This window comes from Miniopterus natalensis, chromosome 11, assembly GCF_054644295.1.
Source record: "Miniopterus natalensis isolate mMinNat1 chromosome 11, mMinNat1.hap1, whole genome shotgun sequence".
In the NCBI taxonomy this organism is placed as follows: Eukaryota; Metazoa; Chordata; class Mammalia; order Chiroptera; family Miniopteridae; genus Miniopterus; species Miniopterus natalensis.
The window spans coordinates 71080004-71218731 of record NC_142091.1 but is presented as its reverse complement, the minus strand read 5'-3'; the positions used below and the strand labels follow the sequence as shown (position 1 = coordinate 71218731).

Sequence of the window (138728 nt, the reverse complement as noted above, 5' to 3'; positions counted from 1 at the left end):
AGGTGATTCAAATTGTTGGGGAAATCAGGAAAGACTTCTTGGAGGTGGCAGCATTTGAGAAGGGCCTGGAAGGTTGAGAAGATTGGTTGGCACGTAGGACAGTGTGGGTCAGGGGAAGTCTGGAGAAGTGGCTCGGGGCTGGCACAGGGAGCAAGTACATCTGGCTGAGAGTATCTCCCGTGGACAATGGCTCAGGGATTTCTAACTCCATTCCCGAGGTCTCACGTGGTCTCCTGCTTGAGTCAGCCTCTAGCAGGGTTGATGCTACTGTGGAAAGAGGTAGGACTCAGGGGGCCTAGAACAGGAGTGGGGTCCTCTCTCCAGCATTGCTGATGACTGTGTGATCCTGAGTACATTTCTTAACCTCTGAATGTCTGTTTTTTCACCTACAAATAAAGATAATAGTAACCAGAATTGGTAACCCACTGACTCAATGGCCCTGAAGGGCAAACGGTTTCCTGTCATGGGCTCAGGCTGTGCCACAGCTATCTGCTCTCTGTCTGGGAAGGGGTGTGACAATGAAGCCTAAGAGAAGGACTTGTCCTGGTTAGACAGCCCTCAGCCACCACCACTTTGCTGGTCATTCCCACAGACAATAAACAATTGCTGAGGCTTAATGCAATATTTCCTATTTACAGGGCCATATTTACTCCTGGTGAGCAGTAAGGCACACAGGAACAGGGACTGCTAGCCCCTTGTACCCATGAGCAAACTTGGGTTCCAGAGGGAAAGTGACTTGCAGTCACCAAGAAGTCACTGGTAGGTCTGGGGCTTGGGCCCCCTGGCTGGGCGGCGTGCTTCCCTGGCATGTCCTCCTGCTGTTGTATGAATACAAGGGACTTCGCTGGGTGCCATCAGACTGACGACTGCAGGTACAGAGGTCTCTTCAACTTTCAGTTGATTCCAATGCCTGGTTGTAAAAAGTGCTCACTAGGTTTCAAGTTTTCTGTAGAGGCAGCCAGCATCCCAGACAGAGCCCAGTTGCTGAGAGGCTTCCAGGGGTGACTGCCCTCTGCTTTCAGACTCTGATTTGCTGACCCTGGTGGTGCCACGACGGCAGTCCTCAGGAGCTCTGACCCTGCTGAGCTGGGGCTGCTGATCTGTTCCTTGGCTTCCTGCTCATCTGGGCTTATATCCCAAATCAAAGTCCTCCTCCAGGTAGGACGTGGATGTTGGCCTGAGCGGAGCAAGCCTGTCCGCAGCTCCAAGGACGTGAACTTATTTTCCAGATCACTTATTGCTCTGCAGGATGTCACAAAGCTTGAATAAACAGCCTGGGGTGTATATGTGTCACTGAAACAAGATCTTGAAATGGGCCACTCGGTCTGGCTCCAGGCTGTGGGGATTGGGCAAGATAATCTCCCTGCAGTCTGGGGGCTAAAGCCAGCCTCCAGCTGCTGCCCCTTCCAGAGGGACGCACTTGGCTGGCACAGTGCTTCTCACCATTCCACAGATATCCTCACAACTCCTTCTGTGGCCTCGGCATGCTTCGCCAGGGCAAACCCCTGCCCATCCTTCTGGACATTTCCTTAAGAAACAAATTGTGAGCAGGTAATTCCATTCCCAGGTAGATCTACAAGAGAAATGAATACGTGTGCCCATTCAAAAAACAGGCACAAGAGGGACCGGGGCAGCTTTGTTCACCACAGCCCCTAACTGGAAGCATGCCCAATGTCCAGCAACAGTAGAAAAATAAACAAACTGGCATGGTCTTACAACCACATACCACTCGGCAACAAATAAGGCGAGCTGCCGCCAGTGCAACAACTTGGAGGAATCCCACAGACATGAGCCCACGGCAGCCGCAGCGTACTATACGCTGTGACTCCGTTCAGATGGTCAGGAAGAGGCGAGGCTGACGGGGCGGTGCAAGTCAGCATGGTGGTCACTGTGGGGGGGACTGCTTGCAAAGGGCAGAGGGAAATTCTGGGGTGTGGAAAAGCTCCTTGTCCGGGTGCCGTTGCGTGTGTGCGCGCATGTGTGTAAAAATTCTTCAAGGTGTATACTTAAGATTTGTGCGCTTTACTATAGGTATGTTGTGCCTTGATTTTAAAAAATTAAATGAGGGGTGTGGGAGAGGAAAAAAAATTAACTGATTAAGTACATTCGTGTCCTTTAAGGTATATGCTGTGACTCTCCTCTCCCACCAGTGGGAGCATCCCAGCCGCCCTTGCTCTGTCACCTGGATGCTGGGTTGAATGGTTCCGTAAGTGGCTCTTCAGGGGTTTCCTGCTCTGACATGAGTGATGCTCTGAGCCGATTCGTCCATGACCAGCCCACAGAGGCACCTCCTTCTCTTTGCCATCAGTGTCCTAACCACTGTCTTCCCATATAAAGTGCCAGGGAAGAAAGTAGAAGGGAGAGATGGGACCTGGGACACAGGAAGGCTTCACGAAGGCGTGAAAATGTGAGCAGGGCCGTGGTAGAAAAAGCTCTGGGAGGATGTTTGCTACACTGGTAACAGTGGTTAACTGCAGAGAGAATGGCATTCACATTTTACCACATATATTCTGCAATGGATAAAGTTTTGAAATGAATATGAATTACCTCTATATTTAAAAATGATAATAATAGCACACAGTCACAAAACTCATATCGTCCAACCTTCTCAGTTGAGTGGAAATAAAGGTGGGGGCGGAGGAGGGAGCACTTCGGCTGAAATCACATGACTGCCCCATGGCAAGCCAGGGCTGCTCATCAGGCCATCTGGTTACTCAAGTCTTGCTCTTTGGAATTTGTTTTGTACTGGACCTGGCCTAAAGTACTATTGAATGCTCTTGGCTGCTGATGATTTTATTTGTTTTTCTTACTGAGTCGTTCTTGGGGGAGGGCCAGCGCATCTTTCAGGATATATAACATATTAGTTAGCTCAGGCTACTAGAACAAAATACCATAAACAGAAGAAATTTGTTTTCTCCAAGTTCTGAAGTCTGGAAGTCCAAGACCAGGGTGCCAGCATGATGGAATTCTGGTGTGGGCTCTCTCCTTTGTTTGCAGACAGCGCCGCCTTCTCACTGTGTGTTCACGTGGTGTTTCCTTGGTGCATGTCCACAGAGAGGGAGATCAAGCTCTCCAGTCTCTTCTCATAAGGGTACTAGTGCCATCAGACCAGGGCCCCATCCTCATAACTTAATTAGCACCCAAAGGTCTCATCCCAAATACCATGACATTGGGGGTTAGTGTTCCAACATATGAATTGGAGGTGGGGGAAGAACACAAACATTCAGTCTATAGCACAATAATTCCTTGACATGATTTTGAATCCCTTTTCCAACTTGCACCTTTTTTTTCCCCCTGAGCTTGATTTAACTTAATCAACAAACATTTATTGAGCACTTATTGTGTTCTAAGCTTTTGGGATACATCAGTGGACAAAAAAGACAAAGATCCCTGCCCTCGTGGATTCTCTTAATGTTAAAGGCTCCAGGACTCAGCTCTTGATTCTCCCTCTCTCTCTCTCTCTCTCTTGTTTTAATCTACTTTCACTCTTTTTTTCTTTAATGCTCACCCCAGGGTATTTTTTCAATTGCTTTTCAGAGAGAGTGGAAGGGAAAGAGAGAAAGTGGAAGAGAGAGAGAGAGAAACATCGATGTGAGAGAGACCTATGAATTGGTTGCCTCCTGCGTGCGCCCCGACAGGGGTGGGGATCAAGCCCGCAACTGAGGTAACATGCTCTTGACCAAAATCGAACCCGGGACCCTCCAGTCTGCAGGCTCACGCTCTAACTACTAACTCAAACGGGCTCGGGCTACTTTCACTCTCTTGATGACCTCATCCAGTTGCGTGGCTTTAGGTGATGTTTTTATGACAGAATTTCACTTTCTGCTTCCAGCCCTAGGAACCTCTCCTGACTCCAAACTCATGGAACCACCTGCCTACTCAGCAGCTCCACTTGGTTGACTAATGTCCGCAGTGGATGCTGTGGAACGCAGCCTAGATTTTCCCCCCTTCATTCCCCCAGCTTGGCTGCTCACAATGAGTCCTTCCCCAGGAACCGCCCTCCGCTGAAGGGGGCTGCCTCACCCAAGGTTAGGCCCCTCCCTGGGGCAGCCCGAATCCAGTGACTGGTTGAGGCAGCGAGACCTTGAACTGAAGGTTGCTTCGATTCAAGTCAACTCCGAGGAGTCATTCCAGGTCGGGTACGTGGTTTGTAGCCACTGATACGGTGGGTGAGTTCTGTTCTATGCCTATCTGGAAGGAGTACTAGAAGCTGTTCACATTCACAAGGATGGGCAATAGTGTACACTAGGGTCTTGCCCCGAGATCTGTCCACTCTCTTTCCTCTGTCATAAACTGAAAAGACTTGGGCCGTCTGGACATACTGCAGAATATCTCATTGACCCACTATAGCCATGAACAAAAGTAGAAAGTATCTGGAGGCCTTGACAAGAGATATTTGTTTCAAAGGATGAGAGAGAAATCCTATGAAGGCTCAAAGGAGCAGTGGAAAACTTATTTCTACATAAAAAGCTGCACAGGGATATTTATAGCAGCTTCACTCACAATGACCAAAACTCGGAAGCAACCAGACACCCTTCAGTAGGTGATGGATGAATAAACATGGAGACAATGGAAGATTATTTAGTGATAAAGCAACAAGCTATTATGCAGTGAAAAGGTGTGAAGGCAGCTTAGATGCATATCACGAAGTGAAAGAAGCCAATCTGAAAAGGCTAATTACATATGATTCCAACTACAAGGCATTCTGGAAAAGGCAAAACTATGGAGACACTAAAAAGATCAGTGGTTGCCAGGGCTTAGGGGCAAGGAAGAGATGAACGGGCAGAGCACAGAGCATTTTTAGGGCAGTGAAAATATGACACTGTAACAGCGGATACGTGTCATTATACATTGTCCAAAGCCATAGAATGCACGACACCAGGAGTGGATCCTCATATAAACTAGGGATTTGGGGTAGTACTAATGTGTAATATAAGTTGATCAGTGGTAACAAATGTACCACTCTGGTGGGGGGTGTTGGTAATGGGGGAGGCTGTGCATGAGTCGGGGGCAGGGGTATATAAAAAAATCTCTGTACCTTCTGCTCAATTTTGCTGTAAACCTAACCCTTCTCTGAAAAATAAAGTCTATTAAAAAAAAGTCAAAGGCCTACCCCATTGGTAGAATTTTTATGGGTCCTGGAGCATTCAGAACAGCCTTTTCTAAGTAAAGGACAGACTGCATCTTTCACCACTAAGAGGGAAGCACAATGCCTGGGTGGGGCGCCTCAGGTCCTGGAAGCTGCAAACTCTACACTTTGGAATACCACTCTGACCACTTCCTGCGTGACTCAGGAGGATGACTAGTTGGAATGGGGTTCAGTAGAGGGAAAGTTCTGCGGTAGGTGGCAGAGCCCTCTGCTACCACAACATTAGAGGTGTCCGGGCTCTGAAGAGATGGGGGAGTGTATGTCAGATTCCACAAGTGGAATCGCCTCATAAACCCTCAGAGCCCTGAAACAAAGCTATGCCATCTGCAGCCAAGAATTTGAAAGCCAGCTCCTGTCAGAGCCACTGGGACGTAAGGTCGTGTGGGCCCAGCAGCAGTGGTTTGTAGGACAGGACCTTAGGGCACAAGTAAACTGAATGAGCCGTTTACCCAGATTCCCACGTAATCAGGGACCATTACACAGGTATCTCTCCTTAGTGCACATGTCGGGCTCCATGCTGGGTGCCTATGACCAGCTGATGGCCTCTTGGATGCTTTTAACACTGTTGCTCACCTTCTCTTTTTAAAAACACACTCTTGCCCTGGCTGCCATGGCCTTGTCTCTCTTGCTTTCCCCCCTTCCATCTGACTGCCTCTTCTCAGTCTCTTTTGCTGGCTCCCCAGCACCTCACTGGGGACCTTCCTCAGGGCTTTGTCCCAGGATTTCCTTCTCGCTTCCCAGCATCCCTGAGGCAGCCCAGCTGCTCCTCAGCTTCCTTCACCACCCAGGGGCCGATGGCCCCAGACCCATGCCTCTAACCAGAGCTCTCTCCAGCCGCTGACTGAGCGACCTTGCTGGGGTATCACACATTTCTCAGACTCAGAATATCCAAACCTGAACTCACCCCACCCCCATATCCTGTACCCTGGCTCCTTCTCTCAGCCATGGCACCGCTCTCGGCCTTGCTGGGTTTGATCAACGCTGAGGCTCGGCCGCCTGTTTCATTCTGTTCCCCCGCCACTATCCCCATCGTGACTATGGCCATTCCCGCGCCGAAGCCAGAGGGTCCTTCATGGCAAGTCTGATCAGACTGCTTTAGTACTTAAAACTGTTCCAGGTTTCTCATTTCTGTTAGAAAAGAGGCAGATCTCTAACCATGTTTTCCTGAGTAGGGCCCACGGTATGACAAGCTTCCTCGTTATCACTCCCCGTCTCACCTCCAGCCCTATTGACCGTCCCATCCCAGGCTGGCCAGGCTTCCCTTCTCCCACCCACACTGTGCCCTGCTTTTCTCATACAAACTTGCTGGGGAAACTACCAGAACAAATGCCAAGGCCAACCCACCCCTGGATGAACAAAAAAGCCCCATATTTCTCCAGAGAGAGGGGGGTGGGGTTGGGGGACAGAGTTCTCTTCACTGCAGAAGGGTTAGGGCCTTTTTTTCCATACAGGTGGGGAAACAGGCCCACTGGTCATCAGGGCTCCTGGCTCCCCCTTCCTTCTGGAGCTGATCTCCAGAGATTGGCCCAGGGCGTGGGGAGGGACCCCTCAGTTGCTGATGACCTCTCCCCTCTGCATTCATTCTGTAGTGCAAAGAGCCACTGCCTTTCGGGAAGACAGATGAGCCTTCCACGGTCTGTGGCTTACCTGTCAGAAAATAGTAAGGAGGTTATTGAATTTCAACAAGATTTGGGGGAACTCTAACAAAAGGATAACTCCAAATCTCATGCTGAAAATGCCCTGACCCCAGATCTAGACAAGCCTGCCACACTCCTTCCTCCCCCACCCCTGAGAAACACATGCCTGTCATACCTGAACTTCTCCAGTCCAGCAAACCATGTCTTCTGAATGGGTCACAGCATCGCTGAACCTGGAGGCTTACCCTTAAGGCTTCCCCTGGCCCCAGAACCACATTCTTGGGACTTCACCAATATTATAGAAACAGGTTCCAGCTCATCCCAACTCCTGGAACCTCTCATCTGGTTAGGACTTGCTTAAGCAGGCTGGGTTATGTCTGACCACTGGGACTAGAAACAATAATCTTAATTGACAAATGCCCACCTGAGTGCCCAGAGAACATGGGAGGGAGCTTTCCTGTGCTCCAGGGAAGGGTGGGGAGCCCAGTGACTATCCCATATCTGTGCCTTTTACACTGGGGGGCCAGTACCTTTGGGGCACACCAGGCCACAGGGTAAATTTGGCCTGTGCCCAGGGTCCCCACTCTCTCTCCTCTGACATCATGACACTCCAGTGTAAGAGTCTAAGAGGCAGATAACTCCAAAGGGGTAATGTTGCTTACTGAACCTTAAAGGGTATTTCCACCTGCCCTTTTTGGGGCCAATGGAACCCACAGAACTACAATTATGACCCAGAATCAAGTAACACCCAGACTCAACTCCCAACATGTCTCCAGAATGACCTGAGTAAGGTAATGATGGCCTCCTGTACTCATTCATTTCTGAGCATCTATGAGCCAAGCATGGGATTAGGTATCAGAAGAAGAGGCTGATGTCCAGAAATATTCTTGAATACAAGTTTCCAAGGCTTCCCTGCCACTAAACACTAATGGGAGGACATCAGGACCAAGTTTAAGCTTCCCAAAGCCCTCCATAGAGGCCTTGGAGAATGGAGAACTGCCCTTTGACACTGACCTGAGGGCCAGCAGCCACACCTGTCTTTCAGTTCTTAGGAAATACTTCCATCCAATATTTTAACACTGGATATGATACAGATTTTATGACCAATTTGAGGCTCAGAGAGATTATGCAACTAGTTTAGGGCTGAACAGGTAAGTAATAAAGCTGGTATAGAACCTGGCCCTATCTGACCCTAAACTCCATGCATGCTCTTTCCTTGAAGTGTCAAAGCCCTTGAGAAAAAAAAATCTTAGTGCCAACCCTGGCGCTCAGAAACCTTATGCAAAGAAGGGCTTCTCTCAGGGGCTTGGGATGCAAAGAGACTGCCTATGGGGTACAGGGTTTCCTTTCGGGCTGAAGAAAATGTTTTGGAACATTGTGAATGGACTAAATGCTACTGAATTTACACTTTAAAGTGGTTAATTTTGCGTTATGTCAACCTTACCTGATTTTAAAAAGAAACACAAATAAAGCTTCTTCTTTAAGAGGCTGGGCATCATGCTCCCCCACCCAACCCAGCCCCACCTTTGTCAGGTAACGGGCACTCTTGCTAAGACGGCAAGGGATTTAGCTTTCCTTAATCGCCTGTCTCTAGAAGTTTCTCACACATCAATCTGAAACCTCAGGCTCTAAGTCTTGGTGCTGCAGAGTATCAGGTGTGGCCCAGTCTTATATCGCCGGCCTTACCATTGCTACAGAAAAGACAAAGGAAGAAGAGATTAAAGACAGCGGTAGACTGAATGGAAGCTACACTGACACTCTCCCGGGACCAAGCTGGAATGACAACTAAAATATAGAAAAACCACCCTGAATAATTAACTGCAACTGCAGACGAGCTGGAGAGCACCCTCATAACCAAGGAGGAAGAGCAGAGACCACATAGAGACTGGCGGGAACTGCGGAGGCGTGAGAGGGCTGGCTGGGCCCCCACAGTCAGCACTGAAGGTCCAGAGGGAGATCTCAGCTGTGGGGGGGTCCCACTGAGGACTCTGGGGCCTAAACCCCAGGCTGGGCTTCCCAGCCCAGAGCACCAGAACTGAGACAGGTGCCCACATAGCATCTGGCTGTGAAAAGCAGCCGGTTTCTGTCTGCCAGGGAGAGGCAGCTGGAAATGCAGGCACCTCCTGGATCCTAGGTCAAAGCTCAACTGCTGAGCCATGCCCTGCCGGCCATCTTCGTTTGTTTTTTTAAAACAAAAATGTTTACCCTGCTCCAAATGCCTAAAACAGGGATTTTTTATTTTTCTGAGAAAGGAAGGGAGAGGGAGAGAGGTGCACTTTCCACAATGACATTTAAATAGATTAATGGCATTTCTGATAGTCGTGTGGCTATTGACGGCTAGACTAATCCAAATAACTAAAAGGGATAAAAAAGAAACACCAATATTTCAGATGATGTATAGTTACGTGGCCATTTCACAGTTTATTTGAGATGAAATGTTTCAACTCACTGTTTTTGATAGTTAACTTTTGTTGATTATAAAATTATACCAGGCAATTTCTAAGATTCTGAGTTAACAAGATCCAAAAAGCATTTTGTGGAAACAAGCTGGCTAGGAATACTGCAACAGCACTTGCAGTTTAGCTCCGAATTCTCCTCTTCCAGCTTAGGAACTCCAAACCGGCTTGCACACCCGACTCAGAGAGGGTGGTCCTCCAGCAGAGCGCGCAGTGCTGGGGGAAGGTGATGGCTCTTCTTCCCACTTTCTTGCCGTAAAGTCAAATGCGTTCCGAATATAATTTACAAATAAACACTTTAATTGTTACTTATTATTTAGACATCTTCTTAACACTTGAATTTGTAAAATTAAGATCACTTAATTTTACAAGGGTATGTTTTTAGAGAAATGGAAGTTTCAATAACCCACAGAACATCTGTGATTTTTCTACAGCAGTTTCGAGTTTTGTGCCAACATTCCATGTATCCGAATGAGTTAAAATGATGCTTCTTTTTTTGTCCGGCCAGCGTGGCTCAGTGGTTGAACATCGACCTAGGATCCAGGAGATTGAGGTTCGATCCCCAGACAGGGCACATGCCCGGGTTGTGGGCTCCATCCCCAGTTGGGGGCGTGTAGGAGGCAGCTGATCAGTGACTCTCTCTCATGATTATGTTTCTCTCTCTCTCCCCCTCTCCATCCCGCTCTCTGAAATCAATAAAGACATTTAAAAACAACAACAGCAACAACAACAGAAAAACGATGCTTATTTTTAAATAAGAACAGACTTAAAGTCGCTGTTTGTACGCCTTGATGTTCATTTTGATTTACCTGAAATCTCTACATTGGGAAGCGGGGTACCGTATGATCAGACCAAGAGGCACTGCTGTGAAAAATAACTCACTGTTCTAAAGTAACAATTTAAAATAAAGAACCTAAAAGGAAAAAGAAAACATAAGATTCCTCTGGGAAGGTTTGTTTTAAAACTTGCTTGTGTCTGCTCGCCTGGCTGGATTCCATGGATTTCAGACAGGGCAGAGCAGGAAATGACATGCTGCCCTTATTACAGCAGCGAAGGACCACGCGTCAAAAGTCAGCTAATGCGTTTCAGTCCAGGGAATAATCCCAGGACAGAACTCAGAGAGGAATTACTTAAAATGCCATTTTCTGTTGTTTCATCTAAGAGCCCCTCAGACACAGCTTCTGTGTGAAGTCCTCCCCTATCCCTACAAGTGTGAGAGGGGTTGAGCTGGTGCCTGTCTGTGCCCCCCGGGGGCAGATGTGCGTGCTTAATAAATGTCTCCTCTCTCGACTTCCTCTGTCCCCGTTGTCCTTCCTTCCCCCCTAGGAAGTCTGGCCCAGGCCTGGGTGGCTGACCAGCTTCGGCTCTCTGTGAGAATGGTTTCTCTTCCATGCAGCTGGTCTTCATCCCTGCTTGACACTGGACATTTGTTTATACATGAAGGCGAGGTTGATTATTCCAGCAGCCAGTGGGCATTTCCTCTTTCCCCACAAAGCCTCTCTCCTGGCTGGTCCATCCGAGGGCCTGGGTCGGGCTTGGTGGTTTGCATGTGTTGCTTTAGGGTAAATGGCCAAGGGGCTAGCCCTTGGGTTGCAGGAAACCTTAAATGGCAGAATGGAAAGAGTGTACCTCTGGGGCACCAACACACGCCTAGGTGCAGTTCATTCAGTTTCTCTGGAGAATACTCTCCTGGATGTTTGGTTAGGGCTACGTGGCTGGCTATCTACTGGCACAGGCCTGGGGGTAAAGGGGAGGGGACGTGGATGTGAGCAGCTGGTGGGTGCAGCTGTTTAACACACGGGTTTTCATTAATCCCTGACGCAGCCCTCCCATCTCGTTCCCCCAGTCCAGAGGCACCCAAGGCTCTGGGTTTCTGCTCGGCAGGTTGACCGTTTCCTCCAGTGCTTATTCTTGGCTGTGGCCTCCATTCCATTTCATCTGTCAAAACACTTTTATCCACCTTATATCTTCTGGAAAATCATTGAAATCCCTCGCCTTCTGATGGCTCCCTTGTCTTCCGATGGCACCCTGTTGTCCTCAGTATTACGAGTTTAGTTTTCTGTTTCTTTTCTAATTTTAACTGAGTATCAGGAGGCAGGGAAGACAAACACATGTGTTCCATTTGCTGTACTGCAAGGGAAGTCCAGAGTAACCTTATAAAAACTTCACCTGCTTCTTTTTAAAAGGTTCTGATCCACACCACATTCAAGTGTCCCAAGAAAGGCGCGACTTGTGTCATAAACATTTATGCCCTGGCCTAAGTGAAGGCTGTGGGCACGTCTGATTGACAGAGCAATGGAGGTCTGGCTGTCTAGATGTCTTACATCATATGAGGTGTTGTACTTGTATAACTCATTGACTCCACATGGAAATCTTAAAGATGAGGTTACTGGAACTTAGAGAGGTGACTAATATGTGGAAATATTCACTATTTTCACTTATTCAATAAATATTTAGCAAGGGCCTTCTATGTGCCAGTCACTGTTCTGGTGCTGAGGACACAGGAGTAAACAAGACAAAGTCCCTGCCCTCCTAGAGGTAGATGTAGATAGATGGTAGACAAACAAACAGACCCTGGCCAGGTAGCTCAGTTGGTTGGAGCATTATCTCAGTATGCCAAGGCCATGGGTTCTATCCCCGGTCAGGGCACATATAAGAAACAGCCAATGAATGCATAGATAAGTGGAACAATAAATCGATGTTTCTCTCTCTCAAATCAATAAATAAAAATTAAAAAACAAACAAACAAGCAAACAGATAGATATATAGTGTGCCAGGTGGTGATTGTGCTTACAGAAAAGAATAAAGCTGGAGAGGGGAAGGGGAAAGCCAGGAGCTGAAATGGGCTACTCTTTAAAACTGGGCTGGAAGACCTTCCAGAAAATGTGACATCTGAGATCCTAAGGAGGACAGTACAAGCCTCCTCTTGGATAAGGGATAATAGAAAATGAGTCTTCTTTCAAGAAGGGGATCAGCTCTAACTAAATGGAGACTATGAAGGAAACCCTTGGACCAAAAAGTACTTTGATTCATCGGACACTGTGTGGGTACTTCTGAGAGAAGCTGATATTCCAACCTTAGAGAACTATACCAAGATCCCACTTAGCTGATGGTTCACCTCAGGCAAAGGTAGTCAATTGTCATCTCTACTGTATATTACACATCCCTCCACTTGATCTTCCCAGCCTTTGACATAAAGACATAATAACTCTAGCCCTGGCCTGTGTGGCTCAGTGGTCAGAGCGTTGTCCCATACACCAAAAGGTCTTGAGTTTGATTCCAGTCAGGGCACATGCCCAGGTTTTGGGGTTCGATCCTCAGTAAGGGCACGTGTGGGACGCAACCGATTGATGTTTCACTCTCACATCAATGTTTCTCTTTCTCCCTTCTCCCTTCTTCTCTAAAAATCAGTAAAAAATATATTTTTTAAAAAGACAACTCTTGCCCTAGCCAGTCTGGCTGAATGGTTAGAGGGTCAGCCCCTGGACTGAAGGGTCCCAGGTTTGATTCCAGCCAAGGGCACATACCTCGGTTGCAGGCTCAGTCCCTGGCCCTGGTCAGGGTGTGGGCAAGAGGCAACCAATCGAAGTTCCTCTCTCACATCGATGTTTTTCTTTCTCTGTCCCTTCCACTCTCTCTGAAAAGCAATGGAAAAAATATCCTCAGGTGAGGATTTAAAAAAAAAAAAAAATAACTCTCTTGCCAAATTGTTTGACTGCAACCTGTCTTTACATCTAAAGCATAAACTTTTATGTTTTGATAGGCATCTAGGTTTGTAAAACAGGTTTTAAATATTTACAAAAGCCATAAAAATTATCCCACAACTTATGTAAGAAATAGGAAAAAGTATACCCCCTCTCATGCATACACTCACTCACAAAGGTTTGCTGTGGTAGACTGCAAAAAACACCACAAATTCTCATCCCCATGTGTATGCCCTTTTGCAATGTGACTTCACGGCTCTTTCCATCAAGAAGCCGTCTAGTCCTCCAGACCCCTGGAATCAGGACTAGGCCATTTGCTTTGGCCAAACGTTCATGAGCAAATGTGATGAAGGCAGAAACTTGGAAGGTGCTTGTGCATGGGAGTGGACCCTCATTCGCTTCAGGGAAGTCTTGTCCTCACCATGAGTGAGGTTGGGCTGGCCTGTTGCACAATGGGAGGTGTGTGGCTGTCACACCAGCTGACACAGAGCCAACTCCCAGATAGGTGAAGACTTCCAAGTCCAAAGAACCTGTCGACTCCCAGCCTTGTGACTAAGGCCATTCCAGACCATCCAGTCCACTGAACAAGCTCAGACTAAATCGCCCAGAATCTTGAGCAAATACAAACACTAGAAGTTTTGGAGTGACTTATCAAGCAGCAAAGACCAATATAAACATGCAGAGAATACTGTTGGAAAGACATCTTGTTGGTTACCCTGATTGCCTGGGGGTAGGCAGGACTGGGTCAGTGGCAAAGAGGGGAGGAAGAATTCGTATTGCATTTCTTTTTGGACCTTTTCCATTTTGAACCATAAGAATGTCCGTAATATGTTCTAAAAAAGGAAATGCAATTGTAAAATGTTAAAATTAGAAAGAGCACGACTGGTGGAGAAGAGAGTTTCAGTTCATAGACGGTACTTTTGTTATTACTTCAAAATTGACTAAGCTGAAAATAAGCATATAGGGTTCTGTTTGTTTTCTTTCCTCAAACAGAGCTGAGATCTGCATCCTCCAGCACAATAACAGCCCTAATGTACTGTCTGGTGTTTGAGACAACAGCTCAGTCTCTTGTCCCCTCTGAGGCAGCTTCATAGAAGTGCTTCTGACAGTTTCTAAAGCTCTGACACCATGGAGAATTGTTTTGTCCACATCGGGTCAGCATCTTACTCTGAAGTCCACATTCTCTCCACTAGACTACAGGGCTGGCTCCTCCCTGGCAAAGAGAATGACAGTGCTGGGATCTAAGCTACTCTGGTTGAGGGTGATAAAAACTTGCACTGGCCCATGGAAGAGGAGGGACTGTTGTCTCACTAGGTTCCAGGAAAAGTGGACAATGTAACCATGGGGAAGGTGAGGATGGACTGGACACGGGGCCTCAGGAGTCAGTGGATCTAGGGACTAGGTGGCTATCCGGTTCCTCCCTCTGTTTCTCTCCTTGCAGACCAGTTTCAGCGGATAGACTGCTGAAAACCACCACGTCTTAGACCTTAATTCATGTTGCATTGGCGTGTAATGCCTTCTAATCTCTTGAGCTGTGAACTCAAACACAGGAGGAAGAACTCTCATAGGCGTTCCCTCCTTGGATTAAGTTCCCAGGCTCCAATGAATCAGCTGTGGCCTGGGATGGATCTCAAGTAACCCGCATGCTGGAGTAGGGAAGGAGCCATTTTTAGAAGAGTAGATTGTTGCTTCCAGGAAAAAAGAGTGCTGGGCAGAAAACCAGAATCAGAGGACAGAGACAACAGGGGCTTTGGAGTCACGACAGGCCCCGGCCTGTGTCCTGGTGTTGCCTACATGCCTACTACAGTATGACTCTGGGCAGGTTGCTTACTGTCCCAAAGCCTCAGTTTTGTCACCTGTAATACCTGTTCTTAGTACTAGTAATAATATGTGTAGCATACGTGGTATAGGCTTCAGTGCTGACATTTATTCCTCGCTGTTTTGCTTAGGACCAGCACTCAGGATATCTTCTGTGGGCCTTTCTGCAACACAAAAACTACTTGGGTGTGGGCTCTGGCTGGGTAGCTCGGTTGGTTAGAGCACTGTCCTGATACGCCAAGGTTGCGGGTTCAATCCCCGCTTAGGGCACATGCAAGAATCAACCAATGATGCGTAAATAAGTGGAGCAACAGAGAGAAACCAGATGGCGGCGTAGGGAGCAGCTGCACCTGCTGCCTCCTGCAGCCACATCAAAATGACAGCTAAAACACAGAACCACCGTCACTCAGAGCCTCCTGAGATCCGGCTGCACAGAAGCCCCACAACCAGGGAGCTGAAGCAGCACTGAGAGTGGGAGGAGGGGGAGGAGGGGGAGATCGGGGCGGATCGGGGCTGAACCGCAGAGACGCCTCAGCCCACACCCGGTGCCGTGGTTGAAACCCCGGAGGACATCTCCCCAGGGGAGGTTTCCCGGAGGAGGGAGGGGTCCCAGCCCCACAGCAGGCACCCAGCCCAGGGCTCCAGGCCGGGAAGAGACGTCCCCACAACTCCGGGCCTTGAAACCAGTGGGGACTGTCCCTGAGGGTCGCGGAGGCTGCGGGAGCCCCAGCAGCTCCTCTAAAGGGCCCGGCAGGGACTCACTCGGACGCTCCCTCTGAGCCCAGCGCCGGGCAGCAGCCGGAAAGGACCCGGGACCCTCGGGGGGAACTAACCTGCCTGAGATCCGGGCGAGAGGCGGAGGGCGGCTGCCTCCCAGGCAGAAGGGCTGGCGGAGGCCATGGCTCCTTTGGCGAGTCCTCCCCGCACACACCCGGCAGGCAGGCGCCATATTTGAATCACCAGCACCTGACGCACATCTTTGGCCCCGCCCCTCCCCACCTGCAGCTCATCCAGGCCACTTCCAGGGGCTTTTCTGTGCAAGTGGCCTCTTGAGCTCTATGCTTGGGACTTTCCTAAAATCTCTCAAATAAGCAGCAGCTGCCCCATACGGCTTGATAAGCGGCCCCAGGGCTGGCACTAGCGGCAGCTGCACTGGCTCATAGCTTGGCCTCTCCTGGGCACCTCCAAGCCCAGCACAAGGAGCAGCCAACTACGGTTTGCTGTGTAGCTCATGCTGCGTGGCCCTGGGCAAGGCACTGGCACAGGCTGATTTTGCACCTCCCGGAGGCCCCAGGGACAGTGCACCTGGTGGTCAGACTCGACCACGCTGGATGACAACCCTACCACATCCACGAGTGACACTCGAGGGGCGCACTTGGTGAACACCAAAGCTCCACTGAAGTAAATCCTGCTCCATAGGGGTGTCTCCAGCACAGCAGCTCTCTGGCTGTAGTTGCAGCTGGTCCTCATACCTGATTGGCCTGGGGTTCAATTCCTCCCAGTGATGCCAACAGCAACCAAGGCTCAGCTACAACAGGACAGTGCACACAGCCCATACAGGGGAGCACCTGGAAGGCCCAGCTCAGGTGACTGGGGAGGTGGAGCCACTGGACCCTACGAGACACCTGCTACACAAAGCCACTCTACAAATTCCAGGACACATAGCAGCTCTACCTAATACATAGAAACAAACACCTGGAAGCAGCCAAAATGCGGAGGCAAAGAAACATGTCACAAAGGAAAGAACAGAAGAAATCTCTAGAAGAGGAACTAAATGAAATAGATCCAAGCAAGCTAACAGATACAGAGTTCAGAATTTTGTTTATAAGGATGTTTAAGCATATTATTAGGGAAATAACTGAGAAAATCGATGACATAATAAAGTACCAATTTGAAATAAAGGGTAAACAAACTGAAATGAAGAATAATTTATAGGGAGTCAACAGTAGAGTAGAGGACGCTGAGAATCAAATCAAAAATTTGGAACATGAGGAAACAAAAAACACCCAACCAGAAGAGCAAAAAGAAAAAAGAATCCACAAATATGAAGATAGTATAAGGAGCCTCTGGGACAACGTCAAAAGGCCCAACATTCGTATTATTGCGGTTCCAGAAGGGGAAGAAAGAGGGCAAGAAATTGAAAACCTATTTGAAAAAATAATTACAGAAAAACTTCCCCTACTTGCAGAAAGAAATAGACTTACAAGTCCAGGAAGCACAGAGGATTCCAAACAAGAGGAACCCAAAGAGGCCCACAGCAAGACACATAATTATAATGCCAAAGGTTAAAAACAAAGAGAGAATCTTAAAAGCAGCAAGAGAAAAGCAATTAGTTACCTACAAGGGAGCCCCCATATGACTGTCAGCTGATTTCTCAACAGAAACCTTGCAGGCCAGAAGGGAGTGGCAAGAAATATTCAAAGTGATGAAAAACATGGAACTACAACCAAGATTGCTCTACCCAGCAAAGCTATTATTTAGAATAGAAGGTCAGATAAAGAGCTTCACAGATAAGAAAAAGCTAAAGGAGTTCATCACCACGAGATCAGCACTACAGGAAAAGTTGAAGTGTCTTCTTTAAGAAGAAGCTAATGAACAAAAGAATCTGACGAACTAAATAGATCCAGAGACATTGACGCATGCAACAGACGATCATATTTAAGAGGAAAGAGGGAAGGGGGGTGAAGGGTGGGAAGAGATTAACCAAAGAAGTTATATGCATATATGCATAACCCATGGACACAGTCAATAACGGGGTGAAGGGGGTGGGAGTGAGGTGGAGGGGGTCAATTGGGGGGGGGGAAATGGGACACCTGTAATACTCTCAACAATAAAGGAAAAAAAAAGAAGTGGAACAACAAATCGGTGTTTCTCTGTCTCTCTCTAAAATCAATTTAAAAAACTACTTGTGCATAAAGCCTCAAAATATTAGGGTTGGAAAATATTATTTAGCCAGCACAAGTGATGATCCATGAACTGAGACCAAATATGATAGAGTTTTCAGCAGTAAATGGTAAAATTAGAAAAATAAAGAAAAATGTAGTTTTCCATAAAACTAAGGGTATTCAATTTAAAAAAAACACATCCTGCATTTTACTTTAAAATTATGGCCTGTTTTTTTGTGTGTACTAAAATGTTTTTATATAATGAAATGGTAACAGTAGGTGATGGAGTTTTAAAAATATGTTTATTTGGCAAAGTGAAAAACTGACAACCCTACATTGATTTTCAATTTTAATTTATTTCTTCTCAAAAAACTCAAAAGCACAAGAACCACTGATCTGGCCCAGCTCTTCATTTTCTCTTAGAAAATAAATCAAGCCTGAGAGCGGTCCCATGACCTGCTCAAAGACCTAGAGTTAAAAAGTGGGTATACAAAATCATCTAGCATTCTGACTCAAGGTGGGCTTACAACACACAGAACATAATGGTTTTTGGTTTTTAAGGTCTCTTTTATTATTTTTTTAATATTTTATTCCTTAGAGTAGTTTTAGGTCCACAGCAAAATTGAGCAGAAAATCCCCATGCACACACAGCCTCCCCTACTATCAACATCCCCCCACTGGTGGTACATTTGTTATAACTGATGAACCTGTACTGACACGTCAATACTCCCCAAAGTCCACCGTGTACATTAGGGTTCGCTCTTAGTGTACATCAGTGTACACTCTAAGTGTTTTGACAAATGCATAATGTTATTTATCTACCATTACAGCATCATACAGAAGAGCTTCATTGCCCTAAAAATGCCCTGTGCCCCACCTATTCACCCCTCCCTACTGAGCCCTGGCAACCACTGATCTTTTTCTCTCTCCATAGTTTTTTGCCTTTTCCAGAATGTCATATAATTGGAGTCATACAGTATACTATGTACTGAACATTTCTGTGTCTCCCCCAAAATTCATATGTTGAGACCTAATCCCCAGTGTGATGGTGTTTTGAAATGGGCTTTTGGGGGTGATTAGGTCATGAGGCTGATTAGTGTCTTTGTAAAAGAGATGCCAAAGAGGTCCCTCCACCCTTCTCACAGGCGAGGTTAAGCGAAAAGACAGCTGTCTAGGAAGTGGACCCTCTCATCAGGCACCCAATCTGCAAGTGCCTTGATCTTGGACTTCCCGGCCCCCCGAACTATGAGAAATACATTTCTGTTGTTTATAAGCTACCCAGTCTATGTTACAGTGGCCCGAATGGCTTCTTTCACTTAGCGATATGCAGTTAAGCCTGCGCCATGTCTTCTTGTGGCTTAATAGCGCATTCCTTTTCAGCACCGAAAAAATTGTTATTTGGATGTAGCAGTTTGTCTGTCCATTCACCTGTGAAGAACATCTTGGTTCTTTCAAGTTTTTGGTGCTTCTCAATAAAACCAAACACTGGTTTCAACGGTGTAAATCTTGGTGGCACATTTTTGTGTGGACATAAGTTTTCAATTCAATTGGGTAAATACATAGGAGCTCAATTGCTGGCTTGTGTGGTAAGACTATGTTTAGCTTCGTGGGAAACTGCCAACGTGTCTTGTAAGTGGCTGTGCCATTTTGCATTCCCTCCAGCCATGGACAGGAATTCCTGGTGCCCTGCATCCTTGGTATAGGCAGTGTTTTGGAGTTTTGCCATCCTCATAGGTGTGTAGTGGTACCTCATTATTGTTTCAATTGGCAATTCTCTAACTACATATGACGCTGAGCACCTTTTCATGTGCTTACTTGCCATCTGTGTATCTTCTTTGGGGAGGTGTCTCTTGAGGGTTTTTTGCCCATATTTTAATCCAGTTGTTCGTGTTCTTATTTTTTCCAGCTTTGTTGATACTTTTGACATATACCATTGTATATGTTTAAGGTGTACAATGTGATGATTTGATTATGTATATATTGCAAAATGATGACCACAATAAGGTTAGTTAACACAGCCATCACCTCACAGAGTTACTGTTCTGTACGTATATGATGAGATCTACTGCCTCAGCAGCCTCCAAATATACAATATAGTATACTGTTAACTATAGTCACCATGCTGTACATTAGATATTAATCTTAGAACTAGAAGTTTGTATCCTGTGACTAGCATCACCCATCTCTTCCATTCTCATTGTATCAATTTATATTCCATCAACAGTGCACAGCTCCTTTCTCTACACCCTTGGCAACTCTTGTCTCGTCTTTTTAATAAGTGACATCCTATTAGGTGTGATATCTCATTGTGGGTTTGATTTTCATTTCCCTGATGATTAGTGATGTTGAGCACCTTTTCATGTAATTGTTGGCCATTTGTATATCTTCTTTGGAAAAATGTCCATACAGTTCTATATTGGAAAAACTAAATAGTCTTTATTTACCTCCTATGTGTCTCCTTTACTTTTGCACAGAACACTCCACTTCTGACACTTCCAGTCACCAAGTGTGGAGGTTTCCCTACACCAGCAATTGAACTCAATTCTGATACAATCTACCTGGAGATGGCATCACATCTTACAGTTTAAGGGCTCAGTCCCCACAAGACTGTCCCCCCAATACTACTTCAAATACCAAACAAAAGTGCATGCTATTACCTGCGTTTCTCATCAATTGGCTATATATCTGAGGTTGCCATGGTGCCCTCCTTGAGAATTTGCTAGAGCAGCTCACAGGCCTCAGGAAAATAGTTTCCTCACTCTTTGCCAGTTTATTATAAAAACATATGATAAAGGGAAGTGCCAAAGCATGACTGCCTCTGGACATCAAGAAGACAAAAATCATGACTACAGAATAAATACACAACTTTAACACAGATAATGAAGATACCGAATTGATAAAGATCTTGCCTATATTGGCTCAGTCATCAATTCAAATGGAAACTGGAGCCAAGAGAAGGCAGAGGCTCGGAAGGGCAGCACACGAAAAAGGTATTTTGCCCATTTTTAAAATAGATTAGTTGGGTTTTTTGCTATTAGGAATATATATTCCTAATATGAGTTCCTTATATATTTTGGAAATTAACCCCTTATCAGATATATGGTTTGCAAATATTTTCTCCCATTTGTTTTCTTATTTTTGAGTTTTAAGAGTTCTCTGTATATTCTGGAAAACTGTCCTGTATCAGATATGTCTTTCACACATATTTTCTCCCAGTCTGTGGCTTGTCTTCCCTTTCCCTTGACAGTGTCTTTCACAGAGCAGAAGTTTTTAAATTTAATGAAGTCCAGCTTATCAGATATTTCTTTCATAAATTATGCCTTTGGTGCTGTATATAAAAAGCCATTGCCAAATCCAAGATCTAGATTTTCTCCTATGTTATTATTTAAAAAAAAAAAAATCTTTATTGATTTCAGAGAGAGGAAGGGAAAGGGAGAGAGACAGATAGAAACATCAATGATGAGAGAGAATCATTGATCGGCTGCCTCCTGCACACACACCCGACTGGGGATCGAGCCCGCAACCCAGGCATGTGCTCTGACTGGGAACTGAACTGCAATCTCCTGGATCCTAGGTCGAAGCTCAACCGCTGAGCCATGCCCAGCTGGGCTCTCCTATGTTATCTTTTAGGAGTTTTATAGTTTTGTGTTTTATATTTAAGTCTATAATCCATTTTGAGTTAATTTTTGTAAGGGGGGGTCTAAGGTATAGATTCACTTGTTTACATTTGAATGTCTAGTTGTATCAACACCATCTGTTGAAAACTCTATCTTTTCTCCATTTCATTGCTTTTGCTCCTCTGGCAAAGATCAGTTGAGGGCTATATATGTGTGGGCCTTTCTATAGACTCTATGCGGTCCCACTGATCCATTTTTTTATTCTTTTGCTAATACCACACTATGTAGGTATTGCAGTTTATAGTAAGTCTTGAAACTGTGTTATTACTTTTAAATTTTTATTTATTGACTTGAGAGAGAGAGGAAGAGGAGAGAGAGAGAGAGAGAGAGGGAAGACACATCGATTGGTTGCCTCCTGCATGCCCCTGACTGGGTCTGGGGATTGAACCTGCAACCCAGGTACATGCCCTTGACCAGGAATCAACAGTTTTAGGTTCACAGCAAAACTGAGTGAAAAGTACAGAGAGTTGCCACATATCCCCCGCACCCTCTCTCCCCTGCGTGTAGGCCTTCATTTATCAAGAATATTTTTACTGGATATAGATTCCTAGGTTGACAGTATTTTTTCCCATTGTCTTTCTAATGCTTATTTTTAAGCTTTATTGGAAAAGTCTACAGTAGCACATAGTCTAGGGTTAGAATAGCCCTACTAACACATGGCCTTATTGGGGTCTCAAGTGAATGCTCAGAGTCTCTAGTGAGGTCTTCTTTTGATTCTGGCTAATAGAAACTCTTTTGTCTCCCAGTGCTGTGAGACCCAGTAGCTGTTCTCTGATGTGCTCTGCTTGGGTTCCACCTCGCTACAACATCAAAAGTGCCAGCAGGCAGAAGGCCTGGGAGACAGTGGGATTCATTTGGGGATCACAGTCTTGCATTGCCTCTTGTACAACGTCCCAAACAGTAGCACCACTAGTTTGTCCAGTTTTATAGTTGTTCATGGTGGAAGGGCCATGCAGGATAGAATTTCAAATACCATACTTATGTAACTCATTCCCTGCTTTAATAGGTATTTTGGTTGTTCTAAATGCTATTATAGCGTAATGATTAAGTGGGCAGCTCTGGGTTAAATTCCTAACTTTGCTACTTACTGGCTGTGGGTCCTTGGGGAAGTTATCAGCTGGTTTCCCCCATTTGTAGATTGGGATAAAATGATAATCACTTCATAGGGTTGCTCTGTGAAGTATATGAGATACTGTAAGAGAAGTGCTTAGGACAGTTCCGGGAACACAGTGACTATGGAAAAATTTTGCTATTATTATTCCAGGGTCTTACTTTTTCAAACAATGCTACCATGACCATTCTGGAACATATTTATTTGATTCTTGTGCAAGTCTATCTCTGGAATTCCTGGGTCAATGGATGTAAGCTTTTTATAAGTTTGTTAGATATTGCCAAATGCTTTCTTAAAACACTGCACTAAATTACCATCCCACAACTTGTTTTTCCAAACTCTTGCCAAGTCTAAGAGACAAGGCCATACCTCTACATTTTGCCAATCTGATGAAAAGTACAACCCTTTTTTATTTTTTAAAGACTAGTTTATTCATTTTTAGAGAGAGGGGACGGGAGAGGGAGAGAGAGAAACTTTAATGTGAGAGTGTAACATTGATCAGCTGACTCCTGTATGCCCCCCACCAGCCTGACTGGGGAAGCAAACTGGCAGCCTTTCAGGGCACAGGACGGCGCCAACCAACTGAGTCACACAGGCCAGGGCAGTACAACCCTTTTAAATTATGGGCAGGGTTTGAGCACCTTCTCATGTTTATTAGCTCTCTATACAGTTTTATTTTCGTATGAACTACTGGTATCACTGATTTTGGTTTATTTTTTTCGTATTGATTTCATTCATTCATTCATTCATTCATTCATTCATTCATTCATTCAACTAATTGTATTGAGTACGTATTAGGAAGACAACAGTGAACAAGTCTCTCCTTCATGAAATTTATAATCCAGTCAGACAGATAGAAAATTAGCCAAGAAAGAATAAAATAATTACAAGTCCTGTGAGAACAGAGGATGTTACAATCATGAGGAAGCCGCAGTAGGGGGGTGGGGGTGGGGGGTAGGGCCTGTCTTCCTTAGAAAGTGTGATTGTCATGGAAGGAGCATTTGTAAAAATGAAATGCAACCTGGGAAGAGATGGCTGAGGAGAGAATCATGGGGCAGCGGGGGATCATGCTTCAGGCAGAAGGAACGGACATGTGCGAAAGCTCACTCTAGAAGGAGCTTAGCCCGTTTGGGGGGCAGAAAGGCCACGTGGCCGTAGCGTACCTGGTGAGGGGAAGAGAGCCACCAGGCGAGACTGGAGAGGTAGGCAGGTGCCACAGGAGCACGGATTTTATTTCAAGGGCTATGGGAAACCAAGGGCAGGTTTTAAGCAGGACACTGACATGAGCTTAAATTCTCAAAGATCACGCTAGCAGCTTCGTGAGTTGATAGAAGGGGGTCAAGTGTGGACAAACACTGGAAGGCTAGTTAGGAGACTGCTGCAGAAATCTGAGTAAGTGACAATAGCTTGGGTAGAGTGGAGAGAATTTATGGTATTTCTGAAGGTATGGCCAGCAGGACTTGGTGATGAATCAACTGTGGGGGCTCACCGAGAGTGAAATTTCAGAAGTAACTCCCAGGTCTTCGGCTTGTCCCACTGAGCGAACAACGCATTGATCACAATGGGGGAGATGACAGGAGAGCAGGTTTGGGAGGTGAAATGGGAAATGCAAAGTTCAGGCTTGGACATGCTCACTTGGAGAGGACAGTAAGACATCTCAACGGAAGCGGCAAGAAGGCACTGGATACGTGAGTTAGAAGCTCAAAAGAGTGGTCTGGATTAAACATACATTTAATGAGAAAGACTTTTCGTGTTACTTCACCATGAAGCCTGAGAGTAATTAAATTTAATGATGTGAACACTTAGAGGTGTGCCATCTATAATGGTTTAGCTGTTAACTAGACTTATTGTGGTGATCGTTTGGCAACATACACAGATATCATTTGACATGTTCAAAGGTCGAATCATTATGTGCACACCTGAAAGTAACGTAACGCCACATGTCAACTGTACCTCCATTTAAAAAAAGAGCAATGGCCCAGCTGGGCATGGCTCAGCGGTTGAGCATCGGCCTAGGATCCAGGAGATCACGGTTTGATTCCTGGTCAGGGCACAGGCCTGGGTTGCGGGCTCGATCCCTAGTGGGGGACATGCTGGAGGCGGCCGATCAATGGAGGACTCTCTCATCATTGATGTTTCTGTCTCTCTCCCTCCCTTCTCCCTTTCCCTCTCTGAAATCAATAAAGATATATTAAAGATATATATATTTTTTAAAAAGAGCAATGGATTAGAAAATTTTAAAGCATGATTTAGCAATGAAAAGATCTTGCACTTATGTCCGGCCATTCTGTCAAAAACACGGTGCACATTCAATGCACGTTCTGGAGTCCGAAGGCTGGGAAGAATGAAGACACATTTAGCAGGGAGGGGCAGGGGAAGGGGCGGCCTCTTCATTGAGGAGCCCTCCTCCCACAGTTAGGAGTCCTTCTCTGCCAGGGCAGAATCACTTGGTCACATTTTTACAAAAACTCTAATCTCCTCACGTCTTAAAAACAAAAATAGTTGAGATGCCATAGTACCTGGGGAAGGGGTTCCTCTTTTCCAGGGTACCACACTTAGCCTTTCTGAACTGGGGCTTTTGTTTCAGTACAGTAAACAAATAAAGCGTTTAGCACACTGCCTGGCATGTTGTAAGTGCTAAACTGCTCATTGCAATTATTAACATTAGAAAAAAGAACCCTGGCCTGAAAGCCAGAGCTTCTGGATTCATTTCTTGGTGGCAAATGACAAAAGAGAAATTCTAACTAGTGTGAGTAATAAAAGGAATGTATCGACTCACCTAGCCTGAAAGACTAGGCAGATAGGTCATAAAACTAAATTGCTGTACAAACCGGGGCCTCTGGAAGCAGCCACTCAACACTTTCTATTTGTCTCTGCTTTTCTTCCCTGTTGGCCTGATTCTCCTGCTGCAGAAAGGTCTTCTCCCTGACAGAACACATGGCTGTGCCTGCTAAGCAACCCTAGGACAAAGACCTCCCGCCCGTGCCCTGCTTCCATGAATTAGCCCAGGGAATGAATGGCTCCAATGGGCTTGAGGCCACACATCTAACCCTTGGGCCAATCACTGTTGTCAGAGGAATGAGACACTGACTAGGCCTAGGTGTCACAAGCCCAGCGGTGGATGTTCCTGTGGGAAGTCACAAGCCAAAAGCAACCAGAGACCACATCAGTATTCCTGTCTACCACTTCCCTGCAGGGTGTGAGTTCTCAGACTTCTCGGCCCCTCGTTTTCTCACGATAAATGGGACTTTCTGACCCATCTCACCTCATGTTCTGTTTTGTTTGATAAAACGGAATAAAGAGTGCAAGGTTTGCTAAAATGCCATATGTGTACTCACTTAGCGAATGGTATTGGTCAGGCTGAACCACTTCAACCAAGCTCATTAGATGGCAATTGATTCATTTCCGGCGAATGTCAGAACTATTTAAATAACATTCAAAAGTTTCAACAATAAAAATGGCATATATTCAACAAGGGTGTCCAATTTAGTTACCTTAAAATGGCAGGTCGGGGGACCAATCTAAGAGTTATAATCAGAAGCACTATCTCTAGATGAACAATCATCAGAGGTCTGGCATCTTGAGTGAAACTTTCATCAAAAAAGGCTCAGACAGCTAGTGCTGGAAGGAATCTGAGACCAGAGAGGTTGGCATGACCTCCAACATCACACAGCAGTTGGTGGAATAGCAGGGGTAGGTCCCATGTCTCTCAAATACCAATTCTTCTATTCCACCACATTCCCTCTCTTCCTTGCTCGTCCTGTTGAAATTTGACGAATCCCTGTCTAACTATGAAATGCATTAGAATAGAATTTGATTGCAGTTTGATAATGCAATTATTTAGATAGAACTTGGGGGCATTGGGAGACTCCCGGGAGATATCCAGAGTGGTTTTACTGTATGTTTAGAGCTCATAGTGTTGGAGGTGAGGCAGCTGGCCTGGGAGCAGCAGAAATACATTTATTCCTCTCATGTGCTGGTGACAGCAGCTGCAGTGAAACTAAAGAACACACAGTAAGTGCTCAATAAATACACTCTGCTGACAAGCAATTTGGCAACAAATAACAAGAGCCTAAAATGTTCTAATCATTTGATCCAATAGTTATACATGTAGAACTAATCCTTAGAAAGTGTTCAAATACAAACCAATATCTGTGTTTTTGTAAGAGTTCACCCCTGCAGCTGGAGTGCCCCAGGGGTGTCACATCAGAGATCTTGATAGGCAGGGCTAGAGAAAGGATCAACATACCCTTGGCTAGAAATTACTACATCCCTCCTTGGAAGAGGAAAAGAAAAGGCTAGTTCAAAGTCCAAATTCTTATTTCATGGATGTAAAAATGCCCAGGTTCCTACAAGATCATCAGTTTTTGGCCACGCGCAGACGGTGGTTCTTTGTGTAGGTTGTTCAATCAACAGTGTTGTGCCAGCAGATGGCAGGAAAGGCTGGACTCACAGCAGGGTGTTCACTTAGAAGAAAGCAACACTAATGATCCACACAACTTCCTGAGTTTGTGCCATATCACAGAAAGCCTTATCAGTTCAGTGATTCTAATTAAACTCCAAGATAATCTAATTACATTTAATTTTGTAAGCATACAACAGTGATCTCCTATTTGGTGTCTATTTTTAAATAAAGTTTTGATTATGGGCAAAAAAAAAAAAAGTTCATCACTGCACTATTATATGTGCAAAGACTTCTAAACAAATGTCCAACAGCAGGGAAAGGGACATCAGGGTGTATGTAAATGATGACTTGTTACAGTGAAGTAAACTATCTCCTTACTGTAAGTATTCTAAGCTGAGCCTCCGTTTTGTTTTCAATAGAGATCCTTTTACTGTAAAACTGCATAAAAAGACCAGCAAAAAGCTGCCAGGGTTGCGTGGGGCACTGCAGACCAATTCCTGGGGGCCTCTGAAGTTCGGGGGCCACTGTTCAGGCCTCCCTTCTCTCATTTTATATGGGTTGGGATAAAGGCCTGGGAAGAAGGTGCTCCAGAGAAGCTACAACAGCAAAACGACCCTGCCACCTCTCCTTTGAGCCTGGGTGGCCTAATATCAAACACATTTATTGAACCCACTGCTAGAAACTCCTGCAGAGAGGAACTAAGGGTATAAATGAGTCCTGGGGTAAATTCCAGCCCAGATCACCTATTTTTTGCATGGGGCTCCAGGTCTTTGGATCTCAGTCACCTTATCTGTAAAATTGTGGGTTTCACATAGCAGTCTATAAGGTGTCTAATAGTCAACACAACAAGATTGCCTTAAGGAAACCCATGAGTTCTTCCTCCATGAGTCCCTCATCCCCCACCTCCTGTGTCCTTAGAATGTGGTAAAGTGAAAAAAAAACTTGTTTCTAGCTCTCCCTTTGCCTCTAATACAAGTGTGATCTTGGGATCCTTTCTCTCTTTCGTTTAAGCACTGTACCTAAAAACTATTAGAGACACTTCAACTGGTTGCCTCCCACACTTGCCCCAACAGGGGTCAGGGATGGAGCCTGCAACCAAGGTACATGCCCTTGGCTGGAATTGAACCCAGGACCCTTCAGTCTGCAGGCCGAGGCTCTAACCACTGAGCAAAACAGTCTAGGGCAAGATTATTTTTCTTAAAACAAAGACTGATTCAGTTAACTTTATTTGTACTTACTGTGTGCCAAGCATGGTGCTCACCTGTCTCCATAAAAGACCTAATTTCACAGAAACTCAGATACTAGGAAAATGGCTTTGATCTTTAGTGGCCTGAGGCGCCGTCAATCCAAGGAAGGCTGCAGTAGGCACTGAGCACCACCACTATTCTTCCTCCTACACCTGTTGACTTTTATGTCCTTGGACTATTATGTCCCTTGTCAAAACAGATCAAAATGTGAACCCACGCCCTGGCCTGTTTGGTTCGGTGGTTGGAATGTCAGCCTCTGGACTGAAGGGTCCCAGGTTCAATTTCGGCCAAGGGCATGTGCGTAGGTCACAGGCTCCATCCCTGTTCCATCCCCGCCCTGGTTGGGGCACGTGCAGGAGGCAACCAATGGATGTGTCTCTCTCACATCAATGTTTCTTTCTCTTTCTCTCCCATTCTCTCCCTTCTCCCTCTCTCTCTCTCTCTCTCTCTCTCTCTTCTACTCTCTCTGAAAAGCAATAGAAAAAATATCCTCGGTTGACAATATTTTGATCGTCTCCTCAGCCATTAAAATTTCATCACATTATTTTTAATGTCTGCATACTGCTTCAATGAATATTTTGTTTAAAGATATTTGTCCAAAAGGATCTCCTTAGACTATATCCCTAAACGTGAAATTATTTGGAACATTTTTAAGGTTCTAAATAAAGTCGCCAAACTATTTTTCCAGAAAGGTCAATCAATTTACATTCCCACTAGAAGTATAAGTGAGCTCCTAGCCCACAATACCTTCACTACAGGAATAATGGTTTAAGGAAGGTCTTTTACTTTTTAACAAGATTAAGCAACTTTACAGAAAAATAAACTTAAGAATGTTAAAACTATGAAATGTCTCATCATGTCAGACTCTTCTGTTATTTAGTACCCATGGGATTCTTACATAATTGTAATTTCTGAGTCTATGCTACTTTGGGTTCTGCCTTTTTCACTGCAAAGTATTTCCTACCTACAATACAGTTCACATCCTGGTTCTCTTTAATCCCTCTGTAATTCCTCAGTATGCTAACATCTCCCAGTGAGCTTGATGATTTTCTTATTGTCAGGAATTAGTCCTTTCTAGTTTTTGCTATTAAGTTTGCTACAAACATCTTTGCAGTCTCCTGACCCCTACTTTCCCAAGGGTGAAATTACTTGATCAAAGAGTACAAATAATTTTGTAGCTCTTGTTACACACTGTTGAGTTGCTGGGCAAGGTTTTTTTAGTTTAGTTTAGTTTTTTAAGGAAAGTTGGCTGTACAGAGGAACAGCTGCATGAACCATTTTTCCTGAGTAAGGTATAGCCGGCCTTGCAGCTTAATTGGAAGCCAGGTCACATGAGCTTCCCCACAGGGACTTGGGAAGTCCCTTCTCCAATTTTCTTATCTATAAAGTGAAGGATCTGGATTGAATGGATTAAAGTCCTTTACCAGAAATCTAGCCATATTTCTCCCAGTCTGTTCTATATCACCCCGACTCTTAGGGGCTCAGACTTAGTTCAGTGCATGGGATAGGCTCTGCTTCCTTTCCCTTGTCTTCAGAGTCCCATCGAAGTGCCCCAATGCTAGTGTAATCAGAGGAGACACAGCAGAGTATAGGGGTCAGAGCACAAGAGCACAGGCCAGTTCTAATCAGCCTGCCACTCACTAGCTGTGTGACAAAATAGCCTCTCAGTGGCTCAGTCTCCCTCTGTAAGTGAGGTTAACAATAGTTCCTACCTTATAGGGTTGCCACGAGAATTAAATGTGTTAATGTTTGCAAAACACTAAGAATAGCTGCCTGGCACTAAAATGTTTGTTGAATAAATGAAATGTAGCCCATAAACTCTGGTTCTCCTCATATTGCAACAGCTACTTGGCTGGTGCCCCCAGCCTCTGGGTGCTTTCCTCCTGCTTCCTAAAGCCCAGAAGGCTGAGGCCCAGACCTCTAGACTTAAAGGCCTCCTACAGTCCAGCTGCCTCCAGGATGGAGTAGATACCTCAAGCTTGAAGACCTAGGCTTTTCACACGGGACTTTCTAGAAGTCCCCCTCACTTCTTTTTATTTAAGGATGCCAGTTGATTTAAAAACAACAAAAATAAAAACCAACAAAAGAGGCAAACAGGATTACAAAAATTGAGGGGCATTTTAAATGTTATATGAGCATTAAAAGCAGTATTGGCAAAGTATTAACACTCGCCCCCACCACCACCCAATAGACCATGATTATGCCGTTCACAAGATAATTACCAACGGTTCTCAGAGCGTTGCTTCAGGCCGCACAACAGGTGGAGCAGCGTGCGGAGATAGGCAGGAGTTTATCAGGCGCACGCGGGAGGGTCTCCGTCTGGACACCGGTTCACAGCTAAGGATGATGCCCCTGGGTCAGCCTCAGCCCCGGGACGGACAACCTCGGGTGCAGGAGAGCTCCTCTCCACCCACCTCACCACGATGCCTCACACGCCAGACCGACCGCCTCCCTCGCCGCCCCGCCCCCGGCCGCGGGCCGCGCCAACTCCTATAGGGCGCAGAGCCGCCCGCGCACTCCGAGTCGCGGTCCTCCGCTAGCGGGCCTCGCACCAAGGAGCCTCCATCGGAACCCTTATCCGGCCCGCGGCGCCTCCTGGAAGCGAAAGCCGAGTCGGGAAGTGGATCCAGCAGCGCCCCGGGTGCGGAGCCCGCGAGGGGGCGCGCGGCGGCGCCCGCTCCGGGCCTGCAGCTGCCCGCCCTCCCGGCAAGGCGGAGGCTCGCTCCCCTCGCCACGCGGCTCGACTCCTGGGAGCGCGCGCCGCGGGTCCCGGCGGATCCGGCCGCGGGGGCTGAACACCCCGCGCGCAGGGGGCAGGCTCCGGACGCGCGCCAGCGGACGGCTCTCCGAACGCGCGAGGTCGGCGCGCGCCTGGTCTCTCCTGTCCTGCGGGCGCGCGACATCGCCAGGCCAGGATGGCCCCTGAGACCCCAGCCCAGGGGCCGACCCCGCGCTACTTCACCTGGGACGAAGTGGCACAGCGCTCCGGGCGCGACAAGGAGCGGTGGCTGGTGATTGAGAGGAAGGTGTACAACATCAGCGAGTTCACCCGCCGGCACCCCGGGGGCTCCCGGGTTATCAGCCATTACGCCGGGCAGGATGCTACGGTGAGCGATGCCCGACGGGCACAGGGGAGGAGGCGGGGCCCGGCGGCCGCGGCCGGAGGCTCGGTGCGCGACACAGGAAGTTTGGCGCCCACAGCCGAACCAACTAATTCGGGGGGGAAAGCGGAGGTGCCCGAGCATACCTGTTGCCCAGGGATTGGGTGTGCTGTGGACACGAAATGCAAGCGCCGGAGAGGCTGTGAAAATGAGTCGGGAGAGGGATGGAGGCCGACAGCGCACAGACACAAAGGGGCCGCGCGGCCCCGCGTGCGTTCCGGCTGTGGCCGCGGGTCTGCGGTCTAAAGGTGTGGGCCGGTCCTGAGCAGGGCTCGGAGGGAGGAGATCGGGGTTGCAGGGCGCTGGGACAGCGGTGCTGCCACGGCCGAGGGAGGGGAGAGGTCTGTGGCAGAGGGGTCGGCGGTGCTTGGGAGGGGAGCGCCGCCGCGTCTGGACTGAGGGTGCTGGCCTGCACTCGCGAGCGGAAGCAGGAGCGGGACCCACCCTCGGGGAAAGGGCTGAGGAGGGAAGCCCTCTGGCGCCCGCTGTCTCAGGAACCCCCGCACGGGGTGAAGGCGGGAGGGTGGGGAAGGGAGCCGATCCGGCCCGAGAGGGCTAGCGGCTGCTCGTGCACCGGGGAGAATGGGAGTGGCGTGCTGAAGGCGGGAGAGGGGGGGGCTTCAGGCCAGCGGGGTCCCCAGCTAATCCCTGCAGCGGACAGCTTTTTGTATTCCCAGCGGTAGTCGCAACCTTCCTTCCCTCCGGCCGCCCAGCGTGGTCAGCGCGCCCCCGCCCCGGTCCTTCTGCTTCCCTTTCTAGACCACCTGGCTGTCGAGCTAAAGCACCTGGCGCCTCCCTGCTGGGTTGGAAAGCTAGGGATCACCCCTTGGGACCCAGAGGTTGGAGCGTTCGCTTCGCCTCCTGCCTGCCCTTCCCCGACATCCTTCCATCCTGTGCCCAGCAGCTTGACCTCTTCCGCTGTCCCCACCCTCCGCCCTTGCCATCACGAAGCGCGCTTCGGGCCATCAGGGTTTCCGTTATGTCGCAGGGGAGCGCCGGCCTTTCAAGGTGAGGGCCCGCCTTTCCTTCGCCGCGGGCCTGGGGGACGACGCCAGAGCTCGCGCTCGTCACCCGGAGCGACTCTGCTGGAGCTCAGACCTTGGCCCTAGGCCAAGGCCGGACCCGCGCCTGCGCAGAAGGAGCCGACTTTAAAGCTAGGACCTCAGGCCGAGTGATTCGAAGCTCTAGCGCCTCGGCTGGGACAGCGATTGGTCCGGCTGTGTGGTGCCACTGGCCGCCGGCTCCACCCCGGTGCCCACCTCTCTGGCAGATTTCCCACGGGCCTGGGGCCTCCGGACCAAGCGAAGGCTCTTACCGTCAGGGACCCCACTTCGAATAATCAAAATTAGCAGCCCTGGAGCAGGGTGTGGTCAAAGTGCCAGGGAAATACGGAAGGCCACCCGGAACAGCATGCTGGGGGAAGGAGGAGAAATGCAGAAGTTCCCCAGTTCTGATAGGGGGAGCCTCATCACATTTTATTGAGAATGCTGGCACAGAGGGGCTCAAGTTCCATAGAAAAAGAGAATTCTCCCAGCCCCACACATCCCTTATGTTTCTCACCAATACCTAAATTCATGCGTAAAAGTTGTCCCTAGAAATGCCCAGAGGAAAGGCCAGCCCAGGGAGGTCTTTCAGTGGTCCCTCCACCTGTGCTTCCTATTGGTTGGTGTGGTACCTTTCTTACTAGACTACAAATGCTGGGTGATCCTGAGCTGTGGAAACCTAGAAAAGGTCTGAGCACCCTCAAAGGGCAGCTGGCTGGAGGCAAGTGGTGTCTGTTTGAACTTCAGTACAACCTCTTGCTGGATCAGGAGGATTACCTTTGGTGGGAGCCCTCCAAGAGACCAGGGGGCCTGGGCTGGCTTTCTCACTGTTTTGCCTTCTCTCCATCCTTGCAGGATCCCTTTGTGGCATTTCACATCAACAAGGGCCTTGTGAGGAAGTACATGAACTCTCTCTTGATTGGAGAACTGTCTCCGGAACAGCCCAGCTTTGAGCCCACTAAGAATGTGAGACCCTGTTTGCTGTTTGGGGACCCTGTGGTTGTTGAGGGGCAGGGGGTAGAAGGAAGGCCTAGACAGGATCACAGGTAACTACAGTCAGTGGTTCTTGGGAGTTCTGATTCTTCTGTATAGTCACTGGGTCACAGGTCTAAGGGTGTGGGGCTTTGGAATCCATAGTTCTCACAAGGCCACCACCATTACCATAATCATCATCATGAGACCTATCTTGAGCACATACTGGGTGCCAAGCATAATCTCATATAATCCTCAAACATTTACAGGTGAGAATACTGAGGCTCAGAGAAGTTAAGCAACGTGGCCAAGGATCATACTGTTAGTAAAGGGCAGAGCAGGGTCTTGAAAAGTCTAACTTCCAATGACCATGTGCTCTTGGGCATGATCCCATAGCACCTCCCCCTGCCATCCTTCCTCAATCTTGTGGTATTTTTATGTAGGACTGTGGACTTCCTACTGCTACCTCAGTGGACTTCCACTGCTACCTCGGTGGGATGTCCCTGAGCACAAGCGGGCCCTGCTCACTAGCAGTGTCATTTTGCAGCTGGAGGGAATAACAACTTCTCCCTCTTTACTCTTTCTCAGAAAGAGCTGACCGATGAGTTCCGGGAGCTGCGGGCCACAGTGGAACAGATGGGGCTCATGAAGGCCAACCATGTCTTCTTCCTGCTGTACCTGCTACACATCCTGCTACTGGATGCTGCTGCCTGGCTCACACTATGGGTCTTTGGGACATCCTTTGTGCCCTTCCTCCTTTGTGCACTGCTGCTCAGCGCAGCTCAGGTGAGACACCTTGGCTTGTCAAGAGCACAGCATCCCTAGGGAAAGCTCTTTGTATCCCTCAGGAGGCCAAGATGCCCTCCCCTCTGATGGGCAGAGCTGAGGACATGTGGGAGAGCTGGTGCAAAAAGAGAACACACATTCCATTGTTTGTGGCTTTTGCCTGCTCACTAGCCACTTGTACACATTCATTTCCCTCACTGCCTCTCCAGATGCTTCTCCCAGGGTTCCCTTCTTCCTGTGGAATTTCTCCTCTGAAACTTCACATTTCTTCAAGTGTGCAAAGAAACAGGATTCTGGTTTATCAGCAAAGCTTGGCTTCCTCCCCACCACAAGACCGCCCAACATGCCAATAATGCCTGGGTTCTAATATTTAGCTGTCTGAATCCATCTGCCAAGCCTCTGAGTTTGTTACTTTCTGTCCTTTCCTGTGGTCTGATGTTTAGTCCATTGTAAGTCACAAATCTTCAGAGCTAGGGAAACTAACAGACAGGGAAGGGAAAGTGCTTTGACCCAATTTTCACATGAATTAGTGCCAGAGCCAGAGTTAGGGCCAGACTTCCCAACTCCTTTCCTGATATACTCAGTTAGGGTACTGCAATTATCATAGGCCTAGATGGGTGAGGTTGAGAGGCTGAAGCAGCTGCTGAGGTCAGTGAGAGGGACACTGGGCTGGCTGGTGGGCTGCTCTCAGCACTAACCTTTCTCATCCAGGCCCAGGCTGGCTGGCTGCAGCATGACTTTGGGCACCTGTCTGTCTTCAGCACCTCTACGTGGAACCACCTGCTACATCATTTTGTGATTGGCCACCTGAAGGTCAGTGGGATTGGGAGGGGCTTTCTGAAACCCTGGCTAATGAAGGACTACCTGGGGGGAAGGGGGCCACCAGGCTTTCATACTCATGTCCTCGCTTTTCTGTAGGGGGCCCCTGCCAGTTGGTGGAACCACATGCACTTCCAGCACCATGCCAAGCCTAACTGCTTCCGCAAAGACCCAGACATCAACATGCACCCCTTCTTTTTTGCCTTGGGGAAGATCCTCTCTGTGGAGGTGAGCAGAGGTATCAGTGGAAAGGTCTTGGAGAATGGAAATCTGCCAGCACAGAGGGCTTTGGGGGAAATGTTCACAATGCTGTCAGTGGGGGAAGACATTGGGGGCTGGCTACCTGGCTGTTTGGAAGTTGTGAGGCAACAGGCAGTAAACGGGCTGCCCAGGACAGAATCACCTGTCCTCCCTAGTGAGTTCAAATCAGCAAAATAGTTATTGTATAAAGGTACCACATGCTGCTAAGGAACCAAAGGGCTCCTCCTTGAAGGTGATCGATGGCCCTTGTCAGGTGCTTTTTTGACATTCCTCCCCCAGGCAGCCATCCCTCTGCCCCACACACTATTCCTCTCTCTTACCCTTTGATGTCCTACTGTGTCACAGTCTTCCCCATTAAGGGCTTGACTGTCTTACTCTTCTTTGACACCCAGTGCCTGGAACATTCATTCACCAAGTAATTCTTCCCACCCACCTGATCCCAGTCTCACTTCCAGGGTGTCAGTGTTGGGTTTGAGTTGTCATCTGAGGTTGTGAGCAAAAATCGTAACGCAGCTGCTAAAGGAAGAGTGCCTTAGGGTAGAGATCTGGTGAGCTTTTAGTGAGCATAATGAAACAGAAGGCTTTGAATGGTCAGCAGAGTTCTGTGAAGAGTTAATGTAGCCCTGATTGGGTGACTTAGTTGGAGGATTGTCCTGTATGCCAAGAGGTTGAGGGTTCATTCCCCAATTGGGGTGCGTATAGGAGGCAATTAATCAATGTTTCTCTCTCTCTCTCCATTCCTCTTTCTAAAAATCCATTAAAAAAAAAATATCCTTGGGTGAGATTTAAACAAAGAAGTGAATGTAAAAGCCTTTGTCCTGAGGCTCTAAGCTGCAGTCAGAGTTCTGCCAGGTCTCCTTCCACCACTTTATGGTATTTCAGCCTGCCAAGAATTGTTAAACACATTTCAGTTCCAGGTGTGAGTTCAAGGTGGCCTGACTCTCCTCTCCCCTCTGGCCATGAGAAGAACTCTGTGCAAAGGCTTTGGCAGCACTGGCTGTCCTGGGACTAGGAGCCCCTAGCATGAAGCTTGTGTTTCACCTGTCCGTAATGTCCTAATTTTCCCACCTCCTAAACAGTTACCTATTTGGTTTGCTACATGCCCAACACTGTGTTCTAGTCAACATTGTGTGGATGATGAACCAGCCCTGGCCCCCACCCGGCTCAGGTGGCTACTTTGAGAGCATTGTGGGTTATTTATTGGGCAGAGCATGGAGCTCTTGGTAGCACTTTTGTTGTCACTGTAGACAGTTAAAAAAAATGGGAGTCTAAGTGGAAGGGAACCTTCTCACACTACTGCCTGTATTGCTTCTTGGCACTAGGGTTTTAGAAAATTTCTGTCCTTAAACACTAAAAATAGAGAATGATCTGGGACCAAAAATAGCCCCCCCTTTTTTTGGCCTAGTTATGAGGTTGAAGATAGGCTGCCGGTTAGTATGTTAGTAAATGCCTGGGCTCCAGGCTGCTTGGGGCTTGGTTCATCCCCTCTGGGTATAGTTTACCTGGGCATTGATCCCTGTGCTGATCCACCTCAGTGCCTCCCAATTCTCTTAGAGGACAAGAGGTACAGGGGACACTTTCTCCTAAATATAACTCTTCTGGCTTCTGACATTCAAAGCACAATGGGGCAGTTATTAGGGTTACAGTGGCATGTGATTGCCATTCAGTGGACAGGGCTCCCTTATAACTGTTCCAAATTAGGAAACGAGTTCTGCCCCACCCACCCAGCAAATAAGAGATGCTCCTCTTCTAGTTTCCCCCCTCAGTTAATGTTGCTTAGGGTGGGATGATCTTCATCCCCACATCAGCAAGCTGTGTTAATAATGCTTCTAAAAACACCTCAAATCCGTCGACTTCTCCAGTTCCACTGCTTCCCCTTCCCAGGTGTTGTCCATTTAGGGTCTAGATCATTGTTCCAGCCTCCTCACTGGTCTCCCTACGACTATACCTGCCCCCTACAGTTCATTTTCTCACTGCCAGCCAGAGAGCCTTTTAAAGCACAAAGCAGATCATGGCACAACCATTGAAAGCCCCCCAGTGGCTTCCCATCTCCATTGGAATAAAATCCAAACTCCTTTCCATGGGCTTACCAGGGCTTTCTAAGGTCTGGCATGATTTGGCCATCCCTAGTTTTCTGGCCTTTTCAACTATTCTCCATTTTGTCTACTGTTCCCAGTCACACTGACCTTATTTCTGTCCCTTGAATATCTCAAGCCTTAGTACTGGCTGTTCTCTCTGCTGTAAATGCTTCTCTGAATTTTTACATTGCTGGCTCCTCATCATTCAGTTCTCAGTTCAGAGGTCAGCATCTCAGGGAGGCCATATCTGACCACCCCAGCCAAAACACCACCTCCCTCACTTTCTGTTACATTTTCTTATTTTTAATCTATAACTACCTTGAGCCCTGTTTAAAGATTTATTACCAGCTTCCTGGCAGATTACAAATTCCATGAGGATAGGAACTTTGTAGTTTACCTCTGTATCCTCAGTACCTAGAACAGTGCCTGGCACATAGTAGGTGCTCAATAAATACTTGTTGAATGACTAAATCAGTTAATAGAGAAAGGATTCGCCATTTGGTTGAAGTGCCTTGCACAGAATAAACTCAATAAATGACCTGTCAAAACAGGTAGTGGACATATGAAAGAAGAATGACAGGCATGTTGCTCTGGATAGAGTTCCTCTCTGCCCTGTAGTTGTCTGGTTGCCAGAACTAAGTGGGGCAGGAGGAGCAGAAGGAGCCATCAAGTGAGACAGCAGAGCTTTGCTGTCATGTTTCTGTAAGCTCATGCTAGGGGTTCCATGCTGGCTGGTTGACCTGACAGGCCCAACCTATCTCTTTAGCAGCTGAGCTTACAAAATAACCACCACCCACTGGGAAAAACCTTGCCAGAATCTTCACACTGCCAAGTTGTTTTTGGTACCCTGTCTACAAGTATTTGCCAAACTCTGCTTAGTTTTCAAGGGGTTTTATAAAGCTCATGTTGAAGTCAGGGGAACAAAAGATTTTGATAGGAAATAACAGGGGCTGGATGTAGAAGAAATACTGACTTATGTAGGGGTAAAAATGGTTGTTCATGGAGACTCTGGTGTCAGAAAAGTACCAGATGGAAGAAAGGAAGGGGAAAAGGTGGAGGGGCCTGGAAACCTTATGACAAAGGTATCTTTGGATAAACATGAGGAGTCCTGAGGATTTGAAGACACTTGTGTACGCACCTCATGTGAGCATGGGCTGTTGAGCTGCATGCCATGGTGTGGCGCATGCCATGGTGTGGCACACGTGGCTTCATGTGCCAGGTGCTGGAGGTAAGACTGCGCCTGCTGGAGCTTTCCAATAGCATCAACAAGCTGACATCCCTGGAGCAGGCCTAAACTCCTGAGCAGAGAACAGCCGAGGTCAAAGGGGGAAGAGACTGGTGACCGGTCTGGGGGTGCTGATCTGTGTTTGCTTTTCTTCACAGCTTGGGAAACAGAAGAAAAGGTACATGCCGTACAACCACCAGCACAAATACTTCTTCTTGAGTGAGTGATCCCATTCAACCCCGGAGACTCCCTTGGGAGGGGGCACCGGAGGGATATGAGGAGGAAATGACTCTCCAAGGGATTATAGTCTTTTAGGTGAAGGCTGGAGGAAGTACTACACCCAGCAGGTTACTCCCTGCTTGGGAACAATCTGCCATCTCAGCTAAGGAGAGGTCATTTGTGCTGGGGGCAAACTAGTTCCTCCAGTCCCACCCTGGTTTCCACAAGAGTGGTCGGGTGGGGCATCCTAATTAAAACCTCACCTTGAAACTTGTCAGAGACCTCAGTCAAGGTGACTTAGTGGGGTGTAGTCTAACCCCCAGGGATTTGTAGATATAGCCTTGGGGGGTTGGGACCCAAAGAGGGATTGGAGGAGCTGTTGGAGAATGGAGAAAACATTTCTGTAGTTGTCTTAAGCTCTTTCTGAAGACTGCTATATGTTCCCTGCTTTAAAAATCTGCGCCATAATGCTTTGAGTTTTAAAACTCCTTTAAAAATTCAAATTTTTACAGGAAGGAAGGGGATGATTCCATTGATCCCATTGTAGTTCAAAGGAATTTATCCTAACTGCCTATTACGATCCCTCCCTACTGGAGAAAGAGGGATAGGGTAGAGGGTAGAGCAGAAAGGTCCAGAACAAAGAATGTTAGAATGCACAACACCTCAGAATAAAGGAGCCATGGGTAGGCATGGTAATGCAGGGGTTTGCGGAGAAGGGATGCATAAGAGGAGATGGGACAGCACATTGGATGCCATCAACGTCTTCAACTCCCAGGGTTAAGAGGAGCCCTTCTGCCCTTTTTCACAGCTGACCTCTGGAGCTTTGGGTTGGGAGGCACAAGCTCATTTCCCATGTCCAAGGAAGTGAGCTTTTAGCCCATGAGGCATCACCAGGGCCCCCCCATCCCCTAACACACACTTGCACACACTTTCCTGCTCCTGTCCCTTCACCTGCATGGTGGAGCAGCTAGAACACAGGGCAGGTGATTGCAAGGACAGGCATAGGGTCAGCAGCAGGACAACTTGGGGAGTGTTAGCTGTCACCTTTTAAAGGCACGGGAGCAGAGAAGTTCCATGTATAGAGCTTGAATTTCCCTAGCTGCCCTCTTCCACTGGAAAAGATTCCCACTCCCACTCCCACCCTCCTGGCGTCCACCTTCAGTGCCTGATGGCTCCACTGGGTTGAGGAGTGCCAAGGCAGCTGGAGAGGCAACAGGAAGAGATGGCAGAGGCCATCCCTCCAGCACCAGCCAGCTCATTAGTGACCCGCATGCTGCTCACAACTCCTCCCTGTCTCCATTTCCTCCCCAGTTGGGCCCCCAGCCTTGCTGCCTCTCTACTTCCAGTGGTATATTTTCTATTTTGTTATCCAGCGGAAGAAGTGGGTGGTGAGTATCCATGGCCCAAGAGTCCCACATCCTTTGTCTCCAGTACCCTGAGGGAAGGAAAGGAGTTCTCCAGGGGAAGTCCCACTGAGATTTACTCCAGGCCTAATTTAGAGCAAAGTAATAGAACCAGGTATAGATCTTCCTTATTTCTAGGTGGGATGATTTGGGCTCAGCCGGCAACCTGACTCCCAATGCCCTATTTCATTCAGCAGTATCTCCTGAGGTTCTTGTGCTAGGCATAAAGCCAGGGGCGGGACGAGTAAGAAACAGCACCAACTCCCAGGAAACTTCTGATGAAGCAGGATGTGGTTGACACCAAAGAGGCTTAGGCAGAAGGTTCTGAGATTCCAGAAGGGGCCTGGTGATAAACAGCTGGATGAGAGGCATCAGAAAAGGCTTTATAAAACGTCATATTTCCAACTGGCTTTGGAGGACAGACAGGTGGGGTGGAGGGAGGGTGGACTCTGAGCAGAGAAGCTGGGAAGTGAGGGGCAGATTTTCCACTGGACATTTTGTGGAGGACTCAAGTGTCAGGGGAAGAGTCTGGTGCAGAAAAGCGACCGGAGATTTGATAGGGTACTGGCACAGACTCATCCACAGTGCTGGGAGATTTATTTGGCAGCATGATGAAGGGTTGAAGGACTTAGATGGGTTGGGAGGAGCTGGAGGCAGGGAGACTCTGTAGGCCATGGCACCCATGAAGGAAACAGGCAAGGAAGGCTGGGAGTGCTACTAGGAATGGAAGGAAGAAGTGGTACTAGATATTTCAGGATTGGGCACCTGGGAGGGAATCTGACGGTGACTGAGTGTTCCAGTGTAGGTACCCAGGAGTGCCCACACCATGCAAAGAAATATGTGAAGTGAGAGGAAGAGGAAGAGGAAGAGGTGCTTCGCGCTAGTTATAATGCTCTGCCCCTCACTGCAGGACTTGGCCTGGATGATCACCTTCTACATCCGCATCTCCCTCACTTATGTGCCGTTGTTGGGAGTGAAGGGCCTCCTGGGCCTTTTCTTCATGGTCAGGTAGTATTAGATGGGGGAGTAGGGATTGGCAAAGAAAAGATGTTTGGGAGTAACCAGTCTGGTCTGGGGGCTGTGCTGGGGCTTTGGGTAGCAGCAGGTGTTCCTTCCAGGTGTTGGCCCAGGAAGGTGGCCAGGCTGGAGCAGTTATCTGAGGGAGAGGGAGAACTCTGGGCTCTGCTTGTACTGTTTTTGTTTGTGTTATACCCCTAGGTTTCTGGAAAGCAACTGGTTTGTGTGGGTGACACAGATGAACCACATCCCCATGCACATTGATTACGACCGGAACAGGGACTGGGTCTCCACCCAGGTAAGGGATGGTCACTTGGAAGACCTAGGCATGACACAACTAAGAAAAAGGGTGGGTGTGCAGAGACGCAGGGCAGGGGGTTGTGTGTGGGGGGCGTGGTGCAGTAGCAACAGAAGTTCCCAACAGCATTGGCTCATTAGCCTGAAGCTTTCCTTGCTACCATGTAGAGAAGGGAATGACCAGGGACAGTCTCACAGCCCCTCCTCTGACAGTTTTACCTGGAGACGGCTGGACTGGTCTTTGCATCTGGTACTCAGAGCCATGCTCTCCTCCTCTCCTTTTCCTCCAGCTCCAGGCAACATGCAATGTCCACAAGTCCCCCTTCAATGATTGGTTCAGTGGACATCTCAACTTCCAGATTGAACACCAGTAAGTAGGGAGACCTGGGGAGCAGGATCTTGGTCAGGGTCCACATGTGTTGGGGGCGGTGGGAGCAGAGTAAGCTGCTGACTGTCCTGTTCTCCCTGAAGTCTTTTCCCCACGATGCCTCGACACAATTACCACAAAGTGGCTCCCCTGGTGCAGTCGCTGTGTGCCAAGCATGGTATAGAGTACCAGTCCAAGCCCCTTCTCTCAGCCTTCGCAGACATTGTTCAGTGAGTATCTGAGCCTGGGAAGATGGCTGGTGGGGAGGGAAGAGGGCGGGGCAGTGGGGTTGTCCAAGTGTGGGGTTGGAGCCATAGGAAGGTTTCCCCAATGGAATTAAAGTCACCGAGGCAAAAGCAGGGCACTCTATCGGTCTTGTGGCCAGGTCAGTTCTTTGCTCTCGGTGCCATGGCCCAAGCTTTTTCTCAAAGGGGAAGAGAGCGTCCACATGGAAAGGGGCCTTATGTCATGGAGATAGGCTTCCAAACCTCTCTAAGAGCTTCTCCACTACATTTCTGGTGGGTGGTTTGGCTTTGGGGCTCAGTCTGTCCCTGTCTCCCTCACTGCTTGCTCCCATCTTATCCCTACAGCTCACTGAAGGAGTCAGGGCAACTCTGGCTAGATGCCTATCTTCATCAATAACAACAGCCCCCCCATCTGGAAGAGGAGCCTCTGGAGCCAAAGCAGAAGGGAACTTGAGGGACAATGCCACTACAATTCTAATATTCAGAACGGGTTGGTTTGAGGAGAAAAGGCTCTGGCTCAAACCTCTCCCCTTTATCTTCCAGGCAGATTTATGACCCAAAAAGGGTGGGGGAACAAGCAAGCCCCCTGGAAGAAAGGATGGAACTGTTGGGACAGGGATGTGAGTTTTGTTTCTTTTTTCTAGTGTGTCAGATGCAGATGGTTGGTGAGCAGAAAGGGAGTCAGGAAGGTGTTAGAAGAATAGGGAGGACCAACTGAGCCCAGAAATCAGGAGATTTAGCAGTAAAATTCCACCCAGGAAAGGGGTGAGCTAATTTTCCTGGTCTGCTTCCCCACCCTTGCTTGCAAACCTCAGACGTTTTCAAGCTTGAGGGAGATAGAGCCCCTGAACCCTTGGAGCAAGATTTAGAAAGAGCATCACTGCTTAAATCGTGAGGCTTGGCATAATGCAGTGCCTGGGAGCTTGGCTCACTTTAGGGCTGTGACCTTCTTTTGCCTCAGGCTCCAGAAGCAATTTCTCCACTTTTAGAACTAGGCAGGACAAAGGCCAGGACTGTGGTACTGAAGACATCTGGCTCTGGAGGATCCTGTCACTACTGATGTTGGTCCCATGTTCTATCCGGAGTACCAAGGGAGCATTAGGTCCTAGGTCTTGCCAAAATGGCTAGCAGGGTTGCTGACCATTAAAACTCCCTTCAGCTTTGATTCATCTCTTCTAACCAGCACCTAAGGAGCAAAACAGTCCTAAGACAGGGAGTCCAAGTCTTGCTCCATGAACAAGTGAGCAGAAGGGGCAACTTAATTTTCTCCTCCTTAGAAACGAATGGGGGCTCCTAATGGTTCCTCTGTGCTTCCCTACCTATAATTCCAAATTTAAAACAATAGCAGTCAGTGAGCACAAGTGACAGGCTGGGAGATACCGAATTACCAGTCATGAGGAAAACACAAGTTTGATCATGGAGAATGTAAGGGCTATAAAAAATTTTAACATAATTTACAGCATTACTTTTGAGCAGGAGCAATGGGGTTAAATGTAATAGCTTCATAGTTCTAAACTAGAAATAGGAAGATTAAAAACAGAAGTGATCATCTGTTGCTGTCATTAGGCATCTTACTCTGTCAACTCTGTTCAAGTATCTTTCTTTGCTGGAGACCAGGTAGGAATTTAGGATAACCTCTCATCAGTCTAATATTGAAATGCGTTTTTTAAAATCTGTTTTTTAAAAGATAAAAACAATTTAACTGATCTCTAGAGAGCAAACACTGGAACGTGCCCCAGGAGTTTCACCTTAACCCAGGGCTTGTCATCAGCATTCACACCCTGTTCCCTCCCACACCCATGGCTGTTCAGTCCAGGTGAGAGGATTGTTGGCCTGTTCAACAGCATCTACTGTAAGCATATTGAGCATCTGGGACACTGGGAGGAGGGAACCTCAAACTAGAAGGACAAAGCAGAGCTCTGGGAGAGTTTGCATTTAGTTTTGGGAGATAAAGGTCTTAAGGCATGTTGGGAAGGGACTTGTAAGAGGGACCACTTATGGAAAAGGGTATCATGATTACTTACGAGGCTTGTCAAAACAGAAAAATTAAAAAAAAAAAAGATGGGGGAGAACAGGTTGCAGAAGAGTTCAGATCTTTTTCATTTGGGCAGAACCTGGTTTAAATTAGAAGCAGAATTGAAGAGTTCTGTTTTCACTGGCTTCCTCACTGCAGAGTAGGTGCTGATCCTTCTCCATCCCTCTGTTCCCTGCCACCTAAGGTTGGGGTGTTGTGTCACCATCTTGATAAGCTATCTATCTGGCTTTGGGCCTAGGCTGAGCAAACCCAGCGAAGCTTATTGAGCCAAGTCCAGATCTTCAGAGCACCTCAAACATGTGGCCTTTTCTCCTTAGCCTGGACCAGTGTGTTCTCACATGGCCAATAAGAGACACACAGGTGACAAAAGGCTCATACTACTACATGAGTGATCTCAAATCTAATGATAGCTGAGAAAATAGGCTTAGATAGGACAAGTCACCTCCGGTCACAGATTGTGGCAGAACTAACATTTAAACTCACTTTTGAAAAACTCCCGACTTCTGTGTTTGTCTTTGTTACTTTCATCTCCTACCACTTTGTCAGAGGCATTTTCTTTAACTAAGCCCAATGTCAGTACCCTTTTTGTACACGCCAATCTTGTTACCACATCCTGATGGAGTAAAGCTGAAAAATAAAGTTAATTTTGACCAAATGAAGGCTATTCACTTGAAATCCACGACGTTTCTTTGCACATGTCAAAAGGACTCCCTGGGCCTATTCTTTAAGTCATTGTCTACTTCTATGGCTCTAACTTCTTTCTAAACAGGAGTCCCCAAACAGCCTCCCCTTTGCATAGTCCTCTCGGGCAGAAGGAACACCAGGACCTCCAGAAAACACCAGAGTACAGGTGGACTATGGCAAGGAAAAGAAAAGCCACCTCCTTCCCATGATACCCACATGTTCAAATGCTAGATACACTCCTTTTTGCCTAAGTCTTTTTCTGCAGACAATGCCTCAGAGCTGGACTACAAAACAATGACTTTTTAACCTCTATCCTACTAAAACAGCAATCTTTAAGCAAGCGTATTACAACATGCTAAATAAAAATTTGCAGAATTGATTTTCCTTGCAGTGTACAGTGGTTAACAAACATCTAGGCAACTCAACTTCAAAAAGAGGAAAAAAACATTCTACATGCTTCTACCACAGGGTACAAGCCCTTAACCAGAGCTATTGTACTGAGTAACTCCTAAGAAGCAGGGGAGGAATAAATGTTCCTCTTCCCTGAAGGTTCTTCTGGTTGGCCTAATCAAACAAACATGAGCTTAACAAGGGAATATAACCAAATTTAACATTTGTGTGGGAACCCCAGACAGGAGAGACTCCAGTGCCCTAGAGGTTCAGAGATAAAAGGTTTGTCCCACCTCACAGAGGTCAAAGAGGTTATCTTTGATAATCTTGTAGGCAAGGCCCCTAATTCAGATTCTAGGTAGTAACATCTTGCTGACCCGCCACCAGTTAACTAGTGTCCGCACTTTCATTAACTAAATTTTAAACACCTTGCTGATAAAAGTAGCTGGCCACAGGAGCAAGTTCTGGCTCAAAACAGCCAGTCAGCAAGGTGTTAAAGAAGGGGCAGAGATTTCTCTAAAGCCCGCAGCTAAAGTTGCCTTTAAGGTAGGGCAATATGTAGAACACAGAAATTTTACCATCTCTGGGAATTACTTGAATTAGAAAATGGTACTCAAGAAGTAAGGGTGTGGCTTGGCTCAATCTGGGAAAAAATGGTTTTACTCATCAACTGGAGACAGGGCAGTGAATAGAACAAAGACCCCTGCCCTCAAGATAGGACTTTCTGTGTACACAGGTTGTTTTCAGAGTCCCCTAGTTACGACTATCCGATTTGTACTTCAACCAGAGGAGCTCTTATATCCTGAGATTCCACATAAGATTTTCATTTGAAAAATAGGTTGCTCCATTAAAAATTGTGAAAACTGCCCTGGCCGGTGTGGCTCAGTAGTTAGAGCATCAGCCTGTGAAGTGAAGGGTCCCGGGTTCAATTCCCAGTCAAGGGCACCTCCCCAGGTTGCAGGTTCGATCCCTAGCCGTTGGTTTGGGAGGCAACCAATCGATGTCTCTCCCATTCTCTAAAAAAATAAAAAATCAATGGAAAAAATATCCTCGGGTGAGGATTAACAAACAAAAAAAATTGTGAAAACCACTTGTCTTTGGTCTTCTATCTGCTTAATCTGTCAAAATATCAACTTAAATTTCAGACCACTTAAGTGTCCTCATTAACTTAAAATGGCAGTGATAAGATTGCTAAAAAATTAGAAAATCACACAGGACTACTCCCCGCCAAGTTTTATCAGGATTATAAAACTTGCAAAGTACAAAAACATCCCATCTCTGAGAAACAGCAACCTGAATCTGATGTCACAAAAGGAACAAGGAAGTGGTTTTGAATGGCGGCTTTCACAACTTACAAACTGGTAAACGCTTGAATGTTATAGTAGTTGATCTAAATTGTGAGGCTTTCTCAAAGGAATTCCTTTATCTCACACTGGAAAACTGGAAACTCGGTTCCTAGCAAGATAAACGGGTCCTCCAAATGGCTGGTGTACAACCCGCGCTCCTTTGGCCATTCAGTGGAGCATAGCGCCATCTTGTGGTCACACTCAAACCGCCTGTTAATAGGGTACAATTCCAGCATGTTATCTTAAAGTGAAAAGAACACTACATTCTGCCTAGTTTTGTAATTTTATTGACTTTTTTCATGTTTAAAACAAAAATATAACATGACAACAGCATCTTATCCCAAAGTCTCAAGTCAGTTGACTGCCTCAGAGAGGCCATGAGAACTAAGCCACCTTATGCCTTGTTAATAACAACTAAAGATTCAAGTTACATAGCAAGTTCAAGTTTCTGCCCATCCCGGGACACACAGCCAGTAATCAAACCCATGTTTCCAACTCCAGGGACTCTAGCTCTCTGCCTGTCTTATTTCTCAGTAGCTCTTCCTATCTGTTAAGGCTGAACCTTTCTGGCTGGCTATCCTTCAGGGTGGGTCAAGGGTGAACCAGAGAGAAAAGTGCAATCTGGTTCCACCACCACTGGCTAACAGTTGGCCAGCTTGGAAATCATTTCCATAGTCTTTTGTCTCCACCATTTTATCTTCCCCCCCCATCTTTAAAACTTGTTGCTATCACTTTTATGTAACAATGGATTCAGTGTTCATTAAATTGACTGAAAGGTGGTTTGAGCCTGACATACTTTCCTGAGCTAAAAAAGAAGAAAACAAAGTACCTCTGTGGCCTTCCTGCTATAAGATCAAGTAAAAAAGGGAAAATCACTACTGAGAAGGGTAGTCCTGGAGAAGCAATGCAATCCCCTCCCTGCCCCATGGAGGTTTCTCTAGCGCTAGCTCTTAAGGGGACAAGATAGATATTCTGGGGTCAAGGAGGTATAATGAAGGGAAACTCATTTATTTCCCCCTTTTAAACTTCCCTGCTGCCCCAGTTTTTGCCTTCTTCTTAGCAGAACCCTTGGGTCCTGGCTCCTTGCGCTTAGCTGAAGAGAGAGAGCCGGTCACCTTAAAGAAATCTTCCAGGCGGCCCTGGGTGCTCCCTTGGCGACTCTTGCTCAGCCGCTTGACCCCACTACGGATTCGCTCCTCAGAGAACTGCTTTTCACCACACATGAATCTGACGAGCTCTTCTTCATTTGGCTCACTCCACTTCAGCTCCACAGATTCCGGGTCCAGCACCTCAGGCTCTAGGAAGAGCTGCTGGGCCTCCTTGTGGAGCCAATTTTCTGGCACAGGGTACTTGTTCGGATCAAGTCGGCGTACAATCTCCTCAATGCTCTTGTGCTTCTGGATGAGGTCCACAGCCCGCTTAGGCCCAATGCCCCGAATGCTCTCACAGTAGTCACTGCCCAGCAGGATGCACAGGTCCACAAACTGCTCCTGGTTGAGGCCTAGCTCCTGCAGAATCCGGCTCAGGTGAAACTCCTGGATGGGCAGCTTCTTGGCCTCACTGGCTGTCAGGTGCCGCATTAGCACAGGGCTGCCAAAGGTGAGACAGTCCATGTCTTCTGTGGCTGCAGCATAGACTTTGCCAGCCTTCACCAGGGCTGCACAGCTGGCCTCTGCCTCACTGGGTGCATCAAGGTACGGGATGCCCATGAGGCTCAGTAGATGCTTGCACTCATCATTGTGCTGCTTGGTGACCTTCACCAGCCGCTTAGTAAACTTCTCCACATCCTCCTCGGCCCCAGCAGCCTGAGCTTGATGCAGATGCTTCTCTGCCTCTGCCCGCCGCTCACTGCGTTTGGCCAGCTCACCTGACTTCAGCTGTGGCGGCTTGCCATCAAAGACATACACGGGCTTGATGCCATTCTCTATCATGCGGATGGTGCGGTAGAACATGCCCATCAGGTGGCTGGTGGTCTCACCCTCCTCATTCTGCAGCACATCGCCACCCTGGCGAACAGCAATCAGGAACTGATAAATGCTCATGGAGGCATCGATGGCCACCTTGCGGCCAAAGTAGCTCTTGATGTCATTCTCCCGAATGGCACTGGGGGCCACATCAGCAATCAGTTTGGCCAGGCCTTGAATACCCATAGCAATTCAGAGGAGGAACAGCTAAAAAAGAAAGGAAAGCGAGACAAGGGGGAATGTAAAGGATGCAAAAAAACAAAAAAAAAGGTTATAACTGGTGCTGTCTCACCACTGTCATGCCTTCAGCTAAATAAATTTAGCACAACACAGATGATACCAAGTCGGCACAGCAGAAGAGGAAAAGATGAACAAGACAAGGTTTCCATGGCCAAGAAACTTACAGTCTAGCAAGGAACGCCACTCAACTAATACTAACAGGCTTCCTGAGTGCAAATGAACTGGGCACCAAGAGGAACAAGAGTCTGTTGATGCCCTTCACGGGCTTTGAGGCAACAGGACTGGCCTGCAATAAGGGCTATGACAGATGTCTGCATCAAGACCATGCAAATCCAGAGTGTGCCTAGCCCAGCTTGAGGAGTCCAGGGATCACAAAGGCAGGACTGAGAAAAGGACAGGCAAATACTGGTTAGACAAAGGCGAGACGAGACAGATACCAAAGCAACTATAATACACGACTGAATGTGTAAAGTGGTAAAAGAAACACACAAGCATCCATCTCGCCAATATGTGAAAATCACATTCGTTCTCCCCTAAGTCATTCCTCCACCTCCCTCTCCTTAGCAGCTCTGATGGTTAGTTTTCTGTGTCATCTTGGCTAGGCTATAGGTCCCAGTTATTTATCCAAACACTAATCCAGGTGTTGCTGTGACATTACTTTGTAGATGTGGCTAACATCTATCATCAGCTGGCTTTAAGTAAGAGAGATTGCTCTCCATTATGGGGTGGACCTCATCCAAGTCATCTGAACAACCCTAACAGCAAAAACTGAGCTTTCATGAAGAAAAATCTGCCTCAAGACTGCAGCATCAACTCCTGCCTGAGTTCCCCCCCACCTGCTGACCTGACCTACAATTTTCAAGCTTGCCAACCCCTACAATTACCTGAGCCAATTCCTTAAAATAAGTCTCTAGGTCTGCATTATCCTCTATATCTATTTGTTCTCTTTCTCTGGAGAGCCCTGACTGATACAGCAGCCCTGAAGAATAGGAGTGCTGTGTGGGAGTACACACAGCACTAACCTCCCTTCAGTATCCCCTCAGCATTTACGAGTTTGTATTTCTACCCTGATGTTGTAGGAGTTTTAAGTCTTTCTCTTGTATGTTCTCTCCACCCCTAAGTTTGAAACGTGAATTCCATGGCTCCTACCATACCCCAGGCTCTGATCTAGTCACTCAGCCCAGCGATGCATTTCTGTGGTTCAGGCTCCTTAACAAATAAAAACTCACCCTCACAATTTTGCTACTTCCATTAAAACCTGTACTTTCATTCGCTTAAAAGTGTCATGAAATGAACACCACTGTTTCAAAACTAAGATAACTTGAAAAAGAGAACTCATCGTAAGCAATGTCTCTTATATCGGTCCATTTTAATGTGTTAAATGTATAACTATTCATAACAGTTAAAATGGATTTTGTGTGTGTGTCCCTCACTTGAAGTCATCATGTGCCCACTGGTGGTCTGTGTCCAACACTCTACGAAATATAACACTAGGCCTTTTGATTGTCCCCATTCTTCCCTCACAGGGTTCTTCCTAAAAGCATAAGTGACCCTGTTACAGCCTCCTCCTAATTAAGTTCAAACACCTCCGCATGCCATCTAGATCTTCTGTGCCCTGGTTCCCAGCCCCCCTTCAGTCCGGGTCCCAATGAAAAGGCTGGACCGAGGCCTGCCTTTTCTCACTTCTGCTCGGCTATGCCCTCCACCTGCCACCCTCCAGCCCCTTCTTCAAGGTTCATCTCATTCTAGTTCCCCTGTGAATGGCAGTGGCCTTGAATCGAGGCGCGAGCATTTACCACCGGTATTTACCGCCCGGGGAGCATCACTATGTCACTGGGTGTGTGACATTACTAAGCCGTTTCCGTTTGGTCTTTACTCGCGACACGCATTAGGTGCCCTGTGGACGCCCCCTCCAGCACCCACGAGATGCTCTGGGTTCACGCCTCAAGCCGGCTGCTTGGCCAGAACGTGTACTGAGAGGACAATGCCTTGCGAGCCAGTCATCCCGCCACAGCATCCAACAGCGGGGTCTAAACAAGCGAAGTTCAAGACTGTTTCTCATGCAGGATCTTCGTCAAAACACACCACGACCCCAGGAGGTGGAGTTATTATCCTGTCTACAAATGAATAAAGCAGCTCGCAGGTTCCGCGACTGGCCCTAGTCCCACAGCGGGAAAGCGGCGGGACCGCACTGGCGACTCAGCCCCGCGCGGCGGCCGGCCTCCGACAGCACCCAGCGCAAAGCAAGCCCCGCCGCTCTCCAGATGCTTCCCACGGGGTCTCACCTGGTCTTCGGGGCGCGAGGGATCAGCAGCTAGCGCTTGGTCCGGTGTCGCCTGGCACAGTCCTCACTCCCGCTCCCGCCTCAGCTCGCCCGCGGGTCTTCTCTCGCTCTACCGCCTTCCAAAGCCCGCGCTCCCGTCACGTGACCCGCCGCTGCGCACAGCCTCCTGGGAAGTGTAGTGCAGGCCCCACCTCTCGGCCAGCTTCTGTCACGGCAAAGTCCCCGCGTCGTGAACGGACTTTCTCGGTGACCTTACCCCACCCGCCTCCACCGCTTGCCCTCACTCCACCCAAGGTCCTCGCAGGCGCCAGCTCCTGCTACATCCGAAACAACAGGACTACAAGTCCCACAATGCCACCTGCACGGGTGCCACTTCCTCTTCCGACTGAACGGCTTGCCGGCTCCTGCCGACGTGTTTTTCCGGTGGCGGAGCAGCGGATTACCAGTGCCAGGCAAAATGGTGAGAGCGTTGAGGGGAGTTTGGAACAGGACTGTGAGCGCCCCTCGGGCCCGCCCCACACCCCGTTTCTCCCGCAGGGACCTCGGACGCCCTTGATCTAGAGAGCGGGAGGCTCCCATATCTTCCCGCTTGGGCTGAGGGGCGGGGAAGGGAAGCCCTTTGCCATGGACTCCTTAGGTTGAGGTTTTGATCTCGCCAGTTTTAGGGGTGGGGGGCGTGAGGTGCATTTTAATATTTTGGAGCTTTTATCTCTTTTATTTGTGATCAAGCTGTTCTCTCTACCTCGACATTTCTTCCCCCTGCCGAACTCGTACTCGTACTACAAGGCCCTGGGCAAATGTCACCCTCCTGGTGAAGCATTTCCACCTCTTTCAGGCTGTTGGCCTCTCCTGGGAGCTCCCACAATCTCAGTACAGACCTCTTGCCTCGTGTCCCGGACTTCATTGTTATCTGCCACGCCTCCTAGTAACCACCATCTGACGTGCCTCTAGCCCTGAAACGATGTCTATTCATCTTTGTATTCCCAGTGCCTGCAATTGGAGGCTCAATAAATGGCAGCGATTGTCTTTATCATTTTGGGTGGGGGGCATAAATGTTTACCGAATTGAATCCCAGTGTCTCTTGGAACAATGGGGTCAATTTACTTCTCTAGAGTTGTTATGTTCAGGATTTTAGAAGCATTGGCTGGTGGGTGACAATGGAAGTTAACATTTGTACAGAACTGTATGTTTACAGCCCTCTTTCACAGGCATTACCTCATAATCGTCCCTAAACTTTGGGAAGAAAACAAACACCTATTGAGGGACTGCTCTATGCCAGGCAGTAGCCAGATGCTTTGACATTCGTCATCTTTCTTAAATCATACATCGACCCTGTGAGGTGTTATAACACCATAACTGAGACGCGTGTTATTCACTAGAGCCAGAATTTTAACTGATGTCTTTTGCCTCTAGATCCTGAGATTTTGTAATAGCATAGTGAGAATAATACAGAATTAGAAGTGGACATCTGGGTACCGGTCCAGTGTCCACAGACATGGAGCCATAAAACTCCTAAAATTACAGGCAGAATTTTTCTTTTCTTTTTTAATTTTTATTAATTTTAGAGAGAGAGAGAGATGAAGGGAGAGAGCGAGAAACATCAATTTGTTGTTCCACTTACTTATGCACTCATTGGTTGATTCTTGTACTTGCCTTGACCAGAGATCGAACCCGCAACCTTGGTGTATCAGGATGGTACTCTAACCAGTTGAGCAACCTGGCCAAGGCCAGACTTTTTCTTATATATGGTTTTTCTCAGGAAGAGAGTCCATACTTTTCATCACTTTTTTTTTTTCTTCAAAGCGGTCAGTAACCTCAGAAAATATTGAGGGCCATTGATCTATAGCTAATTAGTCACCTTCTATGCCCCAGCCTCTGACTCTCAGCCACCCTTCTTGTTTTGTATTGAAAAGACAAAGTGCCACCTTAGTTTCAGATGTAATTGTTGTCATTCCCGAATTGAATCACTTGATGTTGGTTCTGAAGGATTTCCATATTTCCCAGGCTGAAACAGGCCTTAAGCAGTCACAGCAGCATGAGGCTCCTTGATAACCCCATAATCCCCCCAGGTTGAAGTTGTGGGATTCTTTCATGGCTCTGATCTCATGCCTTTCCCTAGGAGCTCGAGGCCATGAGCAGATACACCAGCCCAGTGAACCCAGCTGTCTTCCCCCATCTGACCGTGGTACTGTTGGCCATTGGCATGTTCTTCACCGCCTGGTTCTTCGTGTATCCTTCCACTGAATGAGTGAGCCAGAATTAGTGATGTTGGAAACTGAGGCAGGAATCATGCTGGGTAGTACATGCACCCTGCCAGTTTTGTCCTGGTGTGGGGATGGGAGGAGTAAGGGGGTTGAAGGAAGGCCATTGATGTTCACGGTCATGTGGGCCCAGTTTGCTCTTCAGATTTCTAGGACAGTAAGCAGAGGGCCTGGCTGGATTGGAGGCTGGGAGTAGATCTGGTTGGAAAAGTGGTATAGGGAGGGGTGCCTTCTGGTGTCAGATTTGAGGACTAGTCTAGCTCCACCATTCATTAGCTGTGTGACCTGGGGTAAGTGACCTAACCCCTTTGGGCCTCATTTTCTTCCAGGATAGTAGAGGGGTAGTATGGAGCAACAGAGCCTAGGTCATCTCTTGGGCTTCTCTGCCTGGCTGCACCAAGCCAGACAAACTTCCCAGAAAGCCCATAACCCATACCTTTCTCTAAGAGCTGCAGTAGCCATGCTTCCTGCTCTGTGCAGTCCATCCCTTTGCTTCTCCTTAACCGTCTTACCAGTTACGAGGTCACATCCACCAAGTACACTCGGGACATCTACAAAGAGCTCCTCATTTCCTTGGTGGCCTCACTCTTCATGGGCTTTGGGGTCCTCTTCCTGCTGCTCTGGGTTGGCATCTACGTATGAGCTCCCAAGGGTAAGAGCTGTGGCAGGGTGGGGCGCCAGAGAAACCGCCCACCCCCACATCAGTGGGGTCCTCAGGCCTGCAAGACCCCTTAATTAATGGAGACAGACTCAGCAGGATAGGGACACCAGACATATGTGCTGCTTTCCCTATTCCTAATGGGGATTTGAGCCAAGTGTGACCTACTTTGTCAGTTCTGAATTCTGTACACTGCCCAGGGCCTCGATCTGGCTCTGGGATGTACTACATAGGGCTGTGGCTCAAGCTTCCGGTGGTTATGCATCTGCGTTCTTACATGTCATACACCAGTAACTTGGAGAGGCTGCTGGGGAGTGGGCCAGAAGGGGTCAGGGTCTAGGACTTAAAACTTGCTGCAAAGAGAACTATTTTGATTAGTCTGAATGTTTCAGCCATTGAAATAAATCTTGACTGAGAGAAGAAAAACAAAAAACTTGCAGAAAACTTGCAAAAAACCAAACATCTTGAGAATTGACTCTGGTGGCTCAGTTTCAAAGAAGTGTGCCCCTCAGTATTTGCCCCAGGAGCATAGGGGCTCAGTAAGAAAAGTGGGTGGAAAGGGGGATCTTTGGTCTCATTTTGATACCCCTCTCCTCTTCCAGGTTCCAACCAGGCAGCTTCACTGAATCTCTGCTTTTGTAAATTAATTTTTTTACTATTGCTGGAAGTGTCCCGCCTGCTGCTCACAATAAAGGCAGATGTGTGACTGTCTGGTCTGGTGCTCATTCTGCAGGGTGGGAGTGGGTGCTGGTGCTGAGACCTACCTGACTTCCCCAGTTCCAGCTCTTCCCACTTCTCTTCTGCCTTTCAGATGGTTCCTGCTGCTGGGATGCCTGCTCTCTACCTATGAGGAGCAAAGGGGGTGCAGGAGGGGTGTCTTGCCATTGTAATTGAAGGCTTACCTGTGGATAGGCAGAAGCAGGCATACTCTCTTCTGTTGTTTCTAGACAAACTTCTCTAGGAACCCGCACCAATCAAGTGTGCCCTGGGCCAGTCCTCTGCTCCAAATGTAGCCACTCTTCTCTGGGCTGGGAACCCTGGCAAAGGTTCAGCTTGTCCCCTAAAAAGCTTTTTCCTAGGGTGGCTGCCTTTAACCCGAACAGGGCAGTGGTAGGTCCCTGGGGTATGGCTAGGGAAGGGGGCTGCTGAGCCTTGTTCCCAAGCCTAGCATGAAGCTAAGAATAATGGGCTATGAAGCATTCATCTGGCTGAGGGACCCGAGATTCCAGTAGGTCCTAGCCCCAAAAGTGACTCCATTTCCCACCAGAACAATCTCAAGAAGAGACAGGGAGGCAAGCTCAGATACAAAGCCATATTTATACATTTATTTATATACGTGTATTTACTTTAGAAGAAAAGAAGAGTTCAGGGGACAGGAAGCAAACAGGCCCAGAGCTGCTTCCCTCTGTCCACACCAGAGTCAGAGTGGGTACATGATAAATAGGAGTCAAAGCTCAGGGACGGGAACTGGGAGTTAACGGGGAGAGGGGCGCTCTGTGCACACGCAGGTATTTACTGGAGATCTATGAGGGCAGGGGTGTTGTGCATTGAGAGGCCCTATGTACAGCTTGAAGCTTGGGGGAGGTTAGCCCAGTGGCTACAGGAATAAATGCCAAAGGGGAGAGAGAAAGGGAGAGAGGGCTGCTGGACCCCCGGGTACAGCAGGGAGCCAAGACACCCACTCACCAGCACCAGCCAGGCAGCCGTCAGCTTCTAGCAGGTGGCCCATTCACTTTCCCTGAGGCCCTTTCACCTTATTGGGCTTAAGGCAACTTTGGTCCAAGGTTGACCCTGCTCTAGCAGCTTGGAGCCCCTGCTTGGCCCCAACCCCTGCACTGAGGATCCCCACCCCAGGCATGGAAACAGCCAGCTGCTAACTGGATTGGGGCTATGCTGTGTCCAGATGGGCTCCAGAGGGCAGTGGAGGGTCACTATCCAGTTAAGGACTGAGAGGCCACAGTCCAAGAACACACACCCCACTGAGGAAGCCCAAGAATCTTATTACAGGGAGCGGGGCTCAGCAGTTTTAAGGCATTTAAGGAGGTTTCCCCCATGGCAGGAGAGAGAACAGAGCAGTCCTAAGGCTAGGCCCCCTATATGGTATGAGAGCCAAGTAATTCCTATGTCAGAATGAGGGAGTCGTGCCACATTGGGGAGAGGGCTGAGTGGCCAGGTATCCCTACTAGCCCCCATCCTCCGGTGTCTCCTCATCCTGAGGATAAGTGCTTTGAGATCCATTGCAGAAGGGGGCCCGCAGTTCATAGGCTTTTTCAAGATTCAACCCCCCACCCCTACAGAAAGGCCTCCCATTCAGAGCTGAGAATGAGAGGTAAGAGGGGCAAGGCCTGGTTCCCAAAACAGTGGCAGACCACCACAGAGCAAGGACGTATGGGAAGTCCTGTCCTTTTATCTGAACCCATATTAGACATGGCTAAATGATTTCCACACTCCTGTGAGCCAGATGTAGCCTCAGAATGCTGCAGGCACCCACTAAGACAGGTTAACATTGGCATTTGAGATAGGACTTCTGCCCTAACCTAGGCCTACCGCTCCACTCCTAGAAGGAATGGGCAGAGATGGGCCCTACTGCCAAGCACGGGTCCCTCCAGCTTGGCTGTCCAAGCTTAGCATGGGAGCCCTTGATTTGGGGAGACGAGACCACCAGCAGACAAGAATGGAGGGAGAAGCCAGAGTCTTGGTGGTCAGGAGTGGGATGGGTATCTCAAGGCTCCCTGGGACAGATCAGAGCCAGGGCCCTGTCTTTCCAAATGTCATCCCAGGGTTCTGGCCCACTCTGGGCTTTCCATCACCATCCTTCCACTCCTGTTCTGGTTTAAGTGCATTTTAGTAATTCATTAATAACAGTGAAAGCTATCTGCATCCACCCATCAGCCAAGATGGCCTGATGCCTTGCAAGGATTCCTGCTCCTCTGCTCAGAGAATGATGGGTCACTGACACAACTGTGAGCTATGGCAGCTCCCAGGAGCCCAGGCCTTGGGGCTGTACCACTGGAAGCTCACAGGGAACTTCCCTTACAAGATACTCCAGGTTCAAGGCTCCGAGGCCTGTCTGGCCCACTGGCCCCACTGGTTCAGCCAGGCACTAAGTGTACATAAGGCACATGGTCAGTCTCCAACCCATCCAGCGCTGGCTTCAGCTGCCCTGGGAGCTCTTGGAGCCAAGCCCTCATGAAGAAGAGACTTCCAGGCCACACTTAAGGCTTCGAAGTGCAAGTCCAGCGTAACAGTCAAACCCCCAAAGTCCACCACCTCGCTACCCCTTGGGGAGCAGCTTCGAGGGTGAGGGCTGTTTGCCCTCCACTGATGCATGGTCCCAGCCAAGTCTCAGGGCTCCAGTCAAGCCCCCTCTGATCTCAAAGGCAGGCAGTTCCTCTCTGAGGGCCAAAATGGAGCTCCCAGTCTCCAATGGGGAGGCAGGGAGGGTGGGCTCCGGACAGAGTCCCAGGCTTCCCCTTGCCTCCAGGGCACCTGAAGCCAGCCCTCCAACCACACCTGGACAGATGTGAACTAGTCCTGTCCTGGCCCCAGGAGGTCTCTGGTTCCCTCCAGGGTGTGGGAGGAGGGATCAGCAAGAACAGCAGCTCCAGTGTGAGGACTTCCAGTTTCACCAGGCGGGAGGGCCAGGCCCAGCTCAGTCTCTGAGGGAGGGAGTGCCAGTGAATGGAGAGCTGGTGGGCGCAGGCTCCAGTGTAACAACTGCATTCAGTGTGGAAGGGGCGCCGGGGACCCCGGGCCCTGGTGTGGGGCTGCCTTGGGAGGGCAGCTCAGTCACACAGGCGGTAGAAGCGGAAGTAGTAGTCTGTGGCCTGCCGGACCCGGGCCTCCGCACTGCAGTTGGCCTGACCCTGGGTAGAAGCGCAGGGGGACGGTGAGGTGGCTTGGGGGTTGCAAGGCAGGAGGCATTCCCCCTGCTGACATTGCCTGACACTGCCCCAACTCCTGCCCTGAGCTCTGCAACACGCGCCCCCCCCCCCCCCCCAAGCCCCACACAGATAAAGGTGCCTGGACCTCTGGGACAGACAGGTGCCTGTGCTCACCAGCAATGCCACCTGGAAGTGGTAGGTGAATTCACGGAAGGATGGGATGGTTACTGGCCACTGGTGGGAAATGCCCTGGAGAAAGAGTGGAGAGGGGTCAGGACAGCCCCCTGCCCTACCCTAACCAGTGTTCCTGTCGCATGGCCACCACAGCCTGTGCTCTGAGGCCAAGCTGGAAAGGAAAGGAAAAGCATCTCTGAAGAGAGATGGGCGGGAGCAGGTTCTGCTTTGGGGCACAATGGCAGCCACCCTCAATGCAACCGTGCCAAGTACCTGCAGCCCACAGCTGCCTCTCCTCCCCATCCTGTCTACCTTCCCTCCTACCCACTACGCTCTGGGCACATCAAGTATTTCATTAACCCACTTTCACTACAACCCAGTGAGGTGGCGCTACTTACAGATGGGAAACTGAGTTACTTGCCTAAAGCCACACGGTGACGTGTGGCAGAACAGGACTTCAAACCCAGGTCTGCCGTGCTCTTTCCCTGCCAGGGCAGTGTGAAGCCCAGTGCGGGTAGCTTGCCCATCTCCTACCTGAGGCTCTGGCTTCACCCTGCAGTATGCACGCTGAGGCCAGAGCTCCACGTCTACTGAGCGCCCTGCTGGGCTCTCCCTCCATTCCCTGTGCTCCCCCCTCTCTGTGGGGCCGCAGCACCTGGGCCTCTGGGGTTCTCACTCACTCTACCCTCTATTCAGGTCCCTTTCTGCACATCTTTCTCCCTGCCAGTGCACTGCTGGAAGGCAAGGCCCGTGAACCCTGCACTGCTGTCTCCCCACGGCTGGGCCCAGCACAGGGCCTGCCACAGGGGGTCCCAGTGAATATTTGTTGACTAAACACATGAAGGGTGAGAAGAAATTCCCTTAACTTGTGCTGAGAGTCACAACTTCAGGTCATGGCTAGGGAGAAATTAGACAGTGACAGAATCCCAGCCACTTGGTTCCCAGGGCAGGAGATAGCCCCCTACATGTATCCTGAGGGGTCTCTCCAAATCCAGATGGAACTGGGCCACTTCCCCAGCCTGAGCGTGAGGTCTAGGCCCCCCGCCCAGCTAGCCTGCTGACTCACAGCCCCCACCGTGTTTCCAACTCTGCCAGCATGCCACACCCTCCCTGTCCTCTAGATCTCTGCATGTGCTGTTCACCTCTCCTGGGACACTCCCCAAACTGTCCTTCAGGTCTCATCTTAATTAAACATGACTTTTTTCAGTGGCTGTCCTGACCCTAAGATCAGACGAGGTTAGCTCTCCCTGCCATGGGCTCCCAGGACTCCCTCCCTGTCCCTGTTCCCACCATTGCACTTAAGTTAGTCCTTGTGGAACCAATTTCTTCCCCAGGGCTCTGTCAGGGCAGGGACAGGACAGAGCAGGGGACAAGAAATGCTTAGCAGTGACTGGTGTACATATGCCCCCTCCCCAAGGCCCAGAGGCCCAGACCCAAAGTGTCCCTTGTGGATACACCTTCACTCTGACCCCCGGCTCCCTCTCCTCACCCATTTGGGGGCCCCATTGTGCTCTGGGGCCTGGTAGGCCCACAGCCTCCCAGCTGCCCCCTACCTGAGTGTCCTGGTGGGTATGGAGGCTCTGTGGAGAGCCCCCCTCCTCACACGGCTCCTCCGACCTCAGGCTGCACAGCACCACGGACACGGGGAATGAGGAGCTGGGAAAGGCCCACGTAGCTGGGAAGTGGGTTCTGAGGTCCTCCGCCCCAGCCTCCTCCCAGCCAGCCCTCCACTCCACCTCCCCTGCCCCACTGACACAAGCCACAGAATCCTCAGCCTGAAAACGATGCTAACAGTCAAGGCCATAGATGGCTATACACCCTTCCCTGTCCACCATCCCATAGGGTCCTCAAGGCCCCTGCAAGGCAGCAGCCCAGCCCATTCTACAGATGAGGAACCAAAGCCCAGGAAAAGTGAGCATCCCTCCTCAGCCCCCCTCCCAGTTGCCAGGGACCGCTGTCTCTTCCCTCCCCGACACCGCACTCACTTCATCTGCAGGGTCAGGCTGAGGTGCAGTGGGGTGCTGCTGCTGACAGGGATGTGGTAGGTGAAGTTCCCAGGCCTGAAAGGGCAAAGCTGGCTCCTCAGCCCAAGGCCACCCCCACAGGCCCCCACCCCAGTAGACTCCTCAGCCCCCAGTCTATGCTGGAACCCTTCAGGGGTCTAGAAAGGGACTGTGCCACCTTGTGGGGGGAGTTCCTCCCTGAGGGGGGCAAGATCTAGACATCTCTACTGCCTAGGCTCAGGTCACCTGAGGGAACCTGTCCTTGGGGTGAGGGAGGGAGTCAAGCCCACCTGCAGGCATCCCCCGGAACACAGTACTGGGCGGTGATGGGCATCGAATTCTCCAGCACCTGGATGGAGGTCAGGGAGGGGGCTGGGTCTGCAAGGAGAGAGGCTGTTGGGGCAAGGAGAGGAGGGTGACACAGCAGGACACAGATGAGAAGCAGCCAAGCCTTTCCTGGCTAGATTTACATCAGTCATTCACACCTTAGTATGAGTAAGTTTCATGTTATTCTTTCCATACTCCCACAATGGCTGGGGGCCCAGCACCCTCTTCCCCAGCAGCCCTGGGACTAGCCAGTTCCCCTGAGCCTGAGGTCTGTCTCCTTGACAGGCCCAGGAGCAGGGATGGTCTTACATGTCCCTCGCCAGGGGTGTACAGGAGCCTGCTCTTCAGGCCTCGGTTCCTGACTACACACATCTCTAACACACTCTGGGTTCAGTCTAGGGGGGCGCTTGAAATCAGCCATGGTGGGAGCACTTACACACACAAATCAGGGCCCTCCACCCCCAGAAAGCCACTTAAACATGTACCAGCACACCACTGCTTGTCCTCTCTGAACAAACCCGCCACAGACAGATCAGGTGGGTGTGGGACTGAAGTGTGACTTGGAGGGTGGGGGGCACAAGGCTGTCTTGTTCACCTCAGATCACCTGAGGCTTGCTGCTGCCTGACATGTACCCAGGAAGTGGAAGCTGGGGCACCAGCCATTGAGCGTTTGCTGGACCTGGTACATTTTCAGCTCTGTGAGGCGCCCAAGGAGCCCAACAGGACCCAGAACACGCCATGGGGCCATGGGTCGGTATCACATAAGGACATTGTGGATAGCACCCTTCCACTTCTTTTCTGGGCAAACTCCTACTGTCCCTCAGAGACTCAATTCTAATGTTATCTTCCTAACCCTCCCTGAGCAGCTCCCCACCTTGGCCTGGACTGAGTGCCCTCCCCAGTTACCAGGCCACCTGGAAATCCTCTCAGAGCCTCGTCACACTCTGTGTTTTCATGTCTGTGAGCTCTTGGGGGGCAGAGCATGTCTCTCCCCAGTGCCCTGTGCAGAGCAGCCACAGAGCAGGGCCCAGGAAATGGCTCTCGGGTGAGCATCTACCCCTGGGGGTTTCCCCATCACTTTGAATTTCAATCTCAGCAAACCACAGCTTCTTGGCTCCTCCCCCCACCCCCCCTTAAACCACAAGACCCATCAAATGAAAGTTGATGAGGAGGCCCAGTATCGAGAGCAGAGCTACCTGGTTGAAGCCAGGACAGTTCTTGGTCTCCTTGCGAACCTCCAAGGCAGTCCCCGGGCCCCATGAAGGAACCCAGTTTGAAAGCCTCTGCCAGAAAGGTTTCTCCAGCTTTGTTAAATCAAGGGTTTAAGGTTTGGAAAAACAGAAGAGCCAGGCACTGGAGTCAGACAGACTTGGTGTCAGGTTCAGCTGTGCCACCGATGGGCTATTCAACCCTCAACAAGTCACTTCATTTGTCTAGGTCTGTTTCCTCATCTGAATGGGGACCATTCCTTTCCTGCAGGAGCGTTGTGAAGATTAAATGGGCTATCTGTGCAAGGTTCCTGGCCTGACTCCTAGTTTCTTAGTCATGCTCAGCAAGTGTGTGCTGATAGAGTTCTGCACCCAGGCACTCAGGGGACTGGGCTGAAATGGGCTCTGGCCAGTGAGCCTGGCTGGGCTGCGCTGGGCTGAGAGGTGTAGGGGGGCAGGACGAGTACCTGGATGGTCCCAGGTCTGAGTGGGCTGGGCAGGGCCCAGGCCAGGCTGGGGGGCCCCTCGGCGAGCCCGGCCATGGATTCGGAGGCTGGGGCTATTCTTGGTTTTGCCCTGCTCCCCAGGGAAGGGGACTGAAGGACTGGCCACAGGCTCCAAGCCCTTTGAATGCTTGAAGTGGCCAATGCCATTGGCTGACAGGCCCCAGGACTTGGCTCTGATGTTGGTGACTGGCAGCAAGGCCATCTGGCTGGAGTCTGTGGATAGAACCAGGGATAGGCTGAGAAGAGGGAACTGGCTGCCTCCTGCCCAGCTGTTTCCAGGGCCCCACTGGACTCTGGGTGACCCCCATCTGTTTCTTGGTTCCCCCAAGAGGGCCCCCAATCTTTTACAGAGCCTTATTCTAGGCTCCAGGAGACCTTCCCACTAATGAGTCTTTGGGGTCTTCCTCTGGACTCAGGTTAAAAAAAACAACCAACCCCAACCCAGGCCCCAAAATAGCCATACCTGAGTGGTTAGTGGAGGGGCTGGGACTGGGGCTGAGACCATGGCTGGGGTTAAAGCTGGGGCCAAGACTAGGGTCAGTGGTGGGGCTTGGAGTGGGTGAAGAGCAGCAGATGACAGGGCAGGGGTGGCTGGAGCACAGGTCTAAGGTGCGGATGGCTGGTCCCGGGGCTGAGCTGGTCAGGCTGGTGGTAACTGAGGAAGCCAGGGGCTGTATGAGCCGGAGGGGGTAGCAGAGCCCCCACCCACAACACAGCCACCTCTCCCCCTTCTCCCCAATCCCATCCCTCCACACCCACCCCAGGCACGCACCCAGCAGCAAAGAGGGCTGTGTGCCTGGCAGCCCAGTGGTCACAGGGGACTGTCGGAGCTGAGTGGTCCCAAAGCTCTGGCTGGACCTGCTGGGGAAGGGTGGGCTGAGCTCAGGAGGATTGGAAGAGCCTGAGCAGGGAGCCTGGGAATCCCAGAGAAGCAGGAAGGGCAGGAGGAGGTGGAGGGGAAGGTGGAAAGGAGGCAGGAAGAGGGCAGCAGGAGCCAGAGGCAGGAGGGAGGGGCTTGATCCAGACACATACCATGGGCACATGGCCTCACTCCCCCCAGGGTGCTGGGGCCGGAGCAGGGCCAGAAGACAGGAAGTAGACACGGCAAAAGAGCTAAGGGACGGCAGAGAGGAAAAGGGGGAGACAGGCACAGGGGAGGAGAGAGAAGACATAGTCAGAGATGGCCCCAGAGGCCGAGGGTGACAGTGGGCAGACAGAGCCCAAGGCCCTCCTCTCCATCCACAGTCCAACCTGGACCCCTCAGATGCCCTTGACTCTCAGAGGCCCAGCTACCTGTAGGAGCACTCAGTAGGCCAGAGAGAAACACCAGCTTCTGCAGGGACTGGAAAACAGCTGCCTCCCCTCCAGGGAGACCCTCCCATCAACCCCCACAACCCCCCCATAAGCTGAGAGCCTCAGGTGGAACCCCCTTTAGAGGGGACAGCCTCCATGGCTCCTCTGACCCTGGCCTGCCCACCAAAGCCCCGCCGGACCTGGCGGCTCAGCGGGCAGTCAGGCCTCGAGAGACATACCCATCAGTTTCTACCAGGTCCTCCTCGGTGCGCAGGCTCAGCACGTACAGTGTGGACATGGACACCACGCTGGGAGCCACAAAAAAGGGCCGTGGTTAGAGCTGGAGCCATGTCCAGTGCCCTCTCTCTAGGGCAGGGCCTGGGCTCCCAGGTGATGCCTATAACCGGTCTCCCAGCCCCAGGGGGAAGGCACAGAATGAGGCAGCCCATCTCCTTCCCTAAGACTTCAGGGGCTCTCCTAGGCCAGCTCTTCCTCTCCCTCAAGCCCGGGCCCGTGGGCAGCTCAAGTCCCCTAGCCAGCCACCCCAGAGCCTGCAGGCCCAGTCACCTGAAGGCCATGACCACCACCAGGGCAATGATGGTTCCCTGCAGGAAGCGCTGGCTGATGCAGGCCTGGTCTGGGACCACAGATGATGGCTGAAGACCAAGGAGAAAAGGGAAGAAGCAGAAAGGCCCGGATTAGGGCGCCCATGGTCTTACCCATTGGGGTTTTGCTGGAGGTGGGCTCATTCCCGAGGCGGGCAGTGGGAGGGGAAGGGAAAACATGGCTGGGAGGGCTAGAGGGGCAGGGCAGGAAGGGGAGCACTCGGAGTCAGTGAACCCCAAGAGGTGCAAGCTGGGAAGGAAAGCCATGGAGGATGCCCCAACCTACCTCCCACCCCTGCTCACCCTTACCTTGCTGGCCACCTTGGGGGGCCTCTTCTTGAGGGGGACGCTGCCGGCCCGGCTGAACTGGCTCCCTGTGTGGCTGCAGCGAGAGGGTCAGGGTCAGAGGTGCCTCTGGGAAGCAGGCGCTCCCTCCCCCGCCCCGCGCCCCCACCTGAAGGCGCCCGAGCTGCCGGTGGACTTGAGGCTGTCCAGGCGCCTCAGTTTGGCCAGCTTGTGGCTCCAGCGCTCCAGCTCATCGATGCGCGTCTCCAGGTTGTCAGTCAGCTTGCACAGCTCCTTCACGGCACCCACATTCTCCATGAAGATGCGCTCCTGATGCACGCAACAGGCCAGTGTTGAGGGCACTGTCCACACCCAGGAGCCCCAGGCTACAAGCCCGTCGGGGAGTGGGAAGGGAGCCCCTCCAAGCCTCCCTGCCCACGGCCAGCCTCTCCTCAAGCCCAGCCTCTCCTCCAGTCCCGTCTAGGTCCCATAGCTCCTGTTCCTGCCTCCCAACAGCCTCCCCACCCCCACACCTTTGCTCAGGCCCTCCCGCCGGCCTGAACAGTTCTTTCCACCTCGTCAGAATGCCCTGTCTCCTAGAGGCTCACGCTCCCATCTCCCGCTCTCAGGGACAGGGTGTCTCACACTTCAGCTCTTCACTATTCAGCAGAGGCCAAAACACATTACAGGCTCCTTGGAGCCCAGCCTCAGGCCAGATAAGTTACAAACACCATCCTCACGATAAACCACGTGGTTAAGCTTTGCAATAGCCACATGAGAATGTCTCAGCGGTTCCTACTGTCACCCTCCTTCTGCAGGGGAGGACAATGACCCTCAGTAAGGATCCTCTTGCCCTTATCACGCAGCCATAGAGTGGCCAAGTGCCCACCTGCCCTTGAAGCTCACCCTTTCCCTGTGGGGTGGGTGGGCACCCTGAAGGGCATGAGAGAAGGCTGGGCTGCTCCCGCCCGTTGCGCTTCAGTGCCCAGTCTCCTTGGAGGGTGGCTGCCCTCCAGCTGCCCCCCCAACCCAGCTCCCACCAGTTTTCCCCCTCCACCCCCCCACCCCCGGCCACAGACCTTGTTTACCACCAGGAAGTTCTCGATGGTCTTTCCATTGGCAAAGACCACATCTCCAGTGTCCTTCACGGCCTCAGGCAGGATCTCCTTCACCTCCTGGGCGATGACACCTGGGGAGGGACAAGCCAAGTGTGTGTGGAAGGGAGACTGACCACCCTCAGCACCTAAAGAAAGGAGGGGCAGGGGCTGGAGAGGGCGAAGTTCTGGATGCTAGAGATTTCAGTTCCACGGAGCCCTGAAGCAGGGGGCTCCACGAACGCAAGTGTCCACAGGGTCACAGTTCAGGGGTAAAGGTGTAGGACTGCCTTGGCTGGGGGAAGGGGATTTCTGGGAATAAGAGTCCCAGGGGAAGAGAGTCAGGGATCCAGGAAGATGAAGGCAGGACTCATCCAGGGACAGAGGGGTGAGGGTCCCTGGGCACGATTCCCGGACTTCCAGTGTCAAGGACTGAGGTGCCCGGGACCTGGCTTGGCATGATTTCCCAGGGGCTTAAGGGCGGGGTTTCTAGAGGGCAGGGTTGGGGGGGCTGGAGTTCCAGGAGGCAAGGGGGAGAGTTCCGGGCAGGGGGATTTCTAGAGGACAGGGACAGCACTGCCAGAGGACCAGGGCAGGGTTACTGGGTTCCCGGACTCCAGCCCCAGTAGCGCAGGCTGGTCCTAACCCGTCTCCGGCGCTGAGGCCTCGATGCCAGCAGTGGTGGCAAACTCCGGCTTGTATCGGTAGTGCACCAGGCGCATGCGAGAGATCCTCTTCAGCTGCTCTGTGGTGTCCACCTGCGTGGGAGCCACCCATGAGCCTCACCCTCCCCTTCTGGCCGTCCGGAGCGCCCCGGAGCCCAAGAGAGCAGCAGCCCAGAGGCTGCAGGGTGGAGGGGAGATCCTGCTACCAGGATGCCCTGATCCAGAGATCCAGGTTCAGCCTCCCCCTCCTCCATCCCCCTCCTCCTCCCCCTGCCCCTGGTAGCTCAGTTGCCCCCACCCACAGCCTTGTCCCCACCTCCTGCACGTGCTCCTTGGCCCGAAGGTCCGAGGGGTGCATGAGTGAGCCCATGACCTTGACGTTGCCGTGCACGACCAGCGCCTCATCTGGACGGTCCGTGTTGATGCCCACACGGCCATGGTGGAAGACTGTGTCGGGCACCTGTGCCCGCTGCCACAGCACATCGCTGTCACTCTCAAACTGGCCTGGGTTGGAGGCCTAGCACGAGTTGGGGTTGGATGGATCAGTCCTGGGGGATGGGAGACCTGCAGTCCCCTGGGGAAGGGGGAAACCCCACAGCCGCCCCTCCAGCTCCAGCCAGGGCTCCTCACCCCACCATACCCAACTTAAACTGCCCCTCCCATGTGGCAATTTTCACTTGTGGGATTTCAGAAAGCTCCCAGGTCCTGTCCACCTCAACCCTTTAGGAGACACTGAGGCTCAGAGAGGGCGGAGGCTTTCCCAAGGCCACACAGCCAGTGCCCAGCAGGATCAGCAAGCACACAGCCCAACACCCAAGTACCCCGATATTTCTCCTGGGTGTTTTTCTCCCAGCTCTGGGGAGGACTCTCAAGACCCTAGGGGAGGTATCCTCACCCGCACGATGATCCGTTCTGAGATCTGGGCAGCCAGCGTGTAATTCTGATTCTGTGCATGGGCTTGGAGGGCCACCACCAGCATGAAGTACCTGGGGCACACAGGGGTCTTAGAGGCACCCAGGGTCCTGCTCCACCTGCCTCTGCCCACCCCCAGCCCCTGCCATCCTACCCAGGTCAGATGCACAGTGCACAAAACTGTCCCCTCAGACATCTCCCTCAGGCTCCTGCAGCCCAGGCAGTGGGCGTGAACACCCGGTACTACAGAGGAGGAACCCGAGTCTCCACTAGGGGGCAGAATTTCCCCAGGGCCGCAGCTAGGCAGCACAGAGCGGTTCCTTAATCCAGAAGCCAGCTTCTCTCTCCCATCCTTAGTCAATTAAGGGCCATGACTTTCAGGTCCCTCATCTGTAAAATGGGTTAGTCTGTGGGACTCTGCCTGGCGTGTCACACAGGGTGGCAAATTCCTGGCCCTCCTCCTCCGAAATGGTGTTACTCTGGGACAGGGGTCTAGCCTGCTCACCTCTGGTCAGGATTGGGCTTGCCCTTCTTGCGCATGTTGTTGGCGGTGGTCTCACTGAAGTGCAACCGCCCCACAGTCACCTTTGTGACCTGCTCAGGCGGCAGACTGACCCTGCAGATGAGGGGACAGGAAACTCAGGGGGCAGGCACGGGGAATGTGGAGAGCCGGGCCACAGGGGGGCACCCAGGTGAGGGAGGTGGACATTGTGGGTGCCTGCCTAGGCCCCTTCAGCTTCCAGGCCAGCTTGTGGGTCAGCCCTCCCAGATGCCACCCCCAAGGGGTCAGATACTCACGTGACAGGGTTGAAGGGCCGCTTGCTTCGATCTGACTGAGACTGCTCGATGTTGATGGACTGGTTCAAGGCCTCTAGCTGGGGGAGGAGCAGAGCCCAATGGCACCTCAGGGCCTGGTACCCACCTGGTTCTGGCTCCCTTCAGCCTCTCAGCCCAGGCCTGGCCCATCTGGAGCTCATGCGGAAACAGAGGCACCACCCTCCCCTCAGCCTTGCTTCCCCATAAACTCAGGTGCCCTCTCCTACACAGTCACCCCCCACAGCTGCATACCCACACCCCGCACCCACCTCTGCGTGCACACCCGAGCATACACACTCCACATCGCCCTCACAGACCTCAATCCATACCCACACTCCCCCAGCCTGAGTGACATCCCAAACTGGCCTCTACAAACATGCACTCACTCCAGCCCCCACACATGTCCCCTCAACCTCTCCACACCACACTGAAGGAGACATACCCTGCCACACCCCCAGGGAACTCTCAGACTTAAAATCATTGTCCACTAAGGTTGTGCTGTGGGGTGGGGGGTGGGGGTGGAGTGGGAGGGTCTACAGGGATGGGGCCTCTAGGTCAAGATGGGCCTCAGAGCAGGTGTCCCCAAGGACTGTAGCCCAGTAGAAGGTGAAGGTCAAGGAGCAGTCAGCCAGGTGAAGAGGGATGGAGTGGGGGTTGGGAGGATGTCCCAGGGAAAGGGAACCGATAAGGGAGGGCAGGGGCTGTGGATGGGTACAGTGGTCTGGGGCACAGCAAATGGCAGGGCTGAACCCCAAAGGCCTTTGTGAGCTAAGCTCAGAAGTTGGGGCTTTGCTAGGAGGGTATTGGGGGCGGTGGAGGAATGGAGAATGTCATGCCCACCGGGGTCTCAGGTGGAGCTTGAGTTAGGAGCCAGAGTGGAGGCTGCTGTGGACATTCAAACGAGGAGAGGGGATGGCCTTGTCCAAGGAGAGGGTACATCAGGGCCTGGTGCATGACAAGGTTGGCAGGTAGGCCCCAGATTTATGGCCTGAGTGACCCAGGCCCTGGAGCCCCACTCCTGAGAAGGGAGCCCTGAGAAGGGGCAAGTTCACAGGGAGTTCACTTTGGGATGTGAAGCTGAGGGGGCTGATGGAGCGGTCAGGAGAGGGGGTCTTGGCTGGGGATAGAGACTTGGGGTCAGGGTGGAGACAGAAGCAAGGAGCCCGACAGTCAAGGGGCATCACGGGGAGAAAAGACGGAGGGTGGGTAGCAGGGGTGGACCTAGCCAAGAGGAGTTTCCTCCCTGAGCCTTCCTGGCCCCCTGCTGCCCCTGCTTGCTGTCCCCAACCTGCCTTCACTCCGTGCAGCTTCAGGTAGAAGCAGTCGAGGGGCTTGAGACCTTCGGGCGTCTTCACGTACTTGGGCTCGCCCAGCATGCCGATGTACACCGTCACCTGGAAGTGGTTCTTCTTCTGGCACACGAACGCGTCGTCACCCACCGAGAAGTTGAAGCCTTTGTCGGCGTCCACGCGGTAGGTGAGCATGGGCCTGGAGGCAGAGGAGGCCCCAAAGCCGGGCCTGGAATGTCGGCTTCCCAATGTCTGCGTACAAGTTTCCTACCCCAAACCCCCGATCATGGGGCTGCCCCCACTTCTCAGAAATGGAAACTGAGTCCCCGAAGGTTTGGGGCTCAGGTATGCCACCTCCTCAGTCACTATTCTTCCCTCCACATGCCTGGGACCAACCACCCTGCCCTGGGGATGGGGGAAACAGAGCAGGAGATCCGAGGCCCACCACATGGGAGAGAACTCCTGAGGGGGGGCTTTGATGGCCCCTCACCACACTTGACTCCTTTCCAGGACACTTCCTGAAGCCCCCGCCCTCATGGGAGATGGGGTTAGAGGGGATGGTCTGCAGAGCCTCACTGCGCCTGACAGCTGGTTGCCATGGAAACGGTGGAACCAGGCGCCAGCACCGAGCTGGCCCTGCCCACAGGCTCCCTCAAACCCCCCAAAATCCTCATTCTGACTCCTGTATGCCCTCGGTGGGGACAGGAGCACTCTGGGCAGCTGTACTCAGCCTCAGTTTGCCCATCAACAGCACTTTGGGGGACCTCCAGGTGGCCCACCCTCACCCAGGTTCCCAGGCACAAGCCGTGCTCCCAGTGCCCAGTGCCTGCCTGGAGGAAGCTGCGCAGGGACCAAGTTTCCAAACTGTGGGAAAAGGACTTTGGGCCTCGCTAATGTCTACAGGAAGGCCCAGGGCTTACTACTTCTCCCTCTCGGGGCACCACCCACCTGCCTGCGCCACAGAAACACCCAGGAAGTGCCTGGGCCACACTGGGGGCCTCAGCCGCCAGCTTCTTGTCCTTGAGGCCTGGGGTGGCAGGGCTGGCCCAAGAAGTAGGAGTGCGGGTTCCTCACCAGGCCATAGGGGTTGGACCCCCAAAGACCTCCCCTCAACCCTGGCAGGGCCTCAAGGGACCCTTCAGCCACCGGAGCAGCTGGACACCCCTAGCCTTGAGGGCTTCTGGCTAAGAGTCCCACAAAGCCCAGGTGCCCGACTCCAGGAGGCTGGTCTTGGCTGTGAGAGGGCCCAAGTACAGCCACCCTGCCCAGGCCTGGCAATGTCCAAGGTGAGTTGAGGGGAGCCACACTCTCAGCTCCAACTGGCCTTCCGCAGGAGCCAGAGGAGTGGTCCCATAGTGCTCCTGGCCAGGCCGGGAAACTGAATCCAGGTGGGCAGTGAGGAAGGGCTAGGAATGCCAGGCAGCCTCCGACCCAGTCCTCCCCACCCCGCCCTCTCCTCCAGGGAGGGTCTGCTGGAAGGGCCTTGCTAACACTCAGCTTCCTGCTACCTTCCTGGAATGCAGGAGGAGGTGGAGGAGGCCAGGGGTGGAGGGGGAGGAGCCAGAAAACACCGACTCCCCCGTGGGCCCCTCCCTGGCAGACACCACCTTCTTAAGCAGGCCTCAAGCTGGCCCAGGATCAGGAACCCTGAGCACCAGTCCTAGCTCTGTCCTGAGCCCTCTACTCCTCTCTAAAATGGGCCATTTGGTACCCAGTGTGCTCTCAGGCCCTGCCCTAGGACCACGATGCCAGGGCTGGGGGCCCAGCTGGGGTGGCCAGGAGGGTGGGGAGCAGCACAGGTCACTCACAGCTCCTTGTAGTTTGCATCGTACAGTGTCGCCCACTTGTTCTGCTGATGCGGTTGCCACTTGATGGACTGGTAGTTGGGGTCCAGGTAGGAGCCACTGAGGCTGTCATTGTCCTGCAGGAGTCCTGCAGGGTGGGAATGTCTATGTGGGCCCTGGGCTCCCCTCCCCAACTTGAAGGGTCCGCCCCCTGCAGGGTCCAGCAGGCCAGCTATGTACCTGGTGAGGGTGCACCTGGCGGGTGCCAAGGCGGTGTCTGGACCCGGGCGATGCTGAGGGGCAAGGAGCCAGGGCCTGGTGAGAGTGGGCCCTGGGGAGGCCAGGGTGGAGAAGGGGCTCGAGGGGGGTGCGTAGGCAGGGCTGTCACGGTCCCAGGCTCCTGTTTGATCATTCCATTCAGCATCTGGGCATTGAGGGTGTTGGGGGGCGATTCGGAGTGTTTCCTCTTCTTAGAGGGGTGTGTGGGGAGCCTGGAAAGTCAGAGATGTGCGCCATGGGGGGCTGGCTCCCTTTGAGCCCCCTTCCCCTGGGCAGTACCCACCCTCCCCTCTCCACCCTGCTGCTGGAGGATATACCCAGCCTGGAGAACACCTCCTCCAGGAAGCCCATGTGCTTTGCCTCCTCAGAGCTCCCCCATCACTCTGTGTTGTCATTCCCTGTTTCTGTCACTCTGCCCTACCCCCAAACTGTGGAATCCAGGAGGGCAGGAGCCACACCTGACTTGTCTGTGTGTCCCCATCACACCTGACAAGGGGCCTGACACACAGAGTGCTCAGAACTGTTGGCAGAGTGAAGAAGTCTGTCCCTTCCCTGTGCTACCACTCTCAGTGTCACCCTTTATAGTGAAGGCTCTCTGGAGAGCAGCCTCCGAGGTTAGAAACGACCCACAGAGGGCCTGGGGGCTGAAGATTTGGGGGCCTGCAAAGCACCCCTTTTCTTCTGGTTGACAAAAAGTTTTGGCAGTGGAATGTTTCCTTGAACTACATCTTTCATGAAATCTCAGTGTGTAGAACATAAAAAGACAATTCTGTAGGTTGGGGTCAAACCGGGGACCTTGGATCTACACCTGGTACCTCCTCAAAAACTGAGGATGCCATGAAATGGCTGGAAAGTCGCTGGTGTTGGGGTAACAGCACAGCCAGGTTCAAATCTTAATACTGGCCTTCCCGGCTCCATGACCTGGGCAAGCATTTCCCCTTCTTGGAGCCCCAGGTTACCCATGTGGGCCACGGGGGTGGCCATGTCCGCCAAGCAAGGGAGTTGTAAGCACTTGGCCATGGCTGGAAATACCTGCTGCCCTGCTGGGCACATGAGGACATATGCTGGCCCCATATCCTGGGGTCAGAGCCTCTTGCCCTTCCTGGGTTCATCCCTGTCCCCACCTCCACCTGTCCTGCCTGCCGGTCCCTGACCCCCCACCTCATCTTCCCACCCTGGGGCGCTGCCCAGCCTTACTCAGCTCCATGTTGCTGCAGCAGCTGGTGCAGCATCTGGGACTGCTGGGTGTGGTGCAGGTCGGCGGGCACCAGCCCCTGCCCCATGGCAGCGTAGGGGGGCATCGGGGGCTCTGCCTTCATGTACAGGTCCCGCTGTAGGACGGGGTAGTGAGGTGGGGGTGGCGGGGGTGGCGGGGGGCCTGGCAGGTGAGCTGGGGGTGGGGGCAGGTGCTCCAGGCGGGAGGGCCCTCCCACGTGGCACAGGGTCTCAGGGGTTATGGTGCGCAGGAGGTGGGGGTCTGTGGGAGAGAAGGGGAGTAGGCATCAGAGACTGCCCTGGGCACCAGCTCTCCCCTGGCCCACCTCTGCAGGGTCTCCTGATTCCTACCCTCCTGGGCCAAGCCTGGGAGCTGCCCTCCCACCAACCCCATGTGGGAGGAGGGTTGGGCAGCCTAGAGGCCTGGGCAGGGAGGCGAGCCTCGGTCCAGGGGGTGGGCAGCCTTTTGCCCCATTTTAGCCTGTTCCTTCCCCTGGCTGGGCTGGGAAGCTGCTCCCCGGGGCAGGTCCCACATCCCCAGATTCTCCGAAGCTCCTCTCAGGGCTGATCCTCCCCTGGGCCTCAGGAAGGAGTCTCCTGAGACCCCCAGTGCAGTCCAGTGGCAGCACCCTCCCTCCGGCAGCCCCTCTACCAGGCTCCCAGGGGCCAGCCCCCCAGCCTGAGGGGGGAGGCCCCGCTCCCTTTGTTCCCCAGGAGGCATTCCAGAGATGGTTTTGGTAAGATAAACAGAACTCTTGACCCCTCTCTGGCTGTGGGGAGACTGCTGCCCGTGATCCTTCTGCTCTTGGCCACCTGGGGGCCACAGCACCCCTGAGCACCCCCCAAGTAGAGGCAGGCCTGGCAGCTGGTGAGGCCTGTGCTGCCGCCCGGGCCTTCCCCAGCCGTCCACTTACCCCCGAAGGGCGCATCCATGATGGCGCCGGCAGGCAGGCGGGTGGCATCGCCGGCAGGGACACTTGCTCAGGGGCAGGGCCAGGCTCCCCACCCGCCAGTGGGGAAACAATAGCCAGCGCTGGGAGTATTTGACCAGCGATAATCTGGGCCTGTTGGGCAGCGAGGGCCCCCTCCCTCCCGTGCTCCCTCCCTCCGATAAGGCCGCCCCAACCACTTGCCCAAACCCCAGAGGGGGAGGGCGTGCCCGCTGGACTCACCATTCACCTGCTGGGGGGAATAGGCCTCGGAGCCCGAGTCTGGGGGAGAGTCAGGCAGCGTGCTGCGGGAGAGGGGGGGGGCTGTTGGGAGGGCAGCTGAGACGCTGCCTTCAGGCTGAGCAGCTCCTCTGTGGGGCAGCGCTCCAGGCACCCCAGAGCTGGAGGCATCGAGGTCTCCTCACTCCCACCAGTGGGGCACTTCGCTGTGCCAGTCACCTTGGGGTGCCTGGCAGTTGTTGGGGAAGCCCTGGGCTCCTGCCCAGCATCCCCTCAGACCTGCTGGGCACTTGGGGGCCAGTAACCAGGGTCCCTGATGATGCCACAGGCATTCAAGGGTTCTGTCCCCAGTCTGAGGGCCCAAGTCTGCTCTTCCCTTGCTATGGCCATGGAAGCCCCATTTCTTGGAAACATAGTGTCCTAGGGAGCTGGACGGGTCACTAGGGGGACCGTCCCACCATGGGCAGGTGTGGACTGGGCAGGGAGCCAGCTCGGCTGGGCCTCGCTCCGTTTATTCTTTTCTTGCCGGTTTTGTTTTTATCAGTGGTTCAAGCAAAAGAACAAACTCAACCCTGAGAGGCCAGCACGTCCCGCAGAAACCCGACTGGTCCAGTGAGGGGGAGAATGTGGCCACACGGGGACCCACTCTTTGGCCATCCTTGGTCCCCACGTCTGGAGAGACTTCCCACTGTGTGCCCAGCCATCATGGATGCAGCCTGGAGCTGATCTCAGAGTGCCCATGCTCCCCTAGACAAGCCATCTCCCCAACCCCACCAGCTATGTGAGGATGCTGGAAAAAGTATGAAGTGATGGGAACTGAACCCTCCCTGTGGCCCTCACTGCTGACCAGGCCTCTCCAGCTCCACGTCTGTCATTGTCTGTCATCTCCTGCCTGCTCCCTACACTTCCCTGACAGTGGCCTTGGGTTTCTCTAGTCTGTCAAGGTCTTTCACACACTCCGATCCCTGCAATCAAATGCCCAAGTCCACAGGACCTCGTGTTCTCTCCTTTCAACTCCTTGAGGTGCTCACTAGTCCTCCACGTGGTGATTTATTAATTGATAACTTCCTCCCTAACGAGACTGCAGGATCCACAGCTGGAGGGACCTGTCTGTCCTGTTTACCATCTAGAGCAGGGCCAGGCAGGGGTGGGGCAGTGAAGGCCCAGGCCACAGAGGCCCCGTGTGGCTCTGGACAAGCCCCTTCCCTCTCTGGGAAATGACCTCCTGTGCCATTAGAATCCCGCTGTGAGGACCAGGGGAGCCCTCCTCAAAGGCCAGATACAGGGGCCAGCTGAGGTGCTCACACAAGCATAGGCACGGGGTCCAGCAGCGGGCACCCAGCCGGCACAAAGCTCTCCTCCCTCCTGCCTTCCCTTCGGGGTCTGTGGCTTAGTGACTGCCTCTCAGCCTCAAGCAGCTCACCCCTGACACTCCAGCTCCCCTCTGCTGCCCAAGCCCTGTAATCCAGGAGACAGCTCAGTCCCCCCAGCGCCGCCTCCCTTTATTTCCACAGTGCCTAGAGGGGAAGCGTTTTGGGCTCACTTTACAGAGAAGACACTGAGGCCCTGACCGAAGTGGTGGTTACTGAGCTGCCTGACAGGTGTCATGCTCCCAGCACTCAATTAGTCGTTCTCTCAGAGACCGGGTCCCTGTCCCCGGCTAGGGAACCAAGAACTTTCTCTGAGCCCCTCTAAAGGCTTTCCCCATGAGCATGTGTCCATGGGCAGCTGGCTGGGCTGGCTGGCGGTCACCTGGAACCTTTGGTCACAGCCAGACCCAGGCTGAGCCCTTGAGTCAGGCTGTTGATGTGGACTCATCATGGAAGCGCGGGAGGCTGTCTTGGGTGGACTATCAGGCACCACGTCTGCACCATCAGCCAACTCCTTGCGGCCACAGCAAATAGTGGCTCAGTGCACGACTGAGTGGATGGAGCTGGCTCGGTGAGGGGAGTCTGCACGTGTATAGGGGGTGTATGCGTGTGTAGATGTGTACTCGTGTAGGTGGTCCCGTGAATGTAAACAGTTCTGGCCTCTGGTCCCAGCCCCTCCTGAACACAGCTCCCCTTTCCACACAGCTCTCAGAGGTTTTTCTTTTCTTTTTTCTTTCCTTTCTTTTGAATCCTCACCTGAGGATATTTTCCCATGGCTTTTTCAGAGAGAGTGGAAGGGGGGGAGAGATAGAAACATGGATGTGAAAGTGACGCACCAATTGGTTGCCTCCCACAAACGCCCCAACAGGGGCTGGGGATCGAGCCTGCAACCGAGGTACGTGGCCTTGGCTGGAATCGACCCCGGGACCCTTCAGTTCCTGGGCCAACGTTCTAACCACTGAATAAACCGGCTAGGGCTCAGAGATTTTTCTAGCACTTCTGTCAGCCCTCATCACTCCCCTGCTCAGAACCCCCCATGCTGCCCACTGCCTCAGAACAAGGCCACAAGTCCCTCCTCAGCCTGGCCCTAGTCCTACCCCAACTTACCTGCCCACCAAGCACCCCAATGACCACTGCCAGGCCTTGGCCAGCTCCTCCCAGGTCCATAGGCACTGGCCCCATGCCCTGCCTGCCACTGGGCCTTGTATCTAATCTGCCCACCATGCTCCCTGCCCTCACTCACCCTGGGGCATACGGAGCCTTGGGCTCTGCCTTGATGGGGGGCCCAGAGCCCCCCAGGAAGGGCTTGGGAGCGGTGCCCATGCCATTGTTGTTGTTGCAGTTGAGCGGGGTGCTGTAGGTCGGGGGTGGAAGGGGGCCATGGCGCCCTGGGGAGGGTCCACCCCCAGGGGGGCTCAGGTGGTGGACCCCGCTGGAGCCGGGGATCACTGGCTGCCCGTGGGTGTAGGAGGCGGTACTGGCTGAAGCAGAGATGTCAGGGAAACAGCTGCGGAGAAGGGGGGAAGCTCAGCGCCAGCCAGGACCCCAGCCCCTCCCTGGGCCCCACCGGAAGGGCAGATGGCAGAGTAGTCAGCCACTGGGAAAGGACCAGGGGCCGCTTTCAGAGGTGGGGCCCTGTCACCTCCCAGGTGAAAAGTGGAGGCCAGAGGGCCTGGGGGCGGAGCGAGGCTGTCCTGGGGCCACTCACAGGTCGGAGGCATCCTCCTTGCTGATGTACTCCTCCAGGATGCTGGTGTCTATGTTGGAGGGCTCCAGGGCACCGTTGATGTCGTGGCCTGCAGGGAAGGGGCAGATATGAGCTCAGGGACTGGTGCAACTTCCCAAGACTCCTAGGCCTCTGGGCTCAGCCCTCCAACTGTCCCCAGGCAAGGCTGTCCAAAGCATGTGCCCTCCCCATCTGTGTACCCATCCCTGTGGGGCAGAGCCCTTCATCGTCCACCACTGGACACCCCTCCTAGGAGGCACTGACCTCCGCCAGCCCACAAGGCCACCTGGAGTCTCCAAGGAGGGGAGGGGACCACAGCTAAGATCTGGGACAAACAAGCAGCTTCCTTCCCTCCAGGCCCCTTTTTAGCTTCCTCACATGAGCAAGTCCCTTCCTCTCATATATAAAATGGGGTAATTGTCCCCGTCTCATGGGGTGCTATGAAGACCAGGCAAGACTGCTCAGTGGATGCCCACTACTCCCGATGACTCTGACCCGCCCTGTTCAGCAGTCAGTTCCAATGGCCCAGCTGCTGGGCACCTGGGAACACGAGGCCTCGTTGGGCTGGACCACACATCCTGGGGGGGCCCATGGGCTGGGGGAGCCTCCTGCACCCCACACCCCAGCTGCAGAGAGAGAAGGCATCAGAAACAGGAGTGCCCAGCCCAGTTCACTCTCATTGCATATGCCCAACATTCTGTAACGGGGCTGGGTGCTTAGCCCCCGTTTTGCAAAGGTGAGAGGCCCAGAGAGGTAAGGGCTCACCCTGGCTTCATAGCCGTGAAATGATGGTGGACTGGGCTCTGGTCCTCCGCCCGCCCTCTCCTGGGCCCTCCTAGTTGGCCCCAGCTCCAGTGAAGGGAGGGACTCACAGAAAAGGCGGCCCAGTGCTCTTGGGCATCAGCGGGGAGGAGAGGGGGAGGCGCTGGCCTTTCCCCTCCCAGGGTCACCTTGTGGGGGGGGCAGAGGGTGGGGTGATAAGGGGGCTGACGTGGGAGATGCGTCAACTCTGATAATGGAGGACGGCCCCACCCACACTGCTGGCCAGGGCTGGCCAGCCCCACTGAGGCAGAAGGCACCCTCCCACTGGCCCTGGAGCCCGAGTCTGGGGTCTGCACCTTGTGCTCCCTGCCCCGGTAAGCCTGCGAGCAGAGCTCAGAGAGGTCCAGGAATAAATACTGGCTCACCTACTCCCTACTGTGTGACACTGGGCAGGCCACACACCCTCTCTGTGCCTCAGTCTCCTCATGAGTAAAATGGGGACACGAACTGCTAACACTTTACAGCCTCGTTTTGAGCATGAAACAGGTTAAGGTATGCAAGGTGCCTGGCACAGAGTGGGTGCTCAGCAAATGGAGCAGCTGACTTCACTTCCCAGTCCCTGGAGCCCTGGGGTCCCCAGGAGCCCCCACCCAGGCCCCTCCCCGGCCCTGGCCGGCATTTCAAGAATGCTGAGCCCCGCTTAGGTGATTAATGAAGGCTAAGCCCTCCTAGGAGTCACGAGCTGCCTGGGACAGGCCCTCCTGCTCCCCCACCCTTGGCTCACCCGGCCGGGAACAAGGGACACCCACCGGGCACGGCCAGTGGCTGCCCGGGGCCCCATGTGGCCAGGGCCAGAGAAGCTTCTGAAGCCAGGAATGACCAGTCTGCATGCTGAAGTTCCAGAACCCCCATCTACACTCTGGCCCCCAGCCCATCCTTCCCTATTAACCGAAGGTCCCGTTTATTGAGCGCCTACTGTGTGTCAAGCACTTTTGGAGCCAAGTACATAAATAATCACAGGAGCTTATTATATGCACGGCACCCCAAAGGCTCTTCGGGTAGTGTGACAATCTTCCCAACCTGTACGGGTGACAATGATGGTGACAATGATCGCTCATCTGTCTGCCTGCCAGGCCCTGCACTACTCTAAGTGCTTCGTGAGTTTACCTCCCAATCACCCGGCAGGCTTGGTGGTATTTGCATCATTCCCTTTGTGCAGAGAGGTCAAGTCTCCTGCCCAAGGCAACACAGCAAGGGGGAGTCAAACCCAGGTGCTGGGGCCTGACTACAAGTGGGAAGGTGTGGTTGGTGGTTACTGGGCTGTTCCACCTGATGGGGGGGGGGCTCCTGAGGGAGGGTGGAACACAGGAGACAGAGATGGAGAAGGAGAGGGCACAGGAGTGCAGCGCACCCTCCCCTGGCTGCTGAAGCTGCAGGTTTTACAGACTGAACTTGGAATCTACAGTGAATGATGGGGTGGCGGAGTCATGGTGCTGCTATCTATAACAGGCCAGGCCCTCCTTCCCCTCCTCCCCTGGCCAGGAGTGTTCCTAATCACCCCTAATCCTCCTGCCCACCTCCCCCAGGATAGGGGGGCCTCGGCACAGGCATCCTGGGAGACCCTAACGAGAACCAGATGTGGCTGGGGGGAGGAGAGACCCTCCCGTGCCAGGGGCCGGGTGGACGGAGGAGGGAGGAGAGGGCCACTGGGGCAGGATGGGGGTGGGCCAGTGGGTGGGAGAGAAGTTTAAGGTTTGGGGGTTGGCGGGCCTCCTGAGGAACACTGGCCCCACATCTTCTCTTTCTCTGGGAGCATTCGAGGCTTGCCTGGTTTTCTCCCCACACAGCCCGCCTGGCCTAAAGGGTCCAGCCACCGGGCAGATGCCCCAGCCTGCCCCACGAACCACACTGCAGATTTCTAACCAAACACCCTAGGAGGACAGTCTGGGGGTCAGGATTCCTGAGGCTGGGGCAGAGCCCCCAAGAGCCCAGGAGGAAGGCAGGGCCCCTGGGCACACTCTTGGGGGTACCCCTCCCCCACGGTTCCTGAAAGAGCACTGGAACGTTGTTGAGCCAACAACAGATACCTGTCAGCAGGAAACTAATTTTGTCTTCTGCTGATCTTCAAGGCCTCCCTGGGAGGTGGAGAGGCTGCCCATGGTCGCACAACCAGAACATGGTACCACCAGGTCACAAACCAGCATCCCTGCCCTCCCCCTCCTCAAACCCTCAACAACTTCCTGTTGCTCGGGATGACTAGAGCCCTCCGTGGTCCAAGGCTGGGCAAGGCCGGCCCCCTGCCTGCCCCCGACAGCCTCCTCCCTGCCTGGTTTTGCTCCCTGCAACTCTCCATGGTTCAGCCCCTACCTCATTCCGGCCTGGGAAAAACATCCCTGCCCCGCCCTGCTGTGAACATCAGGGCCTTTGCACATGCCAGAGAAAGCCCACTCCTAAGCGTTCTTCAGGTTTTGGCTTAAATGTAAGTTCCCCCAAGAGGCCATCTCTGGCTCTCCCATCCTCTTGGCGGTGGTCTCCTTTCTATTTTCTCATTAGGCTCTTCGCTCTCCTGCTTGGTACAGACATCACAGGCAGGTGGGGGACCTGTCGCTGCCCACAGCTCACACCCAACGAGTGGTCATTGTGCCCAACGTCACAACGCACACTTTACACAAGTCATACTTAATTCTCGTAATGACCCTAAAGGGAGGTAGGTTACTTGTTCTCCGTTTTACAGATGAGGGAACTGAGGCTCAGGAAGGATGAATGTCTTGCCACCCCTTGCAGATGTGGGAGCTGGGCTGGGCCTCGCCCTGTTCGGTCTCCCTAGGATCTAAGCATCTAAGCCTTCAGTGGGCACTCAATAAATGTTCACGGAATGAATGAGCAAAGTGGCAAGCGGGACACTGGAACCAGGCCTGTCTGGGTCTGGGGACCTCGCCAGGCTGTGCTGTGGTCAGGAGCCAGGGCTAGACAGGGCCCCTCCAGGTACCGTCCCTGCCCTGCTGAGCCATGCACCCCACATGCTTCTCATTAATTAGGTCCTTTATTACCTGCTCTTAACAGGATCCAGACATTGCCCCTTCCCAGGCAGGCTGGGATCGGGGCTGTGGGAAGGAAGCCCCTTCCCCTCCTCTTTCTTCCTCCCTTTAAGGCCACTGAGCTGGGCAGAAGGGAACCCAAGGGACATGAGCCAGGTGCGGGATGAGGGCGGGTGGGGGCCCAGGTGGTCCTCCACCCTGAACCCCTCCCTCCTCCCCTCCTCGTGCTCATGCCCATCCCCTCCCCACCAGCTGTGGCCACTGGCTGAGTCTCGGCCATTGTCCTGGGGGACGGGGGAGGGTGGGGACCCGGCACAGTGGGTGGCTTGTGCCCTGCCCACACCCTCCCCCCTGCCCGTCAATGGGGCACTTGTCAATTCATGCCCCAAACATGGCGGAAATCCCGTCAGCCACGTGGCTGTGGGCAGGGCAGACCAGGGTCTGAGGATGCTGGTCAGGCCTAGCTCATCTGAACCTGGGGACAACAGGACACGAGGCCCAAGCCTGTGCCCCTGCTGTGCTGAGTGTCCACCCCTGGTATTGGAACCTGAGGGGCATCCTGGCTCCAAGCAGTGGCAGGGGGCCAGGGCAGTAGTGGTCAGGGGACTGCCCACCTTAGCACCCCCATGATGCCCTAAGGTACCCCTAGGGTCAAAGAGGCCTGGCTGCTAATGTGGCACCCACGCCACACCCCCTTCAGAGCTGTGTGACCCTCAGCAAGTGACCTGTCCCCCCTGGGCCTGGCTTCCTTCTCTGTCAGTGGAGCAGGGATCACAGCATCTTCAGTGAGACGGTGGGACAGCGCCTCACCCCCTGGAGGCCACTCCTCAATCAACATGAACTGCTCTGTTTCCATCTCTCTTGGGACCCACACCTCCTTTCCTGCCCAGCTGTCCCACTGTCCCCCATTCCTCTCTACCTTACGGCACACTGGCTCCAGGGACCCTCTGAGGGGCCTTGCGCCTTCTCCTGAGCCCCTCTGAGGCATGGCCAGTGCCATGCTGTTATGCTGGCACATGCACAACACAGCCCAGGCCTGGGCTCCAGCCACCCCCAAGGGTCAGCCCTCTGCGACGGCCTGCCTGCTGCAGCAACCCCTCCTCAGTCACCCGTCACAGAGGGCCCTCGCGCTGTGGCTTGTCTCCCAGTACGGACTGAGCCCATCAACATGTCCCAGACTAGTTCACACTAGGACAGGGCACAGTGGGCTCTCACTTCCTTTAGTTTGGACTTTCTATCTCTATTAATATGATCTGTGATTAATAGGATAACTGCTAGCTATCTCTGTTTCAGGCTTCAACTTGTGACCAGAGTCTTCTCACTTAAAATGCCTTCAGGCCAGACCCCTGACTTTGTAAGCTACCCCTTGCATCTCTGCAACAAATCCCATTACCCTCGGGCTGACTGACAAGGACACGGTTCTTGAGTCAGTCATCTGGTCCTTAAATCTGAGCCACAGTTGTCTTTGTTCCCTCCCAACTTTTTGCTAAAAATACATAAGATTCCTGCATTCTGCCTGCAGAGACCCACCTCCTCCAGGGAACCTGGAATCTTTGGCTACCCCTAGGCTATAGCTACGTTCCCCTCCAGGCCCCACATAGTTGCCACCCTCTGCCACCCTGTCCCAAGATGCTCTCAAGCCAGGTCCAACAGAACTGAGCCCGGCAGCTACCACCTGTTCTTAGGGAACCCACATTAGTCCCCAGGGACCTTTGCTTTGCTCTGGGGATCCCAGCCCTGTCTCCACAGTGCTGAGTTAGCTCCCACCTGATGCCCCCCAGCCCTCTCCCACAGGGACCAGGGTAGGCAGGCCTGGGGAAGGTCCTTCCTCACAAAGGTGGGATAGAGACCCTGCAGCATGGGGTAAGGGCAGGTCCTCTAGGGTTACCCATGCCCACCTGTGTTCACACACCAGCATGTCCCACACTTATGTGTGTACACAGGGTGTACTCCCAGGCATGTATCCACTGGTAAGTACATGAGTATGCACATATGAACACACACATATACATGGTGGCACACCCCTCCCACACTGACACACACATGTACACATATCACCATACGTGCTCATTCATTTAAACAATTATTTATTGAGCATCTACTATGTGTCAGGGACAATGCTAGGCTCTGGTGATATAGCAGTAAACAAAATAAACAAAACCTGCCCACATGGAGCTGACATTCTAGTGGCAGAGTCAGATGACAAGATAAATCAGTAAAATATATAGCATTTTAGAAGGTGACGGATGCTATGGAGAAAACAAAGCAGGGAGAGGGGGTTGGGGTGCAGGAAGAGCAGGGAGAAACTGTGATTCTAAGCAGGATGGTCAGGGCAGGCCTCACTGAGCAAAGACATAAAGAAGGTGAGCCACAAGGATATCTGGGAAGAGCATTCCAGGTGGTGGGGAGCCAGTGCAAAGGCCCTGAAGCACGAGCATGCTTGTGCATACTCACATCTCAGCACATGGCACAGACTTGTACACTCATGCACACAAATGTTCACTGACCCAAAGGCAGGCCCAGGCCAACGCACCTCCCCATCAGCTCTAGCTGGAGCCAGATCTAACTGAGAAAACTCGGTGTCAAGATCCCCAAGGGCTCTGACAAAGGCCGCAAGCTACCAGGGAAGGGGATGGGGATCGCCCTCACCCCACACCAGGCTCCAGGCCCCAGACCCCAGGAGGGAGAACCGCAGAGGAAGAAGAGAGCACAAGGGATTGAGAGATGAAGAGGGGGGCGAGGGAAGGCCACTGAGGGAGGGAGGGTCCTCGAACTCTACAGAGAGATGGAGGCTGTGGTTATGCATTACAGGGGCTGGAGGGATCTAGGGCAAGTGGTGGGTGAACTATTCCACTGATATGGCCTGGAGGCAGGGGGAGGACAAGATGTCCTGGAGCCCCCCAGCTCCGGACCCCACTGCCCCAACCCAGGGTTTTGTCCTTCCTTCCCTTCCTACTCCAGGCCTTGGCACTCTTGGGGGCTCACTGCTTATATCACACAACCTTGACCATCTGAGTGAGGGTTCTGAGGCACAGAGGGTAAGGGGCTAAATGGAAGTCACCCAGCACAGTCATCAGCGGTGACCAGGACCCTCGGCACGCAAAAAAGAGAGGCCCCCTTCCTGCCTCACTCCAGGCTGCCACCCAACTGTGAGCAGCTGCAGTTCAGAAGACCCAGGATCCTGTCCCAGCTCTGCTGTGGCCACCCTGAGTGAGCCTGACACATCACCTTCCTCTCCTGCCTCAGCACCCCATCTCAGAAATGAGGGGACAGCACCAGTACCTCCACTGATCTCCAGGTCTCCTGGGAGACAACATATGCAAAAACCTCAGGCCTGAGTGTGGCAGGTAAAGACAAAGGACGGCCAAGCCCCCTTCCCCTTGCCCACCTGCCCACCCCAAGTTCCAAATCTCTGAGGTGGAGGGTAGGGTGGGCCTTGATGGAGTCACCAGGAACCAGGACCAGGCAGGGCCAGACCTGTCAGGGGGCATGCTCAACAAGGCTGAGAGTCTCCCCTTATTATTTGAATAAGTAGCCCAGAGAGGGTGAGGGGCTTTCCCAAGGCACACAGCGCCAGCCAAAGGCTCCAGGTCAAACTTGGGGGCACCAACCTATCCTGTGGACCAATAAATCCTCAAAGTGAGGACACAATGCCCACCAAGAGCCCGCGCTGTGGGGCCGCACTGCAATCCAGCCTGACATCTGCGGAGCATTACTCTGCCAGGCACTGTCCTAGCCCCTCACAGGCCCTCGCTCGCCTAATCCCCGAGAAACGCTGAGCGGTAGGCACTGTGACACAATTATATTCCCATTTTACAGAGGAGAAATGGAGGCACAAAGAGGTGCGGAGATACGCCCAGAGGAGCGTGGTGAGCAGCAGAGCTGGGAGCAGACCCCGCAGCACACCCAGCAAGTGCCCAGGACCCTTACATCATCCGACCCCTGCCCCCAACCCAGGGGCTACCTGCACAGGGGGGCAGGGGCTGGAGACTTTGAGGTGGGAGAGGAGGCCCCCCATATACACATTCAGGCTGGGAGGGAAACTGAGGCCCAGGGGAAGGGCAGTAAAGAGGAAGCGGGTGGAAAGGAAGGGCAGGCTGCCGGCTGGGGCGTGGCCACCCCATTAGTGATTCAGTTAATGATTTCTGCTCCCAGCCCTTATCAGGAGGGCAAAGTCCAAGGGCAGCAGCCAATCAGGGGCCCTGCTGGACTGTTACCCAGCAGCCTCTGCTTCCAGGGCCCCCCAAGTCCTGGAAGCCCTTGGGAGTCAGGGAGTGAGGGCCAGGTGCCCAGGGAGAGGCCATTCTGCCCAGAGCGGCCTGTCTTTCTCCGAACAGCCTGCTTGGCGCTGCCTAAGACCCCAGGGGGCCCTCTGCCCAGGCCCCAGACTCAGGAGAGGCCCTGAGGCCAGCAGGTGGGAAAGAGCCTGCCCCTCTCCCCTGGACAGACCTTAGGCCCTCCCAGAGAGCTGGCTTCCTGGGGTGGCCCCCCTCCTCTGTTCACATAGCTATTGTTGCCTCCACTGACCCTGAGAACATTTCCTGGCCCCCTACCCCCTGTGTGGCCCGGGGTGTTGGAGAAAAGGGGATGAGTCAGACCACCCCCTCACCCCCCGCCATTTCCCCTCCAGCTGGACTCAGGACCTTGTGAGGTGGGGCTGGGACAGGAGTCCTCCCAGGGGCTCTGCGTAGACCTAGGAGGCACCTCATTTCATTTCCTTAATAGTCAGGGGTCTGGCCGCCTCCTCTCTCCACCTGCTCCCTGGGTCAGACTGTGAGGCTGGCATGGGGCACAGTGCCACCCCATCACACACTCCGGTTCAGCCCCAGCCTCCCGTCCAGCATGGGTGTCCTCTCCAACAGTCATCAGGTCCTCCTGCCCTCTGGAGCAGAGACGCTGGTCCCCATAGGAAGGCCACCCAGGGGAGACAGCAGGGGCTGGTGTCAGCTCTAACACTGGCTAACTCCCTTCACTTGGAGCCCCGGTCTTGGCCCCTGGGAAAGGGGGGCAGTGTTAGGCCCCATCCCAGAGCTGGGTGGAGGGTGGCTTTCAAACCAGGGTCCTGGTGCTCTAGGGGACCGGGGGGGGGGGGGGGGAGGAGGGCAGGCCCTGTCTCCAGTGTATATATCTTATCCAGAGACCAAAGACAAAAGAGTTTGTCTTTGTTTGGTGGCTAAAAAGAATCCCATGGCAAGTTCCATCTCCGGTCCAACCCACCTGCCCACCACGGAGGGGACATGAGGCCAGAGGAGAGAAGTTACCAGCCCAAGCCACCCATCAGATCTGGAAAGAGTGAAAACCCAGCCTCCCACCTCCAGCCCTGATGGGGCTCTAGAGGCTGTGTGAAGGTCCCCCAACTTCAGTGCCCTTTTCAGTACCTGCTGGAAGCACAGGTCCCCTCAGTTTCTAAGGCTTTCTCCACAACCGTCTGCTTTCGGGTGACACTGGCTGCTCACTCAAGCCCCACGTGCCCCTGAAATGAGGGGCCAGCACCCTCCCCCTTCCATGCTCCTTTCCTGGCTGAGATGAGGCTCATCAGAGCTGAAGGTATCATCAAGGCCTTCTAGGCCCCCTCTCATCTTGTAGGTAAGGAAAGGGGCCGAGAGAGGGTGAGAGCTCTGCACAGGGTCACATAGCTCTCGGTGGCCGAGCCTTCACCAGAACCTCTAAGGTCCTGTTGGTATCCTCCGGCACTGCCTTGCCCTTGTCCCTGACCGGGCTCTGGGAGTTCAAGGCCCCAGTCGGTCCATGTGATGAGGAGTACACCTGCCACTGCAACCCTGTCACCTGCTGGGAGCCAGTGCATCCTGCCCCGAGGGTCCCCTCTCTGCAGGCCCTGTGCCCGCCGAGCTGCGCAACTGTAGCCTCCCTCCAGGGGATTAGCAGGGCAGTCACGGGGGCCCAGTTGTACCAGCCTCGAGGGGGCCGCCCTGTCCCAGACTCCCACCCGAGGCCCAAAGCACCTTAGCCTTTGGCCCACCACGTTGGGCGAGCACAGCTTGGCCCATCCACACGCACAAATGCACAGCCTCCCACCCCTGCACTTTTGTACGTACACTCAAGAGCACACCCAGGCCTTGGCACTTCCCGGAGCTCCCTAACACCCCCGCTGAGTCCATACACCACTGCCCACCTGAGTCCCTGCCAGGCTGTCCCCTCCCACGTGGCCCTGGAGACCCCTGCCCTCAGCGCCCACCCCACCTTCCCCCATCTTGGGCTCTGGGAACACTACTCCAGCCCCTGGCTCCCTGCAGGCCCTCCTCAGCGGGCAGCCCCACACCACCCGCTGCTCCCCACAGACATTCTTGAGTCTCCTCTTATCTCTCTGGAGGGAGCAGCACAGCCTCCCCGCCAGGCCAGCCGCATGGCTGAGTTGTGGCGTCAGCCTCCACCCCCCACCCAAAGCCAGGAGGGAAAGTTTGGCTCAGGAGACAGGGAGCCAGGGCCAGCCAGGCCCATCCCTGTGCCAGGGCCCAGGGTTCTGGGAGAGGAGGCTTGGGAATATCTGCAGGAATCAAGGGGACCTGGCTCATGGGTTCTAGCAGGCTCAGGGCACCCCCAAAAAAGTACCCTACAAGCCAGGACTAGTCTCCTCTTCCTGCCTCTCCAGGGGCCCCTCGCTCCCATGAAGCCCCTCGAAGGCACCTAAAGGGCAGTGTCTGGGGAAAGCGAGAACCCCCGGGACTGATGGGCTGCCAGGACTATCACATGGCCCAACACCTCATTTAATTTTCTTCAAACCTGATTTCTTGGGTCTAGGTATGTTGGGGCGCCCAGAATCCTAGCATTGGGAGGCCTGGGGTTGGGGATTAGCAGGGCGGACTGCTTGGCAAGCAGGAGGTACAGAGGCTCCCGCCTCTAAGTCACAGAGAGGGAGAAACTGAGGCAAAGAAGGGCCTTCTCTCCCCCATGAGACCTGGGATCCGGGTACTGGGCTTGAAACAGAGGTCCTGATTCCAGGTCCTGTGGCCCAATAGCCTCAACACAGTGCCCCCTGGGTCACCCCAGCCCCCCAGGGGCAGGTTCGCACCACTGGAAGTTTCTGGATCACTGAGTTCTGGGTTCTGAATACACTGAGGAGCAGGGTGTAGGCTTAGGGACTGGGGAGAAGATAGGGCAGAGGCTGGGCTCCCCAGGTGGGTAGAGAGGGGCACAAAAGAAGCCAGAGGGTCTGGCAAGATGCTCCAGTGAGGTCTGAGAAGCGGTGGAGGCTGGGACATGTCAGCCTGCACCTCTGCCTCCCCCTCCCACACTCTGTCCCATCCCTCTTGAACCTAGCACCCAGGAGGAGTGTAGAGCCCTGGAGGAGGGGCAGAGGCTACTCTGGGAACTGAAAGGGGAGTGGGTCAGATGTTGGAGAACTCTAAAACCATTGCGTTGGGGGGTGGGGGGATAGAAGAAAATATTGGAAGGTGTGTGTAGATCCCAGCCCTGGGGAGGGCCCTTACAGGGTCAAGGAGAGGGGGCGAGGTCACTCTTGGGGTGGGGAGCACAACCAGAAGAGGCAAAGCTCCAGGGACAGGTGTGGGCACAGAACCCTTGGGGGGCTGGCAGGATGCAGCTCACAGCTTTGGGAGGGTCTCCATGTGGAAGTGGCTGGCAGTAGGAACACCAACTTCAAGAAGGTCCCAGGCCAAGGAGAGCAATCCGGGTAGGGAGTGGGGGTGGAGGGGTACAGTCCACTGAGGAGTGCTGGGGAAGGGTTCCCAGCCCCAATTAGGGGAGGGGTAGCTGCTTCAACGGGAATTACAACCTTGGGGGAGGGAGCATCCTTGCAGAAAGTGGGTGACAGTCTTCAAGGGGGTCCCAGTCTCAAGGAAGCACAGTGGGGAGGTCCCAGCTCCTAGGTGTCAGGCTTGGGGGGGAGGGCGCCAAAAAAGCACACCAGGGGCCTGGGTCTCTAGGTGGTGGTCCAAGCCTCTGGGGGGAACGCTGGGAGTGGGGTGCCAGCCTAAGAGGCATGGAAGATTCCAGCAAGTGTGCTGGGGGTCCAGGCCTGGGTGGGGTTCCAGAGAAGCACAGTAGAGGGCCCCCAGACTCTGGAAGGGATAAGTGCGCTAGGGGTGGGAGTTGCCAGAATTTGCGGGGGGGGGGCGGCTGGGGGGGCTGCAGGTCCTGGAAGGCATGAAGGAGGACCGAGCATGGAAGGGACACAACTCCAAAGAAGCCCCCGGCTGGTGACTGGGAGCCGGGAACCCAACTTCAGCGGAGGTGGGCAGTGACCTCCGGGGACTCCCAGCCCTGGGAGCCAGCCCAGAAGTCCGGTGCCAGCCTGAAAGCGGGCCCCAGCCTGCAGGAGGCGTCCTGGGGCTTCCAGCGTGGTGAAAGGGCGGTTGGGGGTCCCAGCCCTCGGGGAGGTCGGAGGGGGATTCCCAGCGCGGGGCCGGTCGCCCCGCCGGCCCGCGGTCCCTCACCTTCGAAGAAGCGCTGCAGCGCCTCCGTCTCGTCCACCACCTCCATGTCCGACCCGCCCGGCGCGCGCTACCAGCCGGCCCCGGCGCGCGGCATCGCCGGCGCGGCCCGCGCGACAGTCCCGGCTCGGCTCCCGCCGCGGTCCCACCAGCCCGCCGCCGCGCTCGCCCCGCGCGCCCCGCCCCGCCCCGCCCGCCCCGCGCCCCGCCCGCCGCGCCCCGCGCCCCGCGCCCCCTGCCGGCCGTCCAGCGCCCAGCGCCCCCTGCCGGCCGGCCCGCGCCGCAGCCCCACGCGGGCGGGGCGCGCGGCCCCCGGAGGCGCTGGCTAGGGGTCCTTCCCGGGTCGCGGGTAGCGGGGGACCCGGTGTCGTGCGGGGATGGAAGGGCGTACGGGTGGCCGGGGCCGGGGCTGGGGTCAGCGGCCACTCCCTGGCCCCTGGGGCAGGGGAAGATGGCAGGATTCTGAATCTTAGATTTTTAGAACCAAACCTCAGAGACATCCCCCATTTCCTCTCCTCACCCACCCCACCCCAGCAGTAGTAATAGCAGCCAGCATTTAATGAACACTTGTTAAGTGCCGGCCTGCAGGGGTTATCGCATTTAGTTCTCACAGGTACCCTACCAAGGGGACACTATAAGGTGCATTTTAGAGACGAGGAAACTGAGGCCCAGTGACAGTATGTGCTACGCGTGGAAGTGCTGTGGGGTGTAATTTCCTGGGATGGTGGAAATGTCGCCTGTGTTGTCCCATACGGTAGCCACTAGCCACTAGCCACATGTGCCTACCGAGCACTTTAAATGTGGCCATTTGAATAACTGAGGAACCGACTTCTCGATTTTATTTAATTGTAATTGGGTCAGATTTAAATAGTCGCGTGCGGCTGCAGCATTGGACAGCACAGGCCTAAGGGCTTCGAGGCAGCGAGGGTCCAAGGCGGCACTGAGAGCCAGGCGCTGGCTGACCTGGGGAGCTGCTCTGTCAGCACTGCCCTGTGCGGCAGGATGAGGCCCGAGGGTTTTACCTCCAGGTGAGTCCTATAAACCCACCTCTCTCATCCCTTTGCCTCCGCCCTGAGCGCCTCCTCACCTCGTCCTGCCCTCTGCACAGCATCCCTCCTCACCGATCCGACAACCCTTCCAAATCACTTTCTTAAAAACCGTAAATCAGATCATGCCATTCTTTTGCTAAAACCTGTGGTTTCCCTTTGCACTCAAAACAGCATCCAGTGCTCGCTTCGGCAGCACATATACTAAAATTGGAACCATGCAGACAAGGTTAGCATGTCCCCTGTGGAAGGATGACACCCAAATTCTTGAAGTGTTCCATATTTAAAAACACACACACACAAAAACCACCAGTATATAAACCTCTTGCCCTGGTTCCCAAGGCCTCATATGATCTGTCTCTGTCTGGGCCACTGACAGCGGCTCCTACTTTTCTCTCCATGGCTTGCTATGTCACAGCGACCAAGGCTTCCTTGCCAACATTCAAAACATGCTGACTGGCTAGGCACATGCTGATCCATCTGGCCACAGTGCTCGTCCCCACATGCCTGGTTCCTTCTCAGTGGCTGGGTCTCAGCTCACACGCCACCTCTCTGACGTCCTACCTAGAGCAGTTGCCCCTACCTAGGCCTCTCTCTCTTGCTGTAAAAGATTTTTATTTAGTGTTTTATTATTGTGCTCGCTCCAGAATGGAAGCCCTGTGAGGGTAAGAGATTTTTCTGGCTTGATCGCTGCTGTAGCTTCCTCACCAAGTACATTACCTGACACATAGTAGATACTCAATAAATATGTGTTGAATGAATGGATGACGGCATTTTCAAACTGTGAACTCCTAGACCTCTGAGATCTTGGAAGCAGAGAATTCTGGAATCCCAGAGCCAGCGAGTCATCTCACTATGGATGGCTCAACTCGCAGACTCTCAGGACCCTGCAAGTCAGAACCCATAAAACCTATCACACTTTTGCTGTTTGACACATAGCAAAACAGGAACTGTGGCCCAGAGGAGGGGGAGGACCTGCAGGCAGATCAAGTCGCCAGCCTAGCCAGCCTGGAGCTCTCAGCTCTGCCAGCCAGTGGCCCCTGAGAGGAGGAGAGTGGGGACAAGCTGGGCTGCCCAGTGGGGCTGGGGTGAGAGCCTTCAAAGCTGCTCCCACCCAGACAGCCCTCCCCCTCCTCAGTGACCAGCCATGGGGGAGGGGCGACCGGTGCCTGAGCCCCAGATGTGGCCCAGTCAGCAGGCCCATGGTGGCCGGCCCACCGAGGGGGGTCAATGCCATGACAGTTCTGGTGCTGGGGGAAGGGGGGCCTGGCTAGCGGGTGCCTCACAATGAGGTTTTGTCCCCGGGGGCCTCAAGCTGTTGCTCTTAGATATATAGAATGGGATTTTGCTGGAGGCCCCAGCTGTGCGTGCCCCCCCCTGCAGGGGCAGGGCCGAGAGGGGGGAGAGGGCCACACTGAGGCGCCTGTTCTTTCCCAGCTGATACACCCCAGAGGTTTCTCTCCCTCTGCAGCCTCCCTTAAGACAATTGTCATTCTCTGCTCTGCCTCTCCCCCACCCGGGTCAGGCTTGCCTGCGGACAAAGTAGACCCACCTACACCATGTGATTTTTTTAAAGTGAATTTATTTTAGGAGTTGCCCAGGGCCCACTGGAAAACCAGCTTCTTTGTAAGCCTCCCCCACCCACAGGTTTTTCAGTCATATCCCACATGGTGCCAAAATGTCCATCATTCAAGGGCCATCCCCATGAGCTAAGCCTTGCCTGTCTTGGTCATCAAAGGGTGGGGTCTGGAAGAGATACGTCTATTTTATTCCCAACACTCCAACTCCTCTGGCTGGATTATTGTCTCTGGGTAGCCTTGAAGTTGGATAGGAGAGGATGGAGCCTCCTGTTAATTCAGTGGGAGCTGGCCTGTTAGGGGTTCAGGCCCTGCCATCTCCCCTGACTCCATGAGGCCATGAGCAACTGTCCCCAGGGATTTTCATCTCTGGGCTGGGGGAAAGAGGTGGCTGAAATATCCCAGACTTTAGGGCTCAGCCAAGAATTAAGGCTACCATCTCCCAACTCACCCAGCTGGGGCAGAGTCCGGGGGTGGGGGTGGGACTGGGACTGGTGAGGGAACCCCAGGGAGCCTTGCATCGCCAGGACCTTGAGGGGCCCATGCATGGGGAGGAGTTCCCCTCTGCACCCTCTCCCCACCAAGCCACAGTGGGTGAGGGATTGAGAACTCAGCCCAGGCCCAGCAGATGTGCTGTCCCCTATGGCTGGCTCAGCCACTCCAAGGCCTGCCCTCTGGTCCTTACAGCCCTCATTTGTAAATCAGCCCATTATTCCTGCCTCACAGTGTATGTAGGTCAAGTGCCAGGGAAGTGATCAGTAAATGGTGCTTTCGACGGTTCAGGTCAGGTCCCAGCGTCCAGTGTTGGCCCCTGAGTGGCAGCAGGGCCAGGAGGAGGCAGCAGGACAGAAGGCAGACCTGGGGAAAGGGAAGCAGGGGCTTAAGGGTTAATGAGTAACCAGCTGGAGGCCAGCCCAGGAGAGGGTGGGGCTTAGTCAACTGGCCAGGCCTCCCTACCACAGGACTCCCGGCCTCCCGTGTGCCTCTCCAGCCCTGGCACCCACCCATCTTACTTAGGAAGCCCAAAGGGTGGTGAGTGGGAACCCAGACAGTCATTGAGGCCAGGGGCACAGCTTCCCTTGGCTAGAGCGAGAGAGGACGCCTGGGGCTGGGGCCCTTATGCTCTCTCCCACCTTCCTCCAAGCTGAGACGGAAGGGCCATCCAGAGTGGGTGCTGGGGGGTGGAGTGCCACTCCTCCAGCCTCTCCCAGAATTGCCCCTCAGGAGAGCCTCTCTGCTGGCTGTGTGACCTTGGGCAAACCACCCAACCTCTCTGGCCCTCAGTTGCTTCTACTTCTGCTCCACCAACTGAACAGGATAATTTGCAAACTGAATGAGACCATAGGGTGGAAGAAACACCAGAGTCCTAGGCTGGGAGGGCTGGCTTCTGGCTCTAGATCTGTCCCTACCACCTGAGTGACTGTGAGCAGGTCCCTTATCTAGACTTTTCCTCTTCTGTTCAGAGAGGCCTTGAGTGAAGACAGACCCATGCCTGTCCCGAGCCCCTCGCCAAGTAGAGTCACTCCGGACTCACAGGTGGGGCGCAGGGTTTAGGGAAAAGTAGGTCAAGGTTAGGTCAAAGCTTGGCTGGGTCAGTGCCTGGGCCAGACCCCCCTCAGGGTGGGACTGGCTGGAGGAACAGCGCCACCTGCTGTGTGGAGAGGGCTGGACATGGGGGTGGCAGGAGGCCAAGGTGCCTACCCTCCCTGTCTCTGCAGCTGCTCCCCAGGTCCTACTGTCCTGGAGCCAGGTTGGGTTGGGTCCCCTGGGCCTAGCCAGGTATTTTGCATGCTCCAAGGGAAGCCCTCAGAAAAGACTTCCAGTGGCTCCTGCATACCCGGATAGGGGGGTTCAGTGGAGTCTTCCTCCCCTGCCCTAGCGCTGAGCACTGCGGGGGGGAGGGGGGGGCACTGTCAGACCAGCCTGGTCTTGAGCAGTGCACTTACCCCCTTTGAGCCAACAAGCTCCCTCTCCCAAGGCCCTAATGGGTCAGACAGATCCCCTGGCATGCAACTCACACAGGCAGGGGCCTCTGGTCTCTCAGCCACCTGAAGGGTGGTCCTGGATCAGGGCTTTGACAGCAGTGAGGGCCAGGCTCAGGTGTCCCCTCCCACCACTCTGCCACTGACCTCAGCAACAAGCCCCCGTCCCCACCTTCTGGGAAGAGAGGTCACTCAAGGCAGCCAGCGTGCTTCTACATCCAGTTTATACACAGCTCTATACAATATACAGAAACCTTTATATACAGATATATTTATAGAATAAGCTATATTAATTTGTTTTTCCTTTTTACAGCAATATTAGTTTGGAACTTTCATACATTGAGTACAAAAAAAGGGGAGAATGGCACATAGAGTGCATGAGCGTCGTGGGCCCGGCTGCTCGCTCTCAATTGCATATGGAGGTCACCCAGGCCCCTGCGAGGATGGGCCAGCGAACGGCTGGGAGAGCTTGTGCTGCGGGTCTGGGGGACAGAGTGGGGGTCAAGCTGAGCCGAGCTGGGCTGAGGGGGGTGGCTCAGACCCCCCCCAAGTGTGATGTGGGAGGAGGGGAGAGACACGCAGCAGGCCCACCCTTCAGGTGGGGCAGGTTAGGGGTGGGCTGACCCTGGGGCATCCCGGGCTGAGTCCAAGTGTGCCCCGGCACCAAGCCTGTAACCCTGTGTGGCTGCAGCCTTGGGGTGGGGAGTCTGTCCCTGATGGCTCAGTCCTGGGCATGGGTGGGCACTATGCCCCCTTAGAGGTCTCAGGCCCACCTCAGCAGAGGAGGAATTAAAAGGCCAGACCGAAACTCTCCCTGCTATTGGCCAGGATGCTTGATGGAACGTTACTCTGATTTATGATTTGTCTTTTTTTACACTCTAGGAGCCACTGATTTGTCTTGCTTCTGTGCTAGGCCCAGGCTATGCCAGCAGTGGGGCCCTCAGCAGGGGCAGGGGCCTGGAACCTGGTGAGAAGTGGGAGTCACAGAGGGAGGGAGGCCCAGCTCCCTCCAGTCTCTGTGCCCATCTGTCAGGGTGGGCAGGGGTCCCAGGGCAGGTTCTGGGCCAGTCCCAGCTGTGTGTGGGGTTGGGGTCAGGGTCAGGGCTCAGATACAGTGATCATGAGATAGGGGTCCTTGGTCAGGGTAGCCTAGCTCACTGGGAGACCATGGGCAGTGCTGGGGGGGGGGGGGGGAGGGGGAGCATGCCTCCAAGGAGATGAAGGCATAAGTGGGTGGTCAACGCCTGGGCACACAAGTTTTCCAAATCAGGGGTCAGAGCAGCAGACAAGGAGGACAGGTGATGTCCAAAACTGAGCTTGCCCTGTGTCCCCAACCACATCATGATCACTGGCTATTTTCTTGGCAGGCTGGGGAGGGGATGGCAGGCAGGTGGGTTGGGTGGCGTAGGCGCCCCAGCAGCCCCTTCCTCAGGAACAGCGCACACCCATGCACATGCACACACACGCCCCACGCGAGCATGCACTCAGCCTCTGGGAAAACGCCTGGTCTCCACCACCCCACTGCCTCCCCAACCCAACAGGAAGGAACCCCTCAAGTGAGGGCTGTGGAGGCCTCAGGCTAAACCAGGAGAGCCCAGAGCCCCTGACTCTCCTGCACTCCCCACCAACAGTGAACAGGGAGTCTCTAGCCAGGTGCCACAATGCCCCACTTCCTGTCATCCGAACTAGGGACAGGAAGGAAGGAAGCCCAGGTGAGGCCAGTGAGGAGGGGAGTGAGGGGAGTGGAGGTGTGTTTGGTTTCAGATCCCAGGGCCCGGGGCTGCCCAGGCATGGGGGGAGGTATGTGAAAGAGTTATATGGGGCCCTCAAAGGGAGAGGGATTTGGGTGTGCTCCTTCCTCCCAGGGCACTAACTGCAGCCAGGGGTGGTCACACCTGTGCCCTCCATCCTTTGAATGACCAGGATCCCTAGGAGTAGAAGACAAGCCAGGAAGTAATGAGCAGGTGGGGCAGGTCTGGGCGCCCAGGACCCACTGACAGAGAGGTAAGCATGAGGGAAACCAAGCAGAGAAGGGACGTCCTGACCCCACCCTCCTCCAGGCCACTCCAGGCCCCTGCCCTGCTCAGAGGGGGGGCTACTGGACCCATGATTGAGGATGGGGGGCTTGCAAGCCCAGGATACACCCTGAGCCCACCCCAGCAGCTTCTGTAAACATACACAGCACTGCGGGCCCCCTTGGCTGGGGGTCACCCCAGGGGCTGGCCAGCAGGCACCAGATCTGGGGGGTGGCCAGCCTAGACCACAGATGAGAATGTATAGGGAGGGGGCCATTCTTCTTCTCAGCCCTGGGAGAGCAGCCAGAGGGCAGTGAAAGGGAGTCAGTATGCCCACTGCCTGTCCTGGAGTAGGGGGTGCCAGGATGCCTCTGGGGGGTGGTCAGGCTGGCAGGCTGCCCCAGGCTCTTCCCCACTCCCCACCCCTCCACTATCTGGAGGGCCCAGATACCAGCTGCCTTGGCTCTGGGGGTCCTAAGCTGAGGTAGGGATATGGACCCCCAGCTCAGCAGCAGTACCTCAAGCCTGAGGCTAAAGTGGCCCCTGGGGCCTCTCCTCAAAGCTGCCTGGCCCTGGGGGCAGCCACCTGGAGCCCGAGGGGCCACCTGCTCTGGAGCAGGCCTCCGCCGGCAGCTCCTGGGTGCTAGCGTGCTGAGATGACCAGGTCACCCTGCTTGGTGGGGCTGGCCCTGCGGCCAGTGGGGGTAGAAGTCCGGATCTTGTCCACAGCCAGGCACTCCTGGCTGCTGAGGCTCGTGGGCGTCAGGTCCATGAGTTCCCCCGAGGAGCTGAGTGGGAAGGAGGGTGACAGCGAGATGCCTGAGGAGGGGTCTGCTGAGCCAGCAAAGCGCCTCGGGGGCTTGGGCACCAGGTTGGGCTCGAACTGGGCACGGAGCAGGATCTCTTGCTGGCTGGGGGACTTGGGGCCCTCTGCGTAGTCGCTGGTGGGGCTCTCAGGTACCACCATGCAGTAGAGGTCCTGGAAGGAACTGCTCTTGCTGTCCAGGTTGAAGAGGCTGTCAATAAACTCTGCAAACTCCAGCACCTGAGGGCTGGGAGAATCCCCCAGGCGCCCGTTGTGCAGCGCCAGCTCTCTGCGGGGGGCTGCCCCACTACCCCCCTCTTCCTCCTGCTCATTGGCCACTACACTGGGGGGCCTCTCAGGAGTGGCGCCCCCGCTGCCTGGGGCCGCCTCTAGGGGCTGGGTGTCCTGTGAGTGCTTGGACAGGCTGTCGGCAGCCAGCAGCTCGGTGCGGGAGCTCAGGGACGGGTTTTCCTCTGGGATGGCAGGGTCGATATAGAAGAGGTGGCCCTCGTCGCGCTCCAGCACCGCGTGGAGGCTGGGCGAGCCTCGGATGCTGCGGAAGCCCGAGGATCGGCGTGAGTCAAAGCTGTACAGCGACTCCGTGTCCGAGAGGCTCTCCATGGTGGCCAGTGGCGCCCGCCGAGCCTGCAGCTCCGCCGCCAGCCGCTCCTGGGTGGACAGCAGCAGCAGCTCCACAGGGTCCTGGCGGGCCGCCGAGGCTGCAGCCACTGGGGACAGCAGCCGCCCCTCCGAGAAGCCCTCCAGGCTCATCTCAGACTGGGACTTGCTTCTGCAGAGGGCAGGACAGGGAGGGGGTGAGACTCAGGAGGGGCACAGAGACTGACCCCCCAGCTCCCTGGTTGGAGGAAACTTAGGGAAAGGATCGAAGGGAAAGTTCATTTAGGGGTTGTTAAACTGTTTGGGGCAGGGACCCTTTTTAAAAAAAACAAACAACTCACAAGAACCCAAGACAGAAAATAGACCAATGCTGGGTTGAGCTAGGGTGGGCACCCTGATAGCCTGAGGCCCTGGTGAAACAGTAGGGCTTTGGGAGACCTGCTGGGCTGCCTGCAAGGTGTTCTGAGCTCTGTCCCTGCCTCCCTCACACTGGAGTCCCCCCTGCCTTGCCCATGGAGTGTCACCCTCTGCTAGGCAGGAGCCCTGGAGCCTCTGAGCTGTACAACCGTCTGCAGGGAGCGAATGAAGGTTGGGGGAGCGGGGCGTGCAGCAGTTACAGTGGTGAGGAGGGACACAGGCTCCCTCATCTGGGCATGCAGCTGCCTCAGGAAATGCAAGGAAGGTAGGGAGAGATGTCCAAGTGCCCCTCAGAGGACCAGGAATCAGTCGGTCACCCTTGTCATCAGACTCTCGGCTATATGTGGGCCCTCTCTGGGCTCAGTACCTGGGCAGGACGGGTCTCAGAGAGGTAGAAAGATCCCCCGGTAAGAGCACGACCCCCCAAAGAGTGTGTGAATGTGGGAGGTGTCTGGGAGCATGTGTGCACAGTGTACACACTAGCTGTCTGCATGTCTCCAGCCCACGTGTGTCTGTGTGGCTGGGTTTGGGCGCAGGCGCATTCATTCGTCCCCATGCAGGCTGCTGTCGAAGCGTGTGCCCCTGTGTATCTCAGCCTCTGTCTTGGTGGGTACCCTGTACACGAGTGTGTCTGCATGGGGCTGTGTGCGCCAGGAGCTGCTTGGGAGGCACATACCTGCACGTCAGCTTCAATACAAATACACGGATACACACGCAGGCGTGGATGTGAGTGCAGGGCGTCTGTCTGTCTGGGTCTAAATGGGTCTGAGTGAATCTACGTTTGTGATGAGGGGTCTGTGTATCCTTAGATGCCCACTAGCCATGTGGGTTTCAGGGATGGCAGGCCGTGGGAGGGGGGTCAGTGGGGAGAGCAGGGCAGGGGAGAGCTGGAGAGAAGGGCAAATTCGCCCCTTCATGCATGTGTGTGCAGAGTCATGTGAGCACTCGGGCTCTGTCTGTGCATGGGACACACATATGCACAAGCACACATGCTCTGAAACCACACTTGTGGCCACTGCACACACCCTCTGGGCCAGGAGGGCAGGACTCACCTGACGCTGCTGTTTCGGTGGTCTGCAGTGGGCAGCTCCAGGGCGAGGCCAGTGGGCACTGGGGGCCCCGTGGGCAGCGGCTGCTGCTGGAAGATGAGCTCGGGAGTGAGGTCCACCTCGGTGGGGCTCACCATGACCTTAGCAGCAGAGAGCAAGGCTGTCTTCCCCTTGTTGTAGTTCTCCAGCACCTGGGGACAGGATGGAGACGCTGGTGGTGGTGGAGGGGTGACAATCATATGTGGCCAGGCCCCATGCCCCTTCCCCAGGTCCCTTCCCCTCCAAGAAGGCCTGGACTGGCCCTGTGACTGTGTCTGGCCCCACAGATGGGCCAGGTCAGAGTTTTCCTTCCCTGTGGTCAGCCTTTCTGTGGCCGGGTGACAGCCGAGACCTGCCCCTGTTTGGCTGTGCATCTGTCAACTGCCAGGTGGCCTTCAGGGCCTCTGAGCTCAGCCTGTCTCAGGAAAGGGTCCCTGTGAGTCTCTTAAACCCCTCCTCACCACAGAACCAAGTGGCCATGCAACAGAGCAGGGGTGCAGAGGCCAGAACACGAGTGGACTCCCAGCCCCACCACAGTCCCTGGGGACTCTGGCTAACTTCTCTGAGCTTCCACACCCCAGCCTGCAATATGGGGATGGAGATCTAGCGCCTGAGGTACTGCAGGGCTCTGAGAGGTGCCCCACCCAGCACTACCCAAGGCCTCACCTTGTTGAGCCCCTCCATGACCACGTAGGGGAGGTGCTCATGCAGCATGGCCGGGGAGATGATCACCTCGTTGAAGGCCTTGTTGTCACCCCAGATGGCGAAGTACGTGGGCTCCTCCTGCTCGCAGCAGCTGAGGGGGCACAGGGGCCAGGGGGAAGCTGAGGGTGGGAGACAGCCTGGCCTGGACCCCCAGGCCCTGGCTCTGTTCTCTGCCCTGGCTTAGCAGCGGTGGGTGGACTTGGAGGCCTCATGCCCAGCCTGGCCAGCAGAGCTGTATCCCTGGCTCTTGGCTCTCGTCTCGGTCTCGGCCCCCATCCCCACCCCACTTGGCTAGGAACATTTACTACAAACAGAGGCCCAGAAAAGCTGACCTTGAGCCCTCAGCCACAGTCCCTATACAGCCTTCTACACCCTTGTGACCTGGGCCATACCTGCTCCACCCTGGGCAGGACCCAGCTCACAAGCCCAGCCCTCTAAATGAAGTGACAGAAGTCAAGCGCTTGCCCATTCTTTTCTCTCTCCTCCACCCTTGGTCACCCACTCCCACCCCTACACACAGCTATCTGCCACCTAACCACAGAGGTGACGTCAAGTGACAACTGAAGCATAAGCTGGCCAGGCCTCAGGGTGACCGCTCCAGGGCATCTTCTTTTAAATAGACCACAAGTAGTAAGAGCAGCCCTGGGGGACACCAGGAAGAGGCTGACACTGGGGACAAGAGAGGAGCCTGGAGTCCCGCTCGGGGACTGGCCTTTGTTCCCCTTCTAGGGCCCTAGGCTGGGACAACCCCTGCTGTGGGTGCCCTGGGCCATGTCCCAGCCTCCACACCCCCAGTGCCCTGGAGGCTACAGCTCCTGTCTGGACGCTGCTCCTTCCCAGCTGAAGGGGCGTGAGCAGCACCTACCAGCACTGCTCCGCTGGGTGGTTGTGGACCACATGGATGATGCGGCCGGGCGGGTAGAGCGGAGTGCTGGCCGACAGGGCAATGGTCAGGTCACTGGGGTGCGTCCAGAGCCGGGTGTTGGACAGGGTGGTCACCTCCGCCTCCTCCGGCAGCTCCGACTTGGGGATACATTTAGTTGCCCCCACAATAATTCGCCACTGTGCGGGCAGGGGGGAGATGGGGACAGCTGAGCAGCAATGGCTGGGTGGATGGGGACAGAGGTGCTCAGATGGAGGGCTCATAGGTGACAAGTGGGAGCTGGCGTGGCCATGGGACAGAGGGATCAGAAGGGGATGATCCTTTCCCTTGGCTGCAGAACAAGCTGCACCTCAACACCCCCCCCCCCCAGGTGAGTGCCAGCACCCCCCTGAGGCGGACACCACAGCAGGCTTTGGAAGGGGTCTTCCTGTCACACACTAGAAGCTCAGAGTCGGGGGATGGCTTTCTCCTGACTTTACGCAGCTGGGTGGGACAGGAGCCAGGACTCAGGAGTCCTCAGTTGAAAACTGACTCAGCTGCAACTTGCTGTGTGAGCAAATGCAAGTCCCTTGCCCACTCTGGGCCTCAGTTTCCCCATCTGTACAAGGACAGGTAGGGGATAGGTGGGATGAGCTCAGAGATGCTGAGGGTCTGATGGCCTGAGGTTCCCAGGACACCAACCACACCCCAACCTGGCTGCACTTGGCTGGGGCTGCTGTGCTTTGGGCCAAGGGACAGGCAAGGCAGGTGGCAGACAAGGTGCCCACAGCCAGGGTGCCCAGGCAGGAGGGCAGGAGGGAGCTCACTTTGGGCTTGGTGCTTCTCTGCAGGACATCCAGGAGCTGTCTGCGGAAACCCTCCAGCTGGGAGAGGCCAATCCTGGGGGTGGAACAAGACGGGCGTCAGCCTGGCTGGCTAGAGACCAGTAGAGGCACAGGGTGAGGGGGCAGCCAGAGCAGGCACATGCCTGGCCCCAGGAACAGGAAGACTCAGCTGTCAGGGTCACAGGGTGGGCGGAGGGGAGTCTGCGGCTCAGCAGGGCCAAGTCAGGGAAGGGGAGGCCAGGCAGGGTGGGTCCTCTAGGCTTGGACACCTGAGGGCATGGAAGGGAGTCTGGCGTCCTTCATCCCTCGTCCCTTGTCCCTCGGGGAGATAGAATCTGAGTTAGAGAGCTGTGGATCCCAGGTGAGGCTCTAAGGAGGGAGGAACAGCCCAGGCTGGGGTGGCAGAGAGAAGGAGCAGTGACTCACCTGGGGACAAGGTCTTTGCCCAGAACCACGGCTGTGACAAATTCCTTGGAGTACTCCATGGCATCCTCACTGCAAGGGAAGCAGAGGGGGCACTCAGGTGGGGAGGGCACCCTGCTCGAGCACTCCTGGGGGTAGTGTCTAGACTCAGGGCCTCCTGGGGAGCTCGCAGGTGCCAGTTGGGCTTTGCCCGAGGTAGATCTGAGGTCCTCCTGGCATATGACAGAGACCCCTCTGTTTACCAGGCCCCCTCTGACCAGAGCCAGACTGCCCAGTAGAGCCCCAGCCCCGGAGAACACAGAGGGCCCAGGCAGCTCACCTCAGCAGGCCCCCTGGTGGGGAGTAGGCGAAGCACTTGAGGGTCGGGTACTGGGGGCGCAGGAGGAAGGAGAGGATGGCGGCGGTGCCTGCACCCAGGGAGTGGCCCACCACAATCAGGCCATAGTGTTTGGTTCCGCGGCCCTGGCGACCGAGAGAAGCCTGAGAGCCCTGCCCCACTGTTTGACAAGCTGTCTTAGCTGATACCAGGGAGATGGAGGAGTCCTCCCAGGGTCCTGGGATCAAGTCTGTGCTGCATGGTTGCTGGGGCCATAAGAGCCAAACTGGGCCCCCACAAAGCAACTTCTCAGGGAGACTATTCTACCACACTCTTATTCATCCTTCAAAACCTTGCTCTTTGGAGAAGCCTTTCCTGATTTTCCAGGAGACTCCCTCCCTCCTAGACAGTGCATTTGCACCTGGGAATGACCCTTATATAAGGTTACACTCTGTTATAATCATTTGGTCACCTGCCCCGATCCCTATGCCCCAACCACTAGACTGGGATTGATGCATGGAAAATGCCTTACCAGGTCTCTCCCGAAGGCCTGGGACAGGACCATCTCCTGCTCCAGCTTCTTCTTGATGTACTCAGCTGAAAGGACCATTCCCTGGGTGAGGAGGAACAGGGTGGGTGCTCAGAGAAAGGCCAGGGAGAGAGGGAGGCCTCTCAGAGAGAGACCAGCAAAACCACAGCGACCAGCAGCTCACTACCCTGTTCTGCTCACTTCCCCCTTTGGCCCCATAACGACCTGTCTGTGGCACTGGTGGATACTTTACGATGTTTGCATTTCACAGATGAGAAAACTGAGGTTCAGAGGGTTTGTGTGTCTAATAGAAACCAGTGTGATCTCTTCCCAGCTGCCTCCTTAGGCTCTTCTGGGTCAGGATCCTGGCCGGGCAGGGCTGTGGGGGGTCCCAGCCAGCGACACACCTCTCTGACCAATCTCTACCAGTGAGTCCAACAAGCAGGGAGGACCCCACCCCACCAACAGGGCAGGTCGGCGTGCTGGCAGGGGAGAAGACGGGGCCCTCGGGGCCCACGAGGAGGGTACCTTGTGTCCCAGCCAGGTGCCGTGGTGCCCCTCCACGGGGAGGCGCTCAGCATCACCAGTCAGGTCTGTCAGGGCGTCCTTGTGGAGAGAGGGAACAGGTGAGGGGCAGGGCTGTGAGGGGATCCCCAGGGGTAGGCAGGGAGCCACAGGCAGCGTACCTTGGGGGACAGAGTTCCCCGAATGCTGATCACCACCTTCTTCTTGTCATGGTCCACCGCCACATAGAAGGGGGTTTCGTACACCTGGGAGAAGGGTGGCTCATGAGCCTGAGCAGCCCTGGGATGGGGCCAAACTCAGGCTAGTGACCTAAGCAGGTCTCCTTCTGGCCGGGGAATCTGTCTCCACCAGTCACTGGGCCCCTGCCAGTCCGCTGGTCCCATAGACGGCACAGTAGATCCCTCCCGGCCCAGGTCACAGCCCACAATGCCTCCCAGGTGCTGCCACCCTGCCTGCTGGGTCCAGAGAGATGGCTGCCCCATCCCCAGGGCCTTGCTGCTTCCTCCCCAGGTTCCTTCCCCCAAAGGCTGAGGCTGGGGAGCTCTAACCCTGGGCGTAGGGTTGGGGTCACTTCCAGAGAGGAGGTGTGGGGAGAAGGGCCCATCTCTGGTCTGCCCAGCTAGGGGAGGTCTGGAGGTTGCTGCTGGCAGTGCCAGCAAAGCCAAGAGCTCCCACTGACTGTGGGACAGCTCAGGTGCCCAGGCCCGTGCCGCCTGCTCCTGGCACCAGGCCGCAGCCCCGACTGCCTCTCCGCAGCCTGCAGAGGCCAGAAGCTGGGGGATGCTGCACAACAGCCTGGCCCAGCCGCCCGCGCCCTCACCGCGTCATGGCAGGAGGTGTAGACAATGTCCACCGCCGTCATGTTCTCGTCCAGGAAGTGGCGCCGGATGGCAATGGCGTTGCAGCCACAGCAGTTGTCTTCTTCGATAGTGACTCCCGGGGCAAACCGGGGCCGTGCGGGGCACAGGCAGCACCTGGGGTGGGGTGGCAGGGGCTCAGGGCCAGGGGCCTCCAAAACAGCAGTTTTTTCTGTCATCCCCTCTGGACCCCTCTTGCATCCCCACCCCCTCCCAATCCTCCTGCAAAGTTCTACAGGCCAGTTCCCAGCCCTTGTCTCACTTGGCTTCTTGGCAGCAGGTGACCTGTGATCTGGATGGTTCTTCCCTCCCCCTTGAGTGCCCTCAGTCCGGGACTGTGTCTCCCTCGCCAGCAGTCTCCTTGGCCCGTCCTCTCACCGAGGCTCAGAGGTCAGTGCTGGAGTCCCCTTCCCTCTGGCACACCCGCTCCGCAGGGCCTCATCCAGTCTCGGGCTTTAATACCACCCGGGTGCTAATGAACCGCTCAGGTGCTCCCATCCCACCACCAGCAGGGCTTCAGCCTCCCCAAGTCCCAGGCGCCCGTGCTCCCCACTGCCCTCCACGCCCTGCCCACTCACCCCTCAGTCCCATGCTCAGAGCCATCTTCAGGTCCCCTCCCCACCTCACAGCCCACATCCACTTGGTCAGCACATGGGTTCGCACTACCTTCAGAGTCATAACCAGACTCTGACAGCCTTCCCTGGCCTCCGCCCCTACCCCTGCTCCATGACGCCATCATCTCTGCCTCGGTGGTCACAGTGGCGCCCTGCCCGGTGTCCCTCATCTACCTCAGCCCCCTACCTTCTCAACTCAGCAGCCAGAGTGAACCTTGCAGATAAAAGTCAAGCCACATCATTTCACTCAAAACCTCACAACGCGGCCCTTCTTGCCCAATGTCAGAGCCAGGTCCTTTCAGCGGCCGGGCCCTGCCCCATCTGGCCCCAGTTCTCCAGCCCGCTGCCTCCGACTTCCCTCCGGCCACAGTGGCCTCTTGCCCTCCCTCAGATGCCTCGGCCATATTCCTGCCTCAGCGCCTCTGCACCCCTGGCTCACCCTGCTTAAAACACTCTCCTGGACCCCGTGTGGCTGGGCACCTCGTTCCTTCAGGCCTCTGCTGAAATGTTATAGTGCGTTCCACCTGGGCCACGCCTAACAGCCAGCCCCGCACCGGCGTTCCCCACCTGGCTTTATTTTCTCCAAAATGCTCATCTGCTCCAACAGGCTCTGTTTCCTGTCTGTGCATTGTCTGTGCCTCCCAACCAGGTGACGGGCTCCTCAGGGTAGGCTCTGCTCTGCTTCAGAGCTATGTCTCCAGGACCCAAACAGTGCCAGGCACATAGTGGGCTCCCCACAAATGAATGGGTGTGAGCGGCTGAGCTAGGCACCCGGCAAGGGGTGCAGCTGCTCCTCAGGCCACCAGAGGGAGCCAACACCCAACAGATCAAGCCAAGAGCCAGGACTGGAGCCTGCCGGCTGTCTTGAGATGACAGCTGAGATTTTACGAGGAATCCTGAGTTCTGATGATGCTGAGAGGTTTTGTCTTCACTCGAGTAGCACCTGAAGGACTGTGACACACTTCCCAAATGGGAGAAGACTTGCTGAGAAAACCCAGGGTAGGGCCAACTCTTGGAAGCTACTGGGTGACCATCTCGATGCATGCTGAGTCCCTGCACCCCTTGCCAGGCCAAGTGGGGGCCATCCTGGGCTTGGGGGTTAGGTTCCTGTTCTCAGGTAGCTGTCTGCTCTCCAACCTCAGCCCCCTCTCCTAGCATTGAACATGTGGCCACACAGTGCGACCTTTGGACAGACCTGGACTTGAACCCTTGCTCTGGGTGTCCCTTCCTGACTGTGAAGGCCTGGAGGGTACTAGGCTGTCTGAAGCCTCAGTTTCCTCCTCTGTAAGAGCAGGTGCTAATAGTTACTTCACGAGAAAAGTGTGAGATCAAAGGCCCAAGATTCAGAGGGGAACCTGCATACAACAGGCACTCAATAATGGTGGCTCTCCCTCTGTCCAGTGAGGGGCTGCCTCTGAGTCAGTGATCTGGGGGCCAGGAGCTGAGGAGCACAGCAGGGCCAGCAGGGGGCGGGGCGCTGCATTTTTGAGGCCAGTGCTCCTGCCAGGAGGAGACGGGGAAGGGGGCAGGTCCATGGGCAGGTCTGGCTTGCCATGCTCTTCCTGGGATGTGGGATGGGAGAAATGCTGCCAGGTGAAGGGTCCAGGCCAAGGCAGGTGGGCAGCCCTCCTTCCTTTGGTCAGTGCTGGGTCTGAAGACCCTCAGCTCCCTCTTCCTGCAGCACCAAGAAGCTGCTACAAATGCCAACAGCCCTCCTGTCTGCAGAGGCCCTGAGTGCCTGGCCTGTCAGTGACTCCCTGGCTTCTGAGACAGCCTGTGGACACTGCCGTACAAATGACAGCCCCACCCTGCCCGTGAGTAATGGAGCAGGGCCTGTCGGAGTCCCAGTCATGGGACTCTGGGGTTGGTGCTCATTTGAGAAGCTCTCAGCCTCGGCGGGAACTCCCAAGGATGCTGGGAGGAGCTCCAGCTGTGTGCGGGCTGGCAAAGATGGGAAGGGGGCGTGGGTGCCCTGGTCCATTCTGTCACTTGCTGGGATGATGGTGAAAAGAAGGTCCTGAGAGCCACCCAGTTTTCTGTGGAAAGGAAGGCTCTACAGGAAGGGTGGCTGCTGTGGGTCCTAGGACAGGGGTGTCGCAGACAGGAGCTGCCTGCCCAGCATGCCAGCCTTTCTGGAACAGGGAGCCAGGGAGCTGTCCTCCTTCTGCGTGGCCTGCACTGAAAGTGGAATATCAAGTATGGGGAGGCCCCCCCTGGAACTGTGCCCTTCCCTGGCCCACTGGGGAAAGCAGAATCCACCCAGGCCCTGGCTGTGGACTGAGGGCCGTGCCCAGCTGCCAGCTCCCTGCAGAGAGCCCTTCACTGGAGGGCCTTCCCAGAGGCCCCCATGGAATGGGCCTCTCCACCGGGAGTCCTTCCCTTGAGAGAGGCAGAGCTCTGGAACAGGCAGGAGAAGGGGAGATGGAGGCAGAGGGGAGTGGTTGAGAGGGCCAGGGAGAGGGAGGAGTGGCAGCCAGCAGTGCCAGATGGGCACCATCCCATTCAATCCTCTCAAAACCATCCCAGGAGGTGTGCACCACCATCCCCACTTTACAGGTAAAGAAACGGAGGCTGGCAGAAGGAGACACTTGCCCAAGGCTGCAAGTGACAAAGTCTAGATTCAAACCTGGAACTGTGTTATCCCAAAACCCACGTTCTCTGCCCAGGGCTAAGATGGAACGAGGGAGGTGGAGGCCCAGGTGGGACGAAGGACAAGCACAGGCCAGGGGAGGTGGACCAGGGCACAGGCACAGTCTGCTTAGGAAAAGCCTCGCTCCTCAGGCCCAGCTTCCGGGCCTCGGCCCCTCCACACACGCTGACCGGGGGGCAGAGGGGACGGTACTCACGAGCAGGACCTGGCCAGCTGGCAGAGGCCACAGGCAGGCTTCCGCATCAGGTACATGGGCCACCCATAGGCGGCCAGCGCGAACAGCATGTAGTAGCAGACCTCTTTGTAGCGGAGCATCTCTTGCTGGAAGAGAGGAGGCAGCGATTGTCACCTCCTGACCTTCACACCCGCAGCCTCAGGGCCCGCTGGCTCCCCACAGGCTCCCCACAGGCTCCCCACAGGCTGCAGACGCCTCTCCCGCCTTGGAGGAGGGACTGCTCCTCCAAATGATAATTGCATTTCCCTAATTATCTCCATGCAACCAGGGCACAAATCCTCCCGAGACCTGTCCTGTTGCTCCAATCGCAGAATTAATGATTTGGGAACAGAAAAGCACACGGAGCACTGGATTGATTTCTTTGCCCAGTTTCCCAATAAAGGAAGAGAGAGGGAGGGGTGAGTGGCCATCACCCGCCTCAGTAGTCAGGCCTGAGAAGGGAAATTTAACCCTGAGAGGCCCTGGGTTCTCTAGTTGGGCGTGTCTAGGCCTTGAGCTGTGGGGCCAGCCCTGGACACTGATACACCAGGTGACCAGACAAGTCACCGACTCTCTAGCTTGACACACTGGGTCACTAGCTTAAAGGGGGCAGCTGGGGAGACTGGGATCTCTCTGGGCAGACTGGGATCTCTCTGGAGAAAGGTGCCAGTTGGAAACCCAGTGTTTGAGGCCAGGGGCTGTTATCAGCCCAGAGGGCTAGAGGGACGCAGAAGGGCAGTGCCCAAAAAAACAAAGCCAAGTCCAGTGTCCTGGCTCCCCAGGGGCTGGAGGACTACTGCACTTAGAGGGAATTAATCACCTTATAAAAGTTAGAGGGTGATTAGTCATCTGTGAAGTGAGAAAGGTATGCCTTAATCATGGCCCAGAGGGGTGGAACGGAACTGGAGAAGGTAATTATCCTCGTGTCAGAGCCCTAGGCTGCAGGGCAGGGCACTGCCTCTGCCATGTGGCAGGCAGGGACCCAGCACCTATAGGCTGGGCTGCCTGCCCCGCCCGCTCGTGAGCACCTGCCACGCACAGGCTGTTTTCAGAGGGGATGCAAAGGCCCGCTTTGGGGAGTGGGGACAGATGAGACCCACACTTTTCAGGGAGATTCAGATGGTAGGATGAATCCTTTCTAGCAACATCCTGATTGGCACCACTGTTTGCTGGCACTGCACTGAGAACTGGACTCAGGAGGGTTTGCTTCCTCCCCACCAGAGCTCTGAGTGCAAGGTGTGCCCAGGGCCATCTACACATGTGGGAAGAGGCTCAGGGGGTCAGTGGGGAGCTGATGCACACCCAGGTTTGCTCCTGAGGCAGAGCAGGCTGGTGGCAAGAGATACCCCCTCATCCTTGTGACACACACTGACTGGATGTCTACTAGAAGCACCGGAGGAGAGGTTGAGGTTCTGCTACTCGAAGCTGGAAACCCAAGTGCTACATCCCGCTGCCTTTTATGGCGACAGCAACGACAAGAGTAACAGTAGCAGCTCCCTCTGGGAAGCACTTTATAGCCTTGAGAGGCCAGGGCCGAACATCCTGCGCAAGGGCAAGAAGAGATTCAGGGGGTTCGTGGATAGAACCAGCGTGGAGGGGGTTCTCAGGCGAGATCTAGAAGAGGGTCTGTCTGTCTGGGGAGCTCAGGGGGACTGATGCTGGAGCAGGTGGTTTGCTCCAGTCACTCCAGCAGAGAGAGAGAGGGGCTGGGTGTGGATGAAAAGGGGCCACATGCTAACCTGACGAGCTCAGGGAAGGCCTGCATGGTGGCCTTGCAAATTTACAGGCCCAAAGTAACCGCAAAGGATGGTCTGAAATGAAAACTTTTTAACTAAAGAGCAGTTTATGGTGAGTAGTCATGCCCTAGGCTGGTATCTTTCTTGACAAGGTCAATCTTTACCTTAACTGAGCCTGTCTATTGTGTTTTTGCATCTACATTAACATATAGTTGGAACGTCAAAGTAATTTTGCTTTCTCCCGCCTCCCTAATCTATCACCAATAGATTCCATGTAACCCACTTACATCTCCCCTTCTCAGTGTAATGTATAAAATACAACGCGAAACTGCCATTCTCCGGAGCATTATCTCAATCCGTTGAGGTTTTGGCTTCCCAGCAACTGTCGACAGTTTGCTTCAAGTAAACTCACAAAAATTCTTCACAGGTTTGACTGATTTATTTTGTTAACCCAGGACAGGGTGGGACGGGGGTGGCTCTGACTCACCGAGTTCTTGAGGTCGAGGTACTTGGTGTTTCTGGTCACTGGCATCCCAGACAGGAAGGCCAAGATGTCATTGTTGGCCTGGAAAACAGCTGTGTGAAGCGGCTGCCCCAGGCCCGCTGAGCGCTAAGAGAGGGGGCCCAGGCACCCAGCTCTGCACTCTGCTGCTTCCCCAGGGCCTGAGAGCCCAGCGAGGGAGGGGCTCCTAGCTCTCCCGTGACCGGGCCACTTTCCCAAAAGCCAAGGTCTTCCTTCTCTTCCACTCAAAGCATCACCCCCACCCCTTCCTGGGGACGTTCCTAGCCCCAGCCAGGGGGAACCACATTTCGCAGGAGATGCTAGGAGGCCCTAGCTGGTACTGGTGTGTTGTGCGGGGTGGGGAGGGTGCAATGGAGAGGCAAGTGCACAGGCTGAAGCCAGAGCTGTGTCATTCATTAGCCCCTATGGTCAGAAGTCCCTTGTGGCCACCCGGCCTGGGAAGCAGCCACACATGGCCCAGCGGAGGGAGGTTGTTGCTCAAGCAACAGCCATGAGTGGTGGCTGCAGGGATGAGCCGGGGAAGAAAGGGGAGTGAGCACCAGAGGGTGACCTCCAGGGCCCAAGAGGACGTGGGGAGCCAGGAGCAGCAGTAGCAGGGGCACAGGGCGAGGCCTGGGGAAAGGTGGTGTAGGGAGGCCACCCAGAGAGGGGCCGGGCTCTTACCTCGTCCAGCACGGCGTTGCGCTTGGCCCGCTGTCGCTGCCGAAGCAGTACCAGGCCAGCGATGATGTCAGATGGCACAATGTCCAGGTCCCGGAAAAACTCAGCAAAGAGGTAGGCGATTTCTGAGTAAGCATCCTATGAAGTCCAGGGAGGTGGGAGGCAGGGGTGGGGGAGCAGGAGAGAGGACAAGAGACCAGGAGTGAATCCCCCGGAGCTGGGTGTCTGCTCTGGGCCCCTGAGCAAGTTCACCTGGTACCTCATGGCTCTAGCTGGGCCCGACCGTGTGGCCCTCTGCAGTGTAAGCCTTGGGGCCTTGCTCTGGGCCCTGCACACCTGAGCCTTCTCCATCTTCATCTCCCGGCCTCTCTGTCCTTGGAGTTCCCACGGCATCACTATCTAGCGTGCAAAGATGCCAACTGGAGCCATTTCCTGCTCTTTCCCCAGACACTAGGACTCAAGGCCTACACAGCCTGCTGTTTTCTCCGCCAGCCTTTCTCTCCAGCAGAAAAGCCAAAACTAAGCTTGTGCCTGCTTCCTCCCCACGCTGAGTTTCTCCCACCTCCTGTCCAGGACTGTAGGCTCAGGGACCCCCCGCCATGTGCCTGGCTCCTCTGCACGCCCTGACCTCAGGACAGTCCTGCTGCTCCTCCCTCCCTCACACGGAGCTGGAGTCTGGAACCTCGTCCCTAACCTGTTAGGAGAGGCTGTGGTGGGAACAAATTCATGGCAACTGGCTTTCTTTTGTGGGGTTTCACCCTTGAGTGTCTGGCACTTGTAAGAGAAGAAAAGTCAAGGGATGTAAACTCAAGTGCCTAATGGAGCCAAAGGGAGTCAGCTACGACTCAGCTCCAGCTAAGCGGCCCCGCAAGGGGCCGGAACTGCCAGAGCCAGAAATATAGAAGTTCATACCAATGCCCCTGGTTTTGGATATTGGCATCCAATTCAAGTGTTTAAGCTACACGGCAAAGGCTGAAGAAAACATACCCTGGACTGGACGTGACCCCTGGGTCCCCCGTGATATTCTACCTTCTCACCAGCCTCCAGCACCAGCCCTGACACCGAGTGTGGCCTCCACGGGCTCTGGCAGGCCCAGCCCCCATCTGCCAGGGGACTGCTTCCTGCCCTACGCGTGACCTGCCTATGTACCTAGGCTCGTGGGGTTGTTCCCCACCCACGGAACCTCGGAGGGGCTTTCTTACACTTGATTACTCACTCGACAGCTCACCAGGGGCTGCTGATGGGCAAGAGCCACTCAAGGCTTCTGGTGGCTTCCATGGAGGGCACTTGTTGTCTGGCTCAGGGAGGAGCAGTCTCCTGAGCTCACTGGCTCTGCCACTAACTAGCTGTGGGACACTGAGCAAGTCACTCCACGTCTCTGGACATCAGCTGCCTGGTTTGCAAAACGAGGGGCGGGACTAGATGATCTTGAAGGGCCCTGCCACTGCTGGGAGCTTGGCCTCGAGGACCCCGAAGGCCCTGCCTCCCCTGCCCCCAGTGGCCACCCCCAGCTGACCAGGCCCTCCTGCAGCTCCCTGCCACTGACAGGTCTGGCCCTCCAGCTGCTCCTCAGAGGGCCAGGCTGAAGGCTGCCTGCGCATCTAGGTCGCAAGGAGCACTCCATAGCTCCAACGGGTCTTCCGGAGTCACCTGCGGCTGCTGATATGCTGCTTTTCTTTGTCTTCAGGTTGCCCTGAGTTTTGAGTATCTCTTCTCCTAAACTAGCCTCTGAGCTCCAAGGAGGTCAGTGAAAATCTTTAAATCTTTCTGTGCCCTTGACAAAACAAGGGACAGCTGTTTCACATGCGGAGAGGGCTCACAGGAGGACGCTGTCACTGGTTCCTGCTCAGAACCCAGCTCCCTTTTGCCAGCCCTGCCCCCCGGGCTCTGCAATGAGGAGCAGACTCCGAGTTGTTGACAGCAGGATGTGAGCCGTCTCAGAGGGACACGACCTCCCAGTACTTACTGACTGCGAGTCCTTCGTCCTGGTGCAGCAGAGGAACACTTTGAGCCGGCGAGACCAGCTGGTGGCCTGACCCTCCTCCAATCGGTGCCTGCAAAGGGGGAGAGTTGGTATGTGTGAGGTCACATGGCTGGGCCAGCAGAGCCAGGGCCCAGACATTATGAAAACAGGGTGGCCTGTTCCCAGGATCCCACAAAAGGGCTCCCTGAAAGGGTCTAGGGGAGAACAGGTCCAGGCCCAGCCAAAGCTAGGTGGCCGGTGACCTGGCTGTCCCCTGGGGGGACTCCTGCTGGCCTAAGGTGCCAAGGCTAGGGCCCAGGCAGACTGAACACCAGCACACCTTGGGGGATTTGAAGCTGGGAGCCCAAACCTATCACACAGAGCTGTTTCCCCTCAAAAGGATTTTGAATACATTCTCTGTACTTAGGGGAAGTTTAAGGGCTGAATGAGGCTCTGAACTTCCCAGCTCCTTGGATCTGTGACATCAGAGGAGAGAGAGCCCTCAGCCTTCATCTGCATGGCTGGCCTTCGCCATTCTCCCCTCCACCCAGCCCCCCTGGGTCTGGCTGTTCAGATGCAGAGTCAGGTATCCAGGAGTCTGCTGTAAAGGCAGAGCAACTGGCCAGTTATCCACAGAGGCCCTTCCAATGTCAGGTACCTAGAAGTTGGTATGCTTTGAACATAAAGATGACAGATCCAATATTTAAAATGTCAATTTTCAGACTGAACAAGAAGGAACTGGCTTGCTTTTGTGATGCATGTCCTCCTACTGGCCCCATCAAAGCGTGATGCCAGGTGGTCAGGAGGGGGAGGCATGGGTGGCCCTGAACACTAAAAGGCACTTAGCGTCCACGAGGAGTGACAGGACGGGCCCCCCTTCCCGAGCCTCTGGGCTCTTCTCTGTGGCAAAGGCCATGTCCTGTTCCCAACCCCGGTTCCACAAGTCCAGGGAAAGCCATAGGGCCTCCAGGGCTACAGGCGGGATTAGGAAAGTGTGCACGGGAACTGCTGTTTCTGGGACCTGTCAACCCTAAGGGACTTGGGCAGGCTTACATCTTAATCCAATGCCCTGCCTGCCAGGGGCTTGATAAAGGGAAAGCATGCTGGCCAAGCTAGGCTCCCAGAGCATCATGTGTTGTTGTTGTTTTAACCCTTTCTAACCGAATGGGGTTTTCAAAGCTTCAAAGAGAATTTTCTGCTGGGTCTGTGCCTGATGGAAGTGCTAAGTGTACGATGCGCTGCAGTACCCTTTATGTCCACCAGGGGGCAGATGGCGATGGTGACAGGTTTGGCCTAATGCATTAAGTTAGGCGACAGAGACCAACACAGGGTGAGACATACTAAATCTGCACAGAAAAAGTTCACAGACCAGCACCCCTCTGCCCTGGGACTCACTAAAGTGAAGGGAGGTCAGATACTCCTTTTGCAAAGATCCAAGGTCAAGGCCCCCAGGGAGTAGTGCTGGGAATAATCCATTTCCCAACCCTCACCAGATGTCACTAGGAGAAAGGCCAAGGACCTAAACAGCTTCCTGACTTCCAGAAACTCAATTAACCTGTCAGTGAGACACAGCAGGGCTCGTGCGCACCCCTGAACCTGGAAGTGGACGAAGGGTCGGCGGGCCTCAAAATGTCCTTGTTAGAAACACTGTTTCAGAGCAGAGCGAGGGTGAGTGGAGAACAGCCCGAGAGGTGATCACACTAACCGAGCCACGGCCTGGCCGCCCACCCGAGCCCCACCCGAGAGCTGGAGAAACCGCAACAGGACGGGACCTATGAGCTCTGAGGCCTCTTACTCACCGCACAGGGCCCAGAGATCGCAGGAAGACTTTCTAGTTAAAATGACAGCCACTGCCAACCTCCAACTGCAAAGGCGTTGGCTCTCCTGGGTCCCAAAGGCAATTACACAGAGTAGGGGAGGGGAGATTTTTATCCAGGGCCCCAGGAGCCCAGAAACCGGGTCAGGCGGGGCGTGTGCACGGAGTGAGCAAAATGGGACGGGTGGTGGTGGCCAGCTACACGGGGAGGAAAACAGGCTCCGGGGCCTTGGCTCTGGGACCTGGCATTTTGGGCTGGGAGGTGGCCAGTGCAGGCCTGGGTGTGGCTCTGACTGCAGTGCTGAGCTGACGTGGAGGGCCTGAGAGGAGCGGAACACGGAGGCAGGAGGGTCGGGCGGGGGGTACTCCTGCTGGGCAAGGGGCCCTGGGCAAAAGGGGGGCAGAGGGCTCCTGACCCCGCTGCCCTGGGCTGGAGATGTAGAGCCAGTTCCGTGCCCCACAAACTGGACCTGGGGCAAGTGACCTGCCTCTCTGGGATTTCGACTCCTGTCTGCAGAATGGGACTCACAGCCGCACCAGGGTCGTGGAAGGGCTGATGGTGGAAAGGGCCCCGGGCCTAACTCTCAACAGAAGCCCAATTCACAGAACTTACTGTGACCGCCACCCCCCGGGGAAATCCCTCTCTCTTTTTCTTTCAGTAAACAAGAAGTGCTATGACCCCGAGTGTCCTCTCTCATTTTCTCGGCCACGGCACACCTTCCTCTTTCTGCAAAACACCATGTGAAACTGACTCCCTCCAGGAAGCCTTCCTTTATTAACATCCTCTGGCCCCCTTAATCCTAGAGTCAGCTTAGCCTACTGGTTAAGAGCAAGGGCTCTAAAGCCAGGTTGCCTGGGCTTGATCCCAGCTTCATCATGCATCATGCATCAGTCACCTCAGGCAAGTCACATAACCTCTCTGGGCCCAGTTTCTTTATCTGTGTTATAAAGATGGTAACAGCTACCTCATGGAGCTATTGTAGTTAATACTATATACGATTGGCTCGGCTTACAAGTGCCTACTGCTATTACTGTCGTAGTTATTGGCTTTGAAGGTGAGAACAATGCTAACAATGGCTACCACTTACTGATCACGAACCAATGTGAGCACTGTGTTGACCACTTTGTGCGTATTACCTAATTTAAATCTCATTATAGCAGCATGAGGCAGGAACTATCAACTGTCCCACTTTATAGACCAGGAAACTGAGGCAGGGAGACGCTAAGCCTTGGACCAAGGCCATGGCTCACATAGGCTGCGATGCAGTTTGGGAGGTGTGGGGCCAGCCTTGCCCACCTGTCAGCAAATCCCACGAGGGGACTGCCCACTGCCCAGCCAACTAACCGTAGGTTGTAGGTCCGCAAGTTGCGCTGCCTCCTCTTGGTGGCTCTCAGTTTGACGAAGGTACGGCCCGTGGGGTCAAAGACACAGAGGACGGTGATGCAGACGCTGAGGATGACCACCCAGTTGCAGACGACCATCCCTGCGGGGCAGCAGTAGGAAGCAGGAGGCGGAGGTTCTGGGACACCTCCCCGACTCACCAGCTCTAAAGTAAAGGGTGCTGGAGGCTCCCTGTCCCCAACTGCTCATGGCACCCAACAGCAAGGCCCAGAAGCCCTGGCTCTAGGCTCTGGCCATGAGGCCATCCCCTTGCTGGGCCGTGACCCCAGTGCCTACCCTTGGTACAGAGCAGGAAGCTCTGTAGGTTTCCATGAGATGCTGGGGGGCTTCAGCTGCTGGCCCAGGCAGCTCTGTGCCTGCTGCTGCCCCACAGATCAGGGTCCCCCGAGGTCGGTGGCAGACCACAAGGATGAAGGCCACAGCCCCCCATCGAAACTGCTTCCCCGGTGGTGCTCGAGCTTCCTCTCTACCCCATCCCTTCTACCCCCGGCGCACATACCGAGGGTAACGTTCTTGGCAGTGAGGTCGTTGCAGGAGGTGTAGTACTGAGTGAGCCAGACGATGCCCACGATGGCATAGATGAACTCAATCACCAGGATGGCTGTGAAAACAGCAGGGCCCTGGCTGAAGGGCGGCCACTGTCTGCCCACCCAGAAGGGCCCTGGCGCCTCGGCCTGGCCCGTCCCACCACAGGGCCTCGGCCAGCTCAGCAGCGGGGGTGTGAGACCCCCACCTGCCTCCTGCCCAGTGGCCTCGTGGAGAAGAGGGCCCAGGGAGCGTGGCTGTCCTCCCAGCTCTGTCCTGCTGCAATGTGCCCTTGGACCCCGACACTCCCTGAGAAGGAGACTGGAGAGGTAGATGAAGAGGCGTTTCCCTGTTCTTTCAGGATTTTAGAATCATATCCATGAACTGGAATCAGACGTATCTTAGGCAAGTTACCTAGTCTCTCTGAGCCTCCGTCTCCTCATCTGTAAAATGGGGGACAATGTCTACATTACATTACTGTGTGAGAATTAGATGAGAGAGTGTTCATTTAAAGGAAACTTCTATTTTCCCAGGGTGAGGCCTCTGGCACTTGAGGCAGGAGGAGGAAGGAGGCCCTGCAGCCCACTGCTCAAGGCTCCCTGCTCTGGCCAGAGCGCTGAGCCCGGGGCCGAGGCGGGGTGGGGTTGGGAGATGGGGGCAGCACTGGAAGCCCCAGTTCCACAGGCAGCCCATGAGGAGGACAACGGCGGTCCTCCTGGGAACTGGCTGGTCCAGGCCCCTGAGGCCTTTCCCAGGAAGGGGCTGCTTGCCGAGGACGGCGAAGCAGCTGAAGAGACAGCCTAGGCCAAGGTGGGGGAACTTTCTCTGTAAAGGCCAGAGAATATTCCAGATTTTGCAGGTCACACTCTTTGTCACAGCTACTCAGCTCTGCTGCTGTCACACAAAAGCAGCCAGAGATAAGAAGAACATAAATGAGTGTGGCTGGACTCCAATAAAACTTTATTTACCAAAACGGACAGCAGGCTGGATTGGGCCTTCAGGCCAAGGTCTGCCCATCCCCGGTTTAGAGTGTAAGCTCAGTAAGCCTGCTGGCCCCATCGCATGTCCCAACAAATGTTGGCTGAGTGACGGAGCACAGGAGGGTGCAGGTGGGGGTGACCCAGAGCAGCCTCCACCCGAGGCGAGTGGCCTTACCCAGGCGCACGTAGAGCACATACTGCATGGACTCGCGGGGCTCTGTGTAGAGGATGCCTCCACGCATGCTCAGCCAGATGATGGCCATCTCGGCGATCATGCAGCTCAGCAGGATGCCCAGGTAGCCGCGGCCGTGGTCCACCAGGTTCAGGGAACAGGCCTCGTGCGGGTTGTAGACCAGGCCGAAGAGCACCACGGACAGGATCACAAACCTGAGGGGACACGCACGTTGAAAGGGGCCGGCAGCCTGCACACCTCCCGTGGCCCCACCCAGCCTGGGGTGCCTCTGAGGATACGGGCTGCCAGGGACAGGGAAGCAAGAGAGAGGAGCCCAGCTGCAGCCATGGGAGACAGCAGCAGCTCCGCCCAGTGCTGGGGCTGGTGGTGGCCAGGTGAGGTCCCTGAGCTCCATGTGTATGTCACCTAAGGGGTTGTATGTTTCAAGCACCTCCTGTTGGGAGCTTGGAGCATGACAGGATCAGGACAGATGGCTAGGAAGCCTCCTTTTAGCCCTTTCTCCTCAAACCCAGGCTGGTGGTGTGGCCCCAAGACTCACCAGGTGGTGTGCAGGAGGAAGAGGAAGATGGCTGGCAGGACGAGGTCATCGCTGCCCACAGACCAGCGCCGCCGGAACACTACGATCCCGGGCATGGCTGGTGGCTCTGCGGAGGCTCAGCGGGCCTGGAGCTCACCTCCTGAAAGAGCAGAGGACCCTGTGGCTGCCTGGGCCACTGCAGCACCGAGGCCACTGCACTCTGGCCAGGTGTGCTCAGCAACACTGGCATCTCTCCCAGCTCCCATGGCCCAGAGGCTTCCTGGCCACCGGAAATGCTAATCCATCTTTGGGCAGGACCCACGCCCACTCTATCGACCTCCCAGAGCCAATATAAAGGACCTCAGCAGCCAGCTTGGCTTCACTCTACTCCTGAGGTCCCTCCAGCCCCTAAGACTGGCACTTGCCCCTTGGGATCAGCTCTGCCTGGGGTTATCCCAACAGAACTGCTCAGCTCCATTCAAGGCCTGGGCTTACCCCCTGCCTCCCCTACATGGGGTAAGGGGAGCTCCCTGGCCCTGCTACTGCCCTTCCTCAAGGAGGCCTGGCCAGTGCATGCAGTCCTTGGCGTGGGGTGGGGGCTTCCCCGATCAAGCATGAGCCTGTCTCCCGGCATGAGATGGGCAGGGGTAGGAGGTAAGGGCAGCTGGAGTAAGGGCATGGCAAGCATGGAGGTGGGTGTGCCCAGCACACAGTAGGTGCTCAGTAAATATTTGTTGAATTAGGTCTTCGGTTTCTTGCTTTGCTGGAACCTGGGGACATGCTCTATGACCTGGTTTTGCACCCACCAGACAGAATTCCCAACCTCAGCTACGCCTCTTGTTTGGTAAGGGCATGGTTGAGACCCAGGGTCAAAAGCATGCCTGAGGCACCCCGCCCCCTGCTGGAAGGGCGGTGGGTGAGCCCTACAGGGTATCCCACCCTCCCGGAAGCCACATCTCCCATGCCCACCTGCAGCCAAGCAGCCTTTACCTCCCAAGTCCCAACTCTGAAATTAGAGTTCAAATTAGCCTAGGGAAGCTCAGGGAGGAGTGCCAGGAATCCGGGCCCCACTCCCTAGAGCCGGGAACAAGGGTGGTGGAGCAGCCGGAAGGGTCCCAGGGGGGTTGCTCCAGGGATCCGGTGAGGACTCCAGGGTAGCCCTGCACGGAACTGTGCAGAGTACAGTGGACAGCTGCCCCCGGCCGGCAGAGGCTTACATGGCACCTGGTCCTCTCCCCGTGACGGCTCCAGGGAAAACGAGTATCCTCAGAGACCGGCATCACTCAGGAAGGAAGCGGCAATCTCCCTGAGCTGTACACAGCCCTCCGGGGGGCCGGGGGGCGTGGGGCTGGCCAGGCCGTCCAGCCCGCTGGGCTCCAGCTCCCTCTCCGGGCGCAGCCGCTTCATGGGCTGCTGCAGGCTGCGGGCTGCTCGGCCGGAGCGGGGCCTGGCGGGCGGCTGGCGGGCTAGCCTGCTGGGGTCGTGCTACTCCTCTCCCCACCCTCAGGAAGTGACATCATCGCACTCTTACGAGGAGGAGTCGGAGCGGAATCTGGGGAGCAGGGAGAGGATGCGGAGCGCAGAGCGGTGTGGTGGGGTGGCCGGGGTGGGGTCTGGGCTGCGGGGGGCTAGGGCTGCGGTGGTGTGTCTGACAAGCGGCTGACAGCACCGGCTTCCGTTAGAAAGGACCGACGGGAGGGGTTGGGACATCGTGGGTGGCAGCAGGGCCAGGGCTGGACAGAGCTGCCAACAGCTGGGGTTTTGCCACTGGTTCTCCACAGCCCCTCCTGGTCTCCAGATGGCTCCCGGCGGGGAAGGTGGAGTGTGGGGTGGGGCCTGGGGAGCCCCTGACTCAAAAAAAGAATGGCTGAGAGGTCCTGGGCCAGCATGGGGCCAGACCGCCCAGGGGCGCTGCAGGTCCTCCTGCTCTAATCGGGACAGGCCTGGGTGGAGGCAGGGGAGCACCAGCCCCTGGGGGCAGCGGCAGGTGAGGACCCTGCCCCTGCCAGCAGCCCAGAATGTCCCATGCTTAGGTATGCCCCGGGGGCCCTTGCCAACTACCTCTCGCCCCCACCCTTCGCCTCTTGGAGTCTAGAATGATGAACACGCCTTAAACTCACATATACCATCCTCACCCCCCTCAAGCTCACACACAGCCCCACGCGTGCACACAGCCCTGCCTTCCCTGCTCTCAGGTGGGAGAAGCAGGGCCAGCCCGGTGCCGGCCCTGCAGAGGCGGCCAGAGCTGTGTTAGACGCTGAAGTGATTCGGCCAGTGGCAGCCTCTGCCCCCAGCCTGAGGGCAACAGCATGGTCAGTGCCAGCGCCCACCGAATCATGTGGACCCCAATGTGACAGGCCTGGGGACCACATCCTGCACCCTCTGGCCCGCACCTGGGGCCAGCCCACTACTCCTCCACCACCTGCTGATGTGTGACTTACTGGTTGTGACTCAGTTTCCTCATCTGTCGATTATCTCACCTGCTAAAAGTTCTGCTGATGACCACATGGGAGACCGTCCACAGAGGCCCCAGTCGCTCTGGAAAATGCCAGTGCAGGTCTTAGCAGGAGAGGGGGAGGCCGAGGGAGAGTGTGCGAACCCCTTCTGGGCCAGCTGCCCCTCCCCTGCCTGGGCCAGTGGATTCTCCAGCTGGTCACCAACAGGTCATGGTCTGGGGTGAGGGTGACAGGGCCCGTGCTGTTGCTGGGGGGAGGATGGGACAACTCCAGTCCATGTGGATCAGAAATCTCAGGGCTGCTATTTTTAAGGGCCTGAAAGCCATCCTTTCTCTGGAGACCCCAGCTCTTCACAATGGGGGCCTGTTCCCCTGCTGGGGATGTGATTTCATCTGGAGGAAATGTCTCAGGCGGGAGAGGGCAGAGGCTACTTCCTGGTCTGGGGCTGCCACAGGTCATCTGGCTCTTCTCCCCGGGCACAGGGTCGGTCCCCTCCAACAACCACAGTGGGCAGGCACACAGCCTCCCCCTCCTGACCCCAGACCAGTGGCACTTCCAGGGCAAGCATGGTGCCCCTTCCAGTGGGGGGAGAGCAGGGGCGCTGCTGGGGCTCCCCATTCCCCTGTCTTAGCCCCCAGCCCAGGCAAGTATGAATGAGGTGCCAGGAGCCCCCCCTCATGTAGATGGGATAACTCAAGTGGCCCTAGGGAGTCCCTTTCTTCCCCCACCCACAAAGCCCAATTTCCCTGCTGGTGATTCAGGCCCCTGGGTTAAGTATTAACCATTCTGGGAGTTCCTCTTTCTAAAAATGCAAGTCTTCTCAAAAATGCACATGCTGTACCCTACTTTAAAAACCTTCCATGGCTCCCTGTGGCCTGCAGGGTCAAGTCCAAGCCCCTCCAGCGGTGGCTAAGGGTCTTAGTCATCAGTAGGCAAGCTGTGCAATGTTGGGCAGATGCCTTGCCCTCTCTGAGTCCTGAAGCAGGAAAATACTCCCTGATCCGTGGGGACAGACTCCAGCGCAGGTCCTACCCTCAGCCAGCAGGTTCCTTCTGGCTGGGGAGGTGCTCCAGCCCCTTCTCACACTGCCCATTCTCTTTTACCTACCACCGCCAAATTTGCTGCTCCCTAAATTCACCTCTTTGGAAGGCACTGTGCTTTGTTTACCCCAGTTTCTCTGCCAGACAAAACCCTGCTCATCTTTCTAGACCCGCCAAAAGTCACCTCCTCTTTGAAACCTTCCCTGGTAGCTCCCACCTACCCTACCCTTCTCAGGCTAAACAGGCTGTCCCCTTATGGGATCCCAGGACTCCTCACTCCTGTGTGGCCCTGGGCACAGCCTTACAGTAAACTCCCTGATTCCTTGCTGCCCATCCCTGCCCCAGCTCAACAGAGAGTCCCTGAGAGCTGGGCCTGCACGTCCTTCATCTTCACACCCCCTCTTGTGCCCTTGGAGTGGGAGCACATCCAACCTCAAAGCCAGCCCCTCTCCTCCTGAGCAGCCTCACTTGGCTGCCCCCAATCCCCGCTCTTCCCCCCTGAAGCATCCCTAAGTCCCCCTGAAGGCGCTCCGTTCTTATAGGGTTGTCTTAGCTCACACCCTTGGCTTTTGGGGACACACCCCACCCAGTGCCTCCCCAGCCTGTTCAGGGAGGACCACCTGCCTCCTCTGGCTGTCTTAACTGCCCCCCAGGGCTTCAGTGTCTTCTTCTGCAAAGCAGGGGTAACGCCCCCCTTGGAAAGCTATGGGGAGAACTGACTGCGATGGTGTCACTAGAGGGTTTGCACAGGCCCTGGCAGACCCCAAGCTTCTATTTGTGGTGGCTGTCATATCAACAGAGCTCCTGAGACTTCTTGGCAGGGGGATCTGTGGCCGGATGCTGGGGTCTGCGCAGGTGTTGCTGCCGCCCACGACTGGCTCCGCCTGATGGAGAAGGGCTGGACTGAGCAGATGTAAGTCCAGACTGGGTAACACCCCCCCACCACCATTGTGGGCCTTGCGGGATTGTGGGCTAAAGCACCCCAGGCTGGGCCTTATCCCCTGATCCCAAGGTCCCCTTGGGCTTGGCCCTGGAAGCAGGTTTCAGGGAGAAGAGGCCCTCAACAGAAGGTCCCAGCTGAGGGGTGCCGAGAGCTCCCACGGGAGGGAAGAGGGTGTGGGCTGCTGTGTCTACCCTCCAGCTGGCCCTACACAGGGTCCTGGCCATGTGGGAGATGGGAGGTCACCTTGCTTGCCTGCAGTGCCCAGTGCCCACAGGGGACAGGCTGATGTGCTGGGAGAGATCCCAATAGTGCCACCTCCAGCTTCTAGGTCAGCTTGTGAAATTTCCCATCTGGCCAGAGGTAGCCTTGGGCATCCGGGCCCAGGGATGGGCTGGAGATGGAGTCTGGAGGGATGGCAGCCAGGCCCAGGCCACAGGGATATGTCTGACATCAGCTGCAAACCTCCGGTGTCCCAACCCTGGGCTAATCACCTTCCATCCTCACAGCAGTGATGGGGTGACAGCGTCACTCTCACTCCACATGCACTAAAAACAGACTGTGTGAGTCCTAGCTCTGCACTCACTGGCTATGTGACCTTGGACAAGCTGTTTAATCTCTCTGTGCCTTGGGTCTTCATTTCTGAAATGGGGCTAAGAACAGTGTCTACTTCAGAACTGTCATGAGGGCTAAATGACTCACATACTTAAGACGGAACCTGTCACATAGTAAGTGCTCAGTAAGTGCTGGCCTTCCCTTATTGTCACTGTTGAAGGATGGGAGACTGAGGCTCAGAGACTCTGGCCCGTTACCTTAGGAGGAGCAGGTCCTTCCTGCTGCCATCCAAAGCCCACACCTAACTCAGGAATGTCAGAAGAGACCTAAGAACCAGTCCTGCCACCCCCTTCTATGGGTGAGGAAGCTGAGGTTCAGAAAGGCCCCAGAGGCTCCAGCTCTCTCTGTGGACACAGAGTCCCCAAGTCCCCAAGCCAGCCCACTCCCTTCTCCTTCCTCATGGCACACCCGCTCAAACCCCCCCAAGAGACACACCATTAACAGTGTCACCCCAGGGAGCCTGGGCTGAGATCCACTCTTTCACGCTCTTGAAGATGCATAACCCTCTTGGACGCCGGCAAAATCCACATGAGCTCCCTCGCTGGAGATCAATCTGCAAGAAGGCAGCAATCATTGGTACGGTTGCAGGTCGCAGTCACCTATGTGGGCTCTCCACCCCCAGGTGGGCAGCGTCCCCATCGCTCTGCAGTGTGGCCAGGGAAGGAGATGAGCCTCCCAGACCCAAGCACACCTTCCCTGCACCCCCAGACCTCTGTGTGCTGAGGCTGGTGACCAGGCAGGTCTAGCCACACCCTAGAGCTGCCAGTCCCAGACCAAGAGCAGCGTCCCTAGGCCAGAGAGTCACTGCCGCCCTGACCTCAGTCTCCTCTTCTGAAGAATTAGGAGCTGGGACTAATGGGAGGCTTGTCTTTCTGTTAGTTAATAGATGTCAGTATTTATTTGTATTCATAACAAATGGCTCTGTGTGCCTTGTAGGAACCACAAACAATGAAAATGTCGAGTATAAATGTAAAAACCAATAAACCTCAGAACAAAAACTAAGACACTTAAGACAGAAGGTTGAGGGGATCTATTGGAATCCACTGCACACATGCAAGACGTAACTACACGTAAAACTATCATCAGACTCCAGACTTCCTGGCGGCCAAAGGGAAAAGGGAAACTGGGGAGTCTGCTAGGGCTCTTTTAGCTCTGAGGGTGTTCTGATCCTTGGTGCCCTGAGGGGAGGGCCCAGGGCTCCACCCCTACGATGAATGCAATTCCGTGGAAAGGGCCTTGAAATTGGAAGGTACTCTAAAAAAGGTGACAGGAACAGGCACCTGCTGGCTGCTAGGCCCCCTCGGCCTGTTTGATTCCAAGTGTTTCTGTTGGGTGCTGGAGCTTGTCTAGTCTTGGGGAGCATCTGACAGAGGGGGATTGACTGCAGTGAGGCTGCAGGGCAAGTGGTGGCCCCCAGGGGTCATCCTAGCTGGGTGGGCTCACCAACCGGCCCCCTCTTGCCTAAATGGCTGGGCAGATGGTTCCTGCTCTCTTCAGCAATGTCCAGGGCTCGGGCCTCATTGGGGGTCGAATCCCTGTTCTTCCACTCCTTAGCCACAGGGCTGGTTAACTTCGTTCAGAGGGAGGGGATTAACACTCTTAACTAGAATCATTTCCCAATACTGCAAGGCAGTTCCAGGGCTCCAGGGTGACGGGGGGGCGGGGGGGGGGGTTGAGAAGGTAGCTCAGCCCACCTGTAAGTCAAGGACCCTGTCATTTTGTCTCCTGTGGCACTGGCCAGTCACCTACGATGCCCTGGGCCATGTCTAAGTCCTTCACAAACATCTCACTTTACTCTCGTAACCACTCTGTGAGGCTGGCACTGCCAGCACCATATTCTACAGACAGGGTGCAGTGACTTGCCTCCCGTCACACAGCCTAGTTCCAGCGCCTGTGTCTTAACCACTACACGTTGCCTCTGAGGAGCAGGATGCAGCTAAATGCCTGTGTCTAAGCCCAGGAGCTGGCTTCAAATATCCCCTTGCGGGGTGAGGAGGCAGGGCCTTCACGTCCTTGTCACACCACAGGGGAGAGTGTGAGTATCAGCCCCATTCTGCAGATGAGGAAAACTGAACCCAGGGGAGTTCCACGGTGTGCCTTGAGGTGAGCGGGCTGTGGATCTGGGAGAGAGCACAGAGCTAAAACTCCATGCATCATCTCATTCCAGCCTCGTCAGGCCATTAGTGGTATTACCCCAGCTTTACAGATGGAGAAACTGAGGCTCAGAGAGGTACAATGTTTGCCCAAAGATCCCATGACAAAGACTAGGCACAGCTGGGATTTCATGTGCCCCTGAGTTACCTGAAAATGTCCCTCTGCCGTCAGGCCCACTCCTTATTCCCACACGTACAGACAAGACCTCACAGTCCCTCCCCTGGATGCCCTCCCCTTTCCAGGTCCGCGGCCCCACATAGGGGCTGGGCTCTAAAAGTCACAGGAAGGGAGAAGGCGGTGAGGGAGGCGAGAGAGAGAAAGCACGCGTGGGCCGGGGGCCACATGCGCCACCAGCCTGTGCCCGGGTGTGTGCAACCCAAGTTAGGGGCCGAAAGCTGTCGCTTTTCTCGCATCAGCTGTGCAGGAGCAGAAGGCAGAGCTGAGCCCGCCTGGGGCCGGGGCCGGATTACAGCTCAAGATGGGTCCTCACACACCCAGGCCCGGGGACTGCAACAGTGTACCTGGTGTGGCCGGGGCAGGATGGGACGCCACTGCCATATGTCCCCCTTTACCCCCAGGGTCTTGGACTAATAAGCACCTTCCCCACAACCCCCGCCATGATGGCCTGGAAGGGGCAGGGAGACACCTCCTGCATTAGGGGGTAGGCTGTTCCCATGTCACAGACGGGAAAACTGAGGCTTCTAGAGGTTAAAAAACCTAGTGAGTGAGGGCCAGACCAGGCTCTGAAGCCAGGTCTCTCTGCTGTGTTCTCTCCGCATCAACGTGCTCGGAGGCCAGAGCGCCACCCCACAGAAGAACAACCTAGGGGCAGGAACAAAGTCCAGAGGAGAGGGTGAAAAGGAGCAGCACCAACTACTGGGGGCCACGCCTACGGCCACTCTGGGCTGGACACGGAAATAGCTCCGACAATTATTCTGTCACCTGCTTATTTTTAAAAAATTCTTACATAGCATTTACTACACACCAGGTACTGCAGCAAGCAGTTCATGAATATCACCTTCTTTAATTTAATCTTTCTAACAACCCTATGAGGTAAGTTATTCTTATTCCCACTTTACTAATGAGAAAACCGAGGCCCAGAGAAGTTAAGTAACTTGCTCGAAGTCACTCAGCCAGTGAGGGGCAGAGCCAGGCCGTGAGACTCCAGTCTGGGCTCATCCACTGAGCACTTCTCATGGAAGCTCCAGCTTCAATTCGCACGCTAAGTATTTCCCACAACAAGTAGAATTTGCCATCTGCCACTGGCCCTGCCACTGACACCAGCCAACTCCCTAGGAATCAACTGGGGCCTTTCGTTTCCTGCCAGTTGTTCCAGGAGGGCGGCTGGCTGCCGGGAATGAGGAGGAAGGGACCAGAGGGCAGCAGGACTTGCCCTGGCAGCCAGGCTGGGCTCTGCTGCCACCAGGGCCCTCCCCTGGTCCTCCGTCCAGGGGGTTTACACCAGGGCTCGCTGAGTGGGGCTGGGATGGACCTGTTTCCAACAGCAGAAGGGGTTCTCCTGGTTCTGGCCGGGCCAGGTTTTGTTTCTGAATTCTTTTTGGAGACTTTATTTTCCTTAAAGTAGGAATGGGCCCTTGTCCCACACTCATTGTTATGGAGGGCAGAGGTGTCCTGGCACAGCCCAGAGGGGCGAGCGCAGCTGGCCTCCAGATGGGTACTTCCTGGCCACTTGAGTCTCCAAGCTCCAGACCATTTCGTCCTGCCTGTGGGGAGGGCACAGGCAGGTGGGCAGGCCACACCCATTCTGGGTTTGTTTCTATTCGGGCTGAGTCCTTTCAGTGCCACCCCTGGGGTCTTCTCCTGTCTCCTCAGGCTCAAACATGTTCTTACCCCAGTCTCCCTGGGAACCTTCCCTCTCTTGGATTCTCAGACCTGGTGGTGGTGACTGTCCAAGGAACTCACTGCTATCTTTCCTCGGCCCTGGAGTGGGGAAACCCTGGGTTCAAATCTTAGTCCATCACTTCTAGTTGTCTGTCATCTTCACTTCTCTGAGCCTCAGTTTCCTCATCTACAAAATGGGATAATGAAGGTACCCACTTCATAGGGAGTCATGAGAAGTAAATGAAATGAAAGAATGCACATGAAACACTCGGCTCATAGAAAACTATTAGTAGCATCACTGTTATTTATTAATAATCTCCTCTGGGGGAGTGCTGACCTTTTCTCACTGCACAGAGCCCCTGCCCCTGAGGCGTGGCAGCAGTGCCAATCTCTCTGTGATCTAAGTCAACTCTCTCAAAGAGAAAGGCCCTGCTCTCTATCTCTGGTGACCAGGCTGACCCACACCTGCCCTCACCCTGGGTAACCTGCACAATGCCCTGACCTACCTTCTCAGGTAGAGATGGCCTCATCTCCTAGGAGCCAACCTGCCCAGGCTGAGCCCACCCTGCGTCTTTAATCCACAACAAGCCAGTGAGATGGGAATCACCTCGCCACAGGTCAGCTCAGACCATGGAGTTCCAGCCCAAGGCCATGCCTGTGAGCCTGCCAGAATGCCCCACATCTGTCTGTCTCTCTGAGTTTCAGGGTGTCACTGCAGGCCCCTTCCAAGTGCAACCTCTGCATGCGCCGAGGGGCAGATCTGTCCAGTCCCTCTGTCCAGTCCAGCATCCTCCGGCCCCAATCCCTGTCCCCACCTGCAGCTTCTCCCAGAGCCTCTGCTGTTCTGCCAGCCACCTGCTGAGCGCTTCTCAGAGCTTCCCCAGAAGAGACTCCCTGGCCCAGGCACTGGCAACACCTCCTAGAGGAATTAGCACCTTCCACTTCATTAGGGGCCCCTTAATGAGGATGCTAAGTGGGCATACCTAGTATGACACCTCCCCTCTGGGTAGCCCAACCCCCATACCCAGCATCCCCTGTCCCACCTGGGTCTTGTCCTGTGGCGCCTCCTCAAGATGCTAGCTGGGCGTTGGGGTCTGGCCTGTGCTGGGGAAAATGCCTCCCAGACTCCAGAAGGCTGCATGGGCCCCGGATCCGCAGAGGGGCCATCTCCCCGGGCAGCACGGCCATCTAGGGCACAGGCCCGCCACTAGGGCTATTGGGTTTCACTCTGACCATTCCCTGGGCATCACAGAAGCAGGCAGGGATCGAGTGACTTCGTAACAGGAGCTCTTTCCCAGGGGAGGAGGTCTGCAGAGTTCCCGTATGTGACAGGAAGGGCTAACATTTTCTGTCCCCAAGGAGCATGGGTGGAGGTGGGCATGGGGACACAGGCTCCACCGTCTGTGGCCCTCCTTCCCTGTGCCCAATGAGTCAGTGCCTTGAGGATGTCAGTGCTCCTCAAAGTGGATTTCTGGGAACCCTCGGCACCCCCAGGGCAGGGGAAGGCACAGCTGAGGTCACAGCTGAGGCTGGCAGGAGAGGTCAGTCAGAGCTGTTGTTACCTGTTTTACACATTGGCATTCCAGTAACATTGTGTTTGAACTAAACAGTCTCAATGCTTAAAAATGTTTGAGAGGCACTGGACAGGATGACCTCTCAGGTCCATTCTGGCCTTGACTTTTAGAATTCCACTTGTTTTAGTTCAGGTTGGCCGAGGAGAGAGCCTTGGGGCTCCAGGCAGGAGCCTAAGCTAGTCCAACCATCACACACTTCTCCTGGCCTGAGTCACAAGGGCAAAGGGAGTCACAGAAAACACTAAGTAATGAGCTTGAAGACAGGGCCCGTGGCTGACTCTTCTGTCACTCAGACCACCCATTCCTCCCCACCTCCCTGAACAGGACAAAGCTGGACCAAAGCATAGGGTCTATAAAACGGGATGGTGATGACAGCGCCTCCCTCGTGGGGCTGCTGTGCGGACATGTGGACAAAGTGAGTTCCAAGCGGTAAAGTGCTGAGAGCAGCGTCCAGCACAGAGGGTGCTGGGTAGCATTAGCTACATGTACAGACAGCTTAAATTTTTAATTAAATAAATTCCCTCCTCAAAAGCTTATTATGGCTCCTAAATGCTCTTTAAATAAGATGTGAAACTCCCAACCATTAGCTATAAAGCTCTCCACCAACCACTGCCCTGTCCGTCCCTGCAGCAGGCAAGCCCACTTCCCGCTCCCATCTACATCTCCTACCTGCTCACCAATGCAGCGAACCCAGCCAGATGCCCCACTCACTTCAGGGGCTCCTCCCCAGTGAAGCTGGGGCCTGTCCCCACATGGCCTTAAGCCCCAGCCCTGGCTGATCAGCCCACTCTCCTGCACGCTCCTGGTGCACCTGCCTCAAATTCTGTTACGTGGAGGCTCCCAGGGAGAAAGCCTCAGCCTCCCCTGCTTCTTTCCCCTGCTAGCAGGGGCGGAGGTGGGCCTGGAGGATCTGGGAACAGAGACTTGAAGTGGGGGAAACCCAAACCCAGGCGGGGAGCCCAGGCCTCCACTATGGGAGCACAGAAACCTGTGCCTGATAAACGTCATCCTTCTGCCCATTCATGCCTAGATGAGACCAAGGGACACATTTTGCATTTGGGTAGGTACAGCCTTGACCTTGGACTTGAGTTTGACGTCATTTTCCTTCCCAGAGGACTCATCCTCATGGCTTGGGGCCCCAGCTTTGTCATAGTGTCACTTCTTCCTGGCCTGCTCCCTGGGTGTGGCAGAAGGTGGAGCTAAGGCCACCTGCCAGGCACAGTCCTGGTGACCATGGTTGGAACTGCTGCCCTCCAGCCCCGAGTGGCACTCCAGCGAGGTAACAGGCATTTGACGGGACCTCCTCCCAGTCAGCCTGGGGCAGGTGCCTGCAGCCCATTAAGTGCCTTCAGGCCTTCCGCTCACCCCTGTGGGCTCCAGGGAGGTCAGAGACGCTGCTGGTGACTGACTCCAGGGCATGAACCTCTCAACAAGAGCAGACAGTGCCATTGAGAGAGCAGCAGGCCCGGGTGCTAAGTGCTAATGGGATGCTCACCGGGGGCAGAGGAGACAGACAAGATCCTGGCCAGACTGGCTAAGGCAGAGGCGCCTGCCAGGCAGAAAGTGGCACCTGGCCTCCTCCGGGGCCTGGAGAGGCAGTGTGACAGCACCTGCCGTCTCCACAGGAGCGGGGGTGAGGGAGTCAGAGAGAGCTAGGGGACCTGAGGGGGCTGCCTACGCTATAGCTCCTGCTGGCTTCTCCACCCTCGGTGGCCACTGGCTGCTATAAATACCACTCCTGTTTCTGGAAGTTGCAGGAGGTGACCTAGAATTGCGGGCTCTGGGGCCCCCTGGGTGCCCCTCCCTGCCAGTGTGAGACTAAGCCTGCCTGACCAGAACATCCTTGCAGCCTGAGAGCCCACCCCCACCGGACAGGGCCTTGGCCAGGAAAATCCCAGCACTGAGGGAGACAGCTTCAGCTTCCAAACCCTGAGTCTCCTAAGGTGGGCATTTCTACCGGCTCATGGCAAGTGCTGAGGGTGCAGGGTCCCTGCAGAGCAAAGGCTGGCCAGCCTGCAGGACATGCGGCCCAAGGCTGCGGGCTTGGCTGAGGCCACCTATGGCAGCCTCCCCCAGCCTCAGGCATAGGGAATGCTCAGCCACTTGATCCCTCCCCCCTCCCCCACCTGCTCAGTCCCATGGTCCCTGCTGGAGGTGACCTGGTTTCCAAACCTGTCATCACCCTAGAAGCCTCCCTGGGATGTACTCTACTTTGACAGGGCCCGGTGACAATGTTGGACAGCTGTTCCTTCTAGTAGCATGCTTCTGAGTGAGCCCCTTCCTCCTCCAGAGACCCAGACTGGCCCAGGCCCCAAGTTTCAGGCTGTCTGACCTGGGTTTGGCCAGGGTTTGGGTCCATCCAGCTCCCCGGCTTAGACCAGGGCCAGGATCTGAGAAGAGGCTGGAAATGACTCCACGAGCGGGCACTAGGTGGAGTGAACACAGGTGAAGTCTAGTTAAAAATAATTCACGCAAGCAGCCATTCTCCATCCATCCAACAAATAAGCAGAGTGCCAACCACACACCAGGGGTCCCAGCAATAAATAAAAGATATGAGGCAACCCTCATGGAGCCTATAGGCTGGGAGAAAAGAAGCTTCAAGCTAATCTTCACAGACAGTGAAGAATTCTGTGATGTGTGCTCAGTAGGGGGGTCCCATCAGGGCCAGAGTGGGGAGGGGAGAGGCAGCTGCCTAAAGAGTGGGGAGCATGAGCTGAGACCTGAAGGAAAAGCTGAGGAAAGAGCCACAGAGGCGAGCACTGGGAGAGGTGAGTGGAGAGTGCCCTCAGCGGGGGCCCGTGTGATGACCGTGCAGGACGGAGCAAAGACCAGACCAGTGCAGGAGCAGAGAGGGCGGCCAAGGTGGAGAGGCTGGTGGGGCCCTGAGAGCCAGGCCACGGCTCTGAGCTTTATTCTCAGAACAATTGGAAACTGCGGGCCAAGGCGAGCGCCAGGGTGGAGAGAAGTGGGGGCCCAGACTGAGGCTCGGCAGGCAGTGGTGACAGGTGGGACGGGCAGTAAGAGAAAGGGCATGTCAAGGCTGCTACACCTACTGGCCCATGCAGTTGGATGGGCAGAGGGGCAGCACTGGCATCTGCCCTGAGGCCCTGAGATCTCAGGGGCCATCATGCTCCTGGAGCACCTCCTGTAGGCAGAGCAGAATGGACGGTGCCCTGGCTCACCCCACCCTAGGGGGATGTCATGAAAAGAGAGGACAGGGGCAGTCTGCCCACCCAGCAGTGACATGCTCCCTCAGTTTCAGTTCAGTCCAGTCCAGTCCTGCCCTCAGGTGTGCAGCAAGCCAGGGCATTGGTCCAGCAGGCACCCGTTCAGGGGTGGTCCCTGGGCTCTGCCCCCACAACTGAGAGGTTCCCATAACAAGCTTGAGGCCGGAGGCATTTCCCCTGAACATTCAACTCCTTACATTTACTGCCACCTGGCTCTGACCACATGGAGGGGACCTTAACCGGGGCAAAGGAGATTGCAGAGCTGATGCAAACCCACACAGGAAGGGATGGAGGCTAGGACAGAGGAGGTCTCTGCTGGCCACCCTTCCCCCATTTCTAGTCGTCCCACATTGCTAACCGCACTTACAACACCCCCCCCTTTGCTGGCCAGCCTGCCTCATCTCCTCCCAGGCTGCCCTGGCTTACCACCCTCCAGCACACTGTCCCTCAAACACACCAGAGTGTCCTGTCTCAATGCCCAAGTCCTCAGGCCTCCCCTTGCGTGGACATGTCCCCTTCCCCCAATTTCTGCGTGGCTGGCTCTCTTCTGTCACTGGTTTCTCGGCTCCAAAGTGGCTCCCCTGACCTGCTGCTGGCTCTCAGGTGCCCCAGCGCCTCTATCACATTCCTCTGCTGTCTTCCACCATCTAACACTCTCGGGCTTGTCTGTCAACATGTTTTCTATCCCCACCCCACCCCTGGGGTGTGGCTCCAGGGGAGGGGATCCCCATCTGTCTTCTTCCCTGCTGTGTCCCCAGGACCCAGCAAAAGGTCAGGCGCCCAAGAAGTCCCTGCTATGTGAGGAGGAGCTATGTCTGAGCACAGCCTGGGGGAGCCCGTGGCCCTGACCCCGGTCCTGTGCCCTTTCCACATCTCCACTGCCCCATTCCTGATCCAAGCCCAGCTGCACTGTTCTCTTGCGGCAACCACCATCTACAGAGCTTCACTGTCACCTGACCACCATGCTATGGGTGAGGCAGGGGAGAAGTAGGGTGTCTTCATCTTCTGAGGTGGAAACTGTGGTGGGAAGGGGGTGTTGGGTGATTTTCTTGAGGTGACACAGTGAGCAGCAGATCCTGGACTGTGACCAGTTATCCAGGTAGGTCTTGCTGCCTGAGGGGCTCCGCTTCACCCACAGCCTGCTCCTCTCACCTCCCAGCTCCATGCCCTGGCTTCCCTGTGCCTCTTCACAAGCGTGACTTGTGGTATCACCTCTGAAAAGTGTGCTGCTGGAAGGAGGGAGCCCCTCCATGGCAGAGGACACAGGGACCTGCTCCCAGGGTACAGCCAAGCACTCGAGCCCTCACCCTGCACCAGGGCAACCCGGGCTGTGAGGGGGGCTCAGTGAGGATCTGCAGCCAGGCTATAACAAGAAAAGGAAGGTCCTGGGGAAATGACTTCTCATCTGATCCTGTGTCTTCATCCTAAGATACAGGATTGGCAAATGCTGTACAGTTTCCCCGGGGTTCACTTTCTTATTCCCCCTGAATGCACAACATCCAAGGGTCTTCCATCTCCACCTCAGGAATACAGTCCCACAAAGACCCAGAAACACTGATGACACCACCGCACAGCCACCCTGGGAGGCAGATGGGCAGGAAATTGCCCAGTGTTTTACGAGCACCAACTTGAACCAAGTTCAAAACCTAACCCATCACTGACTTGCCAGTGACCCCAGGGAGTCTCTGAGCCTCAGTTCCTCTCCAGACAACGGAGGCAGGAACAGTGACTGCCTCCTGGGCTGCTGGGGGAGGGCGACTTGGTAAAGGGCCTGTCCTCCAGGTCCTTCCTCCCGTGACCCTGATGTTCTCTCTGCCAACTTCCTAGGAATGTGAGGAGAACAAACAAGATACATGGGAGGCTCCTTAGGAGGAAAGCACTATAAAAAGCCTCAGCAATATGATCACTTCCCCTGAAGAGAGAGCCCTGGGCTCCCACATTCCTGCCCCATGGGCCTCACCCAGATGCTCCAGCTTCCCTCCTGCTCCGGGCTCCCACCAGTATGATCAGGGAGCAGAAGAGAGCAGGTGGCACAGAGAGGCATTACCCCACCAGCATCTCCCCACCGGGGGCAGAGGGCCCTGGACAGTGAGGGGCTGGTGCCTAGACTTGCAGCATGCTCCCTGCCAGCTCTTCCACTGCCCTCTGCATAGGGCCTCATCTCAGGGCTCGGAAGGATGCATGAGATCATGTCTGGGAAGTGCTCAGAGCTCCTCAGAGAGAAAAGACCCGAGGGACCCACGATAGGATCAATTATGAATCAATGTGCTCATTTATTAGCGCCTCTGTTTACTGTGAGGCAGACCAGGAATGTGTGGGGCTTAGTGTCGGGGAACCCAGGTTTGGTACTGGGCTTGGCCAGTAATAGGTGTGGACAAGTCACAACCTCTTGGAGCCCCAATTCCTGTAAAAGGGGATAAATAACATCTCAGTGACACTGGTTAAAGTGTGACACAAGCAGGACTGTCCTTACCTGCAAAAGGGAACTCTAAGGGCACCAGCCTCACAGCATCACTATGTGGAGTGACCGCTGAGTGCTTAGCAGGGGGTCATCACTGCTCCTGGGGAGCAGAGAGTTGTGGGACCAAAGGCCTGAGGATGGGGCCACCTGCAATGCTGCCCTGGCTTGCAGATGCTGTGTCTGTCCCCAGGCCTGCCCTCACCCCTGACCAGCAGCAGGAAAGAGGCTTTGGGGCCTGGTGGCCACAGAGACTCAAACAAGTTACAATCCTCTGGAGACCAGCACTCCCCTTCCTCCACCTCTGTCCTGCTCCAGGCTAAGACGTGATGGTGGGACCTGGACTCCCCACAACTAGGGGCCAGAGCTACGTCACCAAGCCAGGCTGCCTCCCCGTACATGGCCTGTTCCCCAAGGGCCAGCATGGGAATGACTAGACAACCTCTTGCTGCCCCCACTTGGGAAGGCAGTCCCCAAGCCTGAGCTATGACACGCTCCAGGCTGCCCTCGGTTTACAGGGCTCTTGGCCCTTGGAGGGCACAGTGCAGCCTCTTGGTGACAGCCTGCTTGTCCTCACAGCTTGTCTGACAGCTACCAAGTGGTGGAGAGACCATGGCCAGAGCAGCGAGTTTGCTAAAGACCACAGTGCAAAGCAGGGTGGACACCCCGTGGTGCTGCTGGGATTCCTCACCCTCCCAGGGCCAGACAGGCTAACCACAGGGGGCGCTGCAGGGAGGGCAGTGCCGGCTCCCTGCCCAGCTAATGCAGGCCTCTCCCTGAGGTTCCAGCTGTGGGGGAGAAAGGGCTCCCTCTTCCCTGGGACACCAGGTCCACTCGGCCTCTGTTTACCTAATCAGTTCCCATCAGCCCTGAGGACCAGGCCCGTGGCCTCAGGAACTGCCGGCACATTCCCTGGTCAGTGGCTGCCCACGCAGCAGGAGCTCAGTGAGACCAGGGAGAGGATGCTGGAAGCCACTCTCAGGAGGGGAGGCGGAGGGGCTGGAGAAGAAATTGTCAAGTTCCTGGGGCTAATTCATCTGAAAGGGGGTGATGGGAGGGGAAGGGAAGGGTTGGCTGACAGGCAAGCTCTTCTTGCTGGGAGGGAGGGTAGGGGCCATGGACAGGTCCAGGAAAGAAAGTGGCAGATGAGCCTGGTCTTGGGCCATGTGCTCGTCTGCCCCTGGCCACACAAAAGTTCCATTGATGCCGCCCATTGCCCCCATGCCCCGGAGCCAGTGCTCAACACAAGGGCTCCAGGGACTCTCTTGCTCCTGGCTGACCATCCAGCTGCTGCTGCCACTGCTGCTCTGGCATGCCAGGCATGCCAGGCCCGGCACTGCAGTCACATGTCTGTGTGGGTGAAGCAGGCACTGCTGGGGCAGCACTGGGGACCACAGGGTGTGGCAATTACAGGCAGTGCAGCCCTCCTTAGTAAAAGCTGGAAGCACAAAAGCAGTGGACCACCTGCCCGCCACCCTTGCCCAACCCCACCCATCTCCCTGGAGGGTAAGTCCTTGGGCAAACAATGAGCTGTGCTAGGATCGAGGAACGGCACAGCAAATGCAGGGCTGGAAAAAGCAAACACCGTGGGCCATGGCTCTGCCGGGCAGCTGCTCTACAGGACAGCACTCAGCTGCTGGGGTGGCCTTGCCTACAGCTGCTGCTGGGGCCCCCAGGGAGAGTAACTTGGCCTTCCCCTCTCACCCCCCCACCCCTCCCTGAGAGGATCCTAAGTGTGAGGTGAGGGGAGGCAGCAACAAGAGAATGGTCAGGGCACAAGTCCTCAGGGAGCAGGGCTTCTAGGCTTGGGTGCCACCCCACCCCTGCACACTGAGCTTTCTCTAGGGACAGGGTATGAAACCCTGCAGGAGGTGTGCTGGGGAGGGTCAGGTTGACCTGGGCCTGGAGCCTTTGCTTGGCTACGATCCAACCGGGCGACTCTGAACAAGTGTCAGGACCTTGGGGCCAGTGATGCCCACGTATACAGCTCTTGTAAAGGTTAAATGGGATGAGGCCCATGTGGAAACACTTAGCGCAGTTTGGCACAGATGACGGTCTCCGTACATGGATGCTCTGCCCAGGGCCACATAGATGTGGGGTGGAGTCCGGGCAGGTCACAGAACAGTGGCAGCACTGTGGAAGTCGGGGCACCACACCCTCCGAGGGCATGCTCACTCAGCTGCTCTGTGGTCCCCTGGCCTCAGCCCCAAGGGGAGACTTCTGAGCTGTGGCTGCACCAGCAGGGGCTGCTCCACCAGCAAAAGTTACTCCACCAGTAGAGGCTGCTCCAGCTGGCCCCAAACTCAAGGCAGCCATGAGCCAGGTCCCAGAATTTCCTATAGCTGAGAAAGGCCTATGCCCCCATGGGCCCCCATACATGGCTTTTGCTTCAGGCGGATCCCACCCCACAAGCAGCCAAAGGAGCACTGTCTCTTCCTGGGGACCCCACCCTGGGGTTGAACAGCTCATGCTGATGAGGCAGCTTGGCCTTTATCTGCTCCTCTTCACACGACAGTCCAGTGCTCTGCAGGGTCAGAGCTCTTCATGCCTCAGTGCCTTTGCATAGACTGGTCTCTTTGCATGGAAGCCTTTCTAAATCTTGCTCTCCTGGGAACACCTCAGCCTCCAGAAGCCTGTCAACCCCAATGCAGACCTGATCAGTGGCCCTCTATTCCTGCCCCAGACACCCTGGTTCCCCACTAGGCTAGGAGCTCCCGGAGGGCAGGGCTGCACCTCTGCCCATGTCCTTGGCAGCCAGCATAGCGCCTGGTGCATAGCAGCTGCTCAAGAAATGTCAAACCAGGCCCTGGGACCAGCTCCCTTGTTCTTCTGAGATCACAAGGCTGGCCCATCTGGCCAAAGGGACTCGTGTGGGAACCAGGCAGGACTGAGTTTCCCTGACAAGGCAGGTGGGGCTCAAGGTCTTCTCTCCTTTGCAAACGGCCTACAATCTGAGCACCAAGCTTCACCTGTCACAGGCAGCTCTGGGCGTTGCTGACTGCCTCCCCATCTCCAAATGCAGAAACCAATGTTAACAGGAGGGGTGAGCAAAGGGAAGGGAAGTGCAACCGGAACTGCAGGGAGAAAGGGAGTTGTGGCTGCCATCTGCTGTGAACAAGATGTTTGGAGAACACGCACTCCTCAGTTCTGAGGTCTCCTAGCCAACTCATGGAGGGCGGGCCGCCCCTCTGCAGATGGGAGCTGGAGGCTCAGCCAAGTCTGAGAGGTGCCGGGGCCCCCTCCTGCCCACCCAGACCTCTGTGCTCTGGTGTGACCTCCTGCTTCTCAAAGGAACTGGAGCCAGGATGTGGGCCTAGGACATGAGTCATATTGCCTCTCCCAGGAAGCCCCCCACAGGCTCTGAGGAGCCAACTCCACAATAAGGACCATAAGACAAAGGTAACCCACTACCTGCCAGAAGGCCATTATCTCCTTCGCCTCACCACCCCAGGGAGGAGGGAGGAGGAAGCAGATTTCGAGAGGCGACCACTGCCCTGCCCCTCACTGCAGAGGCACCTGGCCACCGAGGCCCATCAAGAGAAGGTCCTGGGGCCTCCTCTGTTCTCTACAGCTGGGAGCTTAATAAACAACAGGAGACATCTGGGTGGGAAGGAACCTCCTGGGCCACTGAGTCACACATGCTCATTTTAGGGCAGAAGGTGAAAGCCAAGGATGCAGACTCCTGGCCTAGGCCACACCAAGGTCAGCAGCAGGCTGGGAGCAGGCTCCTATTCAGGGCTGTCTTTTGTCCTTTAAAGAGTCTTCTCTTGGAGGACTGAGGTGTGCTGGCCCTGCCTTAGGGCTACTCCCTCCCCAGGGCCCCTCCTGCTCATGCTGCCCACTCAGGAGGCAGTGGTTGGCCTCAGTGCTCCTGGCCACAGCAGTGGGCCCAGCTAAGAGCTGGGGAGGGAGAGAGCCCTGCCCTCTTGGCTGGGCCCCCAGTTCTGTCACTCAGGAGGCTGGGCCCACAGGCCACATTCCTTCCCTGGCGGCCCTGCCCTGCGCCTGCTCATGGAGGAATTAGTCTGGCCAATGGGGCTGGACATGCTTGCAGGGGGTTAGGCAACCTACTCATCAGAGATACTGGAGCTGCCCCAGGGCACCAGCCAACAGAAACTGCTGCATTTCTGGCCATTCCAGGAGGGTGGGGAGGGGACTGTCAGGGTCCCGAATGTCACCCTGTGAACCTCAGGCCTGGCAGCCTGGCCCCTGGGGGCTGCTGGCCCCTGCTCTTCCAGCCTGTAGAGGTCATGGGGTGACTCTCTCTCCCGCTGGCAACAGGAAGGCAGGGGCTCAGGCAATCACCCAGAACTGTACATCCCACTGCCCCCAACCCAGCGCCTCCACACAGCACTGCTGCTGCTCCACGGGCCTGCTTGCAAGCCTGCACTCCACATTTGTGTCTGCTTGTGCTCCCCCAGCCCCCCACACAGCTTAGCTGCAACACCTCCACCCTGCTGCTGGCTCAGCTGAGGGCAGTGCGCGCCCAAATGCACACAGACTGGTGTGAATTCTTCCGTGAGGAGAGCCTACAGTTGTCCCTTTCTCCAGGGGTCCTTGGTGCTTGGCTGGGTCACTGTGCTGGCCCCACTTCCTGCCTCTCAGTCCCCTGAAGGGTCGCCCTGTCTGCAGATCAGAGATCAATGGCTTCTCTGTTCTCTGGAGGGGAGGCACTGTACCCTGCATGGGGGAGGGGCTCTTCCAGGGACACAGGGAGCAGCCCCTCCGTGCTCGGGACCCTCGAGGCCTCCCTGCTCCTCCACGCTGAGAAGTGGGGGCGCTGTGTGGATGGAGAGCTAAGGTCTCTGGAATGTGAGGGGAAGGCAGCTGGGTGGGGGAGGGGAGGCTAAACGCTCCATGGGGGTCCTGCTCACAGCCAGCCTGGGTCCCCTCAGCCCCCTTCCCAGTTCCTGGGACTCCCTCCATGTGAGTCGCTGTCACCACCCAGACACCTTCACAGACAACTCCTGCCTCAGCTGAGGCACAGCCAGGCCAGGGTGAGTCAGCCAGGGGAATCCCGACACCAGCACCCGCCGCTGGGTGACAGTTCTGCTGACACCTACGGAGTGGGGCACCCAGCCCCTCCCAGCAGAGGGTGAGAGGAACACCCGGCCCCCCCCACACCCATTTCCTGCTCTGAGAGGGGAGCCTGGCAGTGGGAGTAGGAGGAGCCCTAAGAGGCTGCCGTCCTGGGCCTGCACCTTGCTTCTGTGGCTTCTTCAGGCCTCTGATCCCTTATCCTTGTCAGTGGGGAAGGAGGTGAGAGGATGTTCACTGTGGCCCCCGCCAGCTCTTGCCTGGTGACTGTCACCCCAGCTACTGGGTGTCCTGCTTCCCACGGTCACATGGGGCAGGTTGCG

The 138728-nt window shown here is 54.6% G+C and overlaps 5 protein-coding genes and 1 non-coding gene across 7 annotated transcripts; 3 read left to right on the top strand and 3 right to left on the bottom strand.

The window, feature by feature from the left end:
* Positions 1 to 30958: 30958 nt before the first annotated feature.
* On the top strand, positions 30959 to 44672 carry FADS1 (fatty acid desaturase 1). 2 transcript variants are annotated; one of them, XM_016200471.2, is made up of 12 exons: positions 30959 to 31196; positions 33149 to 33259; positions 33854 to 34051; positions 34763 to 34864; positions 34970 to 35098; positions 38593 to 38653; positions 39965 to 40041; positions 40967 to 41064; positions 41275 to 41371; positions 41661 to 41740; positions 41842 to 41967; positions 42328 to 44672. In XM_016200471.2, exons 1-12 carry the CDS (start codon positions 31005 to 31007, stop codon positions 42377 to 42379), a joined length of 1323 nt encoding a protein of 440 aa, XP_016055957.1. In that variant the 5' UTR covers positions 30959 to 31004; the 3' UTR covers positions 42380 to 44672. The 2 variants fall into 2 exon arrangements, with proteins under 2 accessions (XP_016055957.1, XP_016055956.2); XM_016200470.2 differs by lacking the exon at positions 30959 to 31196 and adding an exon at positions 31396 to 31498.
* A 2029-nt stretch (positions 44673 to 46701) lies between these two features.
* Positions 46702 to 51034, bottom strand: FEN1 (flap structure-specific endonuclease 1). The gene is made up of 2 exons (XM_016200421.2): positions 50927 to 51034; positions 46702 to 48608 (listed from the first exon to the last, which is right to left on the bottom strand). The coding sequence occupies exon 2, from the start codon at positions 48585 to 48587 to the stop codon at positions 47445 to 47447; it is 1143 nt and encodes a 380-aa protein (XP_016055907.1). The 5' UTR covers positions 48588 to 48608; positions 50927 to 51034; the 3' UTR covers positions 46702 to 47444.
* Positions 51035 to 51308: 274 nt separating this feature from the next.
* TMEM258 (transmembrane protein 258) lies at positions 51309 to 54554 on the top strand. The gene is made up of 4 exons (XM_016200472.2): positions 51309 to 51385; positions 53045 to 53154; positions 53702 to 53838; positions 54447 to 54554. Exons 1-3 carry the CDS (start codon positions 51383 to 51385, stop codon positions 53826 to 53828), a joined length of 240 nt encoding a protein of 79 aa, XP_016055958.1. The 5' UTR covers positions 51309 to 51382; the 3' UTR covers positions 53829 to 53838; positions 54447 to 54554.
* Positions 54555 to 55142: 588 nt separating this feature from the next.
* MYRF (myelin regulatory factor) lies at positions 55143 to 88758 on the bottom strand. The gene is made up of 27 exons (XM_087821911.1): positions 88663 to 88758; positions 76431 to 76518; positions 75966 to 76229; positions 73356 to 73417; positions 72166 to 72445; positions 70930 to 71180; positions 70714 to 70837; positions 68909 to 69104; positions 67599 to 67675; positions 67306 to 67416; positions 66784 to 66874; positions 66205 to 66405; positions 65870 to 65981; positions 65209 to 65318; positions 64299 to 64459; positions 64154 to 64226; positions 63807 to 63895; positions 63479 to 63547; positions 62979 to 63059; positions 62719 to 62807; positions 62410 to 62601; positions 61908 to 62159; positions 60196 to 60298; positions 59888 to 59962; positions 59456 to 59558; positions 57903 to 57977; positions 55143 to 57710 (listed from the first exon to the last, which is right to left on the bottom strand). The coding sequence occupies exons 1-27, from the start codon at positions 88706 to 88708 to the stop codon at positions 57630 to 57632; spliced, it is 3456 nt and encodes a 1151-aa protein (XP_087678037.1). The 5' UTR covers positions 88709 to 88758; the 3' UTR covers positions 55143 to 57629.
* A 1127-nt stretch (positions 88759 to 89885) lies between these two features.
* On the top strand, positions 89886 to 89992 carry LOC148092080 (U6 spliceosomal RNA). The gene has a single exon (XR_015715355.1). It is a non-coding gene; the product is annotated as a U6 spliceosomal RNA (small nuclear RNA).
* Positions 89993 to 94449: 4457 nt separating this feature from the next.
* On the bottom strand, positions 94450 to 122682 carry DAGLA (diacylglycerol lipase alpha). Its single transcript, XM_016200473.2, has 21 exons — positions 122549 to 122682; positions 119543 to 119600; positions 117084 to 117222; positions 116528 to 116739; positions 115347 to 115448; positions 114791 to 114929; positions 111633 to 111720; positions 109670 to 109804; positions 108971 to 109048; positions 106730 to 106854; positions 103233 to 103386; positions 102574 to 102657; positions 102416 to 102493; positions 101891 to 101971; positions 101362 to 101504; positions 101046 to 101114; positions 100602 to 100674; positions 99778 to 99974; positions 98874 to 99003; positions 98172 to 98359; positions 94450 to 96874 (listed from the first exon to the last, which is right to left on the bottom strand). Exons 3-21 carry the CDS (start codon positions 117176 to 117178, stop codon positions 95923 to 95925), a joined length of 3123 nt encoding a protein of 1040 aa, XP_016055959.2. The 5' UTR covers positions 117179 to 117222; positions 119543 to 119600; positions 122549 to 122682; the 3' UTR covers positions 94450 to 95922.
* Between the last annotated feature and the right edge of the window lie 16046 nt (positions 122683 to 138728).

Bases quoted from the DNA above. Each gene is read 5' to 3' on its own strand.
- FEN1 (XM_016200421.2), bottom strand. From the start codon at position 48,587: ATGGGTATTCAAGGCCTGGCCAAACTGATTGCTGATGTGGCCCCCAGT.
- FADS1 (XM_016200471.2), top strand. From the start codon at position 31,005: ATGGCCCCTGAGACCCCAGCCCAGGGGCCGACCCCGCGCTACTTCACC. The intron at 31,197-33,148 runs GTGAGCGATGCC...CCATCCTTGCAG, and splicing joins ACGCCGGGCAGGATGCTACG to GATCCCTTTGTGGCATTTCA. The intron at 41,741-41,841 runs GTAAGTAGGGAG...TTCTCCCTGAAG, and splicing joins AACTTCCAGATTGAACACCA to TCTTTTCCCCACGATGCCTC.
- MYRF (XM_087821911.1), bottom strand. From the start codon at position 88,708: ATGGAGGTGGTGGACGAGACGGAGGCGCTGCAGCGCTTCTTCGAAG. The intron at 60,299-61,907 runs GTACTCGTCCTG...TTGCCCCAACAG, and splicing joins TCAGACCTGGGACCATCCAG to CCTCTCTCCTTGCAGACCCA. The intron at 57,711-57,902 runs GTGAGCACAGGC...GCTTCTACCCAG, and splicing joins ACTTCCAGGTGGCATTGCTG to GGTCAGGCCAACTGCAGTGC.
- TMEM258 (XM_016200472.2), top strand. The intron at 53,155-53,701 runs GTATCCTTCCAC...CCGTCTTACCAG, and splicing joins TTCACCGCCTGGTTCTTCGT to TTACGAGGTCACATCCACCA.
- DAGLA (XM_016200473.2), bottom strand. From the start codon at position 117,178: ATGCCCGGGATCGTAGTGTTCCGGCGGCGCTGGTCTGTGGGCAGCGAT. The intron at 109,049-109,669 runs GTAAGAGCCCGG...GCTGTTTTCCAG, and splicing joins GCAACGCCGTGCTGGACGAG to GCCAACAATGACATCTTGGC. The intron at 101,115-101,361 runs GTGAGCTGCCTG...CTTCCCTTGCAG, and splicing joins CCACCAGGGGGCCTGCTGAG to TGAGGATGCCATGGAGTACT.